This window comes from Dasypus novemcinctus, chromosome 7, assembly GCF_030445035.2.
Source record: "Dasypus novemcinctus isolate mDasNov1 chromosome 7, mDasNov1.1.hap2, whole genome shotgun sequence".
In the NCBI taxonomy this organism is placed as follows: Eukaryota; Metazoa; Chordata; class Mammalia; order Cingulata; family Dasypodidae; genus Dasypus; species Dasypus novemcinctus.
The window spans coordinates 59,384,003-59,510,252 of record NC_080679.1 but is presented as its reverse complement, the minus strand read 5'-3'; the positions used below and the strand labels follow the sequence as shown (position 1 = coordinate 59,510,252).

Here is a 126,250-nt window from a genome sequence, read left to right as displayed (position 1 = left end):
TACTAATTTGTAAATACTATTTTTATTAGTATTTTATAGTGTGTTTCCCTAAGAGAGTCATAGAACATATTGAAAACAACTGGCAAAATTTGCCTATTTCAGTTGACTCTAAGTTATGATGGATTTGGGTCTATCAAGGAACTCAAAATCATATTGCCTTGAAAAAGAGGGGAATCTGTTGCTAGAATAGAGCTGGCACTGGCAAATGAGACATGCCATGAGTTAATTAAAATGGACTTTTAAATATAACAAACTTAGAAGTACATACTTCGATGAAGCTGTGAAATGAGCCTCTTGAGGTGAACTCTCTTAAGTAGGGCGATCACATGGCCCCATTTGCTCGGGCAATCCCAGTTTACACCTTCACTCAAAAATGACCTGGTTTGGATCATAAATTATATATGGTCATCCTCACCATACTTATCCATAGTATGCTGACAAATGGTACATAAATATGAGGGTGCATGATTGAGTAATTCATTTGGGAAACTATAATCTCCTTTCCCAGAAAAGTTTTAAATAGTTTTTCCTAATTCTAGGGTAGTTTTAGTTGGCATGTAAAAACAATGCCCTTTTCACCTCTGTAAGCATTGATCTTGATTGTGAATGTATTTTGAAATGCTTCTTATTTGTGAATATCAGTCTTGATTTTAAAAATAAAAGGTTTATTTTAACATGTGCTTATGCATGTTGATCTAAATTATATTTGATTAAATGTCCAAGTCCAATATTTTGCTTAAACAATTTGATCATTAAGTTCAATGGATGTTGAATAATGTGAATGTTTTCTGGTATTAACAGACTGTTATATCCAATTATCATCATTTATTATAACTCATAAAATTTTAGCAATTTATATTTTTCTTTATTTCATGACTCATTCATGTTTAACACCATTTTATAGTATACAACAAAAACTTTTAAATACAAAGGAATATACAGTGCATGCATTAAAGAATATTACAATATATTTGCATAAAAACTACTAATATCTTTGAAAAAGTGTCAGATCCATTTTATTTAGCATGAGGAGTTAGGTATCTACAGTCTCATCCTGCCATCTAGTGTTAACCATTCTCAAATTACAAAAATTGCTCTTTAGAAAAATCCCAAAAAGTAGAGATTTCCAAGAAAGACATTCTGATGCATAGGATGACTAGAGTTATAATCATATTATAAACTATATGATTATACATTTTATAAACTATATGATTAAAGTATATCAAATTTGGTATTGTAAAAGAATAATTTTAATGAACTATGAAGGCAATGGCAAATAATCACTGAAGAAAAGTTAAAATAACTACAAATTACAAAATACTACGAATAATTCTAAACCAAATAATTACCAATTAAAGTGAAACCATCTTTTGTCTGCCTATGAAAATATATTTTTTAAGATTTTAAAACAATTCAAAGCCGGGCTACTCTGAAATTGATGGTTAAGCTAACATGGATTAACTCCTATATATCTGTCCAGCAATACTTTAAAATTCACAACAGAATGATAAGTTTCCTCACATCTGATAAATGAGCCTCCTACTTTATTCAAGTATGCAAAATACTTCCTCTACCACTTATGTTAGGAAAAGAAATCATTAATTGGCTATGACCAGCACCTGTTGAACTCTGGCTGCTTATAGCTGACATTTCACAGAGACAGTATTTGGGACATACCTCTAAAATCCATCTCTATAAACATTTGTACAATCAAAATGCAAGATTTCTGAACCATAGTCAGTCACTGAACAAGCATTAGTTTATCATTTATCATGTGCTAAGCATTTGGTTACATACTCAGAATACAAAGTTTGGTAGTAGGGACATAGTTCCTGCTCTCAAGTAATTTACTTTTTACCCTTAGGTAGACATTTAGAAAAAATAAATATTAAGAGATAATGTGTTCAATGACTGAAACAGAGCAAGGATGAGTAGAGGAAAGTAGGAAGGAGAGAGGAACTTCTTCTCGTAGAACAGTATTGTCTTTGGAGATAATAATTACACTTGGACCTAAAAGACAAGAAATCTCAGGTTTGCCTTGCGTTAGAAGGATGTCTGTTGTTGGCAGGGCTCTCTCGAAGAAGAACCTGAGAGAGGAATTTTGTGCCAGTGATTGATTGAGGGAGTGCTCCTCCGAATTTATTGTTTAAAAAAAGCAGTAAGGAAAGGAATGAAGCAGGATAAGAAAGGGCAACAAGCTAAGCAAAGATTTGGCCTCAGGTAAAAAAACTGTCAGAGGGACAGTCTGGAGCATAAAATGCATCAGAGTCCTTCTCCCCCCATTCCGCCACACAAGGGTGTCTGTCTTTGGTAGCTCCTTGTCAGTCAGTCGTTTTGGGGCCAACCCTGGCTGTGGGGACTGTGTACTTTCCAGGGAGAATAACTACCATCAACTGAGGCCAAGTCTCTGTAGGAGGTGCAGCTGGGGTCTGTTAACAGCCAATTATCCCAGCAACTGGGAAATAAGTGCACTGGCTGGCTTTATAATGAGGATGTGGGAGGACACCAAAACAGAGTCAAGAACAAAGACTGTTTCAGGTAGAGAAAACCTGTTCAGCTGCTGCATTTGGAGTGTTCTTGGAACCTGGAGATCAGTGACAAGAGAATCCCAAGAGAAATAAATAACATGCAAGGATGAAGAATATTGGAGCATATAGATTTGGTGAGTAATTTGTATTTTACTCTATGTACAATGGACCATGGAATCCAAAGTGTGTTTTGAGAAGGCTCTTAGAGCTGTTGGGGCTGGGGTGGGAAGGTAAGTACAAAAACTTTTCCTGGCAAGTGTGAAGTATCCATTGAAGTTAATATTCATAACATTAACCATGGGCCCTTATTTATGGTATCCTTCAAATTAATTTCTCATGGTTTTCTTGGATATTCAGAAAACAAAAGTAAGGCAACTCAGAGGATTCTCTTTTTGGATTAACTGTAAGGAAACATAAAAAACAAATCCAACTTTAGGTTGTACTAAGTATATTTTAAAATAATCAAACAATATTTATCAGCACTGCTGGATTTCTATTCTATTTTAGGGGAAATTGAGATAGAGGACCAACATTGTTGATGACTGGCTTTTTTCCCCAGAACTCTGCTGGGTACTTTAGATATATTCTTTATTTAGTTTTTGTGATGATTTTCTCTCCATTTTGCAGAGGCAGGAACAAATTCTTACTAAGTTTATGCAACTGGAAATTGGTATGGAACTTGTAACTAAGGTGTTTAGTTATTAAACCTGTGCTTCTTTACACCATGTGTTATTACTCATTTACCATGACATGCGAATTATTTAATCTGGCATGCTATTTCAGATATTTTGGAAGAAAAGTATATGGACTACAAATCATTATGATATAGATTATGGGGACCTCAGATAATTCCACACTGAGAAAAAGGAGATAGTGATTATTAGCAAGATTGGAAAGCACAGCATAATGTTCAGCAAACTTGAATTAAAGCATCACACTAGCTTGCTTATCCTCTTGGTTCCTATCCTGGTAATGCATTTCCAAGACTATTGATATATGAGAAATAATGGAAGTTTCTGAATATTTGGGAGGATGTTAGAAGGAATAAAATTATGGGCATTTTTTAAACTTTCTTAAAATGGAATATATTTAAATATTTTAATGAGCTTTAAATAGGTTTGTTGCAGAAACAAAAAAAGATTAACTAATTTTACTGTTTTTCTCATGTTAAAGAACTTTCCATTCTAAACAATATTACTGTACCTCTAGACAATTTCCACACAACGAATACTGAATATTTTTAAAAATTCTCAAATATATGAGTTGTACATTTTCTTGAGTTATTTTTCTTAGTAATAAAATCACTTATTTATACTCAACATTTCTCATTTTATAAGATTACCATAGCAAACAAATTTTTTTTTTATTTTTCTATTTGGACTTTTAAAACTTTTTATTGTAGTGATTCATATATACAACTGAAAATTTCTTATTTTAGCCATTTTCAAGTGTACAATTCAGTAGTATATTAATTATATTTGTAATATTGTGCTACCATCACCAATATGCATTTCATCAACTTTTTCACCTCAAACAGAAATTATTTGAATACTTATCATTATAGCTCCAAGAGACCACATTCAAAAACCTTGAAACAATAAAAATATTTGCCAAATTATTGGACCAATAGCTACCATTTTATTGAATCCTTCCAATATAGCAAATGCTATGCTAAGCACTATCAATATTCTCCTTTTGTCCTCAGAATCATTTTAAGAGCTGTGGTAGTGTCATTTCACAGATAAAGAAATAGAGAATTAGCAATCCCAAGGCAATCTGAATCCATATACATGTACTCTTTGTGTTATATTTGTTTTGGTGTTTGATGTTTTTCTCCCATTATCTTCAAAATAATTCTTTGAGCCTGACAGTTTATACCAACAAAAAAGATGAGAGGAACTGTGAGATACATTGGATTTTAAAGATTTCCCCCCTAATTAAGTGACCGTGTGTGTGCGCGCACGCGTGCTTGAGCACATAGCTTGTGAAGGAGAAAAATAAGGGGGAAATGTGAAGAGTTAAATAAAAAGTTTCCTAACGTATGCTTATCTTTATACAGTTTTAAAGATTTTCTCATTGAACAGTGGCAGATATTTTGAGTAAAAATGGTCATTATTTCTTCATCTCTGGAATAGCAATTTATTGGCATGATGAATCATTTAGGTAGCTCACAGCTGTTCACATTTTGAAACTCTGGGAATTGCCCCAGAATGATTTATTAATTTTGAGAAACAATCTGTTGAGAGTAGAGAATATGTTTTAAAAAGAGAGAGAGACTATTGGAAAGATAAAATTCTTGAGGATACCAAAAATTGACTAACAGAAGGAAGCAGCAGTTCCCTTTGGCATATAATTTGAGAGCCCCTGCAGTTTAAGTAAGAATTTAGTAAATTAGAATTACACCCTCTGTGAAAATACAGATTGAATATGGAATTAAAACTACCAAAGATCTTCAGGTTCTGATTGACTTAGCTGATGTCTTACAGAAAGCATAGAACAGCAAATCATCAGTAATGTTTACAGGAGGGAATTACTTTTTGGGTATAATTAGGATTTGCTTAAAATTTATAAAATTAACTATAATAAATTGTAGATTGTAATAAAACCTTTGGTGCTGGAAATAATTTATTATTACTTTAAATTTCTAGCTTGTTATGAAAGATAAAATGAGATTAAATACTTTCAAAACTTTCTCAAAACTTTTCATGAGTTTGAAATGATTTGATTACTTAGTTTAAATAAGAATTACACGGATTTTCCCCCTAGAGAGCATATGATCTTGAGTAAAAAAAACAAACTTAAGGGTTTCAGAAAATGTTTTTTGGTTTTAGCAAAAGAATCTCCCAGTGGGGCTCCTTGTAAAGAGTCAACTTGGAAATTTCTCATAAAATGCAATGAAGAAGAGTGTAGTCATTTTGCAGATGGCAACATGCATCAATATAAGATAGTTTTAAAGAAATATAGCAGCCTTCTGAAAATGACCTTATACTATAAGGGATATGGTTATTACCAAAAAGAAGAGTCTGGTCAGTATTGATTTTTGTTAATTACAGAGTGTCTCAAGATTTTTTTTGTGTTTTTGTTTTTTGTTTTTTTTTGTCTTACTGTATATTATTGTTGAATGATTTTAAATGGAGAACATTTTCATACAATCTTAATGCAAAAACTCGGGGATATCTTATAGACCAGCTATTCAAAACACTCATTACAAATATGAGTAAATATGGGGCCAGAAAAAATTTGTTGACAGGCAATCCATCCACTGAGTTAGAAGTTAGTGTCACTATGGTACAAGACACTACATATTTTAGTTCACAATTCAGAACCTTTCCCCAAAATCTCCAGTGTAAATTGAAAGCATTAAACAAAATTTTTATTTTTCAGCAAAGCTCTACGTGCACATAATTGAAAGGATAATTAATACTTAAAACAAATGAACAGCTATTGAACATCATTTAGACTTTTGAAAGTCTAACCCCACTGTCTCTGTCTTCTTTCCATTCCTGCCATCAAGATATAAAATTCTATGCCATTTCAATTGCTGTGACTTAATTCCTCACATTCTTCCCTGACCTAGGAGTTTTTAATATTTCTCTTCATCATTAGTATTTGAAATTTCATGTTTTTGTGTGTGTATACGGGGTGAGTTTGGTGCATTTCCATTTTTTAAATTTTTTTGGTTGCAATGCACTATTTCAATAAAGGAGACTCATATCCTTTAGTTCTATTAAATCAACCTCAATCCTATTTTAACTGTTTTCTTTTTCTGGATCTGCTCTTACGTTACGACTTTTTCTATTATCTTGGAGATTTCCTTGACTTTATCTTCTATTCCTTGATTTAGGAAAAAGATCTTTTTAATTGGTTATTGTGTTTTAATTACCAGAGTTCTTTTCTTCATACAGTAGCATTGTTGTCCTATTTATCTATGAATACTAATTATGAGGTTAATACATTATTTACTATTCCCTGCAATGTTTTAGCTTGATACATGTTCTTAATTATATGTATATGTTTTAAGATAATTTAAGGCAAAAGGATTCCTTTTTCCATGCTGTTGGCATTTCTGAAATGTCAGGTGATCCTTGGCTGTGCATTTTTTAAAGAAGGACACTGAAAAGCTGGCAGGACACTTGTGATCATGGGAAATGTGTGATCATTGGTGGGTTTCCCTGTAAGATGCACTGATATACAGTGAAATATAATCTCCATTGGAATTTCACTAAATGTTAGATCTGGAAATATTCTATTTGAGTACTTTGAGTCTTTAAAGGGAGGAATCCTATACCTGAAGTGGGAGAAGTAGACAGATGAGGTAGGTGAGTTGTTACACATCTGGCTGCTGGTGTTTTGGGAGCTGAGTAGGAGATATGGGTTGAGGGTCCCATAATTTTGAATAGAGATATTTATCACCACTTCCTTTACCATAACCTTAATTATTTTATCCCTAGGCTCTGGCACATATTTTTCTTGTGCCATCCACAAGAAAAAATGACTGAATGAATGGAAGATAAAAGAATATTTCTTTCCTACAGTTCTTTTTTTTAAAGGGCCCTGTTTATATGAAGAAGTCCATCTAGCAGCATTTGTTGAGTTATATACTTAGTGAATACTTAGCCCATCTAGATGAATTAGGTGATATTATTTATACAATTTAATATTTCATTGGTTAGAAAAGCTAGTTCAAGATAAACACAGCAAATTATTACTGTGGTATAGAATCCTCTTCAATATTTAAAAGGTAAGCAAAATTCTTTTTAAAGCATAAGAATAAAACAGCAAATGAAAAATTAATAGTGATTATATATAAGAATAGGGCATAACTGCATGTAACAAATTTCAAAAATTCATGACCAAAGAAAAAAACTAGATTCTGGAGTACAGTTGAGAGAAACTGCATAGTGTGTTTCATAACCTTGCCACTAGGAATCAGAAACCACTTTGAAAATTCTTGTGGAAACCCCCAAATCTGGAAAGACCCAAAATGAATGGATGTGCATTATAGCGTTCTTCTCTTCTAACCAAGGAGTAGTGTAAATGGCTCTAGGAAGAAATAAGTGGAATTTGGAAAAAAGGAGATAAAGGCTATAAGGTGACCCATGGAAATCAAATCTTTAGGGTTCTCTACCATGGGAATCCTGCATTCTTCTCACTTAGAACCCTAGTACAGGACATTTAATACATATAATAATACTGCCCAGGGCCTCTGCTGAGACTCTCCTCCCTGTCTTTTGTTTAAGATGTCCGTGAGTGGATAGAAAACAGGAACCAGCGCTCAATCTGTAACTTAAACGGGAAGGGAAATTGTCATAGATATAGTAGGAAAACAGTCAAGAAGTCATTAAGGTGGTACATTGTGTCATGCTCCCCAGCAAAATATGTGTTCTTAATCTTAATCTGTCTTCTTGTGAGTGTGAAGCCATTTGTAATTAGGATCTTTGAGGATGTTATTATTAGTTAAGATATGGCCAAATCGAATCAGGGTGGGTCTTAATCCACATTCCTGGGGGCCTTAGAAAGAGAGGATATTTGGTCATGTGTCAGAAAACACTGGAAGAAGCCAGGAGATGTAGACACTGTAAATCAGAGAAAGCCATTGGAGAACAAGGGCAGTGCCTTGTGAAAGGAGGCAAGGATGCAAACCAAGGAACAGAAAGATTGTAGAAAGCCAGCACCAGAGAGCTACAGACTTCTGGAAGAGCACAGCCTTGCCAATGCCTTGATTTTGGATATCTACACTACAAAACTAAAAGCCAGTAAGTGCCTGTTGTTAAGCCAACCAATGTGTATTATTTGTCAAAGCGGCTCTGGTAAACTGAGACTCCCACCCTCTATCACAATTGGTAGAATGTTGGTAGATCTGCCCAATTTTGAGAAAATTTAAAATATAAAGCATTGCAACTATGTACTCATATTATAAAATAAAGAGAAGTGAAGAAGGAAGATAACACTTGCAAACCACTGCAGAGAGCCCTACCAAGGAAAAAATGTAACTCAAAAACTAGTAGAAGGTACCACATAATTGCTTAGGAACTTAAGAGAGGCAGGAATTCAATAAAAGAAGCATTCAGAGATGAAAGAAAAAATAAGAGAAAGGGATGAAAAGAAGATTTTAAGACTAAGGAAACAAACAGAGGGAAAAATTTCATTACTAAGCTAGTATGTAAATCATAAATAACATTAGAAACAGAGCAAAAACAGTTAATTTATTTTCTGACATAACACGAACACTTATTTGTTGTGTAGTATGTTCTAAGGGCTTTATTGTGGTAACTCTTTAATCATTAAAACAGCCCTATATGATATATACCATTATCATTTTCTTTTTATTGATGGGAAAATTGAGGCATAGATTAAGCAATTAGCTCAAGGTCACAGAACACGTAAATTACAAAGCTGGAATTGGAAGCAAGATGAAATTACTTCAAATTCAGTCATTTATGCTGTGATGCTCCATTCTGGAAAATAGGCATGAAAAGGGCAGGAATAATAAGGAGTTAATTTTGACATTAGGGAAGTTGATCTCTTGTTTTTTTTAAATAAAGAAGAACATGGTATTTGTATACTTTCTGCATCAAATCCAATTAAAATTGCCCAAAGAAGAAAAAGCTGAAAAAATACTTTTATTTTCAATAGTACTATATAAAGAATATAACATCTAACCACAAAGTATAATTTATCATTGCCATGTTTGGTTAAATATGAATCAAACCAGAGAAGAATACTAACAATGGATACCAATCTCTATTTCTAGTGTGCTTATCACTGAATGTAGATGTCCCTGCACTGATCAGTTAACCGGAACAGCTGGGTTTGATAGGGATTAGGGAGAGGTGAGATGCTGAAGCTTGGAATCAATTCACATTTCTTTCACACAGAGTAGCAGAGAACTTGGAGATAAATAAGGAACACCAAGACCTCATTTTGTGTTCTCTCAAAATAGATCCAGAAGGCCCTGAATGCAGACAGTTTGTTTGTGAAGTGCCCAACTCCCAAGGAAGTTGTAAGAAGGAATGTAGACAACAAGGCAGGGGTTGGGGAAAAAATCGAATAAAGTATATTTTGTTGAACTGGTTGTTGCTGTGGATCATTCCTTCTGGTGACCGTTTGAGTAATCATGTAGAATGAGCTTCACTATTGTCCTTATTGAGAATTAAAGGCTGTGGAAGTATTTGTCTATAACCCCGATTTCCTCTTGATTTAGGGTTACCTGAACAGCATTAGCATCCCTACACTTTGGGTCTGCTCTGTATTTGAGCAAAGTGAGCTCACATTGCTTGGAAAAAAGCTCTGAGGCCACAAAACCAGAGAGAGCCTCTTGGTTTTTGAGTGAGATTCTGTTAGCGCGCATAGGGACTGTCCACAGATGCAAGTGAACCAGAGGGCGGAGGAATGTGCTGATGGTCATCAGAAGCCTCTGCTATAGTGAATGAACACATAGAAGGAAGGTACTCGCCTAAACTCCTTGAATCTGCTCACTCTGAGGAGGATTGTACAGAATAGAGTATTAAGGAGAGACTTGATGACAGCAAGGAGTGAACTATGTAGTAGATGAGACTGTACTGACACAACGTAACTATGTTGAAATTGTTTGTACTCTAGAAGATACACGTGGCCCTTCCCTACAACATTGAGGAGCAAAGAATTGGAATGGAAATAGAAACTTCTCTCAAAGACGAGTAATTTATTAGAAGAAACTAGCATGTGAACAATGTACATATACTCTTAAAGTAAAACCAAGGGGAGAAAATGGGAAAATAAATTCTTCCTCAGAAACCAACCAGCCAACAAAGCAAAACCAAAACTAAAGTCAAAGGAAATAAAATATACTTCAAGTCAAATGAAGAATCCACAACAGTAAAGAAACTACCCCAGGGAGTGGGACAAGTTTGCAAATATACTTCCACGTGATGGCAAAAAGTTTAAAGAAATTAAGGCATCTTGGAAACAGAAGCGTGAGGAGATACAGGATTTTAGGAAAAAGATAAAATAATCGTTACAGATGAAAATAATCTAGGTTGGCAGAGCTCAGCATGATATTGAAGGAAAACAATAATACAATTACGGAAATGAAACCAATATTGAAAACAACAAAAATAATACTACACTGAAAACATAATTAATGACATGGAGACCAAGATTTAGAGAACAGGCTACAAGAAATGGAGACTAATCTACAAGTGGGGAAAGAAAACAGTTTTAGAAACCAAAGGATATTTCAATAATCGATACAATAGACAAAGGGATTTCTGAAAAAAGAGAATATAATAAATCTAAAAGAAAAGTATTAAAAGGTTTGAGAGTAATAATTTTCTGAAATATGGAAAATCTGGAATTCTGGAATTTCAGATACAAGTGGAGTTTTCTCAGGAAAAAGAAATGATGCAAAAAAAAAATCAGCATCCAGAGAAGGTTAGGGAGCTTCTGGGTGTTCAAGCCAAGAAAAGCAAGTTGCCACAGGGAAAAAAGTAATCAGGCTGGACTCAAACATTTCCAAAGCAAGATTCACAATCAAAGCTGGAAAAGAGCAGGGTATTGTCTGAAATTCCTTGGGGAAAGGAAGACTCAAGTAATTTTGCACAACCAAGTTGAATTTGAATGGTAAAGGTAATAGACAACATTTATAAGGAATGAAAAATAGAACTAAATATAATACTTTGGCATTTCTTAAACAATTTCTCGAAAAGAATATCCAGTCCAATAGATGAGTGGGGATGCTAATAAGAGGACTGTTCTGTACTGATTCTAAGTAAAATGGAAGCCTGAGGGTAAAATCATCATTATAGAATATAACTGTTAAATATAATAGTATTACCTGCTTTAACAATGCAGAAATAATAAAACTGACTGAAAATAGAAATTGGGCTTGGGCGATGTGTAAGAAAAGAAGGTGAAAGAAGGTAAAAGGGTGTCAATCTCAACTTTCATGGGGGGATAGTATATGAGATGGTTAGGGTCAGTGATGGATCAGTTGTATCAAGTACTAGAGGTGTGCATATAAGAGCATTAAAGTAACTGACATAAATAAGTTTAATGATCATTTGAGTTCTGTTTTTGAATAAATGTGTTGAATCCTACACTACTATATGTTTCTGACAATGACTCAAAGTTAAAGTTTTGTAATCTATATTTGAAATTGTTAGTATATTTATTGAAGTATAGCATATGCACAAAAGAGCACAAAGCATAGAGTTCAATAACTCATTACACCTTGAACTCCTTTGAAACACAACCCAGAACAAGAAGTCTAACTTTTCCAGCACCCTGGAAGTCTCATGTCATGTCCTCTTCCAATCACTTTCCCCAATTCCTCTAACTTCTATCACTATGATTGTTTTTGCCTGTTTCTGAACACTAAGTAAATGACTTCACACAGTATATTTATCTGGAGTCAGCCTTCTTCACACACTGTATTTGTGAAATTTTCCATGTTGTTTCATGTAGCTGTAGTTAACTCATGTTGTTGATGTATGGTATAATATACCTTTTTATTAAAATATTGTTTAAACATAAAGAATAGTACAAAATATAGAATAACAAACATACTAGTCAGCAAATGTTAGTATTTTGACAATTGATCCTGCTATTTTTAAAAGAACAAAACATTACAGATCTAGTCATTTTGAATAAATTCTTGATATTTTCCTCATTCTCTCCTCTAAAGAAACTGCTAAACTGAACTTGGATTATATCTATACATGTTTCAATAATTTTTAAATATATTTATATCTCCATTTCTTATATACTGTATTATATTGCTTAATGTCTTTAAACTGTCTATAAAAAATTCAATTATATCTTATTATCTGTAATTTTGTTACCTAATTTACTTTTACTAAACATTTTCCTGAGATTTATCCACATATGTGGATATATACACACAAATACAAACCCACTCAGTCATTCCTTCACTCATTTTAATAGCTGTGTATAATTCTAATTTAAATATGCAATAGTTTATCTACTCTCTAAAGGATTTTATTTAATTTCTAATATTTTTCTCATAGAAATAATGCTGCAATAATTCTGTTGTGTGTGACTTGTGTCACATACTAAAGAGTGTCATTGTGGTATATACCTAAAAGTTGTAGGATATCCTTTTTATTTTCAGCTTTACTTGTTATTGCCCAATTGACCTTCAAAGTTCTTGTTCCATATTATACTATCATTCCTGCTATATGCTAATTCTTTTTGTGATACAAATTAGTTTTGTCAACTGTTTAAAGATTTAAATATCTTATTATTTTTTATAAGCTTGATTTTTCCCTGAATACAAGTGAAGTTAAGGACATTATTTTCATATGCATATTGATCATTTAGATTTATTCTTTTCAGATTTGCCTGTTGATGTTTGTCCATTTTTCAGATGAGTTGTTTTTTATCTTCCTATCTCTTCCTGGATGCACATGTGAAAACACACACACACACACACATGCACACATCCCTAATTGTTTGGACAGTCATATATCTTCAAATCTATCTGAGGTTTACTTTTGTAATGTTTTTTCATACAAAAGAATAAAATTTTAATGTGATCATATTTATCATTTTCTTTTATGGTTTGTGCTTTTTGAAATTAAACTTAGAAATTCTACTGAGAGCAAAGAGATATAACATTTTATACCATATTAAAAGATGGATTGTACAATCCAGATATATTTGATAATCAGTTTGTTTCATTCCACAAAACCTAGAGGAATTTTGTTTTTAATTTAGAGATTAATTTGAAGAAAAATAGATATCCATGAATATTTCTATTCATGGATATTTATTCAGACATTTATATGTGTCTCAATATCATTTTTGAATTTTCTCGATGGGGTTTTTCTTTAAAATGTTTCTTATGTCTTTTGGGGGATTAATGGCTAGTTATCTTAGGGTTTTTGTTTTATTGTGGCTGGTACATATGTTCTGTTATTTTTCTATGTAGTGTAAAGGAATGTTATTGATCTTGTATGTTGAACTTTCACATAACAATCATGCTGAATTTCATTGTTATTTCTAATTGTTTATTTTTTTATTCTCAGTGATATCAAACCTATTATGTAAAAATAAATAATTTTATTTAAAATTTATACCTTATTTCTGCTTCTTGTCTTATTGCATTAACTAAAATTTAGATTGCCTGGATAGGTAGAATAATAGAGGTAACGAAGAGCATCTTGGTCCTGTTCTTGACTGTTATGGGAATGTTTCCAAAATTTGCCACTAAGTATCTTGTTATTTATGATTTTGATAAAGGTCTTTCAACCAATAAAAAAAGGTTTCTTCCCTAGCTTGCTAAAAATTTAAGTCATAAAACAAATGTTGAATTTTTTTGAAGTGAGCTCTCTTCATATTTAAGAATGATCATTTTGCTTATAACTTCTATTAAAATTTTTCATTACTTTCATCAATTATCAAGTTTCAAACCATCTTTACATTTTTAATCATCAATATTTCTAGGTTTTCCTTTTGACATACTCTAATATGGCTTGGCATCACACTGTTAATGCTCCTGTCTTGATTTAAATTTTTAATGTTTTCTTCATCATGGAACTTTGCATTACTTTTTAAAGCTACTGTTTTAAGATACTATTTATGTTGATTACGGAGATTTTGGATGTCCCCTTAAATTTTGTGCCCAAGGCTAGTGCCTCACTTGTTTCATGCTAATTCTGGTCGTGCTCAAGAGAGACCACAAATTTCAGGTAGTGTTTACACCAGTCAGTTTTGGAGTAGGCTTGTTAATCAAACCTGGTCAGTCAGAAAGTCATTCGTCTGAACACGTTATTTGGGTCAGGATTGGCCTTGTAACATTTGGGTCTACGAACATGAGGTCAGATCTTTAGTTCCATTCTTTGTGGTAAGAAAAGCCCAAACTTTCTTTAAAAAAACTTTACCCAAAGAGAATATGGGACTGAAGTATCTGGACATCATGTTGAAACTCTGTGAGATTAGAGAAAAAGGCAAAAAAAAATGTTGGGCGGCAGTATTAAGAGGTAATTATAGATTGATTTTTTTTGTTGATTTAATCCACAAACCTATTTATACCTGAAGTCAAATGATTTTTTCAGTTTTGTGATCAAATATATCCCTGCTTTTTTTAGACTGTTTGCGTTGGAATTTCTCTCATTTATGAGCAAACTGATGAGGAAATCATATTCATTGTCCTAATGCTCTATTTTATTTGTTGGATTATATTATTCAATTGAAATGCATTTTCTCTTTCTCTTTCTCTCTTTGGGAAAGTGAGTAACTATGCATCACTGCTATCTATATTCTTGTTTTAAATTCTAGCCAGGACATGGGTTAGCTGGCTATTGTTTTTCAGAGGTTGGGCCTGAGGGTCTGACCAGGGCAGGCTTTCCTGTGCTACATAGTAAGATGCAGAAAAGCAGGTAGGGTGTGCCCAAGATAAAGTCCTTGCAAAACAGTTGAAAGTCAAAAGTTGGAAAAACTACGCACAAACGGTAATTTCATAATAACCATGTAAAAGCAAGAGTAGCTGGTGAAAGAATCCAGAACTACCCCCAAATACTGCACTGGTTTGTCATTTTCTCCTATTCTGGTAGGGAAATGGGTCAGGCAAGCCTCAATGATTAGTACTGATTACATGATAATTATACTATATATGTTCAAATATATGTCTATATATTTATGTATGAAGTGATTGGTGAAAATACAAATCATGGAGCAAAGTAAACGTTGAGAACATGGTTTTTAAGGCATAGTATGCTAAGTTGCTTGACAAATAAGAAATCATACTTGAATTCACTATTGCAAATAGAAGGGCAATATTAATAAATCAACTCAAGGAAGTGAAAGCTGATTGGAGCGCTTGCAATAATTTTTGTTTTCTTAGGACTAACCTTGAGATAACTGGACAGCAGTAAATTATTTTTTAAATATAAGAAATTTCATGGGTACAAGTTAGACTTAATTATTTAGGATAATTTTGTATAATTAAAAAATAAAATTGAGCAGTTTTCAGTACTTTTTAATTTTGAATACAGAGAATAAACAAAGTAAGCAATTACACATATGTGCAATATAATCCTATATAAAATTCACAGTTAAATGCATTTGACTATGTAAAATAAAGCAAGACAATACCACCAGAAAACATCTTATTTTAAAACATTATAAAAATAATATTCACGTACATTAAACAATGCAATCCATCCCAGTGCATATCTGTCTTGACTCAGTTATAGACCAACTAATGGACATTGTTGGAGAAAACGTCATCTCACCCTTGCCATTTGCTCTAAGGATTCTCCCCCCCTTGTTTAAAGCTATTCTACCCATGAATAAATGACAACTGAGTATATTTTATATGGAATTTTGGTTTTCAAGCATCTGAATTCCACAACAAAGATGCAATTTAAGGCATATAATGAATATGTGAAATCAAGGTATAGCATTTTCCTTAATCTGACAAATGAGCACTATTTTTAAAATGATATACCTTTTATGCCATATAATGAAGACTATTTGTAATTTTATGGTAGGACTTTTCATATTCTATCTTCAAACATAGTGATTTCATAGCTGATATCAGGTGGATTCTAAATTCAGATGAGTGTTCTAGAAAGGATCAGATTTTTAAATAGGATAACAATGAAATAAGATGAGAAATTAAGGATGGTCAATGAACAGTGAATAAACTGTTTTAACTAAATTGAAGTATTCATGAAAGGAGTTGTGTGGGTAAGTCCAAAAATATATATCAATAAATTTCCAAACAGGAGAGGGTATAACTACCTACAAAGGAGTTCTTGAAAGATTTTGAGTGGTAGAGAGAGATACTGAATTAATTATGTGGAATTTACATAATACTGACCTGAATTTCCACCTTAGAGGGTAAAAAGCTGGAAGAAAGAAGTAGTAAAGTTTGGAGACTGATTAGATGTGGTATATGAGGGAAAATAAACATTCAAAATTGAGTTCCATCTTTCAAGCCTGCTGACAAGCAGAATTTTACTACTATAGCTAGAAAGAAGTCATGAAGGTAAACCAAATGGATGAGGTGGTTTATTGTTTCAAGAACAAGTTCAGATGTGAATGTGAAATTTGAGGTGACCACTAAAGAAACCAAAATGTCTCTTGAGATGCCAGATTGTACATGGCTGAGCAAAGAAGAAAAGATACAGATTTGGACATACAGAATTAGCTCCAGGGAAATGCTAGTTGCAGCCCTAAGCGATATAGTGCATGTAGTCTCTAGTAGAATTATCTTTGCCAATAATTTTCCCTTCTACAGAAAAAAATAATTTTTTTAAAAAGTATGACTCGCCATTTGCATTGCGTGCAAAGCTGAATGATTAAGGAATACATTTCAAGAGGTTTAAATGGCCTTGCTATTTTGGGTAAGAGAAAATTTTGTCAAACAATCAAAATTGGAAGTACATAAACAGAATTTCCTTTTAATTATTATTAAAAACTTCTCTTTTCCAAAGATTTCCAATTTTCTTATCATGATCTTTATGTAATGTACAGTAATTCAACCATCTTGACTCATATAATGAACCATAGACAAAGTAAAAGTCAAATGAATCAAAATCAGGCAGGCATGTCAAACAGTTGATTGTTCTTTGTTCAGATACAGCTTAGCTCAAAATGGAATGAATTACTGGTTAGTACAAAAGGGAAAAACTATATGGAGAAGAAAGGATAAAATAGAACTGTATTATTACCAGTCTTTCAAATGTACAATTGAATTATTTTTATCAGAAGCACCTATTTTGGTGAAAACATCTCAAATAGATGGCCATCAAATGGACAAAAGGACCAATTTGTTTTGGTCAGTAGTATATGATCTGTAGTTAATAGCAAATAGTTATACAGGAAAGAAAAGAATGGCAAAATTCATTGTAGTTAGTAAATAAACTGCTGCTTTAGAATAAGCTATTTGATCGGACTAGAAAAGGGAACTATGATGCAAAGTATTATTAGTGGTGAAATATGGACAGAAAATTATTTCCTGAAAATATTCATTAAAAGGATTTCAGAAAAGAAAAAAATCACAGTGGAAGCTTCATTCAAATATTTCAGATAATTAATTTTTCTAATGTAATATAAATTTTTTGACAGAAATTTCTTCATGTTCTATCTTCACTGGCTGCTTCATCATTTTTGTTTGTTCTTAATTAATCCTTTTGATATTCTTTTGGTGAAACCTAAAAGAGGAAGAACAACAGACTTATGTATGATGAAGTAAAACAGCACAAGATTTTGTTTAAAAATTTCTCAACTTTTAATATTGAAATCAAAAGATGCAATTGGCTTTAAAGCCTTTAATTTGGCTATGTCTTTGTGTAGAAGATCTATTTCTAAGGAAGTCACTTTGCACATATCAAGTTAGCAAAAATTGATAAGCATGTTGTTGATTTTCATTATTAGTTCCTCTTCCATTAGAAATTCATGTTCATTTTATATTTAAAAAGTGGAAAATATGGCCATATATGGTCGGTGGAATTACAGATGACTTTTTACAATTTTTTATTCTATTATAAAATGTATCTCATTTATATTAGAAGAAAAATAATGTTTAAAATTTTGTGCAGTATAACAAAGGTGACCAATATTTTAGTATATTCCTTTAAAATGAATGCTCACTATTTAAATATTAAAAGAATCAAACGTTTGATTTGTTTAAAATGTATTGTTTTCATATCAATACATATTAAGAGAAATTATAGTTAATATATTTAGAAATATTATCTACATGTAGAAAAGTGGGCATATTTACTTGCTAGATCACAATACTTTGTTTCTTATAATAGAGAACTAGTTTCATATTTTCCATAGACCAAAATCCATTCATAATTTCAATAAAATATTATCCTAAAACCTAATAAGTTAATGTGAAGAACATCTTCTGTACCTTTTTTACATGTTTTGAGACATGCCTTTTTAGAAGTAAAATTGTTTTCGTTCCCCCCACATCCACTGTACTTAAATGGGCGGCATTTCCCAATGATTGAATTGAAGTAGTATCTGTTAATGTTGGCATGACACAGTCCTCTGTCTGCTGGGCCCTGACACCATGAAGGACCATGATATTCTAAGAAAATCAAGAGAACATGGTAAGCCATATAAGACAGTGAATCTGTGATTTTCATATTATATACTGTTTATAGATTGGTCTTATTCACATCTATGTAAAACCGTAATCTGAATGAATGAGTAGTACTTAAAAAAATTTCTATTCCAGGAAAATGCTTAACCAATACCCAAGTATTGACTATAATGAACCCTTTTCTCTAATGAATTAAAAAAATACATTTGTTAAAGAGAAGTGCTATGATTACTCTTTATACGAGCCAACTAGTACACAATATAAGCAACTATCATTCAACAGTTTAGCTTCTAAAATTTGTAACCATTTTTTATTTAATTATCAAGGCTTACATATAATTTGTTCATGAAAGTTCAACTTTGGAAAAAAGTTGAACAAAGTCCTAATGAACCTGAGACCATTTCTTTTCTTGATTAAAAAATAATTCTGAATGATGTCTTAAAATCACAATTTTAGAAGTAGGAATTTAGGTGTAGCAAGTTCTAATTTTAAGCTTCAGGGATGGAGTCCAGAAAAGATAGTTTGACATGGTAGTAACATTTATTTCTTATGAAATGGAGCATCAGTTCTAGATGAATTAGATGTTTTGACAAAGGAAGCAATATCATTAAAGTCAGCAAAATTTTAAAAAATTCTGTTAATGGAAATAATCACTTTTAAAAACCAAAAGGAAAAAAATGCACCAGGGTGTTAAAATAGTCATTCCCTAAAGGCAAAGCAGAGCAATAGTTTCAGTATAATGGTACTTTTTAGCTCCTTTGGGAATTCCTTGAAGTAAGGGAAGCTGGTACTCTTCAGTGGCTTGGTATTAATAAATTAATATTGTAGGTGAGCTTGTAGAATAGTGAGGAACCAATGTAAGGAAACTTTAGTGGCTTTGCAAAATTGTGAGATGTGACACAGCAAATGTAGATGAAGAGAAATTGCTAAATTTTTTCAAAATTTGCAGAAAATAGAACTTTGAGGAATCCAGTCTCCAAAGAGGGCAAGTGAGTTGTGTAGAAAGCAAAAGATGGTCTGGTAGCAAGCAAATGTCAAGTGCAGAGGCTATAAAAGAAAGGGAAAAATTAATTAAAAAAAAAAAAGAGAGAAACAGTTCTTAAATTTACATATTTATTTACTATTTCCTGCTTTTAAAACATGTAAATATGGATTACAGTATTTGATATATCTCATGTAATACATAAAATATTTCTGAAAAATATAAGGGAGGGAATAAATAGTATGGAAAGAATATATGAGAGGAAATTTTAGAAAGGTAATATTTTCTCTGCCAAAATTAAAGAACTGTAATCAAATAAAGAATATATTTTACTTAGGTCTTTGATTAGGTCTATAAACACTGTGATGTTAAAAGAAACTCAGGTTCTGTAAAACTAAAACATTATTCAATTATAAAGCTTCATTTGTGTTTTTATCTCATCCTATGTGGGGATTACAGTGTACAATTACATGCCATCATAAATCATAATTAAAATGTAAGGTGATGAATGTTGTTGACCTTTCTGGATAATTTTTAAACCTCCGTTTACTAGGAATGGTTTATGAGAGAGGAATTTTCTAATGGTCCAGGATATGTGAGTAATAATTGAACCCTACTGTTGTGCAAACTTTTCTATTGTGTGTGCTATGGGTTCTCATCACATAGCCTAGAATATGAGATGGTTATCAACTTCCTCCACTTCTATCTCTTTTAGCTTCCAGGGGCATCACCTTTGTTCAGAACCGTAAGGAATAAACTAGAAACAATCAACCTGATATAAGATGCAAACAAAATAGGGGAAAGTAATATTCTTTTTCAAGGAGAGCAAGCTAGCCTGGTACACCTGGGACTACTGTCCCTAGGCTGGAGGTCCAAAGGGAGGAGCCAATGAGATCAGAGAACAGGATCCTGGAACACCAGGGGTAAGTTAGACCTTGGCCAGCCGCTCCAGTGGGAGCTGAACCTGTTGGCAGGTAAACGGCAGATTTGGTGTGGAAGATGTACCCTGGTTTCTATTTTCCTTTAGCCATCCAATTTTTCATCAGTGTTTGCCACTGACCAAACTTACTCAAAAGCCAGAAGGAAAGTGTTCCCCATATTACTGGTCAGGGCAGGGACAGGGGGTGGGGTTAATCTGTGAGAAAGTCAGAGTCAGTAGGTGTTACATTATTAAAGTCTCCAGATTTCTTCTACCGGAAACTCTGAATTATGAACCAGAGTGGTTCTGGTATGCTATCTCTGGCAGCCTGGGATCTGGTGTTCAGATTTGACTTGGCCCTTGGTACCAGACCTGGCTCCTGCTTAGATAGTGCCTGTCCCATGACTAACCCCATGTTAGTTGTTCACTTATCCTACTTTTCTTGCTCTTATTTCAATTACAAACTATGCAGATAATCAGAAACAACCTAGCTTGGACCCAGATCTCTAGTGAGGTTCCTAACATAGAAACAAGAATATTTTGATAGGGTATTAAAATTAGAAATTATTTTATAAAGTTTTTTAAAAAAAAACAATAAACTACCATCATTTGGAAATCTTTATAAGGCCATTGCTCTTCACAGCATGAATTGTGAATGAATCTACTTTTCCTAAAACTGTCTTAACTTTGAGCAGTAATACTATCATTGGATTACTATAGCATGATCCCCAGTAGAATTAAAGTAACAAAGCAGGTATTTTCTTAAGTCCAATTTTAGCTCCAAGATTTCTAATCCTTGATTACCATCAGGTTAAATCTCCAAAAGTGAGAAAATGGAAATTTTTTGTCCCCTATGAGGAGTTAAGCTTGGCTATTTCAAATGAACATGGGCGCTCACCTATTCAAAATCTGGAATTCGGTATCTAGAATGAAAGAAAATACAAAGGTTTTGATGTAGGCACAATGTGATTTTTCTTGTCTGGATTATAATTCACAGAAAATTTAAGACAGAATAAAAAGTTACTAACCTGATTTTTGCTCATTTCCAACGTGAATTTAATAATCAAATTCATTCTGTCTTGAGGTCATTATTAATAACAAGTTGTATACCGTCCATCTAGAGGGTTTATAATAGGTTTCAGAATTCAGAATCTACTTTTTTCTTTATAGGAACTGCCCACAATCCTGTATGATTGCTAAACTGTAAGGTGGTGCTCCAGAATTATTTCCACGTGTGAGATGGTTTGTTACATTTACTCTGAAATTTATACAGTAAAATTTGAGTCTTATACTCACTTTGATTCTTTACAGTGATGGCTTTCTTATTATTTTGCATGCATATTTAGCCAGTTTCCCTCTTCTCTGAAGCTAACGTTGAAAATGTGTCAGATTCTTCTTACCCACAGTTATATTTTTCGAGTTGGAGTTTATTAGGTTTGAGAGAAAGAAAGGTATCTAATCAAACTGAGTCACCAATTAAAGAGTCTGGAATCAAGTCTTGGGGGTAAGAGTGCTGAGCTAAACAGTAGTCAGAGATAGAACATTTGAAGGCAAGGATTCTTAGGTTGCTTAACCTGGATTGATTCTTGAAATGACAGGCCACAAGTCTCAGGATTTTATGAATCCAAAATCATATTTGCGTGGGCTAGTCATAGCTATTTAATAGTGTTTGGATGTGATACAAAACTAGAAACCTTATTTGTCTGTATCCCTAAAAATAGTAAATCGGGATTTTCCTAAACAACACATTTTATACAATTGCTTTTAATATTCATTTCTGTAAAGGCCATGGAGTATCCAAATAGAAAAAGAACAATCAGAGAATTGTATACAACATAGAGTAGCACAGGCTTTTCTAACCTATTCCTACCTCAGTCCAAACCAGTTCTAAACCAAGTACCAAATTCATATTACAATATGGATTTTTTTTAAAGCAAATTAGCATGTTAACTTATTGATTCGTTGTTTGTTTTGTGTTAACTTGTAAATTTGATTTAATTTCCAGTTGTATAATGGTTATAAGTTTCAACCTGCTAGTTTCCTTGTTCATATGAAAATTTTAAATAATTTTATTTATAACTTGGAAGTCTGATTTTTCCCTTTTATAGGTGTCTGATATTACTCAAGTTTGAAAAACACTGCTCTGAGGAACTCATGACTAGGGCAGAATTTTAGCTTTCTTAAAAGTACAGATGGTCGAGGAAGAAAGGGGTTAGCAAAAGCAGGCCGTGGTCATCTCGGGTGACTGCATTGGATGGCATCAGACTTGGCAGAAATGAAGTGCCACATTTTTCTTTCTTGCATCAGGGCTCCTGCCAGGAAGTAGAAGGCTTGATGTTTCCTTTCCATAAGTTATCTATTTCTGGAAGCCAGCTTGCCATAAAATCAGCATATTAGGTATTCAATTTACCATGCAGGAGTATTAAATTATGAAGGAAATTTCTATACTTCTTGGTCTGAGAACACATTATGAGAGACACCAGACTTGTTTGATTCAACAGAGTGGATATAGGTGAAGTTGGGTTCTTCAGAAATGGCAGGAGTGCTAGTGATTGAACTGTAGTCTGCAGCTAAGAGTGTAACTCTTCAGTAGATAGCAGGATATTTTATTTCCAGAAAATTCCCATGGTTCTGGTATTCCTTTGTATTTAATAACAATTTCGGCAAGAGGTCAAAAAGGTAAGAACATTCTCTTGCAAATCTGTAAGTTGGCTGTATCAGTGATGGTACTGTGCTGCTGAACAGCTATTTGTGATCATAGCACATCTTCCAGAAGACTAATGTTAAAACCCAAGTTTTAAAAAATGTATGCTTTTATTTTACTTCCAGTTTTTTATATATATTGGATCTGGCCACTAGGTCATACATTGAATTGGGTCAAAAGAAAGGTAAAGGTTCAGGTAGCCAAATGGTCTTCAGGATGATGTCCAATTACTTGCCCTTGAATTGAAGCCTGGCAGAAATCAATCTGGAACTAGGTCAGTTATGTAGGTGTTCCTTTTATCCATCAGAGAGCAAATACCAGATTGGGTTGGCAGTACGTTTTTAAAGTCTACTTGAAGATTATTGTTTTCAAAATATCATAAAGCTGATGTAGTCCCAAGGAAGCTGCGTGATGTACAGAAGCAAAGGAGGCTATGAGAACTGGGAAAATACCTGATCTTATGCATGAATAGTTAAAGGTCCACTTAAAAGCCCCAGAACCATTATAGACATTTGAGGATATTAGTTTTACATTGCTACTGAGACATTTGTTTGTGAGATATATTGAAATAAATATATTCACTGTATGTGTGTAAATATTCAAACTTTATTAATCACATTCTATCAAATATATCACATCCACCACATCAATATTAAAGAAATGTCAAACAAGTATTAACATATCAAAACACTACCCAATTCTAAAATGAAAATGGATGCATGAATACAGAAGGCGTTGAGAAATACTCGGTAAGTATGATCAGCATTCTTCCAACCATCATTTGTTCTTTCTTTTGTAACTGCGGATCACAAAATTAATAAATTAAAAATGTGAGTAATTGGCCATGTGCTTAAATCTAAGGCAAAAAGCTGGGAAAGGAAGTAGTCCATAAAATATATAATACTTGGTCTCTTCCATCAAAGACCTTATAATCTCGTCAGTGAGGCAGTGCTAACAGGAAATCAAATTAAAAAGTCTTAAATGAATCCTAGGAAACCAGGGGAGAAAAAGAGAAAGAAGGCTTCCTTATGGAAGACAGCTTAGATAAGAAGAAGAAATCAGTTAAGGTATTACACATAAAAATCATGTGAAATGAGAATGGTTAATTTGTATTAATTGTCAATGAAGAGAGCTGTCAGAATGGATAGAAAAATGTAATGTTTTAGAGATACTGGAATATACTTCAGAATAGGTAAAGGAGGAACTGATAAGGTAGACAAATTCAAGCCAAGTAGAGACTATATTAAGAAAGAGAAAGAATGAACCCATTTAGGGTTTTTAAATTTTTTTCTATATCAAAGGATATATATATATATAAAACCCTGGTTGATTAAAGATAGCCTGACATGACAAAATGGATGATATAAAAAGGTCACATAATTCATGTTGTATATGGCTATTCATAGAGATATATACACGTACATTCACACATATAGGGTTTATATCTTGTATCTCATCTCACATATGTGTGTATATATAAAATACATGAACATTATATATAGATCTATGTATATAGATACATGGGAAATCTACCTCTATATTCTCTGTCTCCCTGTCTTTCTGTCTCTCTCTCACCTATTGTGTCCATACAGCTGGTTTTCCTGAGCCAATATAAGTACATGTTTATTGTTTCAGAATATCATGTAATTTTCAAAAAATGAAAATGCTTTTCATTAAATAATAAATAAAACAAATTTATACATCCACTGTTATAACAAACTTTTCTGTTAGGGATATGCTTACAAACTTAAAAATAAATAGAGAACAGTAAAGCTGAATATTTGATGTCACCCATATAGCTTTGTAATATGGAAATACAAAAAGAAAAAGAAAAATATAACATCAATTGTGCTTAATAAGCATTCAAATATCTTAAGTTAAGAGGTCACATTTGAAGAAAATACATATTCTCAAACCCACTTGTGATATTCTGGTAGTTAAGGAGGAAAAGCAATTTTATTATTCACAGTTGTTAAAAGGAGGAAATAACCTAAGTGTCCCTCAACCAATGAATGGATAAACAAGATGTGGTATATTCATATTATGGGCTATACTCAGATCTAAGAAGAAATCAATTGGGAAAGCACATGACAACATGGAGGAACCTAGAGAATATTATGTTGAGTGAAATAAGCCAGACAGAAAAGGACAAATATTGTATGGTTTCACTGACATGAACATTATGGAGACTTAAAGAGTTGGACTATGAAGTGTAGGTTGGTGGGAGATGGAATGTGGGATGAAAAGGTGGAGAAGATGCTGGATGAATTGGGAAACGGACTTTGGCCCAGTGGTTAGGGCGTCCGTCTACCATATGGGAGGTCCGCGGTTCAAACCCCGGGCCTCCTTGACCCGTGTGGAGCTGGCCATGCGCAGTGCTGATGCGCACAAGGAGTGCCGTGCTATGCAAGGGTGTCCCCTGCGTGGGGAGCCCCACGCGCAAGGAGTGCGCCCGTGAGGAAAGCCGCCCAGCGTGAAAAGAAAGAGCAACCTGCCCAGGAATGGCGCCGCCCACACTTCCCGTGCCACTGACAACAACAGAAGCGGACAAAGAAACAAGACGCAGCAAATAGACACCAAGAACAGACAACCAGGGGAGGGGGGGAAATTAAATAAAGAAATAAATCTTTAAAAAAAAAAAAAAAGATCAAATATAAATATGTGGTAATTGTTGGATTTGATGGTAATATATTATAATGAATGTAACAAACACAGTTGATATATGAATGTGTTTGTGGCTGAAATGAGTAGTCTATCTAGGAAGATTAATGTTAATTGGAGGACAGCTGGAGGATAATACAGGGAATATGTAACAATGATTGTGGTGATAGATGAGGATTATGGTTAATATAAATACAGGAATGTTCTTCTATTATAAAATGTTGAAAATATGGTCATATATGGGAAAATATAACTAATGTAATTTATGGACTATAGTTAACAACATTGTAATGTTTTTGTAGCAAAAGCAAAGTTGATACTATATTCTAAAGGCAAAAAAAAAAGAATATGGGGTTTGGTTTTGTGAGATATGAATAAGATTAAACATTTTTTCTCAATTTTTTTTTCATAAACAAGGAGACCTTTACCACATACAGAACTCAGTCTTCCTTTCATATGATAATGTTTCAAATACTGAGAGGAGATATAATCTTCCCTCTTAGTTCAGGTCTCCTTACATTTTCAAGTCCTTCCATAAACATGTTACCAACTCTCTTTGAGATTTCTAAGGTATGGCATCAGGACTGGAGCAAGTCGCATAAATATGGTCAGGTCAGTGTGGGTCTAAACTGGATATTCACATCCCTCATTCTAGGTAAGTCACAGTCACATTTGCCAGGCTTCAGTTCTTTCTGGGAGAGTGTTTGCTTTCTGCATGCCTGATGTTCTGCTTGCTTGCTTGCTATAAATAGAGTTGCTCAAGGCCATTCTGATTCTGAATCTCATTTGATCTGTAACATAGCCAGGGTAATGAACCCCTGGCCCAGACACTACATTTCCTTTAATTCAAGGCTGAAACTCTAATAGCTACAGCATTCTTTAAACTTATGTCCAGTGGATATTTGAAACTTATCACACGGACTGTAAGTAAAATCTCCAATTTCTGCATGAGAACATATGATTTTTGTTTCCTTAAAATTAAATTTATTGATACATATTCATAAAACATACAGTCCAACCAAAGTGTGCACTCAATAGTATTTGGTATAACAACAGAGTTGTGCATTCATCCCTTCAATAAGTATTAGGGCATTTTCATTATTTCAGTAATAATGATAAAACAAAACTAAAAACAGGCAAACCAAAAAAAAGAAATCTCTACCTCTTAATCACCTTTCAAACTCTGTCCTTCCCCTGCTTTACATAGCTGCTATTTTGTTTCCATCTTTCTAATTTATCTGTACTTATATTTTGTATAGATGGAGTCAAATAATATGTCTTAGTTTCTTTCACTTGGTATATTTCCTTTTTTAAAAACCCTTAATGGAAGATTATTAATATATTACAATACATTACTATCCATAGTTTGCTTTTGTTGTATTTTTGCTTGATATTAACATCTTGTGATATTAACATACATTTGAAAGAACATATGAATTTTGTAATTTCCCAACTCTGCATTTTTGTGGGCATAACTGCTGTAGCTTTATTTAAATCTGATAAATTAGTTGGCAGGATAGAATCCAGAAGAGCCCTGCAGAAATCCAGGAGGGACTGCCTTCAGAGTGACACACCCTTTGTGTATCGTGTTCAATTACTTCCTCACCTGCCCATGACTAACACCAGACATCTTTCCGGTGTCCAATTTAAAAGCACCATAGCCTCCTTGAGACACAGTACTGCTTTTACAGTGATTTACCATCATTCATTGAAGCCGATAGTTCCAAGCATCATTTCTTAAGATAAACCTGGCATAGAATTAAATACCCTGTAAAAGTTTTTCATGTGATAAATAAGGAAAAGCATCTTAGAAAACATATCTTAAACCAGGAGAACTGTCTGTCACTTTTATGGGATTAAATATCTTGAACACTTTGAATGTCAGTATTTTATCACCCCCCATTGCTAAATCACAAAACAACTATCTTTTTAAAAGCATACATCTAATACAGATTTCTGCTCTGTTGTTGTCATTATAATGCTTTATTTCTGGTACGATAGAAAATAAGGTGCTTACCCCAAAGCCTGGAAACATTAGTAGTTTGGGAAGTCAAGGTGTTATTCTTCACAGCATCATGCTGAGTTCTAGAATCATCCACCTGAAAATCATCCACTAAAAATAATAGAGCCAATTAAAGTGGGAGAACATTGACACAACTTCATATTCATACACATGAAGCAAAGCACAGCTGTGTTAAGAAAAGTAAACGCCTAACAATTCTATTCAAACTGAGATGTTAAATTGGTGCATCTTGAATAATGGAACTTTAAATATATATGTGTATATATACATACATAAAAGTATACATTATATATATATATATAGTAACCATGAGGAATACTTCCATGAGTAAATTTGTCATTCTTGATAAAAAATTATAACAATGCTTAACTCCTCCTTTAGGTATTTTTCTGTACACATGAAACTGATGGATTTAATTAAGGGCATGGACTCCAAATAAGTACATGCTCTCAAGTTGTTATAAATAATCAAGTTGTTATAAATAATCTCACCCCTGTGCATTATTTTCAGAAAGGAAAACTAAATAATGGAACCTAATATATACATATAGTCAGATCCATGGAAACATGTTCCACTGTAGTTAAATTTCTTAATATTCTCTATTTTTCTTGTTTTTTCACATACTAACTAATGTCTTTCAGATCAAGGGAATACAGATTCATTTGCATTTGCATGGCTTACACAAAATGTGGTAAATATGAGCCTCCTATAAGAAGACTTATTTATTTATTTATATTACAAATATTGTGGGTTTATAGAAGTAATCATGCATAAAATATAGGATTTCTATATACCACCTATAGCAGTTTGATATGGTTATGAATTCCAAAAATAGATATTGGATTATGTTTGTGATCTGGTCTGTACCTGGGCATGATTGAGTTATGATTGGGGCTTTGATTGGGCCACATCATTAGGGTGTTGAGTCCCTGCCCCTTGGGGAGTGGGGACTCACAGATAAAAGGCATGGCAAAGGACAGAGTTGAAGGGTTTCTGATGTTGGAGTTTTGATGTTGGAGTTTGATGCTGAAGCTTTAAACTGGAGCCCCGGGAAGTAAGCTCACAAAGGAAAGAGAAGCCAGCCCCAGGAAGAGAGGAAACCTAAGCCCTGGAAAGGAAGGAAACTTGAACCCAGAGAGAAGCAAGACCCTGGAAGGGAGGAACCCAGGAAGCCTGAACCCTCGCAGCTGTTGGCAGCCATCTTGTTCCAACACATGAAAATAAACATTGGTGAGGGAAGGAACTTACACCTATGGCCTGGTATCTGCAAGCTCCCAAATAAATACCCTTTATAAAAACCAATCAATTTCTGGTATTTTGCATCATCTGCACCCCTTTGGCTGACTAATACACCACCCTATTATTAATACCTTGCATTAGTGTGGTATATTTGTTATAATTGATGAAAGCACATTTTATAATTGTGCTATTACTATAGCCCATGGATTAACTTAGGGTTCACTGTGTAGTACGGTTCCACAGATCTTTAAATTTTTATTATATTACCATATATACAACCTGACATTTCTCCCTTTAACCACATTCATATATACATTTAGTGCTGTTAATTATATCCACAATGTTGTGCAACCATTACCATCATCAGTTCCCAAAAAATACTTCCATCTTTCCAAATAAAAGCTTTGTACTTTTTAAGGCTTTACTCCCTATTCCCTATTCCCAACCCATCTCCTGATAACCTCTGTTCTAGATTCTGATTTTATGAGCATGCTCATTCTAATTATTTCATATCAATGAGATCATACAATATTTGTCCTTTTATGTCTGGTTTATTTCACTTAGCATAATGTCTTGAAGGTTCATCCACATTGTTTCATGTATCAGAACTTCATTCATTTTTACAACTGAATAATCTTCCATTGTGTGTATATATCACATTTTGTTTATGTATTCATTGTTTGATAGACAGGTGCCTTATTTTTTAAAGATGCTTATAAACGAAATAAAGAGGATATGAAAGAAAAACTTACATGTAGCCTTACATATCTTTTCACACTCTTCCAATGATTCAAAGTTGTTTGGATTGCCTAGGCACCCACCGTACTTGAAACGTTCACATTGTTTTGACTGATTGTTATAGAAATATCTGGTAATGTAACCTCGGCAGATTCCAGCATCTTCTTCCAAAAAACAGAATTCTGGCTTTTCTAGAAATTATAAAAGTATAAGACAGGAATATTATTTTCAAAAATATTTTGTAATTTAAATTGTTTATAAATAACTGTTTAATTTGAAGATATTTAAGGAGTACAAATGAAAAATTAAAGAGAAGAGGTTAAAAATATAACTTTATTAAAGCTAAACAATATTTAAATCTCCTATTTCTACAGTGATATCTGGAATTAGGAAAATATTGCTATTGTTATACATATTTTGTGATTGGAATTTCAAGTTCTAAATTTCTCATAGTAAATTAATAGAGCATTAACTTACCAGTTTTTTTTACAAATTGAGAAAATAAAAGATATTGGTTTTTTCTTTCTGCCATGTACTATCATTTTAGAAGTACAAAAAAAGTATGGAAAAGTTTTGGTTTAATTATTTTTTTCTAGCTTTATAAGCCTATGTGCCTCAGTTGTAGGCAAGGTATATCAATATTTCATGTTTTTGAGTTGTGAGGGTCTCATAGGGAAAGCAGTGTAGTGTGTTGCTTCACTAAGAATGGTTTTAATAAAAATAAAATTTGAAGAATAAGCTTTGAGGGGCATATGGAAGCTTCCATGGCTATTCTTAGAGGTTTCTGAATTCTTATGCTGGAATTAATATCTATATTTGGTATGACATCCTCTACTGCTATGTCCTGTTTTTATTTTTTTCCTTCCAGGCATTGGAATGACTCCAAAAATAAAGAGGCAGAAAGGAAATACATGCTCAGATATTGGAGAGGATTTGAAAAAGTCTAATACCCATTCTTTGGTAGTAAACCAGGCTAAACACAGCTGCCCCCAAAGTTGTGGCACTGTGATCTATTTTACAAGCTCCATCCACATGTATACTCTGTGAAGAAAACTGAGCTAATTTTAAAAATTATTATGATCACAACATATTGAGCTTCAATTTGTAAGGGTAAAAGCTCTAATTTCCCCTTTTTTTTTTTTTTTTCCTGTACCTGGATTACCAAAGTGGCAAACTTTTATGTGATATCTTTTTACATTTCAAAGCAAATTGTTCTATTTCAGGGAAGCAATACTCACGAGTGTATTACTATAAAAAGAGTATATACTGAATAAAGTTAATGGTTTCAGCAATAGCTGAAGATCTGCAGAACTAATCTCCTAGCATTAAAAACTTCCTATTTTAATGTAGTTTTAAAAAATCTATTTTCTGTCACTTCTCAAAATATCAGTAGAGTTATTTTATTGTTAACTGCTTCTCCTGTTTTCAGAGTGGTTGTTGCCATGTCTCATAGTAACAATTTGTAGCTAAGTGTAATATACAGGAAAAGGAAAGAAACAATTCTTTAAATTTTTAAAATGCCTTTTTAAGGTTAAGAAAAAGAACATTAATTATTATCATTTTTAGTTTTAGTATGTAGTTCTTATGAAATTTTAAATCATCTTTAAAGGGGGTAGGAGAATTTTATGTTTAACAGAACAGGGAGGGTATTAAATGGTGAGTATAAAGAAGAAATCTATAACAAATTATTCTGATAGGTATAATTAAGAAATTATACAACTCGAAATTACTATATGAGGTCCCATTCTAGGACATAAATTGATTTCAGGACAAAGTAAAAAAAATGCACACATGTAAAATAAGTCTGCTTAAGCCTACAATTTAAAAGATTCACAGGTTTACAAATTAAGAAATTAATACCCCATATTCCTCAGATAAATAAGCAAACCTTCTTACTGAGCCTGCATACACAATTCTTGCTCTAAATTTGTGCTCAGTTAAAAGTAAATAACATAGAATGCAGACTCTGTGCTATATTTCAACTTTCATGTGTCATAAGATTTTTACTATTAACTCTAGTTTGCTATTAACTTGGGGATTTTCTTAGACCAAACTTTATTTTACAGGGATTGTAATGAATCTCCACTGTCTTTTTAACTTTTCCAATGCTAGAGAACATATCACAAAATTAACTTCAAAATTATGTGCTTAGAGGTCTTCATTATGAATTGGTTTTAGCATCTAAACATTTGTTATCACTCATGAGAATTATCCCAATATCATTATTCTCTTTCATATATAATAATGTAGAATGACTGAACTTTGAATCATTAAATATATATTTTAAAATGATATATTATTTGCCTATAAAATTTTCTTTAATTTTACATTCTTGAGGAAAAGACCCTAGCATATACAGTAAATAACATTTAAACATTGCTTTTTTCTGTCATGAGAATATCATCTTTCATTTTGGTGGACAAAAATCACTATTCATAAATATCCCATTTCCTTTGAAGTTACAGAGTATGAGAATTTCACTTAACTCAAGTTTGGAAAACTTTTCTAAGGATTGATTTAATGTTTACAGGGAGCTATTTTTAAAAATTTGCAAATTAATATATATGTTCACTTATGTTGTTTGTATAAACTTTGCCACTGAATTTATTTTATTAACTTCGAATTAAATTTTGGTTAGTAAATTAAGTTTGAAGTTACCCTTGATTTGCAGAAATTTTTAACTCTTCCCCACAAAATTAAAACAAAGTAGTAAATAAAATATAATTAAAATTTTCTAGCTCTTTCATGAACTGAATTAAATAATTGTACTCTTTGTTCAAGATTTTCTCATTCAAATATAAGTACCAAAATGCTGATCTGTTTCTAGGCCTTTATCAAATGAATGTCACTTCCTTGATCTGTTAAGAACTCTTCTTGTTAGAATATATTTTAAAAAGTAATTATATTTTGCACTAAACTTAGAATAATTTAAATCACAAAGTAGTTATACACACACTAATGTTGAAAAAAGGGATTATTTATCATCAAATATCCCTACTTATCTTTGCATGTAGAACTGTTGAAAATTCAGACACATCCATTTAAGAGACCGTTAGATGAACCTTTCTAAAGCCATGCAATGCTGAGATTATAAAGGGATTAGAGATTGGAGAATTAAAGATTTGCAGCATCTAAATCACTATCTGTCAGATATTAAAATGGCATGAGTGCCTCTGGATTGTGAATGACATAATACTAAGTATTATGCTGCATTAGAATGGGATTAAATATGGTATTTATGACTTCCCCTCAAAATCATATGTTTTATTTCTAATTTTTCATTTTATTCACTGAAGGAAAACACCATTCAATTATTTTATTTCAAGGTTCTCTATTTCAGTGAAAGATCACATGGTTTTATGACCACCCCCATAACAGAGAAGCCTAGGAATAAAATTTCTAGGGGCCTTACATAAATGCTACTAACTAGCACAAAAATGAACATTCACCTTTTTGTAATTTCACTTTTGAAATCTCCTTTGGGTAATCTGCAAGAAAAACAATTTGAATATCAATGACCATACTTCATAATATAATAGATATTTCAACCCAACACACAAATAAATTAGGAGAATTTATACATTATGATTAAAATTACTTCTAAACAGAATGTCTTATTTAAAAAAGGTCAAGTTCCTTTTATTTTCTTTGAAGATTAATCTAAATTGTGTAATCATGAACTCATCTGCATTTTAATATAAAATTAGGTCTTAATAACTATATTAAAGTTTCTAACATATTCACAAATATAAGAATTCCTGGTAACTAACACATTTTCTGTTCAAATAATCTGAAGGTGATTACTTATTAAAACAAAGTAAAATATGAAAGTAATTAAAACAGCCTAATTGACATAGAAAAATAGACAAATTCTACAGAAGTTTGGGAATAGAAGTGGAAGGTACCAGAATTGTCCCCTTTACTATACCTTCCTTTACCTCATTGATTCAACTCAATCACAGATTTCATTATTACCAGATGGAAAGGAGAAATGAAGCAAAAGGCATCTGGAAAATTGTATCTGCTTTAATCTCATAGAATTAATGGATTTACTCTCCTCAAGAACTAAAATGCTACTTATAAATATACTACCATACTTCAAGTATGAATTCTAAGTTCTACATTAAATGAGAGATAATGAAATTCAAACTGAATTAAAAACACATGAAGTTTTAATTTATTCAAGTAAGCATTAGGAAGGTTGAAGGAATTTTTTAAAAAATGATCATTTCTTTTTCAGAGAAAAGCTTTGATTCAGACAGCTTATCATTATTTGTCCAGAGATAGAGGTAGATTTAGATAGATAGATTGAACAATATGAGTTGTGTTATATATTCCTTTCAGTCAATACGTCATCCTTTCTTCTTAATGCAATCAGGTAATCACTGGAGAGTAAAATTTCTCTGAAAGAGAAGGCACTAGGGCCAATCTCCTTCTTGAGTTTTACTACATTTTATTCAATATTTTTCCCTGAAAGTTTAATATATAAAAATTTATTATTGGTTATTCTGATTATATTTTAAATATTTAAGGAAACTTGATTTTTTTTCAATGTGACTAATCAATACCTAATTAACTTTTTTGATTGGATAATTGTCATAATCATTCAACTTTAAAATATTTTTCCTACGCTATTTTGGTTTTAATTTCTAGGAGTACAGGGATAACATATGCATTTAAATAACACATAATCTTAGAGTGTAAAAGTTATTATTATTCTAATCTGCCTACTGACAACAGCCACATCATGGGAACATAGAAATGCTTGATTTTTATGTTCATATAACATTAGAACAGTTGTCTCTTTGTATTTGTCTCTGGTCTTAATCCAAGTCAGATAAAACTCAGCAGGTATATACACAAATTAACAATGTGTTTTAGCACATTGGAATTTTAAGTGTATTTTTATTACTAATGATTGAGGATTCTAGAAGTATCAACAAAGAACACACTATTTTATTTTATTTTGCCAATAAAAGTCTGAAAGATATATAGTTAGATGAAGTTTGCAGCAAATTATTTTTAGTTTTAGAAAGAACATACCTTTCATTAATGATATCTTAGGGATTAATTGAAGAGGATGTTTTCTAACTTCATTTCAGTAATTCCTTGAGCTCTAACTCTAAATAAGTTCACATTTTTTATTAATATATTGCATTATAAATATAACCTAATTAGTATTAAACAAATTGAATTTAACAAACTACTTATGTCTGAATCTGGTGAATTAAGGATTTATCACTTAGTTGAATAAAAATTATTAATATTTATTTCATAATAATGTAATCATTCAAAATATTAGGATAAAATACTCAGAAGACAAATTTTGTATCATAGTTCAAGATAGGTTTCTGATTTTATAAAGCCCTATGATAACCCAAAGCATAGATAATGCCAAATGATGAGCAAAAATAAATACCAAAATGAGATTCGTGTGATTCATAGATATTTGCAACTTGTATTTGTTCCTCAACCACCTTACTGATTTTAGTTTCCAAATCCATCCAAATCTATACATGATGTAAATAAAGATATGCTCATCTGGCAGAGCTAGGAAGAGGGAGGAGTATTTAACATTTTTAGCTTTCAATTCCTTAGGGAAGCTGGGTTGTAAGATTACTTAACCATTTGCCTCAACTGCTATGACCCTCAATTCTTTACCAAGTTGAAATAGAGCATCAGTGATGAAGTAAACTGTTGATGAAAGGCAAAACAAGGAATGTTCTAAGAAGATGTATTTCACATATAAGGGGACAAAAGCATTTTAAGTGTTAGAATGTGATCATTTTTAGAAAAGGATTTCTAGGAAATAAAAAACTGATTTTCATCTTTAAAAGACTAACTTTAGAGTCTGCTGAAAATATCACCCCAGTGAACTCCCCTTAATCCTTCATAATGATCTGATGCATTTTATTAAACGGAATGATGCTTTTTTATTCTCTCATTAAAAAAAAAATCTTTTCTTTGGCAGTAGGGGATAAAATCTGAAAGCTAATTTTTTAATGCTTACTTGCCAAAGTAGGCCTAGAAAATAATCTAAACAGGGAGAAACTTGCTTTATAAGCAGAAGATTCTAGTTACTAAAGAGATCCTCGGGTTTCTTAACAAATAAGCAGCACATGAAATGACAAAGTTAAAAATAAAGAAACTGAAAGAGAATTTGAATGTTCTTTGATTCCCTGTGGAGAAAATTTTCATGTAAAATCCCTATGAAAAGTCACAAGTCATAATTAGCTTAACTTACAGTAATTAATATAAACACATTTTCAAGGGTGTTAAAAAGATTTTGCCATTCTGTAAATTTAAATGTAGTATTTTGAATGTTGTGAAGACTGACTGCCTAAAAAGCTAAATGGGATTTTAGTCTCTTTCATTTAATTCTCAAATTTCCCACCTTGCATTGTACTTATTTTTAAAGCATAATAAAAGATAATTTTGTTGTTTAGGCATACACGACAAAAGCAACTAAGCCAAGAGACACATATTTTGAAGAGTCCATATATGGATTTTAAAAGTCATTTTACAGGAATAAAGCTCTTTTATGAATTTTCATTTGGAAAACAGTCATTTTACAAATTATATTTTATTAACATTGTTACAATGCCACTGATATTTCATAGGCCAATTCTCAAAGTAAAATTATACCTATTAGGACATCACTAAAAAACAAGTGTTATGGTTTGGATCTCCCAAAAAGTCCCAAGCCCCAGTACCTCAGGATGTGACCTTATTTGAAAGTCGGGTCACTGCAGATATAACCCGTTAAGATGAGGTCATATTGGAGTAGAGTGGGCCTTTAAGCCAATATGATTGTGCTCTTATAAGAAGAGGACAAAGAGACACAGAGACAGACACATAGGGGAGAAGGCCATGTGGAGATGGTGGCAGAGACTAGAGTTGGCAGATAAGCCAGGGAACTCCAAGGATTGCCGGCCAGCAGCAACATCTAGGAGGGGGCATTGGAGAAAGCGTGGTCTTACTGACACCTTGATTTCAGACTTCTAGGTCTAGAACAGAGAATTAGTAAATTTCTGTTGTTTTAAAGCACCTATATTGTGGTACTTGGTTACGGCAGCCCTAGGAAAGGTATGAAAAATCTTTACATGTCAAAGGAGAGCTGATCATATATATCAACACTAAACATGTATGCAGTTTCTATTCTCTGGAAAATTTAGCATGCCCTTATTCTCAGGCATAGTGTTTACTACAAGCTGTATTTCTTTGTTTCCAAGTGAAACAAAACCTCAGCCTCCTGCCTTGATATGGAAGCAATAAATCATGGTTTGATTTTATATCCCTTTTTACACATCTTCCCTTTCCCTAGGAAAATGATTTGGAAAATGATTTGAAATTCCATCACAAAATAATTCATATACTTCCGTTAGTACATGATCGCTTTGCCCTGTAAATAGCTTCTCAGAATAGAGTGGACCACTGTCATCACTTTTTTTGGGAGAATTCACTGGACTGGATGAGTCCATAGTATTTATATCTATCATGAAAGTAAGCAGTATTCTTTACCAATGAAAAAAAAAACAAGTAGTATAATAAAAATATGTAATTTAGTAGTTGTGGATATAGGCAGGCATGGCAGAATAAAATGACATTGCTAATATTATTTTCAGATAATTACAAGTCCTTGAAAACATAGTCCAATTAAATCTTGCCAACAAGGACTAATATCAACAGCAATAAACATCAACATTAATAAACATCTATGTTGTCATCATATCCTCAACCTGCAGATGAGGAAATTGAGCTTCAGAGCATACATAACAAGTGGCAGAATCAGATTTGAAATAAAACATTTTGATCTTTTCAAGTTTAAAAAAATTTAAATAGAATAGAAAAATAGTGCATCTTGGTAGAAAATCATTTAACAATGTATGTGTGTGTCTATTTCTTGACCCTTTACTCTGTCCCAGTGATTTCTGTGTAACTTTACACCAGCATCATTTTGCCTTGATTTTAAGAGCTTTAGTATTTAGTTTGAAATTAGGTGATTTTGTGCTCCAACTTTGTTCTTGTGTTCCAAGATTGTTTTTGCCATGTTAGGTCCTTTGAATTTCCATAAAAATTTTAGGAGTAGCTTATCAGTTTTTACAGACACAAAAGTTTGCTGGGGTTTTGATTGGCATAGGGTTGAATCTCTTAGTATATTGGGGGAGAATTAACAAATTAACAACTTTAAACCTTTCAATTTATTAATATGTTTCATATATCTCTTTATGGAAGCCTTATTTACTTTTATTTAAGAAATATTTTGTAGAATTCATGTACAGGTATTGCACTTTAAAAAAATTAATTCCTAAGAACATCATGTCCTACAGTTTCAAATGGAATTGCTTTTTGCCACTTCAATTTCATTTTCTAGTTTTTCATTGCTGGTGTATATAACTATGATTTTTATATTGTCCTGTTATCTAGTGACATTTTAAAATTCATGCATATGTTCTTAAATTTATTTAAATATATGTTTGAGTTCTCCATGAATAGAGACAGTAATGCTTTTTGTTTTCCAACTATGGACATGCATTTTATTTTTTTTCCATCATTACACTGGCTAGGACCTCCAGCATAAGGCCTAAAAATTTGTAGTGAGCATGGACATCCTTGCCTTGCTCCCAATCTTAGGGTGAAGGTGTTCATTCTTTTGATATTATATGTGATATCGACTAAAGGTTTTTTAGAAATACCCTTTATCAGGTTGAGGATATTTTTATTATGACTGGCTATTTAATTTTGCTAATTGCTTTTTTTCTTGGGTTAGCATGAGTTATCAATGTTATTCATGTATTCTAAGGACCGCTTATATTTTATTAATTTTCTCATGTTTCTGTCCATTTTCTATGACATTGATTTCTGTTTACCTTTATTATTATGTTATTAGCACTGGATTTTTTTACTCTTCTTCTTCTATACTGGAGGTTGAATCTTAGATGATAAATTTTAAACTTGTTTTTTCCTGATAAAATATTTATAAATTGCTTTCTTTCAATTTTTTTATTGGAAAAGTTGGATTTTCTGCAGAAAAATCATGCAGAAAATGCAAAGTTCCCATATACCACTCCTCATACACAGTTTTCCCTATTATTAACACTTTGCATCAGTGTGGTAACTTTGTTACAATTTATGAAACAATATTATTATAATTATACTATTAACTATAATCCGTAGATTACATTAGGGTTCACTGCAGTCCTATGGTTATTTTAAAATTTTTATTCTAGTAACATATATACAATCTAAAATTTCCCATTTTAACCACTTTCAAATATACAGTTCAGTGGTATTATTTACATTCAAAATTTTGTGCTGCCATCACCATGATCTATTACCAAAACATTCGCATCACCCCAAATAGAAATTCTATATCAATTAAACCTTAGTTCCCCACCCCCATCCCTACCCCATTCCCTGGTAATTTATATTTTAGCTTCTCACTCTGTGAATCTGCTTATTCTAATGAATTCATATCAGTGAGAACATACAATATTTCCCCTATTGGGTCTGGCTTATTTTCACCCAACATGATATCTTCAAGGTTCATCCATATTTCACATGTATCAGAACTTCATTCCCTTTTACAGCTAATAATATCCTATTGTAGGTATATACTGTATTTTATGCATCTATTCATCTATTGATGTACACTTGGATTGCTTCCATCTTTTAGTGATTATGAATAATGCTGTTTAAACAATGGAGCACAAATATGAGTCCCTGCTTTCAATTTCCTAATTTCCCTAGTGATTTTTTCTTTGACCCATTTTGTTTTTGTTGTTATTTAAGTGTGTGTTGTTTAAATTCCACATATTTGTGAAATTTTCAGTATCTCCTCTTATAGATTTCCAGCATCACTGTATTTTGGTCAGAGAAAATACTTTATAACTTCAATATTCTAAAATTTATTTAGACTTGTTTTGTGATCTAAAATATGGGGTCTCCTGAAGAATGACCATTTGCACTAGAGAATAATGTATTTTCTGATGCTTTTGGGAGATATGTTCTAAATATATGTTAGGTCTAGTTGTTTTACAGTGTTGTTTAGGTTTCTATTTCCTTACTGATCTTGTGTCTAGATGCTCAATCCATTATTGAAAAGGATATATTGAACTCTTTCCAATTAATTTTGTACATACTATTTCTCTCTTCAAATCTGACAATGTTGCTTCATTTATTTTGGGGCTGTGCCATTAAATATATATATATATGACAGATAATTATAATTGTTATTGAATGGAACCCTCTGTTAGTATAGTGCTCTTCTTTGACCTTGTGTTTTCTACTTAGAGTCTATTTGTCTGAAATTAGTATAGCAATCCCAGCCTCTCCTTTGGTAACCCTGTGCATGGTATAATTTTCCCCCATCCTTTCATTTTCAACCTACTTGTGTCTTTTAATTCACTGTGAGTCTCTTATAAACAGGATATAGTTGAGTGCTGTTTTCTCATCCATTCTTCCAATCTCTGACTTTTGACTGAAGAGTTTAATCCTTTTACATTTAAAATAACTACTGATAATGGGAAGGCTTTCTTCAGCCATTTTGGTATTTGGTGTTTATTAGTCTTAAAGCTTTTCTTGATTTGCAATTCTTCCTTTAATAACTACTTTCATATTTATTTGATTTTTTGTAGTGTGTCATTTTGATTACTTCTCATTATCTTTCTGCATATATTTTTAAATTATTTTCTTTGGGGCTTACTATGGAGCTTGAACTTAACATCCTAAATCTATAACAATCATGTTTGATTTGGTACAAACTTAACTTCAAGAGTAAACATAAAGACTGTTCCTAAACACCTCCATTGCCCTATCTTTATGCTGCTCTTGTTACAAATTATATCTTTATACATTGTATGTCCAAAACTGCAAATCTATAATTACTTTTTATGCATTTGCATTTTTGTACCTCTAAGAAGTGAAGTTAAATACCAAAAAAAAAAAAAAAAAAAAAACCACACACAATATAATAATACCAGCATCTATACTAGATATACTAGAGACCTTAAGCTGCTTTGATCCACTGTCTAGTGTCCTTTCCTTTAAGTCTGAAGAACTCCCTTTAGCATTATTTGTAGGGCAAATTTAGTTATAACTAGCTGCCTCAGCTTTTGTTTATATGGGAATGTCTTGTTCTATCCTTAATTTTTGGAAGATGGTTTTGCTAGATACAAGGTTTTTACTGGCAATTTTTTCTTTCATCACTTTAAATATTCTACCCCATTGCCTTCTTGTCTCCATTGTTTCTGATGAAAAAAAGAGGCACTTAATCTTTGTACATAACATGTTGGTTTTCTAATGCAGCTTTCAGAAATTCTCTGTGTCCTTGGCATTCCACAGTTTGACTACTATGTGTCTAGGTATGGTTTTCTTTGAGTTTATCATTTTGAGATTTGTTGGAATTCTTGACTGCGCACATTCATGTCTTTCATTAAATTTGAGGAGGTTTTGGATTGCAGAAGTTTCACAACTGTAGCAGGGAAGGATTATTTGTCTGGGGTATCAGTGATGGGGGGATGTGTGGGGAGAGGTGCACCTGGGGCATGCCTCTATGGCATATGAATATGTTCAAGTGGTCATAGGTCATTGTCGCAGTGGGTGAAGACCCACATAATAACCAAAAGAAAATTGAAGTCCCATCCAGGGAAGTCCTGCTACATTCTCTAATAGAGCAGTAAGAATTCCCTGATTACATAAGCAGTGCCTAGTAAAGAAGGACATACCATTTTGCCAAGCTCTTGATCTTGATGGTTTTACTTATGAACTTTTCCCTGAAACTTAGCCTAGTATTACATACTGCCTAAGAGTTACTTCCTGAAAACCTCCTTGTGGCTTAACTGTGACTTCTCTCTAAGTCAAACTCAACGTATAAATGTATTACCTTCCCCCAGTGTGGGACATGACTCCCGGGGCTGAGCCTCCCTGGCACCAAGGAATTATTACTAAGTACCACCTAGCGATGCATTGGAAAAAGGCCTTGAGCAAAAGGGGAAAATATTAAATACAGAAGAGTTTTTATGGCTTAGAGATTTCAAAGTGAGTTGGGAGGTCATCCCAGAGGTTATGCTTATGCATGTCTCAGGAGGATCTTATTGGCTGCCACAGTAAACAGTGCCTCAAACAACAGGGCTCCTGAGGACTCTAGAGACATCTAGGCATAATAGGCAGGAAGACAGTCTCAGGAATTTTGCATCCTGTCAGCTGTCCTTACTTTGGAATAGAGGCTCCTCAATGTTATAGATTTAGACTCATTTATAAATTCCCTACACATGACTCTTCTGCTCCTTTTATTTGAACCTGTAATTAGTTCTATACTCATTAAATATATTTCCCAGAGACTTAAATCTTTGGTCTGTTCATATGCTGGTTGATTCCTGAATCAACCCAGTACAACTAACAAAAGAAGGATGATGGAAAATGCCCATCCCTAAAAAACAAAGACTATCTACAACTGCAAGCAAGACAGTTTCATCCATCTGTCCCATGGTATTTAAGTCCCCTCTCAATCAGAAACAGAATGGACATTGCCATTCCCAAATCCTCAAGATTGAGGAATGAACAAACATAAGGGGGGAATGCAACTATGGACTAAAATAGACTTGACTTCTTATTATTATTCTAGCAATATAAGAACTCTTATCATTGATGTAAAGGTAGTGGCCACCAGATGTTCTGAGAGGTGAGAGAGGGAAGAACAGGGATAACATTAGGTATTTTTGGGACACTGGAATTATCTTGTATGACATTGCAGTGATTGATGCAGGCCATTATAACTTTGTCAAAACCTATAAAATTGTGTGATGTGAAGTGTAACATATAATATAAACTATAGTCCCTGATTAGGAGCAATGCTTCATTGTGTGTTCATCAATTCTTACAAATGTACCACACTAACGAAAGATGTTGTTAATGTGGGAAAGTGTGGGAGGGGGAAGATAGGAGTATATGGGAATCCCCTATATTTCTGATGTAACATTTATGTAATCTAAAGCTTTTTAAAAAATAAATATATTAAAAATTTATTCAGTAAATTAAAAATGATAGATTCACATTTGAATAGTACCTTGCTGTATATGAAAGTACATAAATATGAAAAGGAATGTGTAGGAATAACAACTGGTGAATAAATCACATCTGATTCATTTTTTTAGACTACCAGATTATTCCTTTATCAGGAAACTGGTTCTCATTATGGTTACACATGCTAGATACAAATTTTCACATGTCACGAAACTTAGATTGAATAAATACTTTTCTTTGGACTTCTTACAGTGTCCTTCACTGACTTCCATTTCACAAATTTTGGAAAGTTTCTCTATCCTCTGGCAAGCTTCATCATAGGGCTCCCAAATTTCAAAATTGTTGCCTGTTACCCTTGCAGCCCCCATATAAGAACAAGTGACAGCTCTGTTGTGTACCTGTCACAGCAGTACTTGGGGATTCTGGCCAACAGGACCCTTCATTGGGAAGCAGGAGGCAGATCTCACGTTTTCCCCTGTTGGTGCTAGAGCAGCATTCACCAACACAGCGCCAGTCAAGAGCAGCAACAGAATCTGCAGTCTCAGAGGGCAAGCAGGGTCCATTGCTCTGGGGTCTCATAGGCCTGTGGGACAAGGCCTCTGAGAATGTATGGGGTGAAAGGATGGCAAACAGCCTGTAGCCTCGAGCTTTTTGGGCTGGCAGAACTTGGGATGCCTACTTTGTGTACAGTGAAGGTTCTCCCCATCCCTGAAGGAGTAGCTCTTCTATTTGCTTGTTTTTAATAAATCATTTTTATCAATACATATTAATAAAGCATGCAATCTCCTGTTTTAAAAGCTGTTTTTTCTTGATTTGGTATTTGCCTATTTATTCCAACCATTTAAGTCTGTTCTAGAGTTTTGAGGATATTGGCTATGCCAGTTTTTCTAGTTGTTCAAAGATTCTGTGGGGGAATGGCAACCTAGAACACTTTAAGTGGCCATCTTAGTCAGCTGGAAGCTATAAATTTCCTTCTATATGCTACCTAAGCTAACTAAGCACAGATTTTAAACTTTATGTTTTTGTCCTCATTCAGTTTACAATATTTTCTATACTCCAAATATTTGGGGTTTGCCAGGTATGTTTTCTCTATTTTTTCTGATTTAATTCTCTTCTGGTCAGAGAACACACTCTGTATTAATTATACTCCCTTAAATTTCTGGAAACTTTTTTTTAATGGACCTACATAATCTGCCATGGGGAATATTCCTTGCACACTTGGAAAAAATGTGTATAGCATGCTGTTACTGGGGTAAATGTTCTATAAATAACAGTAAATGACTTCAGTCATTTCTACAATGATTTCGATGGAGTAAATTTTCTTACTTATAATTCATTATTTCCTTCTATGAAAGTTTAATATTTTAGGGTACAGGATTCTGTGTATTATTTAATATTATGCTGTCAGGTATTGAATTTTATTGTCTTCCTTTACAGAATGCTGACATTTCTTTTAGAGAGTAGTAAAGTTATTTGTGGACCAATTGGCTGTTTTAAGGTCTGTTTTTAAGCTTTTTTTTTTTTTTAAGATTTATTTCTCTTCCCCCCCCCCCCCCACCGCCCCAGTTGTCTGTTCTCTGTGTCCATTTGCTGGGTGTTCTTTTTGTCCGCTTCTGCTGTTGTCAGTGGCACGGGTATCTGTTTCTTTTTGTTGTGTCATCTTGTGTGTCAGCTCTCTGTGTGTATGGCGCCATTCCTGGGCAGGCAGCACTTTCTTTAGTTCTGGGTGGCTCTTCTTACAGGTCACACTCCTTGCGCACATCAGCATTGCACATGGGCCAGCTCCACACAGGTCAAGGAGGCCCGGGGTTTGAACTGCGGACCTCCCATGTGGTAGACGGATGCCCTATCCACTGGGCCAAATCCGCTTCCCTGTTTAAGCTTTTTTAGTGCAGTTCTAGAAAGGCTTTACTCTAGGACTAAGTCCCAGTACTAAGAGAAATTGGAACTCAAGTATTTCTCAGTCATGTGGGAACTCTTGGAATTGTTTAGCTTACAAATCCTGATAAACAGTTTTTCGTATGCATGGAGTTTCACTAAATATATTCAGTGAAAAACTCAAAGCAACCATATTCATATTTGTGAACTTTTCCATTGCGTAAGTCCATCATCTGCAATACGTTGTCCCACAAACCCCAACCACCTGAGCCTCCCTATTCTCCAATCTCCATCTCCTCCACTGAGTGAGACCACCATACTCTGCTTGAGTTTTCTTCCTTCCCTGTAGTATTCCAGAAGTGGCTCTACATAGAAAGCTGGAACAATTGGAAGGCTCAACTCATGTTTTTCCCTTCTTTCAAGGATCACAATCCTGTAGAGCAACTTAGGCAATGTCTGCAAACAGCTCTTCAGATATTGTGTCCAGTTTTCTACTTGTTTATGCTGGACAAGAAAGTCCAGTTCCAGTTACTCTATCATGGCTAAAGATGGGTTTCTCTACTTAGGTAATATTTTAGAAGTCTAGTGGTACTTTTGCTATATGTTATATCTTTAAGTGTAGCCGGTTATATTCATGCAATAATATCAAGTGGTTTTTGAAGGAAAATGAGATATAGGCAAGAGGCATATATATGCTAGTCAGTATTGATATTATAGATGTTATATTTTGAAGAACTTCTAAATGTTAGAGTATCTCTTATGCAAAGGTGAAATATTAGAATTGTGGATTATTTAATTCTACACTAAAGAATACTTGGCCCAGCATGTATGGAATATAATGGGGAATAGAAATCTGTGATGAAGAGAAAATGAACAGATTATCGCCCAAACCAAAGGCACCACTAAGGACTACTAAACTGCCTAATCTGTGTTAGTAACATTTCTAGCACATCTATGGAAAGCAAAGAGGGAAATAAGTGCTCTGACCATAAAAGAAGTACATTCACATCAATTCTCTTCTGTCATCTCTGGAGCATACAACAAAGCCTTTCACAGAGTCACAGAGGAGAGAAGTGTTCTCTTTTCATGATAGGCCAAGAGCTTCAAGACAGCCAAGGAGGTTTCATAAAAGCCATTTTGGAAAGCATTAACAGAGTGAGAATGCAGAACTTTCTGCTTAACAAACAACAACAACAAAAAACCCAAAATGCCTAGTGTTCCTGACAAATGATATCATCTCCATAGCACTTCAGTTCAATTCAAACAACTGTGAGAACATGCTATGGAGAAAATATTGGGCTAGAAACTGGGGAAATAGAGATGACTCAGACTCTTTTATCCTTCAAGTAGCTGAACAATTCAGAACAAAACTGAGATTAAGAATATTTAATGTTTTGACCCAGTAATTATTTGGAAATGATCACAACGATAATTCAAGAAAATAGATTAAGCCGCAACACTGTAATTTTTAATATAATTTAAGCAGAATAAAAGTGTCCAATAAAGTTTAATAATTTCATGTATTATGACATACTTTCAACTCTAATAATTTAAGACAATACAAAAAGAAAAGCTGGATTCAATAAACCTACATGTGTCAGCAAGGGAGATATTTTCTTTTCCACAGCATTTCAAGGTTATAAGGAGACTGACTTAAATTTTATATTTATCTTTCTACTTTTAAATGTAGCTTGGAGTTGTCCAATTAGTAGCTATTGGGAGCTTCAAAGTGAAATGGAAAATGATAGTTGAACTTGAAAGCTGAAAGATCTGAAAAATAGATTCCTTGGAATGGTAGAACAGTATTAAATTACTTTTCCCCCAAATTAACAAATCTATGGTTAGACCATAAAGTTTTGCAGAAACATACCTATTATACACTTTTCTTTGCATTCTTCCAGACTTTCAAATTGATTCTGATTTCCTTCACATCCTCCATATATAAAGTCTTCACATTGTTGAGTGTGAATATTGAAAAAAAATCTTGTTATCATTGCTCTGCATGGGCCATTATCTGCCTTCATTGCACAAAATGTATGTTTAAGTTTCAGTGCTGGCAACTTAGTATCTACAAGAGAAAAAGAAATGATAAAACATGCAATCTTTGATCAACACTTTAGAAATGTTCTTTATTTTCTTTGCATTTCCTTTTTAACATATCCTAATTTTAAGAAGCCATGAAAAGTTATTCAAAGTTATCGAAAAGGTAGATAAGATAAATTAACCAAATGCAAGTCTTTCTACTAATTATTGAAGGGAAAATGTAGAAAATTTTCTAGAGTCTTGCTAATGGCATTGCTTAAATTTGCACCAGTTGGGCAGTATTATCTGTTAGGCAATGTTATTCAAATGCATTTGTTGACATTAAAAATAGTAATGTCATTTACTACTTCTTTAAGCAGGTTTTAGCAGCTGATGTTGATGGATAATTCTTTGAGTCCTTCCCTAATCCACAGTTGTGTCAATTTTTAGAAGTAAAACAGCTCTTAAAAGAAATGGTATATTTGCATTCTATGGCTACATAATTGGCGAAACTACAATCAAAGGATTTCTAATTTGCCACTGTAACAGAAATAAGACCATAAGGGAATTTACTGAGCATCAGAGACTAATTTGCACTCCTACTAATTGCAACTCTGTTTACACTCCTCACATTGTCAAAATGTATGAGTTAAATCTATGTTTAAAGAGTCAAAACTACATTAAAATTCCTTGCACTGAGAAATCTTACTTCCACCCAGGATCTCCAAAGCTGTTCCTCCTTCCTTAATGGTAACCATTTTTATTAGTGCTTGTTCATCCTTGCACTATTTCTTTATGCAAATATGCATACACATATGCAGATATACATACATATATATGTACATACTGCCTTTCTTAAATGACACACCATACATACTTGTACACTTTGCTCTTTTGCTTAAAAAAAAAAAAATCCAGTGTGTGACTCAATAGAGCTCTTCTCCCATCTTTTTGTATAGCTGCGTATAACTGTACTGTGTAGATGAACCACGTTTATTCCCAAATTACCTATTATTTGTAATCTTTTTCTATGACAAATAATGCTACAGTGAATAACATTGTATACATGTTATTTCTTCTGCAAGGGTATCTGTAGGTTAGATTCTTGAAAGATGGTTGGATAGAGAAAGGCATCTGTGGTTTTGGTAGACATTGCTAACCTCTCCTCCATAGGAACTCTTGTCCACATTGTAGGAGAATGCTTATTTCCCCAGCACTTCAAAAGCAATTCAGGCTTTTAAGTTTTTATCAAACTCATCAAAGAGAAAAGATTCTTGGTGCATATTAAATCTGCACTTTTATTATATGAATGAAATTGAGTATCTTTTGATCTGATTAAGGGTATTCAGTATTTATTTTGCTGGGAATTGTCAGTCACTGACATTTACTCGTTTTTCTCATGATTTCTTAGATTTTTTATTTTAATTTCTATTAGCTCTTTCTATAGTTTAGAAATTTACTTATTTTCTGCAGTATGGGTTGCAAGTGGTAGTTCCAGGCATCATTTTTTTTTTTTTAATTTATTTCTCTCCCCTTCTCCCCGCCCTTCCCATGACCATTTGCTGTGTGTTCTTCTGTGTCTGCTTGCATTCTCAGTGGCACCAGGAATTCGTGTCTCTTTTTTTTGTTGTGTCATCTTGCTGCCTCGGCTCTCCAAATGTACAGCACCACTCCTGGGCAGGTTGCGCTCTTTTTGCATGGGGTGGCTCTCCTTGTGGGCTGCACTTCTTGCACATGGGGCTCCTCTATGCAGGAGATACCCACGTGGCATGGCACTCCTTGTGCATGGCAGCACTGTGTGGGCCAGCTCATCACACAGGCCAGGAGGCCCTGGGTTCAAACCCTGGACCTCCTGTATGGTAGGCAGATGCTCTGTCAGTTGAACCACATCTGCTTCCCTCATTTGTTTTTTGGCTTTACCTTTGTCTTCTTTGCTATATAGTTTTATTGTTTATATAGTTAATTTTATCTATTTTTTTTCTTGTATGGCTTCCAGATTTTGAGTTACTGTTTAAAAAATTCTTCCTTATTTCAAGGTTATAGAGGAATTCATCCATGTGCTCTTGTACTACAACTCTCAAAATTCTGGTATAAAATATGAGGCATGGCTTTTTCCCTATTGATCATTAGTTGTCACTATACTCTCGTTTAAAAGTCTGTCTTCATTGCACTGATTTGAGATGTCTCTGCTATGATTCTACTCATTTTCCATAATATTTGGGTCTATTTATGAATGTTTGATTTTGTTTCACTGGTAAATCAGTCTTGTCCTGCACCAATTCCACTGTTCTGTTGGAGGACAGACTAAGTGAGATACTGAACTTCCTTACAACAGTTGTGTCACTCTGAACCTGGTAAGAAGACTACAGGGAGTATGAAACAGTTCCTGGGAGAGAAGTTCAGGAAATCTGAATCTGCTTTGAGAACTGATGTTCAGGGATTGTTGGAGTCCTAAGGGACAAAGACTTCTCCATGACGCCACCTGGATAGCAGAAGTTCATTCTTCCATTACTCCCATTGCCTCCTACCATGGGTTCCAACATAATGCTCTGCCTCATGCTTTCACATGCCTGGCTATGGGAGACCATGGCTGTACTGTTCTACACATTGCTTTCCCCCTAGCTGACTATATTTTTGAGGCCATTCCATATTATAGTATAAATTATACTATTAATATATTAACCATTCCCTAATTATGAAATGAACATTTACATATCTGATCTCAAAATATACTTCACTGAGAATTCTTTTACTTACTAAGATGTTTTTTAAAAATCTAGAACAAACTTTAAAAGTGTTTTCTGGATCTTTTACAATAGAATGAGGAAATTCTTTGGACCTTAAGTTACAATTTTTGTTTGCCCTAAATAGTCAGTCTCTTATTTTAGTAATAGAAGAGTTTTCTATTTTGGGAAGGGACTTTATAACAAAATGATTGGAATGTTATTATTGGCTTCCACTAGAGTTATAAAATGATAGGTATGTAGTCCTTGCCATCTTGGAATGGTTAAAAATACAGCTTTCCATACATAAATTGGCATTATTATGCAATTTACTTCATTTGTTACTAATCATTTATGAAAACCTGAATTTTACCTCAACTACTGACAACCTTTAATCAGAATATTATTCTATAAAATAATATCTCACCATTTTGATTATTTAATAACTGAATTGACTTATTTTGTTCAACTGAAATAAATCTAGACCACAGAGAGAATGAAACAGTAAATTTTTCAGACCAAAACTTTGATAAGGTAGAATAATATATGACAGATTTTATTATGACACGTAGACCTGTATTTACAAAAGACAGTGTACCTTCAATTCCAAACACATTTGTTATGAACGGGCTAATTAGCACATTTTAACAATCAAACATTTAACTGAGGTTGAATTTTGTGTACCTGTATATATATGTGCATATGTGTGTTTTCAGCTTTCTCTAGGACTATGTCCAATAACAAAATATAATTTAGATATTTATGAATTTCATTTTAATAATTCTTATACTAATGTCATAGAGTCCCTAAGGCCAACTAACCTCTATATTATATAGGTAAACAACTTTATCAAAGTGAATTAATAATTATTAATTTACATGTAAATACAAATTTATTTCTTTAAAAAAATTACTTGCCTAACATTTTATGCCAATAAATTTATCTGAAATATGATCTTTGGCTTTAAAAGCTTTCTTAAGGTGTATCAAGAACTTCTGGTATCAGAAAATATGGATATTTCAGAGTTAAACTCAGAATTGTCATTTTCCTTAGGCGTATCCTGAAAGCCTCTATTTTTCTTAAGTTATGTGCACAAGTAGTTTTTTTCCCCCATACAAATTCATAAACTAAATGTAACAGGCTTTTAGAAGGTTTCTGAAAATATTTTTCATAGATAAACTTTATCCATAAACAAAAAATGACTTCTAAAAACCACATTTTCTTCCTTTATCGCTGAAGTAATAATTTTCAATTTGAATTACAAAAAAAAAAAAGCATTTTCTGATTAGTACAGTTGTAAGTAATTAAAATGTTTATAGTCTCTTTTCTTAGGGATTTTAGAATGTCAAAATTGACTTTTTTTTTTAAGATTTATTTTTTAAATTTATTTCTTTCCCCTTTCCCCCCCTCTAGTTGTCTGCTCTTTCATGTCCATCATGTCCATTCACTGTGTGTTCTTCTGTGTCTGCTTGCATTCTCAGCAGCACCGGGAATCTGTGTCTCTTTGTTGTATCATCTTGCTGCATCAGCTCTCCATGTGTGCAGTGCCACTCCTGGGTGGGCTTCCCTTTTTCATGTGGGGCAGCTCTCCTTGCAGGGTGCACTCCTTGCGTGTGGGGCTCCCCTATGCGGGGGGGGGGGCCCTGTATGGCATGGCACTCCTTGCATGTGGTATCACTGCATGTGGGCCAGCTTACCAAATAGGCCAGAAGGCCCTGGGTTCAAACCCTGGACCTCCTACACGATAAGTAGATGCTCTATCAGTTGAGCGACATCGGCTTCCCAAAACTGACATTTTAAGTTTAAAAAGTTGTAAGAAGGGAAGCAGACTTGGCCCAATGGTTAGGGCATCTGCCTACCACATGGGAGGTCTGTGGTTCAAACCCCAGGCCTCCTTGACCCATGTGAAGCTGGCCCACGCGCAGTGCTGATGCGCGCAAGGAGTGCCCTGCCACGCAGGGGTGTCCCCCGCGTAGGGGAGCCCCCACGTGCAAGGAGTGCGCCCCATAAGGAGAGCTGCCCAGCACGAAAGAAAGTGCAGCCTGCCCAAGAATGGTGCCGCATACACAGAGAGCTGACACAACAAGATAATGCAACAGATTCCCATGCCGCTGACAACAACAGAAGCAAACAAAAACATGCAGCAAATAGACACAGAGAACAGATAACTGGTGGGGGGTAGGGGGTATAAATAAATAAATAAATCTTTTTTAAAAAAAGTTGTAAAAAGTTAACAAGCTTTGCAGGAAAGACCCTGTGACTTAGAACATACCCACAATAAGTATTGCATTAGCCTATGAGCTTGCACATTCTAGGTATGTTTTCCTGGGACAGATATAATTTTGACCTATTAGTTCTATATACATCTAAGGGCACATCTCAGAATTCACATAAACAGTTTTTAGAAATGACTTAGGAATAAAATTATTCTAACATTTTGAATTGTATAGCAGTATACCATTATCTCTGAATATTTTATAGCACTTTTCATATAATATGATGGTCCTTATTCCCAAGTTAACATTGCTTAACTTTAGAGATACCAGATGATGACTGATGTTTTAGATAGGTACCCTTAATGCAGATTGGTGTTTGCAGAACACATAGAACTTTATCCAAAATTACCTGGATCTCAGATATTTTGAGTTGGCATACATATTTAGAAAAACTATTTCTTATAAATAAATAACTAGTTTCAGATTCTTCCTTATTAAGTATTAAGGACTATCAAATATGTCTTAATCTTAACATATTTGATAGTCCTTGCCATCACCCCAAATCTTTATATTTTCATTAGGAAGTTCAACTTGCTATTTTACATGTTTACCACTAGGTGGTGGGAGTACACCACCAAAATGAAAGATAGCTAGCAATAGAGTAGAGAGTTTCCTTGTCATCAAAATGGTAATAATAATAAACAGCCATCATTGTTTAGTGATTAATTACTATGCTCCAGAACCTTTGTAATTAATCATTTAATTATCTCAACAACTTTCTAATTAGGTATTATTTTTGTCAACATTTTACAAGTTAGAAAATGGGATTGTGGAAGTTAAATAAATTTCCCAAGGTCACACTGTCAGTGGTGGGTTTAAAATTGACCCCCAAATAGTTATAGACAAGGTCTTTCCCACATTCTTAACAACTAAGCCATACTGTCGCAAATCTGTGTGACTGGGACTCCTAAATTCATATTTGGCTCAGGCACAGATTTAATTATAAAATTTCCACTAAATTTTTTTTCTAAATTCAACTTATAAAAGCTAAACATGGTTTTGATGATGAAAGTAGATGCTAATTTTAGAGCAGTTTTCTAAAGAGACTACTAAGTGTAATTTTGATTATTTTTATTATTTAATAATTAAATTTTCTATTCACATTTTAATATATTTCTTATATGACTACTCTATTAGAATATTCTTTTTATGTAGTGAACTTGCAACCCACACCAGGCACAAGTGATGCCTATTAAAATAGGATGTTGATAGATGTGTTCTCTGAAGCTCAGTTCCATGTCGTTCTACTCAACAGTGACTGGAGCTTGTCCTGGATTCCATTTCTCCTTTAGATAAACCTTTCTGAATATTAGCAATCATTTGTTGACTATGTGTCAGCAACTGTGCTGTTACTGCAGATATGAAAGCAAGTTAGGCAGCAGCAGCCCACTTTCATTCCACCCAAAGAGCAGATTAAAGAGTATTTATGTAAAAAAACAGTCATAAAGTTCAGAATACCGTGCGAATATATAAAAGGGTACCTAGGTAGGTCTGAAGAGAGCAGGGATTAAATTTCCTGAGACTTGAAGAATGTGTTCACAGTGACAAGGATTAACTGCTTAGGTCATGAGACTAGGTAACACATGCAGGGAAATATAACAGGAATTCAAGTCTTAGAACTAGAACTATGGCTCATATTTATATATTTTGCAATCCATTTCATGCATTTTATGTCTCAGTCTGAGAATTACAGCCTTGCCATCTCCTTCCCCTGTCCTGGGATGTTGGAAAGAAAGCTCATTATGCCATTTGGTACCTGGGGCCATGTCATGTTTTCAGGTTCCTCGATCTCCTGGGCCTCATTTGTGGATCTAGTAAATTTCTTTCTAAGAGTCCACATGTTTCTTGTCTCCCTGACCAAAGGATTTGATTTCTCTGGGAGGGAAGAATACAGACATCTGTTCTTAGCCTTCTCTGTGCTAGGGAATGTGCCAGATACTTTTATTAGGTCCATACAACAATCCTGTGAAAGTAGTGGTTTATATCACTTATTTACAGATTAGAACACTGAGAGTTTAATAGCTTATTTAATTTTCTGAAGCTAATATGCAAACTTGTAAACTTAGGTCTATATGATTCCAAATTTAATGAGAGATACCTGTCTTTCTATAAAATTTTCCCTGCTAATCTTCTCTCTCCCAACTCAAAGGACTGAAAACAAAACAAAATAAACTATCGCCACTATTTTCTTAATCTTCTTTTTTCTTGTTAGGAAGTTTCTTCTGTTTCATCCTCCATGCTCATTGGACTGATCAAAAATAGTCTACAATTGGCTGGTGAGAGAAGCGATTATGTCCTTTAAGTTTCTCTATAAAATGACAGTACACTATTCAATGAAATGGTATGATTCTATAAAATGATGGAATGACTTTTGGCATAATGTGTTGTATGATAACTTCAAATTGAACTGCTTCACATGTGGGATCACATTGTTACAAAATTAAACAAATAAAGAACACACAAAAAACTAGGCAAATTTGTGTAGCTAGTCCATTGACAGGTCTTTGCATCCAACGTCAAGAATTTTTTCTCATCTCATAATGTCCAAATTCCAATTTGCATAGAATACTTTACAGTTTTTATTTTACTAAATAACAGTCCATCTCCAGGAAACTTTTTATAACACCACTTAAATATGCCAGGTTCTCAGATCACAAGGCTAGGACGAATCCCCTTCCTCTTTACTCCGACAGCTGCACTCTATGCATGTCTCCGTCACTTCATTTGCCATATTTTACTGAAATAAACTGTCTACACTTCAGTTTCCTCAATAAATCTGTGAGATTCTTGAGAGCCAGATCTGTCAACCCTGCTTCCCTAGCACTTATCACAGTTTCAGGCATATAAGATGCATTTATTCAATCTTTGTCAAAGTAAGTTCACATCAAAATCTCTTTAAAGGACTGTTAGATACATTTTAAAAGATATATTTTAGGAATCTTTTTAAAATTATAATTTTATAATTATAATTTTATAATACGGAAATAGAAACTATCACTTTGTTAGTATTCTCTTACTATTTCTAATGACTTGAGGTTTCTATCAATTACTTGCCAAAAAATGTAACTTTTAAGAAAGGTACCAGTTTATAATAATGGCCTTCTCCTGTTTCTGTCTTTTTATTGTTAATATCTTCATTTCTAGGTACAGAGTTTATGGGATTGAAACTTAACCTGTATTACCAGACCCCATAGTGCCCTGCTTGACTGTATTCTCACTTTGGACCATGGGGAAATTCTTATTTTTGAAATAGGATGAGAAGAATCTGGCTGAAACCTCACATGTTTCTAGTTCTCTTTTCTTTCTCACACATTTTGGAGTCAGTATGGCCTCGAAGCTCAGAGTGTTGTTAGTTTAAAAAAGGACAAAAGGATTGCTGCAGCATTTTCCTCTTTGCTGTATGATATGTGCAGACTTACTCCACTGTTTAATATTATATCCTGGAAAAAAGTCTTCCTATATAATGTGACTTTTTTTGACTAGTTTTTAATGCAGTACATATAAAAAATTTCTTAAGAAAAATGTCACCTATAGGAAAACTACATTTCCTACAATTTGGAGAAAAATATGTTATATATTTGGATTAAAACTGAGAGATCCAAGTAGTTTAAAAATCGAATGCTTCTAACATTTTACCTGTAATGTTTGTATATTCTTCTTCATCAGAATCAGCATTAAGAAGGGCAGGGGCACCAGTAAGCAGCAGACATATAACAACCCAAAAAATGTTTTTTTTCTTCATTGTATGAATCATCTCTGAAATAGAGAATCCATACATATATAATAAATAAAGTGCTATGTAGAATCACCTAGAGACTAATAGGGTTCTTATACATATTTCCAAATGCAAATTTCTTTGTCATTTAATGTGTACTCTCATACAACTGTCCACATATTCATGATTAATATTTAAAATATGTGTGGTATTCAATATTATAGACAAACACAACAATAATGCATGTATTTCATTATATCCAAGTACATAGATCATATTACAACCTTCAAAATAAAAACTGAATAGAGTAACTTAGAGACATGGGAAAATGCTGATCAACATGACTGCATGTGTATTAAGACTCATTTTCATATGCAACTCTATGTTCCAATCCATCATAGCAATTCTTCTTTCTCAATTGGACCTAATTACTGTTTATTTTTCTTGCATTTTCGATTATTTCTTTAATGTAACTTTCCTGATTCCTTTTTCTCTTTGTTCTAATATTTGCACTTTTACTTTTAAAAAGAAAATCACTGAATTTTCAGAATTTTCTTTTTTCTTTCTTTTAAAATATACTGCAGTTCTTATATCCAATTTCCTAACCAGATTTTTTATGAGAAAACAAACACGCAAAACTGCCAACAAACAAAATGTCTAAAATTCTTGTGAGTACCTTTCCCCATTTCTTCCTCCATCAACTTAGAGAGTTATCTGACCAAACACTGTTCAGAGAAAAGTGACTTTTTGTGATAAACCAACCCCTCTGGGTGCAAAGAGAAACAGATTTCCATAGCAGAGTGATACTTTCTGTTCCAAAGTGACTTGAAAATCTGCAGCAAGAAATAATGGAAAGGTACATCTAAATGAAAAAAAATAAAATAAACTTTCTCCTTCAGATCCAATCTAGAAAGGAACATGTACTGTTCATGCAGCACAGGAAGAGAATCAAAGGGAGAACAAGGGAAGCAGATTTGGCTCAACTGATAGAGAATCCACCTACCACATAGGAGGTCCAGAGTTCAAACCCAAGGACTCCTGACTCTTGTGGTGAGCTGGCTCACATACAGTGCTGGTGTGCACAAGGAGTGCCCTGCCACACAGGGGTGTCCCCTGCATAGGGGAGCCCCATGTGTAAAGAGTGTGCCCCGAAAGGAGAGCTGCCCTGCATTTTAAAAGCACAGCCTGTCCAGGAGTGGTGCTGCACACACAGAGAGCTGACAGGCAAGATGACACAACAAAAAGAGACACAGATTCCCAGTGCTGCTGGCAAGAATGTGAGCAGACACAGAAGAACACACAGCAAATGGATATAGAGAGCAGACAAGGGGGGAGGAGGGGAGAGAAATACATAAAAAAACAAAAAAAATGAATCTTAAAAAAGGGGGGGTAGGGGGAGCTCATGTTCAGCCACTAATGCTAATAGAGTCAGGAAGAAAAATTAAATCTTACCAGTAAAAATTCTCAAATACCCAGAATTCCAGGAATATGGCATCAGAGTAGGTAGAAAGGACTTAGCAATCTCAGAAAAACAATTTGAAAGGTCCAAAAGCTGTCTGAGGGACCTGATTTGGGGATCACCAGACCAGGACAGTGCTAGGGAACTATCAGGAGGGTGAGGGACAGAGATGAAGAACCTGAAATGATAACCATGAGTATTAAACCCCCACAGCAGTTGGGAAGGGCAACTTTCCCCAACCATCAAGGAGTGAAGCATGGATAAAACCTGTAGCCCCCTGCAGCTGACTGAGAGGGGAACATACAACTTCTTCCCTGGGAAATGGGAGGGTGCAGCAGAGGTGGAAGAGTGGTTTCTCTTCAGTAATTTTGGCCAGCAGTGACAATTTTGAAGCTTGGTTCTGGCCAGACCAGAAACAGGGGCAAGTGGATCCTGAAAGAAACCTCCATGGAAAGGGCAGCTGACAAGTGCCATCTGTTGGCTGATGGAAAACTGCAAGGAGCTTAGAGACTTAAACTACTTTTAGGTTTCTCTTATCCCAAATTCCTGAGAGAAAATCTGCACCCTGATAGTGAGTTCTTAGCCTAATTTTGAGAACTTAGTGGGGTAATTTCAATGACTTGAATAAGTTAAAAAATCAAAGACAGCTGTGAAAAAAAATACTAGGCAAGAGAGAGAAACTGACCATCAGAAAAAATTCACAACATATTCAGATGCCTAGGCATCAACCAAAAATTACAAACCATACTAAGAAACAGGAAGCGATGGGCCAGCCAAAGGAACAAACCAAATATTGTGAAGAGATACAGGATTTAAGATAACTAATCAATGATAATCACACAAATCTAGGAAATCAATTCAAAGAATTGAAGGAAAATGTGACTAAAGAGACAAGGATATTAAGAGACACTGGGTGAGCATGAAGAACAATTTGAAAGTCTGCAAAGAAAAGTAACAGACCTTATGGGAATGAAAGACACAGTGGATGATTTAAAACTACATTAGAGGCATATAACAGATTTGAATTGCTCGAAGACAGAATGAGTGATATTGAGGACAGAACATCTGATCCTGAAAGGACAGGAAAACAGAAAGAGAAAAGAATGGAAAAAAAATGGAACAGGGGCTCAGGGAACTCAATGACAAGATGAAACACACAAACATGTGTGTTACTAGTGTCCCAGAAAGGGAAGAGAATGGAAAAGAGGCAGAAAGAACATCTGAGGAAAAAATGACTGAAAACTTCTCAACTCTTATGAAGCATAAATATCAACATCTAGAAAGGACAACATATCCCAAACAGAATAAAGCTGAGTAGACCTACTTTGAGACACCTATTATTCAGAATGACAAATATCAGAGATAAGAAGATTCTAAAGCAGCAAGAGAAAAGCAAAGCATCACATACAAGGGAACCTCAATAAGATTAAGTGCCAATTTCTCATCAGAAATAATGGGGCGAGAAGACAATGGCATGATTCATTTAAGGTAATGAAAGAAAAAACTGCCAGCCAAGAATTCTTTATCCAGGAAAACTCTCTTCAAAAACTAGGGTGAGTTTAGGTCTTCACAAAAAAACCTAAGAGTATATGTTACCAAAAGATTAGAATTACAAGAGATAGTAAAGGAAGAGTTGCAGCCTAAAAGGAAAAAAAACAAGGGCAAGAGACTTGGAGAGGAGTCTAGAACTGAGGATTATTAGGAAGGGTAAATTAAAAGGTAAAAAAATATAACAGTAGGATAGGACAATGGAAAGCAAAGGATAAAATGGATAAAGTAAGTAATGCCTTTACATTATGTGTTAATGGCTTGAACTCCCCAATAAAAAGACATAAACTGAGAGAATGGATTATTTAGAAAAATGAGGCATAAGGACACAGGCAGGTTGAAAGTGAATGGTTGGAAAAGGTGTTCCATGCAAATAGTAACCAATGAACTAATGAATATAGATGTGAAAATCCTCAACAAAATACTTGCAAACTGAGTCCAAAAGCACATTAAAAGAATGATTCTCCATCCTAAAGTGAGTTTTATATCAGGTATGCAAGTATGTTCAACACAAGAAAATCAATTAGTGTAATAAACCACATTAATAAATTGAAGAAGCAAAACCACATGTTTCTCTTGATTGATGCAGAAAGGCCATTTGAAAAAACATAGCACCTTTTCTTGATAAAACACTGCAAAAGATAGAAATAGAAGGAAGCTTTCTCAATATAGTAAAATGCATATGTGAAAAACCCACAGCAAACATTGTATTCATTGAAAGCCTGAAAGCTTTCCCAGTGAGATCAGGAACAAGACAGGGATGCCCAATGTCTCTACAATAATAGTTGGATACATCAATACACCATTCTCAGCATTGTATAGAACATCAGGACAGAGGATAAATATAGAAACAGAGCTGCAATAATATGATAAATAAGCTATCCCTAATAGACATTTTTAGAGCATTACACCCCAAAACAGCAGGCTATACAATCTTTTCAAGCACTCATGGATCCTTCTCCAAGATAGAAAATATTACTCTGTAATTTTCTTTTATTGTATTGTAGTAGCTGTATCTGGGTTAGATATTAGGGTAAAAGAAAGAAAAGGCACATAAATGGAAAAGGAAGAAGACTTGCATGGTTTGCTGACCATATGACCCTGTATCTAGAAAACCCTGAAAAATCCACAACAAAGCCAATAAAACTGACAAGTTCAGTAAAATGGTGGAGTACAACATTAATATGCAAAAATCAGTAGCTTTTCTATACACTACTGATGAGCAATCTGAGGAGGAAATCAGAAAAAAAAATTTGCAGTTATAATAGTGACTAAAAGAATCAAATATTTAGGAATAAACTAAACCAAGAATATAAAGGACTTGTATTCAGAAGACTATAAAACATTGCAAAAAGAAATCAAAGAAGACTTAAGTGGAAGGACATTCCATGTTAATGGATTGGAGGACTAAATATCTTTAAGATGTCAATTTATCCAAACTAGTTTACAGATTCAACACAATCCCAATAAAGATCCCAATAGCCTTTTTTTTTTTTTGCAGAAATGGAATAGTTATCAAATTTATTTGGATGGATAATGGTCCCTGAAGAGCCAAAAATGTCTTTAAAAAGAAGAATGAAGTTGGAGGACTTCCACTTCCTGACTTTAAAGCTTAGCTACAGTGGAAAAAAATCATGGTATTGGCATAAAAATAGGGAGATTAGATATAGACACCTACATCTACTGTCAAGTGATTTTTGACAAGGCTGTTAAGCCCACCAGGCTGGGCCAGAACAGTTTATTCAACAAATGGTGCTGGAAGAATTGGATAGCCATATCCAAAAGAAAGAAAGAGGATCTGTATCTCACACCTTATTAAAAAAATTAACTTAAAATGGATCAAGGATCTAAATATAAAAGCTACAAGAAATAAACACAAAAGCTAGAAGAAAATGTAGAGGAGCATCTTCAAGACCTTGTGGTAATCAGTCGTTTCTTAGACTTGTACACCCAAAGCACCAACAATGAAAGAACAAATAGATAAATCCAACCTCAAAAGTGAATACTTTATTCCTTCAAAGGAATTTGTTAAGAAAGTAAAAAGGCAGCCTACACAATGGGAGAGAGTATATTTGGAAGTCACATACCTGATAAGGGTTTAATATATAAAGAAATCCTACAACTCAGCAATAAAATGACAAATGGCCCAATTAAGAAGTGGGCATGAGGACTTCTGGGAAAATGGTGGACTAGAATGACATGGGACTCTCTTCTACTCCAGAAAAATAGCTAGAGGACAGGCTGAAACAGCCTAGAAAAAGATCTTCTAGTGTTTGGTACACCAGGCAAAGGCAGGACACTGCCCAGAGGAGAGAGGGACAAAGGAGGGAAACTGCAATGACAGAACTTGAGTTGAAACAAGCAGCACCATCCCCCACACTAAAGACACTTTAGAATTCTCAGGCCTCTGGGCCTGAAAATACAGACAAAGGGTGCTCCAGGGATCTACTACTCTGGGAAAGGGGAGAGACAGGGACAGAGCCTAAGGCTGACTCAGCTTCTGACCCACAAATTTGGTCTGCTGTGTCCCATTAACCCTTCCAGGTCAAGTGAGACCACACACTGGTTTGCCCTGGGAGCCAGGGAAGGACTGGAGAAATCCAACCCTGTAACCTCCCTCTATTCCAGCTGGGATTAATTGTCCAGGATGCCCCAGGCAAGGGGAGAGTGAGGGACACAGCCTAAGGCTGACTCAGCTTTTGATTCACAAATCTGGTCTGCTGTGTCCTAGGAGCCCTTCCAGGCCAGGTGGGACTGTGCCATTGTTTACCTTGGAGCAAGTGATGGACTAAAGATATACAATCCTCCCAATCTCCTCTACTAATGGGCTGACTGATTGTTGAGGACTCAGAGGGGAGTAGAAATATTTCTGTCCTGGGAAGAGGGAGGGGGCTGCCAGAGAAGGCTGGAGAACTGTCTCAGAGGAAGTTTGAATTACAAGGTTCATAGCCTCCAGACAGGATGCTCTAACAGTGATCCAGTCTGTGCTGCAACAAATATACTCTGACCAGGCATTGACCTGAGAGCTGCCAAAGAGCACAATCTGCTAGCAGACCAAAGAAGTGCACGCAAGAAAATTAAAAATAAGTAGGAGAGGCTTTTTCCAGCCTCTGTTGCCTCCCTTCCCAAGGTGCTAGGAAGTGACTCTGCAGCCAATTACTGGGTCGAGTGCCCAGTTTTGAGCAACTAGCAGGATAATGCTAACACTCCAGGTCAAGCCAAGAATCAAAGAGCAGTGGTAACACATAGCTTCCTGCCACTAAAACCCTGCAAAAAAGAAAGAAACTGAGCATCTGAATAAACTACATCCTAATCAAATGCCTAGATATCAGCAAAAAAAAATTATGAGCCATACTAAGAAAATAGAAGACATGGGCCAAGAAAAGGAATATATCAAGGCCTGAGAAGAGACAGAATTTGAGAGAACTAATCAGTGAGATGCACACAAATTTCCAAAATCAAATTAATGAGTTGAAAGACAATATGTTCAAAGAGATAAATGACATCAAGAAGACACTGAGCGAATGCAAAGAAGAATTTGAAATCATGAAAAGAAAAGTAGCAGAGCTCATGGGAATGAAAGACACAATAGGTGAGATCAAAAGCACATTTGAGGCATACAAGAGTGGACTCAAAATGATAGAAGAAAGAATAAGTGACACTGAAAACAACTGCTAAAATTGAAGAGAGAAAAAAAAAAAGAGGGAAAAGAATGGAAAAAATTGAGCAGGGGCATTGAATGACAATACAAAACCCAACAATATACATGTCATGAGAGTTCCAGAAAGAGAAGAGAGGGGAAAAGGGGCAGAAAGAGTATTTAAGGAAATCATAGCTGAAAATTTACCAACTCTCACAAAAGAAGTGAACTTACATGTCCAAGAAGCACACTGTATCCCAATCAGAATAAAACCAAATAGACCTACTCCAAGAAACATACTACTCAGAATGTCAAATGTCAAAGATAAAGAGAAAATTCTCAGAGCAGCAAGGGAGAAGCAAACCATCACATAAAAGGGATGCCCAGTAAAACTTAGTGCAGATTTCTCTTCAGAAACCATGGAAGCAAGAAGAAAGTGGTATGATACAATTAGGATACTGAAAGAGAAAAGCTGCCAGCTGAGAATTCTTTATCCAGCAAAACTGTCCTTCAAATATGAAGGTGAGTATAAAATATTTACCAACAGAAAACTAAGAGAGTGTGCATAAAAGAATACACCTTTGCAGGAAATATTAAAGGAAGCACTAGAACCTGAAAGAAAAAGACAGGAGAGACAGGCTTGGAGGAGTATAGGAGAAAGAACAGCAGAAAGGAGAACCAAAAAAGTAAAAAGACAGACAAAAATATGACATATGAAAACCAAAGAATAAAATGGAGAAAGTAAATAGTGCATTTACAGTAATATCATTGAATGTGAATGGATTAAACTACCAATCAAAAGATATAGGCTGACAGAATTGGATAAAAAAAATATGAGCCATCCATATGCTGCTTATAAGACGCTCACCTTAGACCCAGGGATACAAACCGGTGAAAGTAAAAGGTTGGAAAAAGATACTCTACATGAATAGTAACCAGAAAAGAGCAGGGGTAGCTATACTAATGTCAGACAAAACAGGCTTTAAATGCTGAAAAGTTATAAGAGATACAGAAGGCCATGGTATATTAATAAAAGGGACAATCCACCAGGAAGATACAACTATCTATCTATAAAGCCAGCCAAGTTGCCCCAAAATACATGAGACAAACTATGGGAAAACTGAAGGGAGAAATAGACATCTTTACAATAGTCATTGGAGATTTCAACACCCCACTCATATCATTAGATAGAACAACTAGACAGAAAATTAACAAGGAAATAGAGAACTTGAAAAAAATGATAAACTAGTTAGACCTAACAAACATATACAGAACACTGCATCCAAACTCAGCAGGTTATACTTTCTTCTCAAGTGTCCATGGATCTTTCTCCAGGATAGACCACATGTTAGGACACAATGCAGCTCTCAATAAATATAAAAAGACTGAAATTTTACAAAGTACCTTCTCAGATCATAATGGAATGAAACTGGAAATCAAGAATAGACAGGAAAAAAGTAAATTTGCAAATGTGTGGAGGCTGAACAATACACTCCTACATAATCAGTGGGTCAAAGAAGAAATTGCAAATGGAATCAGTAAATATATTGAGACAAATGAAAATGAGAACACAACATATCAAAACTTATGGGATAGGGAAGCGGAGTTGGCCTAATGGATAGCAAGTCCGCCTACCACATGGGAGGTCTGCGGTTCAAACCCTGAGCCTCCTTGACCCGTGTGGAGCTGGCCCATGTGCAGTGCTGATGCACTCAAGGAGTGCCGTACTACACAGGGGTGTCCCCTGCATAGGGGAGCACCATGTGCAAGGAGTGCACCCCATAAGGAGAGCCACCCAGCGCGAAAGAAAGTGTAGCCTGTCCAGGAATGGTGCCGCACACACAGAAAGCTGACAGCACGATGACACAACAGAAAGAAACACAGATTCCTGGTGCCGCTGATAAGTATAGAAGTGGTCAGAGAAGAACATACAGTGAATGGACACAGAGCAGACAATGGGAGGGGGGGTTAGAGAGGGAAGGGGAGAGAAATAAAAAGTAAATCTTTAAGAAAAAAACAGCTTATGGTATACAGCGAAGGCAGTCTTGAGAGGGAAATGAATAACCCTAAATGCCTATATTAAAAAAGGAAAAGTTAAATGTGAAGATTTAACTGAACAACTGGAGAAACTAGAAAAAGAACAAGAAACCAATCCCAAAACAAGCAGAAGTAAAGAAATAATAAAGACTAGAGCATAAATAAATTATATTGAAAACAAAAAAAAAGAGTAAAGCAACAAAACCAAAAGTTGTTTCTTTGAGAAGATCAATAAAATTGAAAAACCCCTAACTAGACCAACAAAGAAAAAAAGAGAGAAGATGCAAATAAATACAATTAGAAATGAAAGGGGCAAGTCATAACTGACCCCGTAGAAATAAAATGAATCATAAGAGGATATTATGAGAAACTGTATGCCAATAAACTAGACAACCTAGATGAAATGGATACATTCCTAGAAATGCACAACTATCTGACACTACTTAACTTATCTGACACTACTTAACTTAAACCAATCACATTTACAGAGATTGAATCCATCATCACAAATTTCCCAGCAAAGAAAAGTCCAGGACCAGATGGCTTCACAGGTGAACTCTATCAAACATTTCAAAAGAATTAATGCCAATCCTGTTTAAACTCTTCCAAAAAATTAAAGAGGAGGGAAAATTACCCAACACATTTTAAGAAGCCAATATCACCCAAATACTACAGCCAGATAAAGATACTACAAGAAAAGAAAATTACAGACCAATCTCTCTAATGAACATAGATGCAAAAATTCTCAACAAAATACTTGCAAATAGAATCCAACAGCATATCAAAAGACATACATCATGACAAAGTGGGATTTATTCCTGGTATGCAAGCCTGGTTCAACATAAGAAAATCAATCAATGTAATATACCACATTAATAAATTGAAGGGAAAAAACACATGATAATCTCAATCAATGCAGAAAAGGCATTTGACAAAATCCAGCATCCTTTTTGAGAAAACCACTTCAAAAGATAGGAATAGAAGGAAAATTCCTCAATATGATAAAAGGCATATATGAAAAAAACCACAGCCAACATCATACTCACTGGGGAAAGGTTGAATACTTTCCTCTAAGATTGGGAACAAGACAAGGATGTTCACTGTCACCACTGTTATTCAATATTGTACTAGAAGTTCTAGCTAGGGCAATAAGACAAGAAAAAAAAGTTAAAGGCATCCAAATAGGAAAAGAGGAGTAAAATTCTCACTGTTCGTAGATGATATGATCCTGTACTTAGAAAATCCTGAAGTATCCATGAAAAAGTTACCTGAGCTAATAAATGAGTTCAGCAAAGTGGCAGGATACAAGATCAATATGTCAAAATCAGTAATGTTTTTGTGCACTAGTACTGAACAATCTGAGGCAGAAATCAGGGAAAATTCCATTTTCAATAGCAACAAAAAAGACTCAAATACCTAGGAATTAATTTAACCAAAAGAGCACAGGACATATAGGCAGAAAACTACAAAACAATGCTAAAAGAGTTTTAAAAAGATATAAACAAATGGTAAGACAGCCCATGTTCATGGATTGGAAGAATAAATATAGTGAAGATGTCAACTCATCCAAACTGATTTATAGATTCAATGCAATACCATCAATACCCCAACAGATTACTTTACGGATTAGAAAAGGCAATTACCAAATTGATTTGGAAGGGAGAGTGCACTCAAATAGCCAAAAGCATTCTGAAAAAGGAGAATAACATGTGAGGAATTTCACTGCCTGTCCCTGAAATATATTACACAGGTACAGTGGTCAAAACAGCATGGTACTGGCATAAAGATAGACACATCAATCAGTGGAATAGAATTGAGAACCTAGAAATAAACTCTCACCTATACAGTCAACTGGTTTTTGACAAACCTACTAAATAATGTTAACAGGACAAAAGAGTCTCTTCAACAAATGGTTCTGGGAAAACTGGATATCTGTAACTAAAAGAATGAAAAGGGATCCCTATGTCACTCCCTATATAAAAATCAACTCAGAATGGATCAAAGACTTAAATATAAAAGCCAGGAGCATAAAACTACTAGAAGAAAATGTAGGGAAACATCTTCAAGATCTTGTAGTAGGTGCTGGTTCTTGGACCTTACATGCAAAGCACGTGCAACAAAAGAAAAAATACATAAATGACCTCCTCAAAATTCAACACTCCTGCACCTCATAGGACTTTGTCAAAAGGGTGAAAAGGCAGCCAGCTCAATTGGAGAAAATATTTGGAAATCACATAATATAAAGAGATGTTACAACTCAACAATAAAAAGACAAACTACCCAATTAAAAAATGGGCAAAAGACTTGAATAGACATTTGTCCAAAGAAGAAAAACAAATGACAAAAATACACATGAAGGAATGCTCAACATTACTAATGATTAGGGCAATGAAAATCAAAACTACCATGAGATATCATTTCATACCTATCAGAAGGGCCACTATTAAAAAGACAGAGAACTACAAGTGTTGGAGAGGATGTGGTTAGATAGGAACACTTACCTACTGTTGATTGGAATAAAGAATGGTACAGCCACTGTGGAGGACAGTTTGGCAGTTCCTAAAGAAGTTGCATATAGATTTGCCATGTGACCCTGCAATGCCACTACTGGGTATATACCCAGAAGAACTGAGAGCAGTGACACAAACAGACATCTGCTCACCTATGTTCATAGCAGCATTATTCGTGATTGCCAAAAGTTGGAAAAAACCCCAGTGTCCATCAACAGATGAAAGGATAAACAAATTGTGGTCTAGTCACATGATGGAATATTATGCAGCTGTAAGTAGAAATGAAGTCATAAAGCATATTACAACATGGATGAGCCTGGAGGACATTATGTTGAGCAAAGCAAGCCAGACACAAAAGGAGAAATACTGTATGATTACATTACTATGAACCAAATATATTGTATAACATATTGTTTGACTCAAAATTTTTTTATAGATATCCAACTTTTAATTGAAAAATGTATGCTTTTATTCAACTGTGTTTTCTTTTTAGTTTTTAATTGTTTATATTTTCAATTATTAAATGTACAAAATAAAGTTAAAAAAAAGAAATGGGCTTTAGACTTGAATAGATGTTTCTCCAAATAAGAAATACAGATTGCTAAAGAGCACATGAAAAAATGCTCAAGATCACTAGCTATTAGGGAAATACAGATAAACACTATAGTGAAACATTGTTTCACACCTTATAGAATGACCCTATTTAAAAAAACAGAAAACTACAAGTGCTGGGAGAAGCAGGAACACTCACTCCTTCACTGCTGGTTGGAATGTAGAATGATACAGCCATTAAAAGATCTCAGTGTGAAAGATACAGTGCTAAATCTTATAAAAAATAACAAAACAGAAGAGAATTTGTTCATGATGAATTTAACAAAGATTATTTAATCAAGATACAAAAAGCACCAGCTATACAAGAAAACACGGAGAAAGTGGATTTCATTAAAATCAGTAACTTATGTTCATAAGTTAAGTACCATTAAGACACTGACAAAACAATCTACAGTTGAAAGAAAATATTTGGAATTCACAAATATGACAACTATATATTGAAAATATATAAAGAACTACAATTCAGTACTTAATTGGAAATAGGTAAAAGATTCGAACAGGCACTTACTAAAAGAGAACATATATATTGTCAATAAGCAAATGAAAAGATGCACATTATTAGTCATCAGGGGAATACTAATTAATACTATTGTGGTGTATTACTTCCCACGCACAGGGAAAGCTAAAATTAATAAAATCTTATAAAACCAAATATTGGCAAGTCCTGGCAATACCACTGTTGGTGGGTTACAAGTTGAGACAATCACTTTGTTACTGTTGCCATTATCTACTAAAGCAAAACTTATTTCTATTCTATATCCATGATTCTACTCCTGGTTCTATCAAAAAAATTAGTGACATTTCCATGAAAAGATATGTACAAGGAAGTTAACAGAAACTGTATTCATAATAACCAGAAACTGGAAACAACTCAAATGCCCATTGATACTGAAATTGATAAATTAGGAAATGTGCATGCATTAAGGAAATATCTTACTATATTTTGTTAAAGATAGACTCAGAAGGATACATATTATATAATTCCATTATAAATGTTAGATTAGTGGTTATCTCTAGGGTGATCTATTGACTGGGAAGGAATATAGGGAAATTTTCTGGGGTGCTGAAATGCTCTCTATCTTTAATTGGGTAAGCTACACATGTACATACATATTTCATTATACCCTTAGATTTGTGCACTGTTACTCTGTATTTATTATACATTTATTTAACAAATGTATGAGTGCCATAGTAACAAAATAGAAATGTATAAATCAGGAAAACCAAACATATGATTTTTAAAATTAGAAAAATAAAAGACAAAAGTCAACTATTACAAGAGGAATCAAATATTTAAGAAGCACAAGAAACTCATACAAATGTAGTTAGAAAAAATTACAAACCACCTGATTCACTTTTTCAAAGAGTGTTCAAGAAAGAGGTACAAAGGTGTATGTTACATGCTAGAAGACAAGAAATTAGGTAAAATATAAACAGAAAATGTTCATCTAATAAGTATAAAAGAAAAAGACACTAGAGAAATAAAAGCCAATTCAATACAGCTTTAGCTAGTAGAAAGAAGACAACTGTAAACACAGTCATGGACATGGGGAACATTTGTGATGCCATCATGGAGAACAAATTAGGAAATAAAAAGTATACAAATGGATTATAGGAAACATGATCTCCATAGAAGGCAGAAAGAAAAATAAAATGCAATTGTTGGGAAGCGGACTTGGCCCAGTAGTTAGGGCGTCAGTCTACCACATGGGAGGTCCGTGGTTCAAACTGTGGGCCTCCTTGGCCCATGTGGAGCTGGCCCATGTGCAGTGCTGATGTGCGCAAGGAGTGCCCTGCCACGCAGGGGTGTCCCCCACATAGGGAAGCCCCACACGCAAGGAGTACTCCCCATAAGAAGAGCCGCCCAGCGCGAAAGAAAGTGCAGCCTGCCCAGGAATGGCGCCGCACACATGGAGAGCTTACACAACAGGATGACGCAACAAAAAGAAACACAGATTCCCGAGCCGCTGACAACAGAAGCGGACAAAGAAGAACACGCAGCAAACAGATAGAGAATAGACAACTGGTGGTGGTGGTGGGGTAAATTAATTAAAGAAATAAATCTTTTTTTTAAAAAAAGCAATTGTTAATGTAATTGTTATATTTGAGGAAGAAAAAATAGAAAATATATTTTCTACTATATAAAATAAATATTGTGTGAATAAAAGAAATACTTAGATATGCAGGCCAAAAAGGTTTACTATGTCTCAAGGACAATTCATAGATGGTGGCAAAATGAAGATGTGTATTTGTGAAATTATTGGAGAAAAAACTATATGACAAGCCAAAAAACTTATATACAATGAGTAGAATTTTAAAAAGGAGTTGTCCATAAATTATTTCCCAATAACACTCAATGATAACAAGCTCTTGGAAAATTAATACCTTTATCACTGGCAAATATGTGACTCTAATTTTTAATGTTACTAAATGATCTTTAAATAAAAAGCCATTGTAGAGGACGCAAGAAGTTGGAGAGAATATGGTCCTCCATGCCTTTCTTGAAAAGCAAATAAAATTTTATAAAGATATTGAAATTAAAAAGTCATGTTAAAAATTTTTTGATGAGCATTGCATCTACTGACATATAGAGATACAAAAACAACTGTTTGGGGGAATAATGGTTGCAAAAAATAAATGTTTTTATTTTTTGCAAGAGAATTATTTTGAAGAAATAACATCTTTGATGTAAAGAAGCAAGTTATCTGAAGTTCCATTGTGGAATAGTTTTCTTATTTAATAAACTGTATTTTTTAAATAGATTTGGATTTACAGAAAAATTGAGTGGGTAATAGAGTTTCCATATATTCTACTCCCAGTTTCCCCTGTCTTAAATTAGTATAATTCATTTGTTATAATGAATGAACGAACTGTTAATGACACATTATTAACCAAAGTCCGTAGTTTTTCAAATTTCCTTAGTTTTCTTCTAATATCCTTTTTCTGTTCTGGATCCCATCTAGAAAAGAACCTTCCATTTAGTTATCATGTCTCCTTAAGCTCCTTAAATGTTTCTCAGACTGTCCTTTTTAATGATCTTGACAGTTTTGAGGACTACTGTTCTTGTATTTTGTAGGGATTCCCACTATTGGAATTTGTCTGATATTTTTCTCATTATTAGACTGGGGTTATGGGTTTTGGGAAAGAAGATTATATAGGTAAAGTGCCTATTTTCATCACATCAGATGTAGGATATATACTTTCAACCTGATTTATGATTAAATGAAGGCCATGCTCACGTAATGTAGGTTTTGTCACATTTCTCTAATACAAGGTTATTCTCCCCTCACCCCCACTTACTGTAACCTTAGAAAAGAAGTCATGTACAGCCTATATTGAAGGAGTGGGAAATTATGCTCCTCCACCTTGAGGGTATTGACATAAATGTTTGGAAATTCCTCTGTACAGATTTGCCTACTCAATCTCATTTATTAACTTATTGAATCATTTCTTTATATCAGTATGGATTCATGGATATTTATTTCACCCTTTGATTATAATCCAATACTACTATATTTATCTGGTGCTCAAATTGTTCAAGGTTTGGACTTTAGGAACTCCTTCAGTTGACCTCAACGTTCCTCTGACATACCCTGATCGATGTGGGGCTTTTTGAAAAAAATTTTTTTTGAGCACTGCCTTTCTGGCACAAGAATTTGCTCCAGGCTCACATTTATATTTTCTGCTCCTGTCCTAGAATCACCCATTTCTCCAAGAATCCCTAGTTTTTTAAATTGGAGAACAGTATTAGAAGGCAAGATCTGGGTGCTTATTGCTACTGTGGTATCATATCTTTCAGGCCTTCTCAGCTGACAGGGCAAAGAAATATACATTTGTATAATAACCTGAGTATATACACATCTATAATTTTTTATAGTGAATTATCTGTATCTGTATTGCACCAAAAATGAGTTATCACAGATGTATTCAACTCTAACCCATTACCACACGTATCATTCTTCCCTTGTTGATCTGTAAGTTCCCACTTCAACAAAAAGAAAACTGGCTCCCATCATCCACCACGTATTGAATTAATTATTCTTTTCCAGTTTACGTGTATAAGAGTATCAGAATTGTTAATTTGTACTCTCATGGGAAACAACTTTATCAACTAGAATGTTGTGTATACGTACAGTTCCTTTTGCTTTTAGTCATGCAGACTCCCCTAATTTCCTAAATTCATATGTTCACACCTTTTCTCTCTATTCCTTCCAGGGAAATTGTTTTATATATTTACAATTCTGTCTGATTCCCTTGCCACAGTCTGGCCTTTCCTCCTGGATTTCCCCAAATTCCTAAATGATTTTTTTAAATTGGGATATATTAAGGTTGATGTTTGTGCTGTAAAGTTCTATGGATTTTGACAAATGCATAATGTCATGTATGCATAATTATAGTATCATACTGGATACCCTAAAAATTCCCTGTGCTTCACCTATTGATCCATCCCCTCCCCCCAGAACCTTGGCAATCATTGATATTTTTACTGTCTATAGTTTTGCCTTTTCTAGATTGCCATATATATGAAATCATACAGTATGTACCCCTTTCAGATTAGCTTCTTATACTTAGCAATACACATTTAATATGACAAATAAACATATCAAAAGTTCTCAACTTATTTGTCATTGTTTGATTTGGGGATTTTTATCCTTCTAATAATGTAGCAGTATCTCATTGTTTTACTTCACAATTTCCTGATGACAAATGTGTTGATAACTTTTCATATGTTTATTTGCCATCCATATGTCTTCTTTATTGAGGTGTCTATTTAGATCTTTTGCCTATTTAAAAAATTGGGTTGTGTGTTTACTTGTTTTTGAGATCTTAGAGTTATTTTGGATGTAAATCCTTTATCAATTTTTGGTTAGCAGGTATTTTCTCCCAGTCTTGTGGAATTGTTTTCAATTTTGTTTTCAGTGACTTACATAATGACACCCAGGATTTGGTGGTCTTGGGTTTTTTGTTTTGTTTTGTTTTGTTTTGTCTTGCATCACATCATGCTGATGTGCTTGGGAATATTCTAGCTCTGATGACCCCTATCTAGGTGTGATAAACAGAGCAATAACCCAGAATCCAAGAGTGTAAATTGGAATATTTCCTTAATTTGTGGACTTATGTCTTCCTACCCTAAGGCTTATTTACTGGATTATTTTTCTACAGAGAATCTTAATATTTTTATTGCTTCACTTTCTTTCCATTTGGTTGTACATTATCCCAGACAAATGTAGTATCATATGCAAAGGTGCAGTATTCATTGTACCTTTTATATATTTTACAGAAGTTTTATTGAATTGGAATTTCACTGATATTCTATTTCAATTTATCAAAATTTAATTTCAATAATCCTACTCTATTTAAGTTTTCTTGGTATGGATGCCAGTTTTATGGAGTTCATCAATAGGACAAAACTGATGATGAGTCAGTGGCTGGGTACATTTAGAATATCAGCTTTTCAGCTTGTTAAGCTTACCATAATCTTGTACCTGGTTTCTAACATCTTCCTTGATTATCATTTTCATGTGTCATTTATTAAAATATATTGTGGCAATTCATCTAAGAATGCTCTGGGCATTTATTTATATTTAGCTACTCTGGAGAACCAGTCTGTTTCAATGAAAATTTAACAGAAGGGAACTGACTTAATAACTTCCTTGAAAATTGAAGCTAAAATACATTTCATCTTTCCATAACCTACTTTTCAAAACCAAGCGTAGTTTTTTCACCATGATAAACGATTGGTCATACTGATACTTTAGTTGGAAACCTCTTTTTGATGTGTTGGTTTCAGTCTCTTGCTAAATGTCTTCTAATTTGGATTCTGAAATAATTGTTCAAGTAAAGCTATATCATGATAACATTTAGACACTAAGGGAAATTAAAATTTTTAAAAAAGGCAAAGTCTTGACCTTAAATGAATTTATACTCTACCATTGAGTTTGAAAAAATGCAATTGTAAGTGCTAACATAAATTGCTATGATATTTGAGCATGTACCATGCATACAGTTGTAGACAATAAATATATGTTAAATTATTATACTTAAATAAAATTAATGTTTGTATGTTAGTAAAATAAAGTGCAAATTCTAAGCTTAGCTTTGCCATCAGCCTGTTAAGTGACTTTTGGATAAAAATTTGTTTCATGACAATGGCAGATTGTCTATAAATTCCATTCCACTTCTAAAAATCTATGCATTTTTTTTATTGTTTTGTTGTTTAAACCCATATGTTTCGTTCACATTAATGCTAGTGTGCAACATTGTTTACCCTTTTAGGTCAATGAGTTTTTGGAATATAAGTTCAGCTTGATGTTATTTAGTTGTTAGATAAAAAAGGTCCATAGATTAATACATATTTATATCTGAGTTAAAAAATTTATATAGGTTTCTCAACCTTAGGAGTTTTTAAGAATCTTCAATATATTAATATGCAATTATATCTCCTAAGGGAAAATTTAGTAAATACTCATTTACAAATTTAAATAAAAAACTATTTTCCCTTATAATATTTCTTTGGCATATACCTTGAGAAATAATACTATAAATAAGAAGTCATTGGATTTTCTGAACCAGAAAAAAATAAAAAGCATGTGATTTATGCTTTAGAAAAAGTCAGGATGCATGGAGAGATGTTACTGAGTTAAGATGATAAGATTATAAATGGAAATATCAGCTGGAATATTGTAGGTGATCAGATTGAAATTAAGAAAAGAAGATTGTTTTTTATTTGTTGTAGAGCAAAGGACACATGTGAGAAATTTAATTGAGCTAAGTAAGAACTGATAAAATTGAATAACAGAGTATATCTAAGATATGGAGAGAAGATTTACAGATACCCTGAGTGAATTGTTGTGATCTTTATATAAGCAGGTAAAAAAGATAAGTGTTGATTGGTGTGCACACTAGGGATGAGTTCAGTCCTAGGCGGAGAGCATTTGAATTTATAAGTATTCTGAGTGGAGCTGTGTAAGGCAGAGACCTAAGGCAGGAGCTGGAAGATGCTTTACTGTATCAATATCATCATTATGAGGCATGATCATCTCACAATGGAAAGAGTTCAAGTTATTTCCAGCTACATCTTCAACTTTATTTTTATCACTCTCTCTCACACTTGCTCAGTCTCATAGGTACTGAGTGTTTAATCACTTAGCTCCATTAAAAGCTTTGTTCTTGAACATATGAGCTCAAACTAGGTTTAAGTACTTTGAAATTGTTATTTGTTCTGCTGGAACACTCTTCTATGAGATACTGAAATAGCAGCCTCTTTTATTTTATTCAGGATTCTGGTCAGAGATCCTCTCCTCAGAAAAACAAAATAAAAACTCCATCTTGAGTACCATATTTAAAAAGATACTACCAGCCCCCTGTTACTCTTTGTCCTTATAATGTTTGTTTTTTTCAGTTTCTTTTTCTTTTGTTGATTTGAAGTTATTGACATATTATGTATTAAGTTCTTTATCAAATACATGTGTTATATTAATACTTTATGTCAGTGTATGTGGCTTATCTTTTCATTTTCTTAAGTGTCATGAGGACAAACTTTTTATTTTGATAAACTCAACATTTACAATTCAGTGGTTTTTAGAATTTCACTGAATTGTGTATCCGTTATCACAATTTTAGATTATATTCAATACTCCAAAAACAAGCCCCACACCTGTTAGCCATTATTCCCCAATCACCTCTTCCCTCTACCCCTAAGCAACCAGGAATCTGCTTTGTCTCTCTATATTTGCATATATGAGGCAGGTTATATTCTATTGCTGAAATTTGAGAGAAATGGTAAGTGTGTGGAAGGGATGACTAAAAAAAATGGTATGTTTCAAAAAGTCAGTCATTATTTCATTATTCATTTATGATATTAACATTCCTGAAGAGAAAATATATGAAAGGAAGGGTACTAGTCTGTATTGAACTTAGTGAGGAGCCAAAGATGGAAAGGGGAAAAGAACTTTGAGATGTGCACTTGTAGAGGGTATGAACTTCATATCATCTATATAACTTCCTTAACTAGATTGAGACAGTTTGCACCCATATGTTGTGACACCAGAGTTCACGGACACTTCACTATAACAGGCTGCTTTCCCAAGACTTGGCCAGTTTGTCTCTAGCACTGTCTAGGAAGCACTCTACTTCCACCTGCTTCTAGGCTTATTTGATTTGTTTGGCAGGTATATCACTGTAGTGGAGCTGGTTATATCCCATATGGAAACCAAGAGCCATTAAATAAAGAATACCCCAGGCCATGATTCCCTGATCATATAATCTTTTCCTTTCTTTTAAAATTTATTTGCTTAGTACTTAAAAGGAAAAGATTGAAGTTAGACAATGAGGCCTCAAATACCAGCTCTGTAACTTACCAGTTTTGTAAAATTGACAATATATTTATCCTCTCTCTGCCTATGTTTACTTATCTATTAAATGAGGACTTTACTAGAACCTATTTTATAGAGTTGTGTAAGGGTTAAATGTAAAGGAATTAGACTGGTAATTAGCTCAAAAAATGTTAACTATTATTTTTTATGTGTAATCTTGCCAACATTTGCATATACAGTAAAATAGAAACTCAATATTCAGTGATCCTATTTTGTATTGAGAATGCCTTCTCAGGCATTTTGAAGGACTAAAAATTAATTTAAAATACAGCCCAGATTCTGAAGGAGTTTAGGGCCAAACTGAAAGAAAGTTTTTGGTCTAGTTTTCTTAGGTTTGGGAGAAGAAAATGGCTAGGCTACAAGTTGTGAGGTGAGATGGAACATATGTCAATGTAAAAGAACGTATGTCTAAGGATCCAAGCTCATTGGAGCTAGAAATACTTCTGGCAATTTGATTTTGGCTCCTGGAAGAGAACAACTTGAAGGTAGTGGCAATGGATATTGTGGATAAGAAGTTGTTCAAGGATTCAAATAGTAAAAAGTTTAAAGAGAATTGAAGAAACTGATAGTATGCTGGAAATTTAGCATTATATTTTGAATACATCATTTTGGGGAAGAGAACTAGAAAGCAGTTATTTTTTCTACCATAAGTGTGTAATACATTTACATTATGTTACTTCTTTAAATTCACTGGAATAAATCACATATTGTCTTAGTGTATACATTATAAGAATGGTGCATATATAATTTAGGCTTCCCAGTTCAGATATTCTTTATTCATCATCTATTGTTGGACATTTCTTTTTAAAGTTTTATTATTAATTCTTATGCTCTTATAAGTACTTTGCCATATCTAAAAGAAAGTAATTTCACTATGGCAACTTCTTTATTTACAGGTAACAATGAAAGACAGGATAGACAAAATCTGACAACCAGAAAAAGAGAAAAAATAATAATTTGAAGATTAATTCCAATTTTCTGCTCTGCAGTGACTGTTATCTTCTTGGTGTTTAATGCTTCCGTCCATTCTATATTTGACTGACCCTGTGTGTGTGTGGGGAGGTACCGTCTGCCCACTAAGCCCTGCCTGCCTATTTTTATCTTTAATCCATGTGCTTTCTTGACTATTTCTCATTTAGGGTGAGTTTGCAGCACACTAATACAAAGGACAGTGCATAAAGAAAGGAAATATTACAATAAAAGTCGGGAGAGAAGAAGACAAAAAACCCTACTGGAATTCTAAATGAAAAAACAAAGAATGATGTTCTTTTTCTTTTTTAGTTTTGAAGTTCACTTTTTATAGGTAGTAGTCTCAACTGAAAATCCCCAATATTCAAAATGACCAGCATCTAGAAAGGGCTTTTTGTTAAATACATTTCCTACTAGACTTTTTTTTTTTTTTACATTTTTTTTAATTGATTTTGTAATAATATTACATTAAAAATATATATGTGAGGTCCCATTCAACCCCACCCCCCCCACCCCACCTCTCCCCCCCCCCCCCCCCAGCAACACTCGTTCCCATCATCATGACACATCCATTGGATTTGGTAAGTACATCTTTGGTCACCTCTGCACCTCATAGTCAATGGTCCACATCATGGCCCATACTCTCCTCCATTCCATCCAGTGGGCCCTGTGAGGATTTACAATGTCCGGTGATTGCCTCTGAAGCACCATCCAGGGCAGCTCCATGTCCCAAAGACGCCTCCACCTACTAGACTTTTAACTCTTGTTTCAGAACGGAGAATTAATGAACTTGCATAATTTTAGTGAGAGCCTTAGGAGCTGAAATTTTCTCAGGAAGAGTATTTTCTGAATAAATACATTATGGGAATGCAAATGTTTGGGCAGTTTCCCTAGGGAGGTATAAGGCTAGGCAACTGCATATTTGCCACATTCCAAATTCTAATAAGTCAGAACATAGCCTCCTTTATCTCTTTGTCAACGTCCCTCCAGGGTCCCACATTTCTAGGTCAATGAGACATCGCTATAAGCATTATTTTGGCATCAGTATTATTCATTTATGACCTAAGATTAAAATGAAGAAAAATTATAATGAGGTTCTGGCTATGTAGTATATGTACCACATTCATTTTATTTTTCCCATTAAAAATATAATTAACTTTATTTTTAAAGAGTTTTTAGATTATAGAAAAGTTACATTGAAAGTATGATGGATTCCCATGTACCCCCTCCCTCTCCCACATCATACCCATTTATTAAAATGTAGCAGTACAATTAATTATGATGTATCTATAAAATCCACTCATTAAAAAATGCACATTTAAAAAAATGACTCACTTGTAAGGACTGACCTACCTATGGTAATAATCTAAAAAATAAAACCATCATTGTGACATTTATCAGTACTTCACACATCTAACAAATACCAAAGGAGGCTACTACTATTGTTATTGTTCCTTTAAATCCAAAAACTTAAGCACCAATCAGAATTAAGAGAAACTTCAGAATGTTCACATTTGCATGCATTTTTGGCTAAACTTTCAAAGATTCCACATATGACAAAACAATAACTTTGAATCAAAATGAATATTAAAAACATTTAAGCCTTGTGAAAAGCTTACTCTACAGAAAGCAAGGAAAACAGAATGAATAGTAACAGCAATATATTTATAGGAGAGAAAGTAATCACTTATTTCCTTTATCATAAAACAAAAGTCAATGAGTCAATATTTTAATAACACTAAGTTATTTACTATTCAGGAGTTTGCTTTAAGTTGTGTCTTTAAAATGTATCCATCCATATATTTGGATTAAATTAAATTTATACATCAAAAACATTTTGCTCATAATTCTAAAGTATAAACCGTAACTTATCAAAGAATAGTCCAAAAACTACACTATAATGGTACCATTTAGATTTATATGTTTCATCTGAAAAATCTATCTTACACACAGTTTTGCCCAGTTTCTCTAGAATAAATGTCTCTAAGTCTAAAACTTTAAATGATATTCAAAAAAGACAGATTTAAATAATTCATGCTATGCATTTTCCTTCATCAGGCTTTGATTAAAACAGAGCGATCTGATGTTGGAGCAATATCTTCTTTCTCAGTTATACTCTCTACAGTCCCAGAAGCAGACACAATAACCCTTGTTTTATTTGTTGAACCTGCTTTCTGTTTCTCAGCAATAGCTGCACACAAACAGCAATATCTCATCTCTTCAAAGTCATGTCAGGTGAGAAATCTGTTACTTCTGCTGATGATTCACTCTTCTTAATTCTCTGTGCCACATTTTGCTGCTCCTGGAGTGTTCTTGCCCAAGAAAGTTCTACTTTCCATATTTCAGGGTTCATTGGATAGATTACGAAAGGCTACTTGAAAACTTCAAATTGCTTCATCCATTTTGTCCTTCAGTTCTCCGTTGTCATATTGTTCCATTGTCTGTCTTCTTATCCTTTAGTTTACCATTCCCAATAATCTTCATTTCTAAACTCTTCTCCAAATCCCTTGCCCTTGTTTTTTCCTTTCAGGCTACAGCACCCCCTTTAGTATCCCTTGCAAATTTGGTCTTTAGGTAACATATTCTATCGGTTTTTCTTTGTCTAGGAAGACTTTGAACTCACCCTCATTGAAGGACAGCTTTGCCGGATACAGAATTCTTGGCTGGCAGTTTCTCTCTTTCACTACTTTAAATATATCATACCATTTTCTTCTCTCCTTCATGGTTTCTGATGATGTCGGCACTTAATCTTATCAAGTTTCTCTTGAACGTGACGTTTTGCTTTTCTCTTGCTACTTTCAAGATCCTCTCTTTATCTCTGATGTTTGTCATTTTCAACAGTAGGTGTCTTGGGGTAGGTCTATGCGAGTTTATTCTGTTTGGGGTGCATTGCCCTTCTTGGATACTGATATTTATGCCTTTCATAAAGATTGGAACGTTTTCAGTCATTATTTTCTCAAACATTCTTTTGCCCCTTTTCCATTCTTTTCTCCTTTTGGGACACTGATAATGTTTGTGTGTTTTTCATTGTCATTCAATTGCCTGAGACTCTGTTCCGTTTTTTCCTTTCTTTTCTCTTTCTGTTCTGTCTTTTCCAGTTCAGATGTTCTGTCATCAAAGACACTAATTTTGTCTTCAAGCAATTCAAATCTGCTCTTATGTGCCTCTAAGGTATTTTTAATCTCATCCACCATGTCTTTCATTCCCATAAGCTCTGTTTACTTTTCTTAGCAGGCTTTCAAATTGTTCTTTATTTCTTTAGACATATTTTCTTTAAATTCTTTGAAGTGATTTAGGACAGTTGCATGATTACCACTGATTAATTGTATTAAATCCTGGTTTGTTCTTTTAGCTAGGTCATCTCTTCCTGTTCACTAGTATGATTTGTAAATTTTTTGCTGATGTCTAGATATCTGAATATGTTGGTGAATTTACTCTGATGGCTAATTTTTCTCTATTACCTATTTTTCCCCACAGCTCTTCTTTGATATTTGGTTCAACTTATTTCAGTCTTTAAAATTGTTAGTTTAAGTTTTCAAAATCAGGTCAGGGACTCACTGTTAGGGCACAGATTTTCTCCCAGTGGTTGGATACAAAGGCAACAGTTTTTGTCCTTGCAGTTTCCAGGCTGGCCAGCAGATGGCGCAAGTCAACGTACTATTCCATGGAGGTGTTTCAGTCTTGGCCTTCCTTTATTAAATCTCCAGACTGGAGATTCAAAGCATGCTCTGCTGGCTGAATTCACTGAAGAAAAGCACCCTGACCTCCCCATCCCCTTTTCCTTCAAACAGTTGACAGGGGGGAAGATGTCTGTTCTCTCTCAGTCAGCTACATGAGACAGGGGTTTTACCTCAGCTTCATATCTTGGGGATGGGGGACGAGAGCCCTTCCTGGCTACTGCAGGGGCTTGGGAACTCACCTTTGTTGATTTGGCTTCTTCTCTCTGTCCCTTGCCCTCTTGGGAGTTTGCAGCACTGTCTTGGTCTGCTCACCCCCAAAGCAGTTTCCTTGGACAGCTTTTGGCTCTTTATCCATTGTTTTTGCGAGAGAATTCAGTTCTTCCTGTTAGCCATCTTCTCACAATCCTCCATGCCACATTTATTTTATGAAATGGTATTTGAAGTGCAAAGATACATCATTATAAAACATCAATTTTGTGACGATTTACAATGTTTTAAAGTGATTTCTTATCTCTTAGGTCACTGTATCTTGACAATAATATTGTGAAGCTGACAGAGTAGGTATAACAAATTCATGTTAGTGATGACAAGTGATTTATTTTCCAATATCGTATGTCTAGATGACTAGTAAGCAACAGAGATAGGATTAGATCATGGACTATATTATCCCAAAGTCACTTTAAACTGAATAAGATTTTGGGAAGATAGAAAAACGTCTAATTCAAGAAAATATAATTAGCAAATATATTAATTACTTATGTCTCTATTTCTCTTTGAAACATTACCTTTTCTTGTGGCTCAAACTAGATGGTTAGGTGATATCATGAAGGGAACTACAGGATAAAAATTGGTTTCTCTGATTTGTTATTCCTACAATTAAAATTCGTTAACTAATGTAAGTTTTTACTGTAATCATTATCATTTTTGATTCAGTGAGTTGTCTTTTTTTATTCCTGGCTCAAATTCTTTATTTCAGTATTAAGTGATTATATTTATTACTGTAAGACATTTTCCTCAGTCCTATGTCTATATATAGGAAGCTTGCTTTTTGTCCAAACCTTAGTTAACCACGTTAGAGAAGAGCATAATATGTAAATCCAGGAAACTTGGGGCTTGTCCCTGACACTAGGACTAGGAACAGAAGTTCACCAGCAGTCAAAGCCTGACTAAATGAGTATTACAAGTCTAAACAAAGGCACGTCCAAAACAGGGACTGAAAAATATCTGTCAAGAATCACATTTTCTCTTTTTCTCAATGACTTTAAGAGAAATATAGACCACATATATACACACAAAAATCTTTAATATAGTTGAAAAGATCAAATTTCTATTTTATTTTAGTCTCATTTCAAACATGTAATTATAGTCAGCTCTTGAAATTTTCATATTGTAGCATAAGTATTTGTGTAGAGTTTTTCATTAGATGCCAAGGTGGTGGTCAAAATAACAATTATAATGCAAATAGTTTCCATCATTGAACCTGTCCTATTATTTATTTTCATAGATTAAATCTCATATCCTAAGAGAATGTTTCTGATCCCCATTTGATGGATGAAAGAAACTGGCTTAAATAACAAAATAAGTCATCTAAGAAAACAGTTTCTAAGTAGAATGGGTATAGTTTATAAAGAAAATACCTTTATTATAATTTTAAAATTCTGTTAGAATTTTAAAAATACTGTTGATAAAAAAATTTAAATGGTTGTAAAAAATAAATGTGCACATTGATTGGTGGATTTATTAGTGTGACTTGTTATTAAAAATTAAGGATTTGAAAAAGGTAGTAGTGCTCTGATAAAGGAAGTTATGAACTTACAATGGAATAGTATTCCAAACCATGCTCATAAATCAGTTTTTTAGAACTCTGAGCATACAATGTTATAAATGAAATTTATGCTGATAGTATGACTGGTAAATTATTATTAACTTTTTTTTTTAATCTTTTATTTATTTATTTATTTTTTATATTATTAACTTTTTAATTAAATACTCTTTAACTGCCTAAGGTAGTCTACCTTTGAAAAACAGGTCCAGTTTTCAGGACTGGCAAGCTTGCTGAATTAGATTCAGTTCAGTGTAGTTTTCCTTTGTAATCACTAACAAACCAGCAGACAAGGTCTGAAATGAATCTTCCCCATGTAAAAACACAAGTGTTTTTGTGAATCAAGCTCACTTATGCCTCCCTATCTTCTCAAGGAAGTGCATCTAAACTTCATTAGTAGACTGTCTCAGAAACCAGTCACTGCCCTTGTATCATTAGACTGGATGGGGTGGAGGGTGACAAGGATTCATCCTCCCTAGAGTCTACTTACTAACATGTAAGCCAATTCCTCCAGTTTAAAAATTGGAGATATTTTTTCATAATTTTGCATAAGAAAGGAAGTACTGCTGATGGAGCCTAGGACCTCATACATGGGAAGCAGGTGCTCAACCACTGAGCTACGTCTGCTCCCAACAAAGTTTTTATAATAAATATTCTAAGGGTCTGAAAGCTAAGTAGGTAACATTTGCACAATATTTTAATGAGTAGTCATTACCACTAATATGGAAAACAGTGCCAGAGACATTCCTAAATGCTTTGGAGAGAAATTTCTGTGAGAAATCTCCACTTGCAAGGCCATCCTTTCCTTCCTGCTCCTGGAATCGATGCCTTGGCTCATTCTTAGGAATGCTATGGAAATGTTGCTTCTATATCAAATTGCTACTCAAATGTCATCTTCTCTGGAAGCCCTTCCTTGACCACCCAAGTCAAAATACCTCCATGATTAAGTTTTATTCCCTCCATGCTTTTTAAAAAAATTATTACACCAATCCCTACTTGATACATTACATATTTATTTATTGTCAGTCTACTCACTAGAACGTTAAACTCCTTAAATGCAGCCATTGCATCTGTTATCTCTGGTGCCTCGCAGGAGTTCTGTATTAGAACAAATGAGTGAATTAATGAATGAGTGGAAAGATCATTTTTTAAGGAAAGTAAAAAGTCACTGATGAAATTAAAAACAATATATAGACTAAAATTATTTGGAACTATATGTCTTAGTTTGCCATAGCACTGCCAATGCAATATACCAGAAATGTGTTGGCTTTTATAAAGGGAATTTATTTGAGGTAAAAGTCTACAGTTCCAAGGACATGAAATGCTCAAATCAAGGCACCATCAGAGATGCTTTCTTACCAAAACTCATCTGCTGGCAGATCCTGGAGTCCTGCCACATGCCAAGGCAATATGATGGCCAATCTGCTGTTCTTGAAGTCCTCCCACACACGGAAGGATCAAAAAATGCTGGTGGCTCTCTTTCTCTGTGTTTCTGCTTTGAATTCTCAGTCTATATAAGACTTTAGTAAGTAGGCGGAGACCTAACCTCGGTTACACCTCACTGAAATCAAAGTCCAAGGAAAGGGTCTAAAGTGATCTAATCAAAATGGATCTAATCACGTCCCTTAACTGAATCTAATGCAATCAGAAGGTCCTACACCCACAGTGATGGATTAGTTCAAAGAACATGATCTTTTCTGGGATTCACAAAACTTTGAACTGTCACATTCCATCCTCTGGATACAAAAAAGACTAGTGCTTTCCATATGCAAAATACCTTCATTCCATCACAATATTTCAAAAAGACTTAAACCATTTCAGTAGCAATGCTAAGTAAAAAATCACATTACAATCAGTTATAGGTATCTAGTCTGTCTTGGGACAAAGTTCCCCTTCAGCTCTAGACCTGTGAAAATTACAAAACAAGTTATCTGCTTCCAATATACAAAGTTGGAACAGCATAGGATAAACATTTGCATTGCCACAGGGGGAAACTGGAAGGAAAACAGGCGACACAGGTCCCAAATCGTTCTGAAAACCTGCGGGGCATACTCCTAAAGAGTCATCTATAGAACCATGGTTTCTTCTCAGGGCTTCATCCAAACCCTCCCCCCCCCCCCCCCCAGTCATAAAGCATCTGGGTGGTGGCCAAGCCCTAGGACTCACCCTCCAAAAACACTGCAGTGACAGCCAAAAATTTCTCCAATCTCTGGGGTACAGTCTCAGCCTCCTAGCTAGGATTGTGGTTACATTCTAATCTCTGGCACACAGGTCCAATAGTCTTAGGACAGTGGGGTAGCCACCTAACTCTTCCTATTCTCCAAGGAATATGCCCCACCCTCTCTATAGCTTGGGGTAGTTGAACTCTTCTTGAATAGGAGAAGGTCCACCCTCTCTAAGGTCTGGGGTACACTCATCCCTTCTGTACTCATGGGTTAGGGTCTCTCTCTTGGTCCAAGAAGATGCCTGAAGTCCAGACCTCAGCTTCCAGAGTTTTGCCCTTGAAATGGTTTGTCCTTCAATTTCTCCCTTTTCTATACATTTTAGTACAGGCTAACAGTGGTTTTGCATATACAGACCTCATAGAAAGCTTGTTTGTTTTCCAAGTAATTCAGAGGGGTCCCAACCATCAGACAATAGGACTTTCCACAAAACCTTTCTGAATAACCACATTTCCAATACTGACTTACAAGGAAATGGCTGCCTGCTTCCATGTTCAGTTTAATCATCATATGGGGCTCTATCCTCTTGGGACTTGTTTTCCAGAAGCCCAGACTTTTCCAAAGCATCAATTTCTGATTTCTTTGTGCCCTGAAATTCAGTTCTCAGCTTCTCTCTTTTCTCTTGCATTTTACTATAGGCTGCCAGGAGAAGCCAGGCTGCGTTTTCCACATTGAGTTTGGAAATTTCTGCAGCTAAATGTCCAAGCTTATCATTTTCAAATTCTGCCTTCCGTCTAAAATCAGGAATCAAATTTTGCCAAATTCTCTGCCACTTTAAAGTAAAGATCAACTTTCCTTCAGTTTCCAATAACACATTCATCATTTCCATCTAAGTCCTCATCAGAAGCATCTTTAGAGTCCATATTTTCACCAGCAGTCTCTTCAAAGCAAACTAAGCCTTTTCTATTAAGCTCATAATTCCTCCAAAAAATATCCCTTCCCCATTTATGTAACTGTTCCAGTATTTTTGGTACTTGCAGGCAGCATGTACCAAATTCCTGTCTTAGGTTGCCACAGGGCTGCTGATGTAATATACCAGAAATAGAAGAAATTTGAACCTAAGTGATATAACTATATGAATCTAAACTAAATAACCAACTTGGTATTGTTGAATTAATATGCATCATAGGCAAAATTTAACTGTGCTCATGTATCACTCTTGTAAGACTCTTAAATACTAGATTTTCTGACCAATTGCTTTTTTAAAAATTAAATTTCATGGATGCTTTCTTTTACAGATTAAATTTTATTTATTTCTTAACTATGGGTTTAATTTCTCTATTTTACTATTTTAAAAATTAAAGCAGTCTTTTAAAGATGGTTAAGTAATATGTGCTTATTTATAAGAAATCATAGGGAAACGGACTTTGGCCCAGTGGTTAGGGCGTCCGTCTACCATATGGGAGGTCCGCGGTTCAAACCCCGGGCCTCCTTGACCCGTGTGGAGCTGGCCATGCGCAGTGCTGATGCGCGCAAGGAGTGCCCTGCCACGCAGGGTGTCCCCCGCGTGGGGGAGCCCCCCGCGCAAGGAGTGCGCCCGTGAGGAGAGCCGCCCAGCGTGAAAAGAAAGTGCAGCCTGCCCAGGAATGGCGCCGCCCACACTTCCCGTGCCGCTGACGACAACAGAAGCGGACAAAGAAACAAGACAAAGAAACAAGACGCAGCAAATAGACACCAAGAACAGACAACCAGCGGAGGGGGGGGGAAATTAAATAAATAAATCTTTAAAAAAAAAAAAAAAAAAAGAAATCATAAAACTTAAAGAAAAAAAAGAATAGCCATCAATCTACCCATCCAGAAATAGCCACATTTTATATGATTTTATAGGTATGCATAAATATGGGCATGTATGTGGGTGATGTGATATGGGAATATGTGAATAATCACAGCATATAGATTATTTTGTAACCTGCTAAGTCATTGAATGTGATGACATAGCTATCTCTCAAATTGACCTGCATAAGCACATTTAATGGCTATACAGTGTTTTATTTTGTGAATGTCTAAGAATTTACTTGGTCATTCTTATATTATTAAACTAATTTCTATTTTTGTATTAATAATTACAAACTTCAATACAAGAAATATATTTGTAATATAACCTTTCAAAATTTGTATGAGAAATTGTTTGATTAAAAGCTTATATATTTTTAAGAATATTGATATATATTGAAGTAGCCATTCAGAGATATGCCTACTTACATTCCTTTCATATATTCTTTAGAACTTTACCAATTATCAGTTTATATTTCACTAAATATCTAAGTGGCTGACACTATGAACAGTATAATATCTGTGACCAAATTGAAGACATTTTTTAATAGACTGTGAGATGGAGAAAAGAAATTTACTTAGGTTTTATTTCATGTATATGGCAAGACACCAGGGTGAAATGAAGAGAATGAACATTTTTGGAATTAAAAAGACCCAAGTTTGAAAATCAATTCTGCTGTTTTCTAGCTGGTAACCTAAAAAGTTTTAAACATTTATGAAATTTCAATTTTTCATCTGTGAAATGAGGCTTTTATAACCTACTAGAATTTATCGTGAGTAACAATGGAATGTATAAAGTACACAGCAGATAGTAAGTACCTTTGGTAGATTTTGCTCAGCAAAATTTAATTCACCCTTACAAAGTCCATCTGTGATTTTTCACAGAAATAGCAAAGGACTCTAGAGTAAAGCCTGAAGTTTTGTTTTTTTCTTTTATAGATTTATTTTTTTATTTTTTTATTTCTCTCCCCTTTCCCGCCCTCCCCCCCCCCCCCACTTGTCTGTTCTGTGTCTATTCACTGTGTGTTCTTCTGAGTCCGCTTATATTCTTGTCAGCGGCACTGGGAATCTGTGTCTCTTTTTGTTGTGTCATCTTGCTGCGTCAACTCTCCGTGTGTGCAGCACCACTCCTGGGCAAGCCACACTTTTTTCACACTGGGCTGCTCTCCTTACAGGGCACACTCCTTGTGTGTGGGGCTCCCCTATACAGGGGACACCCTTTTGTGGCACGGCACTCCTTATGTGCATCAGCACTGCACATGGGCCTGCTCACCACACAGGTCAGGAAGCCCTGGGTTTGAACCCTGGACCTCCCACGTGGTGGGTGGATACCCTATCTGTTGAGCCAAATCCGCTTCCCAAGCCTGAAGTTTTGATGAGAGTTGTTGAAAACTAAAGGAAATGGCTCCAATAAAAATCAGAATAATACATGTCAGTGACTCAGATTTAGGCAACAGGAAATGAATATGGGGGTGGGGATAAGTATTAAAAATAAAAACAGGCAAGTTTATCCTCTAAATAAATAGGCATGATTTGAACCATAGGCTATATTCATAGAATTCCTGAACATATTATATTTAATATGACCAACACCAACCCATCCTCAGCACCCTCATCAATAACCTTTAACTGTTTGAGTTTAATTTGATACTAAATAGAAGGATTAGATGCAAAAAGACCCTTCTTCATAGAAAATTGCAAAATAAGATAGAAAAATCCAATGTTTTAATAAATAATATCACATTATAACCAAAATCAAAATAGTTGAGCTATATATTCAGTATAAAGAGATTTGTGCCCTTAATAATATGAGAGTTGTAAACTGGAAAGGATTAGTATCTGAAGATATATCTTGGGTTAAGGCAAAATCTAAAAAACCTTTGAATCATGAGAAGAAAATGACAAGAATGAGAAAAATGTGTATGAAGTTTTATATTTGTAAGCTGAATGGAGGGAGAACTTCTCTTGGGTAATAATTTTTCCTAAAGAAAGAATACATTTTGGAAAATTTAAGAGACAGGATTGAATGACGACAGATGACTCAAAATGCTTCAGATTTTGTGACCAAGAGATATACTATCATATCTAAAAATATTCAGACCTGTTATCATACATATCTTGCATATTTCAATTCATAACAACTACATATTTACCTCAAAATCAAAGCAAATGTAAAATCTAAAACTGAATGGTTCTTATGATTATGTACCTAAACATTTTAATGGAGCAAACTGAGATATATTCTTGAATATCAGAAAAACAGAAGATTCTGGGTAATTTTTGAGACAAGGAGTACCTGTGATATGCAATATAATATTGGAAGTGTGGTTGGAGAGAGGTGGCTTGATATGAGAGGAATTTGTGAAGTAAATTCAAGAGAATTTGGTGATTAAAAAGATAAAGATGGTGAGAAAGAAAGAAATCAGGGCGTGGTACAGTTTCTGGCTTAAGCAAAGGGATAGTGATGATTCCAGGCCCTGAGGTGGTTATCCAAGAGAATGAACATGTTGTAATAGGCAGGTGATGAATTCAGGGTTAGGCAGTTTGAGTTTGAGGTATTTGTGAAGCATCCCCTGGAGCAATCAAAAACTGAATCAAAAACCAGGAGCTCAGGGTCTCTGCTGGAGATAGAAATATGAGAATCAATATATAAATAACTGCTTCTGTGGAATGGATGAAATTTATTTAACAAATTTTTACATAGCATTTGATATATGGTAGGCACACTTCTGCTTTAATAATATTAATTCACATTGGTATTCTATGGTATGAGTGTAAAAATTAGTAGTCTGAAGAACAAGGATGAGGAAAAGGATTTGAGAAGAGAAATGACCAGGGAAGGTGGAGAAAATCTGGGAGGCTATAGTGACACAGATGCTAAGGGAAGTGAGCATTTCAAGAAATTGTCACAAATCAATAATGCTTAAAGCAGAGAGCATCAAGTAATACAAGGGTTAAGAAAACACATGGCATTTAGTGGCAGGGGCATCATGAGTAACCTTCTATTGAGCTGGAGAATGGGGAAAGAGGTTATTAAAACAGCAGTATAGGGCACTGCTTCATAAATTTGTGCTGAAAAGTAAGAAATAACATTGAGGGAAAACTTTTGCAGGAGTGATTTCACATTGTTCTGACATTAGAGGGAGAGACAAATACTAAAAGAAAAATAAAACAAATAGAGGATGATATCATGGGCACAAGTGAAGAGTGTTTAAATTTGGTCTGAAGAAAAGATATATCTCTCATCAAAATATAAATAATTTTTTTTCTTTTTATGGAGGGGTATCATACAAACAAATTTGCAGATGTGTCTGGTATAGTATGGATATGCGTTGTTTTAGTTTGCTAAGAGCTGCCAAAAGCAGTATACTAGACATGGGTGCGCTTTTACAATGGGGACTTACTGGCTTGCAAGCTTACAGATCTGAGGCTGAGAAGAGTGTCCAAATAAAGGAGTGTCCATAGGCTGACTGCAGGTGATCCTGGACTCTTCTTCTGGCTGCCTCTCTCCTGGGTTCTGCTGATTTCAGGTCCTTGCTATAATGCCTTTCTCTCTGAACTCCTCTGGCTTTTCTCTCTGTGCTTCTGTGTGTAGGTGTTTTCTCTCGAGTTCTATATTCTGTTGATTTCAGCTTCTGGCTTCCAGGGCTTCTCTCTCAGCTTCTGGGGGTTTTCCTTTGTGTCTTTTTCCATATTCAACCCATTTAGAAAGGATCAAGTCAGAGGATTAACATCCTTCCTGGATCATACCTACTAAAGTAATCTAATCAGCATTTCCCACCTATATTAGGTTTACAGTCACAGGAATGGATTAGAACTAAGGACAAAATTTTCTGGGGTCCATCCACCATCAAAGTACCATATGTACATATGTTGTGGAGTTGTCTCAGGTGGGAATGGAAGTTGAAGATTTTCCTGTTTCAATTCTATTTTCTGTGTAAAGCAGAAGTTGAGACTGTTCAAAATGATGAGAATTAGTGGACTTAAAGAATGTAAAGGTTTGCAGTATTCTCTAGTAAAATAAAATGGGGAATTAATAATTTCTCATTAAAGGATTTCTGGGCTGCTGGGATTCAAGACCAAACATTCATGGTAATAATGGGTCCTCAAATCTAGCACCACTTCCCTTCAGATACAGGAATTAAACTTCTGAAGGAAGCTTTTATGAGGTGGACAGAGATGAAACACAAAAGAGGCAGGGCTATGAGGGGTGTTGTCAAGAGGAAATATATATTAGTGTCATATATTAATAATTTGGATTTTTTGTACATGTGCACAGCATTTTTTCAGAAAGGTAAATGAGACTTTAGTAATATCACATTCGATAACTGAAAAATATGGAAATGTATAAATGCACATTCATGCTCATTTTAGCATAGAAAAATAATAAAATTGTAAGCAATATAGGTATCCAACATTATAAAAATTATTAAATAGGGCAGCATATTCATCTACCAGATTAAATTCATCTACAAGATTAAATTGTTAATAATAAGGACTAGGATATAAAGTGGGAAATAATCACCATGAGATGAATTTTAAAAGCTATACACAAAAATGTTTGTGTATTTTAAGATCAAGTGAGCAAAAATTGGTGTTTGTGGAGTTGTGGGAAGATGATGGTATAGGGAGTAGGACAGGTAATCTCATCTCTTTTCCAGAAAAAGTAAGAAGACAGGCAGAAACTGAAAGACCTGTTCTGGGGAACTGAAGACCAGGGCAGTGCTATGTACCATTGAGGAGGAAATGGGACAGGGAGATGGAGAAGCTGAAGCAAAAACCGTTAGTGAATTACCCTGGAGCAGTGAAAAGCACTCATCTTACACCCTTGAAGCCAGCAACCTCAATACAGTCTGTTACTGGCTGACACTGATGGAGAGGGGAGTGGAGGTCTTCCTCCCTAGAAAAAGGGAAGGCAAAGCCAAGGGGCACCATGGTTTCTGACTGGTGAGTTTGGACTTCTGCACCTGGCTCTGAATCATGTCTCTAGCCAGCTAGAGGGGGTTTTCCACGGACATTGTTTCAACTCAGCCTGGTGGAGGCTGGAAAAAATACACTTCCTCCTGAGGAATTGAGAAAGGTTTGCCAAAATATACCATCCACTGGGCAGGCCAGGAAAGTGCACTTCCAGGAATTTGAAGGGAGAAGGAAAAAAAAAGCTTTTTGGTATTTTTTTCTGTCCCTCTCCCTAAGGCCCTTTAGAGCTGGTCTGTACCCCATTAGTGGGTCCCTGGACCTGTTTTCATCAGTTAGACATGGGAAACTTTAAAGATCTATAACAAGTTGAAAGAAGAATCAAAGAAGAGCCACAATGCAAAGCAAATCAACAATAAAATTCTAGGTAAGAGAGAGAAACTGATCATCAGAGTAAACTCACCAACATAATCAGATGTCTATACATCAGCAAAAAAATTACAAGCCATACTAAGAAACAGGAGGCTATGACCCAGACAAGTGAACAAATCAAAATGTCAGAAAACACACAGGATTTGAAATAACTAACTGGTGATGTTCAAACAAACCTCCTAAATCAATTCAAGGAGATGAAGAAAATATAGCTAAAGAGATAAAGTATATTAAGAAGGCATTAGTGAGTAAAAAGAATATGAAAGCTTGCAAAGAAAAATAACAGAACTTATGACAATGAAAAACACAATGGATGAGATTAGAATAAAAGCATACAACATCAGATTTGAATGACAGAAGAAAGAAACAGTGACTTAGAAGACAGGGCATCTAAAATTGAAAAGACAGAAGAATAGATAAAAGAACTGAGCAGAGTCTGAGGAAACTGAATGACAGCATGAAGCATGCAAACATATGTGTCATTGGTGTCCCAGAAGGAGAGAGAAGAGAAAAGGGGCAGAAAGAATATTTGAGAAATAAATGGCTGAAAGTTTCCTAACTTGTAATGCAAGACATAAATATCCATGTCCAAGAATCACAACATATTCTGAACAGAATAAAACCAAATATATCTACTCCAAGGCACATATTAATCAGAATGTCAAATTCCAAAGGTAAAGAGAGAATTCTTAAAGCAGCAAGAGAAAAGGGATCTGTCACATACAAGGAACATTCAATTAGACTTAGTGCAGAATTCTCATTAGAAACCATGGAGGTGAGAAGGCAGTGAAATATTTTTAAGATACTTAAAGTGAAAAGCTGCCATCCAAGACAAAATTGTCCTTCAAAAACGAGGTTGAGTTTAAAATATTCACAGAGAAAGAGAGTTCATTAACAAGATCCTGGCCTTACAAGAAATACTAATGGAAGTTCTGCAAGAAAAAAAGACAGGAGAGCTTTCGAGGAGAGTATAGAAATGAAGATTATCAATAAGAGTAACTAAAAAGGTAAAAACACAGACAGAAATAAGATATGATACATGAAAGCCAAAGGGTAAAATGATCAAAGTAAGTACTGCCTTTACAGTAATAACACTGAATGTTATGGGATGCAGTGAGGTTGTGCTGAGAGGGAAATTTATAGCCCTAACACCTACATTAACAAAGAATGAAGAGCTAAAATCAAAGACCTAACTACACACCTGGAGGAAATAGGAAAGTACATAAAACTAATGCCAAAGCAAACAGAAGGAAATAAATAACAAAGATTAGGGCAGAAATAAATAAAATTGAGGAAAAAAACAATAGAATCAACAAAACCAAAAGTTGGTCCTTTGAAAAGATCAGTAAAATTGACAAATGCTTAGCTAGACTGACAAAGAAAAAAGGAGAGAGGATGCAATTAAATTCAGAAATGAGATGGGAAACATTACTACTGATACCACAGAAATAAAGATCATAAGAGGTTACTATGAACAACTGGATGTCAATGAATTGGACAACCTAAGCTGAAATGGATAATTTCCTAGAAACACAAGATTAACCTACACTGACTCTAGAGGAAATAGAAGACCTAAACAAACCAATCACAAATAAAGAGATTGAATCAGTCATCAAAAACCTCCCAAAACAGAAAAGCTCAGGATCAGATGACTTAACAGGTGAATTCTACCAATCACTCAAAAAAGAACTAATACCAGTTCTGCTCATACTCTTCCAAAAATTTAAGAGGAAGGAACACTACTTAACTCATTCTATGAAGTCAACATCACCCTAATACTAAAGCCAGCTAAGTACTACAAGAAAAGAAAATTAAAGACCAATATCTCTAATGAATATAGATGTAAGAACTCTCAGCAAAATATTTACAAATCAAATAGAACAGCATATTAAAAGAATTTTACACCATGACCAAGTGGGTTTGATTCCAGGTATACAAGGGTTGTTCAACACAAGAAAATCAATTAGTGTAATACAACACATAACAAATTGAAAGGGGAAAGCCACATGATCATCTCAATCATAGAACTCCTAGAAGAAAATGTAGGGAAGCATCTTCAGGATCTTGTGGTAAGCAGTAACTTCTTGGACTTGTACAATCAAACCATGAGCAACAAAAAAACAAATAGATAAATCAGACCTCCTTAAAATTGAGTACTTTTGTTCTATATAGGGATTTGTCAAAAAGGTAAAAAGGCAGCCTACACAATGAGAGAAAATATTTGGAAACCACATATCTAGTAAGGGTTTAATATATAAAGAAATCCTACAACTCAACAATAAAATGAAAAATGACCCAATTAAGAAATGGACATGAGATGTGAATAGACATTTTTCCCAAAGAGAAAATACAAATGACTAAGTAGCACATGAAAAAATGTTCAACGTCACTAGCTATTAGGGAAATGCAAATCAAAGCCACAATGAGATATCATTTCACACCTACTAGACTGGCCACTATTTTAAAAAAAAAGAAAAGAAAGCTATAAGTGTTGGAGAGAATGTGGAGAAATAAGAACACTTATTCATTGCTGGTGGGAATATAGAATGGTATAGCCTCTGTGGATAGCAGTTTGTTCCTCAAGAAGCTAAGTATTAGAAAGGCCATATGATCCATCAAACCCACTTCTAGGTATATACTAGAAGAACTGAAAGCAGGGACATGAACAGATATATGAACAACACAACATTAATCACAATTGCCAAAAGATGGAAACAACCCAAGGGTTCATCAACTAATGAATGGATAAACAAAATGTGGTATATCCATATGATGGAAGAAGTGAAGTCCTGACTCATGTGATAACATGGATGAAGCCTGAGGACATTATGTTGGGTGAAATGTCAGACACAAAAGGATGAATATTGTATGATCTCACTGATATGAACTAAATATAGTAATCAAACTTATGGAGTTAATATTTAGAATATAGATTACCAGAAGACAGAATGAGGGTAGAGAATGGGGAGCTGAAAATAAAAAAAATCCTTGCTATAAATGGAGCAATATTGTAAAAGCCACATGAAATCTCTTTCTACATGTTTTATCTGATGCTTGTGACTGAAGCAGGCATCTTGTAACACTGAAGAAAACTTACCTGAGCTAAAGTCAACCTGCTGTGAATGATAAAAATAAGAAGATGGAAAAAATCTATATCTTGGTTGAATTAAGCAGTCTTAAAACATTCTACTCTGGAATTTGTGTAATGAGTGGCCTCATTATTTGAGCTACTTGTGCTGCAGGTTTTCCTAACAGCATCTTAATAGATACTGAGAGAAATACATTGTTTTTGTTTTTTTTTTCTTTCACAAACAGGCTATTAACCAATTTTTAAAAATTTTTTGATTGGGGGGTACTTGGGGGATTGAAAACTAATATTAGAACTACAGAGCCCGGATGAGAATTCCCCATTCTTACCATGAAAACTTAGAGGAAATTTTGACATTAAAGCAGTGCCTGGTGTTTTTCTATAAAACAGTCAACTTTTAAGATTATATTTTTGTAACGTGCACCCAAACTAAAAATAAAATATAGAAAATAATGAAGCAAAACTGTGTACTTGATAACTAGATTAATATTAGACATGCAGAGATAATTTAAAAAACAAAACAAAACAAAAACCCCCAAACAGCTGCTGACTATTGATTCTAACCATGTTTTTGAGATGATTGGCCAATCCACTAAGGAATCTTCTGTTAGATTTAGGTCTTGATACAGGAAGTCATATATTTCTGGAGAATTACTCAATGTGAAATCCCCTAATAACAGCTTATGGGTCAAATCACTATGCGTATCTGTATTTTAGATGGTGATAGTTTCACTGATTTGAAGAACAAAAAAAAATTATTTCTTCTCTCTCTTTTAGATACATAAGTGTCATGTATAGTTTTATAAATCAGGAGAGTTTCCTCTAGATCTAAAGTTACTAAAAGCTGATCACTAAGTATCTAATTTCAAATTATAATATGATAATTAAAAGTAAAAAATCCCATAGAAAGGAAATGGCAAAAAGGTTGGTTATCTTCATAATACACCAAATAGTATGCAGCATAAACAAAATTTGTTAAAAAAATTTTTTTAAATACTGAAATGGAGGATAAGATCATGTAGTAGTTACTATTAGAGTTGAAAGAAACCAGAGAGATAAGTCTAAGAACTATCCTGTTTTTTTCAAATGAGGAAACTGATTTTTTTTCAGTCACACATTTGCTTGTTGGCAAAGCTTCAAATCAAGCAGGAATCATGACCATTCAAGGAAAGAGCAACTGTGAGTCTCAGAAAAATCCACTATTTTCACAAATACCTTTTATTTTTCCTATAGTGAGCTTCAGATTATCTATAATCCTTAGAAATTAATATTTCATCAAATCGTAGCTAGGAATGTTTTGTTTTATGTTTTGGACCAAAGTCCTATAAGTAAAGTCTATGTTAAGCTCATATTAAAATAATTATAGCTATTAATTTGGCATATAAAATTTTATAGAGGAATAATCTCCCCCTAATTAATAATAGGGAATATTAATTCCTATCCCAGTTAAGAGAAAAGAGTGAGATACATGGGAGGAGAAGGAAAATAAAGCAGTATGAGAGAGAGGCGGAGAGGGAGAGAAGAGATGGAGAGAGAGAATTTAGAAGTTAAGAATAGAAGAAAATGCAAAAAATGTAAGATGAAGTACAAAAGAAGGGAAAAAGAAGTTTGCACATAAGGGAGCGAGACATACACCCAAGGAAGAAGAAAGCTCTATTTCATACATAAAAGAGAAATTAACAAAGTACAGAAAAGTTAGGACTTCATGGACTAACAGGAGGTAAACGAGCCTATATTGCTTTTAGTACATAATTCCCTCTGAACAGTGGCGTGAGCACAGTAGGCTCCCAAAATATATTTGTTCACTTGAATGGGATGGATATGATGAACTTTACGTACATGCTATTAACTCTTTGTTTTGCACTTAAAATTTATAAGTCTAAATAGGGTATAATTTAGATCTTTTAGTACCCAAAATACCACCAGTAACAGGAAAAATAAAGTAGAAATATATAAGGGGAATAATACCAAAGTTTATTTCTCATAGTGATGAATATTCTTTTATTATGAATTTTCCACATATAGTTGCCATACTACTAAAACTTTTTAAATAAAATGTGTGGAATTATTTTTTTCTAGGTTTTGTAATTCTTAAGAATTTCTTTTATCAGAAGAAAATAGCATTCGTTTCTTTGTACTCATTATTCCTCATCAAAATGGTTCTGATACTCATTAAAACTCAATTTGTTTAAAAGAAAGGCTCTTTGTAGGATGCTATTCCTAGTCTTTTCTTTAAGGGAAAAAAACAAAAGTTTTTTATATCTAAACCAAATTGTGTAGTTTCCTAATGTACACTTCTGTTCAACTTTAATGCAAGTAGCTACAAATGGAAGGAATGGGGGAAAAATGCGAACATACACACTGAAATTTGGAGTGAGAGGAGAAAGAAAAGGAATTAATATTTAAATATGTCTTTCTCTATTATCCTTAGTATCCATATGAAGAATGAGCATAGTATAGAGATCTATCCATCTTGTGGTTATTTTATTTGCTTCTTTATGCATCTGCTCTTCTAACTACCCCTTTATTATATAAAAGAGGCAATGGTATTTCAAGGACCAAACCATCTATTTCTATTTCTTGGAAGATGGTATCTCCAATTATCAACTTGTCTCTTAATCAATCTATAATTTCTAATTTTTAATGCTGAATATAACATCTATGTTCAGGAGTTATATACACATTGGAAAGGCAATGAAGGGCAGCCAAGATCTTTCTAACAGGGTTTAAATTAGTATCTTGATTTATAACTTATATAATTGTGGTTGATATTACCTTTTTTTCCCCCAAGGATCACTAAGTAAAGTCAGTTCCATTTCCTCATTCACTCAGCAAGTCTGTCTCCATTCTTGATTTTGACTTTGTCTAGTACAATATATTGGAGATTTTCAACTTCTGCTTCTGATTATCTGATCTTGTAGTATGAGGAAAGGGGTGCAAAGCCTTAGTCCATGTACGGGAATTTCTATCACTATTTCTATTCCTACTATTCTATTCCATTTCTATTGCTATTGCTATTTTATCTCCACTAGGAAAAGAGCAGCAAAATTCATAATCAACATGTCTGAGATTGGACATTTGAAACATTTTGGTTGTACATATATAGTGACAAATGTAATAATCGTCCTGACTAGAAAAATGTGTGGTTCCTAAGATTAGCTAAAACCTTTATCCTAAAGCAATATAAACATGATGAATCAATAACGATAAATTCATTTCTTTCTATAAGATTAACTCTGCTGCTAATAATAAGTCTTATTGATAACAACAACAACAAAAACAAAAACACACACCTAAATTCTGGATTTTTTTTTTAAGGCAGTACCAGAGATTGAACCCAGGACCTCATACATGGGAAACAGGCGCTCAACCACTGAGTTACATCCACTCCCTTAAACCCTAGATTGTTACTGTGCACTAATGGAAAGTATCTGGAGAGGAGGAGACCAAAAAGGTGAGAGTTCTTTTCAAGACAGGGTCTGTAGCTGTTGATGACTTTGCCCATCTCTTTAGATGAAGTTCTGAGTTCAACTTCTCTGAGCCACCCTTATAAAAGAGGTGGGAGTTCCAGACAGCTGAGTCATAGTCCTCCAGGGGCCATTAACATGCTCTTGAAATCCTTCCATTCAAACAGTAAAATTCCAGACCCATGAAGGTATCAGAACCATGGGCTGAGAGGATGGCAGGCATTTTATTCACAGCAGCCAGTAAATCGTTCTCCTTTTCTCTTGTTCCTCGTACTGAGAGCTCACCTTGGCTAAACCATGTGGCAAGATTAGAAATAATTGAAATAAATTATTTCTAATGACTCTAACTAATGCAGAAGGTTTTTTGTAAGGTCAGTTAGTTTATCTAAATTGCCACTCCTTTTTCTCCTATCCAAAGTATATCTAACACTTAAGTCTATAATCAGGAATGAGGTAATGTGTTCTTAGTAAATGTCCTGTTTAGGTCCCTTGATTATATTTTTCTTGAGAAAGCCCAGTGATTTGATTTCTTTGTAAGCTACTTCAAGTCTTAATAATTGTGCTAATTTATAGATGAATAAAATGCAGCACATGACACAATTTTTTGGATCCTGTAAAGGATCTGATATATAACAAACATACAGTTAGTACTCAGTTCAAATGTAATGATAAAACTGAAGATCTTAGGATGATTTAATCTTCTCCTTGGCTTCTCAAAAAGATAAAGCTGCTTCTTTTCTTGAATACTTCTTATCCTTAAGGAACCTTATTCATTTTTTCCCCTCAGTGTCAAGTTTACTTGACTTTGAAACATTTATTTCACCTTCTTCATAACATATTATTAAATGACTCTTTTTGATACTAACTCTGTATACTCTTTTCCTTAGATATTTAATCATATTCTGATATACATCTTTCACCATGGTGTGTAAGCTCCTAGGGGCTCTGAAAAAATTATGGACTCCCTTATAAAGTGCAAATACACATATACACATTATTTTTCACACACATTCTTATAAATCTCCCACTTGCTCATGTCTTTTATGGGCAAGGCTTCCAGTATCTATTAGGGAGGAGTGATGGTTACTTGTATCTCTCAGGTCTCTGAATAAGGAAGCAGTAATATGGAATGAAGGTAAATGGAGGCCGGAGATTAACATCTACAAACAGTGCTATGGCAATCAGAAGCACTTCAGGAATTTTTCACTTTTTTGTGAGTTATAATTAATGATTGCAAACTTGAAAATATTTTAAGAGTTTCAGCCAGAGCTGACCACAGACATAGAAAGAGCTCTTTTGTCATGTGAACTGAAGTTAATATAAACCCCCTCCCCCCCAATTAAAAATATTTCCTCAGTTGATTTATTCCTTAGCAATTAGCTCAGAGAAAAACATACAAAAGGACTCTGGAACCAAAATAAATTATTGGCACTGAAAGGAGGACTTGGACGTTTCTAAATTAAATGCTCAACTCTCTAAGTTTGCCAAAGGGCTGCTGATGCAAAGTACAAGAAATGGGTTGTTTTTTATAATGGGGATTTTATTTAGGGTAAAAACTTACAGTTCTGAGGCTGAGAAATTTCCAAATCAAAGCACCATTATCAAAGTAGCCACTGGTGATCCTGGTGTCCTGCTATGTGGTGAAGATGGCAGCTGATCAATCTCTGCTGAGCTCTCTGCCCTCCCCTCCAGAATCTACCATCTCCTGGAGCTCAGCTGTGGGCAGTCAGGCATTGGGTTTATCTCTTTCCAGATTGCCTCTCTCAGTCTTGGTTGCTTTGCTTTCTTCCTGAATTCAGCTGTGGGATATCAGGCACATGGTATGTCTCTTCAGCCCTGAGCTGTTCCTTGGGGGCCTCTTGCCAGACCTCTCTGATCTGCCGATTCCAGACTCCAGGGCCTCCCTCAGCCTTCCGGGGCTTCTCTGCCTTTCCATAGATGTAGGAGAACCTGAAGTCCTCTCTCTCACATGGCCTGGTCAAATGGCAGAGCTCCCTTTTCCTGTGTCTCTTCTGTGTCTCTATTTACATAAGGCCCAGAAAGAGGGCAGATACCCAACTTGTGTTACCCCTCCCTGATGTAGTCCAATCAAAATGGCCCCACACCCATAGGAATGGATTAGTTCAAGAACATAATCTTTTCCTTTTTTCGATTCATAAAAAAACTTCAAAGTGTCACACCATCTCACAGGTTTTTGATAAATGCTTATTAGTACCAGATTTTGGATGTCACAGTGATTTCTTTATTACATAATGGTTTTCTTTCCTCATTCAATAAATAATTTTGCTATTTGCAAATCAGATGTATAAGAACTTGAATGATATCCACACTTGACATGATTTTAAAACCAAATTCTAATGCTAAATTTAAATTATGTCTATGATATTTGTCATTTGGGATTATCTGTTTGCCTCAGTTGGTATAAATAATTGAGTAGAATCCATCTGAAACTGTACTTCCTTTTACTAAAAGAGAACACTTTAATTTGTGCTATTAACTTTCTCCAGTTGGCTAAAGTGGAAGTAAGGGGAGGAAATTATGAGAAATTGTGATCAGAAACTATCAGGAAAAGAAATTTTTATATCCTTATAAAATTCTGAAGACTATGGATAAATAACACTGAGTGCTCACAGTTTCGGAAGTGTCTGCTGAACAACAAATAACTTGATTGTTTTAAGCACGTAAAACTTATTTTTCATCCAAAATAGAAGAAACTGAGATAGCTGCCCAAACAGCTTTTGCTATCAGAAAAACATAATGAAACACATAAACTGCTTGTCTCAGATGAACTAGCTATTTTGTAGAAACAGCTAAGTTCTTTATTGTATGAACATGTAAATTCATGCAAATGTATTTACTTATTTTACACAGTTCTTAGGCTAGAGCAGGCAATAAATGTCTGTTTATCTTATTCAGGTAAGCTAATGAAGTACAGGCTACATGCCCTTAAAAATTCTCTATATCTTTATGTTCATTAATTGCTTTTTAGGATGTCATTAAAATACAATTTAAAGTAAAGTATCCTTTCTATTTCCAACTACAATTAAAAGGGACTGGATTTACACTCCTACCTGAAGCAACTGACAGAAAAAAAAAGATAAAATATATGACATGATGGATTTCAAATAATTAAATACTGGGCAGCAAAGGACAGTGATCCTGTAGAGATGGGAAACAAAATAGATGACTCCTACATTTGCATTAGCATAGAGGAGAGAGTGAGAAAGTTTTGACACTGAGGAGGGGGCACCCTGGAGGAGCCTCAAGGCCTCTCTGAGTTTAGCAGATGAAGCAGGGAGTTTGGGGAGGTCAGGGTGGCCAGAGTGTGCAGAGCAGAGTACCAGAAAGTAGAGAGCTACATAGAGAGCCTTCCAGAGATCTTCAGATGGCCCTCAAATCTTCAGCTAAGTATTGATCAGGGCATGAATGTGAGGAAACAATGAACCACCTGAGAGGATTAGATAGGACAATACTTGGAACACACAGGGCTGGGCCTATTTCCTGCTCCTGAGTGGCAAAAATCTCAATTCATGGAGCATCAAGTAGAATATTCAGAAGTTTGCTTTCAGCAGTGGGGAAAATGAACTGTAGGATGAACAATGCTCTGATCTTGCCTAACAAAACGTAATAGCAAGACACTAAAATACAAAACTATTTCCAAGTAATTTAATTGCATCCCAGAACAGAGCTAAAAATGTAAGAATACAACAGATCCAGGACCCATAAAAGTGAAATTCTCAATATCAGGTATCCAAATCAAAATGATTGGGCTTGCAAACAAGCAAGAAAGTACAACCCATAATTAGAAAATCAAACAATTGAAACTGACACAGAAATGGCACAGAAAATAGAATTAGTTGATAAATATACTGAAACTGGAATTTTAACTGTATTTCATATGTTCAAGAAACTAGAGGAAATACTGAGTATGTTTAGTAGAGGCATGGAAGAAAGAAACCCAAACCTAACTTTTAGAGATCAAAACTACAATATATGAGATGAAAACTATGCTGGAGGGGATTGTAAACAGAATAGACATTGCATAAGAAAAGATTAACAAACTCAAAGATATAATAATAGAAACTATGCAATTTGAAACACAGAGATTTTTTTAAAAAGACTAAAAACCATGAACAGAGAATTATTGAGCTGTGAGAAAACTTTCAGCACCCTAAAATTTAAGTGGAGAGGAGGGAAGGCCTGAAGAAAAAAATGGCAACACGTGGAAATATGGAGCTATACAAAGGAATAAGATGCTAGAAATGGTAATCACATGGGTAAATATAAAAGACTTAAAAAAAATTAAAGCTCTTTAAAAGATAATTGGCTAATGTATTGTGACAAATGTACCAAACTAATGTAAAATGTTATTAACAGAGGAAACTGGATTTGGGGTATAGGGGAACTCTTTACTCTTCACAATTTTTCTTAAAATTTAAATGTATTCTAAAATAAAAAGTTATTTAAAAAGATAATTGACTGTTTAAAATAAAAATAAAAACATTTTGTTAGTATGTGGCATGGTTTATAACAAACAGAAAAAAATGTAGAACCACAAGAATAAAAAACCAGGAAGGGAAAAATGGAAGTATATAGTTTTAAGTTCCTTAGTGTATATTCTAAAAGAGAAGTGGTTTAATATCACTTGAAGGTAAACTGGGATAAATTAAAGAAAGATATTGTAAAACCCAAAGCAATGACTAAAATAATAAAACAAAGAATTTTAGTTAATAAGCCGACATAAAATAATATAAATAATATCAATGAAAAACCATAAAAAAGGAAACAAAAGTAAACAAAAGCAGGACAATTTGTTTACCAATAGCAAGTTAGTAGATTCAACCCAAAATATATCAAATATATATCAGATGTATGTCCTAAATGACAATTTATTTATTTAAATTTATTTATTATTTCTCTCCCCCTCCATCCCCTCCCCCCATTGTCTGCTCTCTGTGTCCATTCACTGTGTGTTCTTCTGTGTCCACTTGTACTCTCATCAGGTGGCACTGGGGATCTGTGTCTCTTTTTGTTGTGTCATCTTGCTGCATCAGCTCTCCATGTGTGTGGCACCACTCTTGGGTGGGCTATGGTTTTGCGTGGGGTGGCTCTCATTCTGCAGGGGTCACTCCTTGCATGGGGGGCACCCTTATGCGGGCATATCCCTGCATGGGCCAGCACTCTTTGTGCACAGCAGCACTGCGTGTTGGCCAGCTCACCACAGGAGCCAGGGGGCCCTGGATATCGAAACCTCGGACCTCCTACATGGTAGGTGGATGCTCTATCTGTTGAGCCACATCCACTTTCTGAAAGGCAAATATAATCTGATTGGGTGAAAAGCATGGCCCAACTATATGTTGCCTAAAGAAACCCACCTTGCGTATCAATACACAAATATGTTAAAAGTACAAAGATGGAAAATACTCTACCAGGCTTATATGAATCAAAAGAGACCTGGGTTGGCTATATTAATATCAAATTACATATTAAAGCAAAGTGATAAAGATGTTATTTCACAGTCATTTCATTTGGGGGGAAAATTCATCAAGAGGACAAGACAATCCTAAACACATATGTACCTAATAGCGGAGCTTTAAAATACATGAAAGGAAATGGGTGGGCTCCTGTCTACCATATAGGAAGTCCAGGATTTCAATGCCCAGGGCCTCCTGGGTGCCCAGTCCCACATGGTGAGCTGGCCCACACAGTGAGCCGGTCCATGCAGGAATGCCGCCCCATTCAGGAATGCTGCTCTGCATGGGAATGCTGCCCAGAATGGGAAAGTCACCCCGTGCAGGAGCGCCAGCTGACGCCGAGAGCTGACACAGCAAGATGACGCAACAAGAGACACAGAGGAGAGAAAATAAGATGTAGCAGAATAGGGAGTTGACGTGGCGCAAGAGAGTAATTGCCTCTCTCCCCCTCCAGAAGGTCCCAGGATGGATTCCTGGAGCTGCCTAATGAGAATACAAGCAGACACAGAAGAACACACAGTGAATGGACACAGAAAGCAGACAACTGGGCGGGGGGTGGTAGGGGATGGGGGGGGGAAAATAAAATAAACCTTTAAAAAATAAAATAAAATACACAAAAACTGGAAAAACTGGAGTGAAAATGAACAAATCCAGTATTACGGTCAGAGTTTAAACAACCATTTCCCTACATCCAATATAAAAGGTAGGCAAAAAAATATTTCATCAGGGTATAGATTTTATCAACACTGTGAACCAACTGGACCTAACTGACATTTATAAAACATTCTATTTCACAATAGCATATCAGACATGTATTCTAAGTGAATACAGAACATTTTTACCATGTTTGACCATATTCAAGGAATTCTACAACCTTGGGAAATGAGGAATGAGGAAATCCTTAGAGATGGGTTATTATAAGAGTCAAGGATGGGATAGAAATAAATGAGAAGAATAGGAGGAGACCTAGAATGATATTGGTGGCAGGAGGGATGGCAGAGTTCAAGGTTATCAATGCTGCATTATACTTAGTAATAAAAACATTACTTACATTTTATCAGTGCCATATTGATAGATACTTGCACATCCCTGATTTTAAAACAGCCTTATTATGCCCAATCTGACAACATATAATATTCATTCAGCATAGAAGAGAGTGCTAACATTACATTTTGGTTGTGTAATTCTTTGCAATAATTCCAAGTTTCCCCAGTGATTTGTGGTCCTCTAGATGGAACAATCAGGGTAGAAGTAGCACACTACTGGGGCTTCTACTATGGACCATGGTGTCCCTTAATTCTTTTGTTTTTAAAAATAATTTTAAAGTTGTTTGTTCCAACTAAGAGAGAACATAGGATCCCAAAGGGAGGCCTGACCAGAGCTGAAAACAGCAGATTTGACACAGACCCAGTACATTTTCACTATTGTTGATTTGGAAAAAAGAAAAGTAGAGATGGCTAGGTTGCCCTCAGCTTTTGGAAAGTTGAATCTTAGGCTCTGGTTGTATATGGCACCTGCCTCTTGAAGAAATGTAGCCAGGCAGAGAAGGGTAGAGATGATACATCACACCAGGAAAGCAATTTTTGAGGATCTCAGACAACTAAGAAAGATGAAATGAATGAACTCTCTGCATTAAACTTACACAACCCCTCTTCAGACTGGTGAGATCTGACGTCCAGAAACAAGGACTTCAGTAGGCACTCTGTTTACTGAACTCACATACTCCTAATGCTGATGGTAACAATCAGAAAAATTATAGGGTGGCTACATTTCTATGAAAGATCCAAGAGCTACCTTTTTTGCTGGTACATTGAACACCATATTTGGTTTTAAAAAGCCAACTCTCAATGTTAAATTTCCCAAATGAGATAATGTTCTAAGTGGTAAACAGCAAAAAGTGAAGAGAGACTGCCTTTATCGAGAACAGATGAGTTAGGTTGTAACAAAATTCTTAGGTCATGTCTATATAGCAAAAGTAAATTGCTGATATGATGAATATATTTTAATTATTCATCTTATTTAATATATATTAATAAATACTGAAATAGGATTTTTTTAAGTCTCAATATTTTCCTTCACTTTTCAAAATAGTCTTTTCCTTTATTTCCAAAGATATTTTACTTTGCATTTTTCTTCTTTTGTGTAGATATCTCAATTGAAGGTTGCCTCAAAAATTTGTGACACTGAATTCAATGAACTAATCCTACATATTCCGTAGCACATTTCTTATTTGGTTAGGATTGTGCTGGACACTCTAGGAATAACTGAAATCTTTTAAGCCTGACCTCTCCCTGCAGTAGTTTGCCATCCTGTCTGATTGTCTTTTGAATTTGAATAATGTAGATAGGATGAGGAAATTCATTTGTGAAGGAGTAAATAAAACTGTAGTTAACACAAAACAGCTATTTTATGTATTATTATTATTAAATTTTACAATTATGTTTTACTCTATAACAGAAGATTCTACCTGAAATAGTTTAATATAGCACAGCATAGAGTTCTTGGCAATCAGATCAGCCACCTATAGATGACATAATCTATTTGATCAGGAGCCACATTTCTAAAAGGTTTTTTTAAAAAATAATTCATTTTAAAAGAAGCTTTAGATTACATAAATGTAACATGAAAAATAAAGGGAATTTCCATATACCTCAATATCCCCCCCACCATACTTTCCCAAATTAATAGCATCTTTCATGTGTGTGGTGCATTTGTCACAATTGATGAACACATATTGAAGCATTGCTACAAACTGTGCATTATAGTTTACATTATAGTTTACATTCTGTCCCGCACAATATTTTAGGTATGACAAAACGTATAATGGTCTACATCTGTCATTGCAATGTTGTACAGGACAATTCCAATGTCTTGAAAATGCCCCTTGTTACACCTATTCTTCCTTCTCCTTCCCCTCAAAACCTCTAGTGGCAATGCCTTTATAGCAATGATTAAAGTTCTTCCATTGCTAGAATAATAATGTCTACAACAGAATAATAGTAAATTTATTTTGGTCCACTGTTCATTCTCTAATCTTGAGGATTTGGGGATGGTGATGCCCACCCTTTTTCTAATTGAGAGAGGGCTTAGATTCCAAGTGGCAGATGGATGGAACTATCTTTCTTTGATGTAGGCATAAAAGGTAAAAGTGATGCTTTACTGATAATCAGGTTGACACTTTTTTTAAAAAGTAAAGTTGTCCAATTCAGCATACCTAATTAAGAGAGGAACCAAACAGTAGTATGTCATTAAAGTTCCCCATCTAGATTCTGTGGTCATCAAGAAGACAAATTTGGTTTCCTAATATACCTATTCAAATTGCTAAAAGTCAATATTTTAAAGTTTTACCCCTAAGTCTATAATATTAATTGCATTTACATTCATAATTTTCAATCTCTGTTGATCTCTATGGATAATTCATATCATTTCATTAATACGTAGGACCCAAATTAAAATTTCTTAGTCTAAATTTTCAAAAAAAAAACTACCCACTCTTTCATTTAAGGGCTTGATGAGATATGGATGATATACCTAGAAATAATCACGTACTAAATGATAAATTTAAAGGAATCCTTAGAATGTTCTGTAAAAGGATTTTGTTAGATTCAAAAATGCTCCGAATTTTCATAATCTTTTTCCTCTGACACAAGTCCTGTGTTTTCACACATAAAATATGACTCTCTGGGCAGTATATTTCCTGCTTGGGTTGTGCTCTTTGTGTTTATGTTACCACATATTGTACAAAGTCATCTTGTGACTAATTTCCAGAGCTCTGAGTCACAGTGTGGCTGTTGCTTATCTTTTCTTTTTTCCCCATGGCACTGGTTCTTAGCCCTTTTTATAGTTCTTTCATAAAAATGAAAATTTTCCATAATTAATTATTTGTCTCATTATAGTTCTATTGTTGTACACTGTTATATTATATGCTTTCCCTTAGCCCAAGAAGCAAAGTTTAATATACTGCCATTACAAACCAGAACATGACAGGACATCATATAGGTATATAGTCTATTGCTTTAATTTACATAATTGCACTACAAATTGATCATTTGTACTCTTATTTAGTATCCTGGGCTATGAGCTTTGTTCTTTGGTGGTTTGAAAAATATTCCTCTAGAGAGATTAGTTAATACTGGCATAAAATATTTAATGTAGATTACAAGACTTCTAATGTCATACTTCATTTTAAATATCACTGACTAATGGCAATAAAATACTTTTCTTTAAACTTAAAGTCGTCAGATGGTCTCTCTATTGTATTTCTTTATATATAACTAAAAATTTTAAAGGTAAACCAAACCTTAAAAAACATCCACTCAACCAGGCACAGTTAGTAATAATTGTAGCTACCAGCTTAAATTATTTTAAAAAGCTACATTTCACCAACTTCTTACCAGAATGGTCTTATAAGCATAAACACATATTTCATAAACATTTGTTTAAGAACTAATGGCAAAATGTTGAGAACTTAATTTTGCGTTGCACTGTGAGTTTACTTTGTTTACGGAAGGACTGATTTTCATTTTACGGGATTAGGCGGTCGTCCTCCCCACCCTATCTTCACCTCGCAGCACCCTGCTTTCCCCCTACCCTTTTCCCCCAGAAAATGAAATAAAGGTTATTTCTCATGAGCTGGAGAGTATATTGTCAAGTACTCACGAGTAAAATCTCTGACGAAAGTTCTTGGAAAGATTTTTTCAAAACGAAGTGGAGGTTATTTTGTTTTCCCTTCCAGGCATTGAAGAGAGGATTTATTTTTTTTCTACTTCTTCTCTTAAAGAGTCTTAGAAACTGAGGAGTGAATAATAAAAGAAATGCAATCTGATCCTGCTAGCAGTGAAAGGAAGGGGTAAGAATTTGAGGATTATTCAGCCTGAAGTCGCCCGTCCGATTGGAGTAAAGAGGGAGCCTCTGTGTCTTTTTAAGAGTCACCAGCAGCTAGGAAGAGCCCAGCTTCCTGTTTAGGTCACTCCAGCTCTGACTCTGTTTAGACTAATTTTCCCAGACTCTTCAAAAGCCTTTTCAGTTATGGGGGGAAAGGACGAAGGAGACAGCTTACGCTAAGATCCCAGGCGTCACCATTTCTGAATAAATATTTCCTTTTCTTTCCAAAATTATTTTGGTAATCAGTTAAAATAGAACTTTTTTTCTTTCAAAGTGCTATGTTTTTGGTAACATTCCATATTTATCATTATATTATTACTTAATAAAATGAACATTTTATTTTCCAGTTTATTTTCTCCAAATTGCTTCATCTAATTCTGTCAGTGTATTTATGAAAAAATCTCTGATGCTTACTGGAGGTTCCTCTCACTAGAGAGGAAATACAAGGTATTCTCTATTCTAGAATACTGGGATTTGAATTCTGCCACAGCTATTTGCTTGCTTTGCAATTTTGATCAAGTTATTTCTCTCTGTCTCATGTTCTTTTTCCCTAAAATGGTGATAATAACAGTTCCTAGGTTAGATATGAATACTAAATGGATTAATACATATACAACACTTAGGAAAGGCTCCAGCACACAGTAAACCCTCAGTAAATGTTACCTATCGTTACCATTATTTTTTTAATTCTATCGTTATTATTATTTTATATATATTTTTAAAGCTACCACTCAGTCTTGCTGTGTTCTAGGTCCCTACCATTAAGGTTAAGCTTCAGTATTTTCATAATAGAATTATGGTCATGTAGGAATAAGATCGCTAGAGTTTTTTTTTTAAGATTTATTTATTTCTCTCCCCTCCCCGCCCCCCAGCCCCAGTTGTGTGTTCTCTGTGTCTATTTGCTGCGTGTTCTTTGTCCACTTCTGTTGTTATCAGCGGCACGGGAATCTGTGTTTCTTTTTGTTGCATCATCTTGCTTTGTCAGCTCTCCGTGTGTGCGGCACCATTTCTGGGCTGGCTGCCCTTTCGCACTGGGCGGCTCTCCTTATGGGTGCACTCCTTGAGTGTGGGGCTCCCCTATGCGGGGGACACCCCTGCGTGGCACAGCACTCCTTGTGCATTAGCACTGCGCATGGGCCAGCTCCACACGGGTCAAGGAGGCCCGGGGTTTGAACCACGGCCTTCCCATGTTGTAGATGGGCGCCCTATCCACTGGGCCAAGTCTGCTTCCCTCTAGCGATTTTAATGACTTAAGATCACTAGAGATTTTTCAGCCATGAAGATAGGAGACATTTCAACAAATCCTTCAGTTTCTTGTTTCTCCATCTCAGAAACGTTGTGCTGTTAACGTATTTTTTTCTTCTTTCATTTGACCTCTCTGTATGGGGGTAACCTTTATTCTTGTGTGTTTTTAATATTTATTGAATAATTTTTCAGTGCTTGGCACATAAATTCTCCCATTTAATTCTTACAACAATCTTAAATGATTCTCTCTGTACACCCATTTCACAGATGAAGAATCTGAGTTTGAGTACAGATTGTGAAACTGTGATTCAAATGTTGTTGCATCCCTGTACCTAGATGCTTCAACTCTCCTCTGTGCTTCCTTCTCACTTGTGCCCCAGGCTAACTCCTAAACTTATTCCCTTATTACTCACTTCCTGTGCCTAAAAGACATTCAAGGCCCCCTTCTTGCTCAGATTGTTAAAGAAAGTTGCCTGTTGTTTGTACTGGAACAAACATTGGTTAAAGCATTTAACCAATCTACAAGCTCCCCAGTGAGAGGTAAAACTCAGCCAATCATTTTCCCTTCCTTGTTTGGGAATTTGAACTAAGCCATTAAAAAAAAAAAAAAAAAAGACAGGAAGTACCAGGCTCTTACCTAAAAAGCTGAGATAGTAAAAGTCTAGCAGCCATGCTGGATTGTGTGCAAGATGATAGTATGGAGATAACCAGTTGATAGAGAATGAGGAATGAAGCAGACTAAAGGAATAAATGAAAGAGAATTTATAGCCTAAAAGAAATAGGAAAAGAATGGAAGCAAAAGCAAAAGCGAGCAAATGTGATGAGGGAGTGATGCCTGGGTTCTGCAGTATCAATTCTTCCTCTAGCCTGTTGTTTCAGTTTTCCTAAGTACTCAAGAACATGCATGCTTGTAATAAATCTCCATTTTCCTTAAGGTGATTTGAGAAATCTCTTTTCCACATTACATAAAGGGCCCTGTCTGAAAGAGTCATAGCTGAACTGAAATCGTTTCCCCAGAGATCAAAAGTTTCATATTTAAACTGCACTTGGCATCAATGAAAACATTTCACCATTTTGTTTCCAAGTAACTTACACAAATTTGGGTATGCTTTCGCTGAAGAAAACTATACATGGGTTGCAGCCTAAAGCTGTCACTTGTTGATTCTGTGAACTCAGCTATTTTCTCCTTGAGGCTTGCTTGAGATTCTTTTTGTCTTTATATTTCTAGCTTGCTATTCCATTGTGTATAACTCTATGTCTAAATTATCTGGATAAAATAAGTTTTCTCACCAGAAATTTGATTATATGCCATTGTACCTTAAATCCTTTCATATCCAATCAATATCTGCATGTTCCAAATACTCACCTAATGCTACATACTCTGCTTTCCATTCCTCCATCCTCACCATGCACTGTGTTTTCTTTCCAACTCTTACACAATTCAAACATTCCAGGGCCTTAACATGAGCTTTAAAAAATTTTCATAACCAAGTTTTAAAAAATTAGACTTTCCCCCTCACTTGCTCTATATATCAGGAAATATTTCAAAATCACCTAATTTTATCCACTAAGAATTCTATTAAAATATACCTTATGTTTCAACATATTCAGGTCAGGCTCTAAGATTGAGATATACTATTGAATGAAGTCAAGTCCTTATAAGCATTGTGGGATAGAGCACATTGTTGCAAGACAGGGAGCACCAAATTAGAATGGATGTTAAAACTTCAAATTAGAAGTTTTGATAAGTATCCCAAACAAAATGATCACATTAAACACTCATTTCATGCATTTATGACTAGTCAAAACTGTGTGAAAGATTAGATATTCCATTATTTCATATTTCAACCACTGTTTTCGAATGAAGTATGACTGTAAAGGTCCTCACAAGACAGATTAGTCTCCAATCTTCATTGTCTAATAAGTCTGCATGCTTATATCTAGAATTTACAAACTAATGTTTGTGGTCATTTTTCCTGAAAACCGGAAACAGATGGAAATAGTGAACATGTTCAGATTTCAGATGTAAAAAACAAATGTCATCTAGACTTTATCAAACTGTTTTGACTGAAACTTTGTGTAATAGGTGTGACATACAAACATAGGTGCAAAATTGCCTCTGCATTAATTTCATTCTTAATGCAATTACCTTAGATCTTGAGTCCCTATTTTTGCTGATGTTTACTTGCCTATACCAGGTAATTTACTACCAGTTAAAATTTAGCCATTTTTGGATAAACCCAGGCAATTCAGTTGTCTCCTGCTTTCACTCCTGACTTTCTCCCTAGGGCACCCGAATCCTTGGACATGTTTGGGGAAGGGTAGCTGGCCCACTTCCTGCCCTCCAATCTGACTCTTCACTACTGAGCAGGAGCTTGTTTAGCCTGGTCTTGTCTATTCAAGTTTGGCCAAGAATTTGGAATTAAAACTATGTTCTCACTTTAGATTCTAGTTCTTGCAATTTAATGCCATGGATTTCAAAACTGTCTTATCTCCTAAGGATAGAAACATCTATTTGGCAACTCACATGATACCTCAGTCCTTTTCTGTTAGTTTTACCTGCCCAGGGTGAAGACTAAGGGTAAATAAAAATGGAAAAGCATATTGCATTGCCTTAAATCAAAATATTAGCATCAACAGTCCAGCTGCCTCATGGTTAGCCAAAATTCAAGATCATGCTCATTTTTAAAATTTTCTTTTTTTTTCAATTGGAGAGGTTGAGTTAACAAAACAATCATGCATACCATATAGGATTCCCATACATTTCCCTACCACCACCACCACCACCTTAAACTGTTGTGACACATTTGTTACAAATAATGAAAAAACTTCACCATCATATTACTGCTATCTTTAGTTCACAAATTATATTTGGTGTATTTTTCTCACAAACCATCTGATTACTAATGCCATGTATTAGTATTGTATATTTGTTATAGTTCATTAGAGAACATTCTCATATTTGTACTGTAAATCACATTCCATCATTAACCACAACATTGTGTGTTATTTGGTCCCCGGCCTTGTATATTCAGTGTCTGTAGTATCATCAAAGAATTGTGCTGTCGTCAACTTAGTCCATTTCAGAATGTTTTCCAAAAGGAAAAACCCCATTCTCCTTTATACCCCATTATTGACCCTTAGAACTGATTAAATACCTTCTTTGCCAGTGTTGTAAAAATATTAGAATATTACTGTTAACTCTAGGTCTATATGTTATACTAGTTATATTTTCCCCATATTTGTCCATATTCTTAACACCTTATGATAGAGAAACATTCTTATATTTGTACTATTAACTACAAGGTACTAAGCATGATTTTGAAGTTAGATAGAATATATGCATGATTAATTTGTCTTTAGACACTTTTTTTTTTAACCATCCAATGCCTCCGTTTCCTTGATTTGGAAATGGAGATTAGAAAAAATAATCTGTTTTATAGGGACAATTAGAGATATGTAAGAGAGCAATGGCTTACTTAGCTTTTTTTCTGATAGATTACATTATTCCTTCAAACATCTTTGTTTCCCCTCCCTTTGAGTCCCTTTTTGGTAATGCTGAAAAGAGTATATTTCCCTCCCCACTGATGTCAGGTTTTCCCACATTACATATTTGGCTAATAGAATGAGCAGGAAAAAAGATACAATTTTTATGAAATAAAAACACTCCTCTTTTATATGCACTGCTTGTTTGTGTGCGTGTTTACCGTTCTTGGCAAGGTTTGTAATTATACCTTACGGCTCTCTCTAGCCACCTGTGTCAGACACACATAGCAAAACATGCCTGTAGAATTTCACTCTCAGAGGGGGCTTTTTGGTTTGTTTCCAATTTCTTTTCTTCTTGAGGAAAACAAACACATACTCTTTATAGACAGAAACGTCAACTCTGTTAAAATTTGTAATAGTACTATCAGTATGCAGCCTTTATACTGCTTTAGGTCTCGGGTCTCGCAAAACTAAATATGAAACGTGGAACAAATATTTTGCGCAAAAGCGAAAGCAAACGAGAAATTTAGTTCCTCTATTTTGCATGTGATGGAAAGTGCTTTTTCCTCTTCTGTGAAGAATGACAGGAATTCAGAGTTTCTAGCAGACAAGACCACTGGTCTCTTCTCATAGTTCCTCAACTCTGTTTGGAGATAAAAATCAGGACATCACCGTCTTTCTGCCCAGCGTGCTTTTTCATCCTTCCTGGGAACTTTCCCCAAAGAGAAAAAAGCCCAGATGGAAAGGTGAGATATGATAAGTACTGAGAAAAGTGCTCTAACATTTGTCCACTCTCTTACCCCAGTTCTGATAAATAAATAAAGTACATGTAATAAAGATGAGGGCATCGGTTCTACTCACCAGATAGTCTTTTAAAGCTCAGGTTTTGTTAGGATAAGGAAGGTGCTATTTAACAAAGAATTTTAACGTCATTATGTGCCAGAAACTATTCTAAATTATAACTAAATGAAGTTATTTGATTTTAGTAACAATGCTATGAGATAGCACACAGGGATTTTAAATAACTTAAAAGTATGAAGTCTGCTCCATAATGGTGCTTAGGCATTATGCCTAATTATACTTTTTAGGACTAAGGTGTTTGTAATTTAAAAATCCCTTTGTTCTCAGAAGTGGCATCAGTATTAACACACAGAAACTCTTAGGCAGATAAATACAAAGGGAGAAATGGTCAAGGAAAAGAGAAGCAAATAAGCTGAAAATAAATTCAAAATCCAGCCCTGATAGAAATTAACCCCTACCGTGCTCTCTTGAGTTTCAGTATCTCCACTTCAGTATGTATACTTTTTCTTTGGGATAGAATATACTGAGACTCTCTTTAAAGAAAGTTAAGCCTTAGAGAACAAAGGAAAGAAGTAATCTTGATTTAGCTCTTCACAGTTCTCAGGGCTCTGTTTGCCTCTATAGCCTAGTGTTAAGCCTTGGGTTTTATACTTTTAACATTTTGGGATTTTATTCTTTAATCTCCTATATTTTAATTTTTTTGCTTCAATTTATTTTCTGTCTTTTTAAATGGTTTCAAGCTTTTCAATTTCTGGCCCTTTTAAACTTATTTTTCTGTCACAATTATTCTTAATCACTTTTCTAATTTATATTCTTCACATCCCATTTAGTTTTTAGAATTTTGTTTATCCCATCAAAATACTTATTACTTTTAATGTTATTTTAGTTCTAATTTTAATATTATTTTAATCATTGTTAATTGTTACTGTGTTAATGCACAGCGATGGGATGCATCTTTGAATACAAGATATTGCTGTTACAGCAAACCCACTAGCCCTCTACAATAGACTATCATCCCCTTAAACAAAATTAGACTCAATGAATCTAAGAACACCACACTGACTAATTTAATAGACACACAAACAAAAAAAAAATATATATATATTTCTAAGGATAGGCTTACCTGTCCTACTAGGACAGACACTGGCAAATTGCATGAAAAATCTGTCTTCATATCACAAACTGCTTAATTCTGAATTTCTCAGGAAGATTTTATGTGAGACATGGGTTAGTTTTAGTCCAGCCTCCCATTACCAGTATAAATTTATGTTATTATCCATCTCTTTATGGATTAGGTTTGAGAGATAATTATATCATAGATCATTTCATCTCTCTTATTGATTAGGAATGTTAAGAGAGGTTTGGCTTCAGAGCATATTATACTTACTTCTATATTTCTATTATTTTCGACAGGAGGCAGTGAAAGAATCCTCTGATTGATCCAGGTTCTGAGAATCTGGTTGATTAGATACGGAGATCCTGCTCCAGTATTTCAGAGCCCGCAAGACCAGTCAACCATCCTTATTCTTTCTGTGATTGAAATTGCAGCCCTCCATTAAGGAATCAATTGAATTGAATAGGAATCAGTTCCTAGACTCTCTGTTCATCCCTGTAACTGAGAACAGAATTTCATTCTGGGAATGTGTGGGTTTCTGCAAGGTAAGTAAGGGCATAAATGATTTAGACTCCTTATAACTTTCTTCATCTTTTTGGCCTTTCAGCATTAAATTTTATATTTACCCCAAGGTTTCTCAATCTTTGCTCTATTGGCATTTTGAGCCACATGGTTCTCTGCTGCAGAGGGCTGTCCTGTGCATTGTAAGGTATTTAGCAGCATCTTTTGCCTCTATACACCAGATATCTATAGAACACCCACTTCAATCTCATTTATTAACACTGAAATGTCTCCAGACATTGCTAAAGTCCATTGGATAACAAAATCTTCCCAAGTGGAAAACGATTGTTCTACTCTAAGTCCAACTCTGGCAAACCTAATTGCATTTGGGGATTCTAGCTAGCTGTTTGTTTCCTGCACTATTTATCATACATTCTTGCTCAAGGCCTGTTCTGCAACTCTTTTCTGTGAACTTGTGACTCTCAGGTGGTTTCCCACCAAAGTTTGTTTAATCAAATATGGGTATGGAATGGGTCACTCTCAACTGATTTTCATTTTAAATAAAATGTTGGTAAAATAAAATACCTATCCAGATTAAAAAAATGTGTTAGTTGTATAAAATATGGAAAGTATAGAAAAGACCAATCTCAAACAATACCTATTTACTCATAACCCATTTCCCAAAGATAAGAATAATAAAAAATTAGTTTCATATATGCACAGTTGTGAACAGATATATAAACAGATAGGTATGTTATAAGTTTCCTTCTTCAAAAGTGAGACTATTTTGTATCTATCAGAGTGTGGTAGGTTTTTATTCACTTAATATCTTCTGGAAGTCTTCTAATATATGATTTATAATAATTGCATATTATTTAATTATAAATATGTTTTATTATTTACTAAACCAACATCTTGTTAGAAAAGGTGCATTTTTAAAATGAGCCTAAATAGCCTGAATTCAACAAGCAATATATTTTAGAAAGCCTGCAAGATGCAGCCTGCCACCATTTTAGTATCAATTATATATTTAACCTCAAAGGAATTAAGCCTACCCTACTTCACAAAGCCACAGGTTATTGACTGAGAGTCATGAACTGTATTTTATTAGATAAATGACTACATCTTCCCATAGTATGATACTAGTAGAAGACTTATCTTTTACTATTATAGTAATAGCAGGAGACTTATCTCCCAGAGACTGAGAGTCTTGTCTTGGAATGTGGCAGGACGGGTTTTAAACATTTAGAGATGCTTATCTGATAATATATGTTATAGTTTATTACATATCAGAAGAGATTGTAAATGTACAGTAGGGTTGGTTAAGGATGAGATAGGAAAATGTGCAAGACGTTGGGAAGTCTATTTAAAAATAGGATATAGACCATGGTACTAGATCATCTGAGTAAGGGTTAATATAAGTGCTATATATCATGTGCACATAGGTACATTAAAATTATGTTTATGACTACATACATTTCAAAAACAGTTTTAAGTGATACCAGATTATAGATTCAAAAGAAATTGAATACACTTTGACTTTCTTATTTTATCCTGATTTCTTAAATTTCTGTGTCAGTTATGAAGTAGCATTGTATCATAAGTTTTCATTTCAAAATCATTATTTTAATCTCTATGTTAAGTATATGTTTTTATATCCACCAATTTTCTCTAAGAGGAACCAGAAAATATAAAATTATTCTGTGTCATTTGGAACTCTGAGAAATAATGGCCCACTAATATGGTGGTCTTATAATTATCCACCTTCATATAGCTAATGATACAAGAAACAGCCTACAAAAGCAAGAATGGTAGGCAACTAGAAGGTTTGGCTGGATTGTTGTAGGAGTCAGAAAAATAATCTATCAGATAATCTTTACTTTATAGAAATTTTTTAAAAATTCCTATAAGTAAATTCTTTTCTTTTTGTAAAATTTTTATTTTTTTTAAAGATACTTAGATTATGTAAAAGTTACATGAAAAATACAGGGGATTTCCACATGCCTGCTTCTCACATTTCCCACACTTTCCCACATTACAACATCCCTCATTAGTGTGGTACATTCAATGCAATTGTTGAACACATTTTGAAGCATTGCCACTAAGCATGGATTACAGTTTACATTGTAGTTTACTCTCTCTCCCACCCAATTCTGTAGGTTTGGCAAGATGTATAATGGCCTGTATCTGTTATTGCAATGTCATTCAGGATAATTCCAAAGTCCCCAAAATGCCCCTATATTATACCTCCTTTTCCTGCGCCCTGCCCTCAGAACCTCCAGTGGCTACTGTCTTCACATCAATGATAGAATTTCTTCCATTGCTAGAATCACAATGTGCTTATAGTAGAATTCCAGTAAGTCTACTTTTGTTCATATTTTATTCCCCAATCCTGAGGATTCTGGGACGGTGATGTTGCCTCCACCTCTAATTGAAAGGGGGCCTATAAGTAAATTCTTACTAAAATTTTTACTTATAAATTTTCTTATAAAAATTTCAAAGTAAAAGTATAAAATATATTAGCATATAATTACACCAGAGGGAGATATTTATTGAGCACAGGGCTATATGACACACACTCTTTGGTATCTATTGAAACAGCAAAGAACAAGACAGATAAAACCCTGTCTTCTTGGAACTTTCATTTTAGTGGAAGAAGTTGAATCCTGTTGTGTGCAATTCTTACTCAGTGGACAAGGGTTATAGCAAAGTAAAGAAAGAATGCCTCCCTTTTTAAAATGTCTCCTTTTAAAGCTGTTGGAAAGAAGTTATTCTAGAAGGATCTTATAAAATTATGTTTATCTCTTCTATTTAATTTATATAAAATGGTACTGGTGTATTTTGTGGATGTTTTCACTAATTATTTGATGTTTGAAATTTGAAAACAAATCTTTGTTTCATATCCTGATTAATTTCTTAAAAATTTTAAGGTAGAATTTCATGGTTGAGATTATTTGAGACTATAAAGACCCCAGAAAATCATGTTCTTAAAGCTAATCTATTATTGGATATGTAAACCTATTTTAAGTAGGGTTTTATGATTAGATTATTTCAGTTAAGGGCCTTTTATTTAGGTTACTCCAGTTAAGGTATGGCCCAGAGTAGGTTTTAATCCTCTAATTGGAGTGCTTTATAAGAGACTGTAATTTAGAATGAGGGGAGAGAGGCTATGGAAGCCAGAAGCTGAAAGCAATGAAAGCTTGAAGAGAACAAAGAGACCAGCAGATGTCACCATGTGCCATGCCATGTGACAGAGGAGACCAGGAACACTGGTAGCCAGCCTTTAGGAAGAAAGCGTCACTTAATGATGCCTTGATTTGGACATTTTCACAACCTCAAAACTATAAACTTGTCAGCTAAAAAACCCCCATGTCAAAGCCAACTGTGACATTTTGAAGCTGGGTGGACACCAGAAGATCAAGTCCTTATTGCTAATCCATTCCCGTGTGCGTGTAAACCTGTTGTAGGTGGGACCTTTTGATTAAATCACTTCAGTTAAGAATTTTTTATTAGATTACATAACTCAGGGTGGTTCTTAATCCTCTTATTATTTTCCATTATAAACTGGAATCAGCAAGTCCACAGAACCAGAGAGAAATGCCTAGAAGCAGAGAGAAAGCCACAGACAGAGCAACCAGATGCTGAAAGCCATGAGGCTTGGAGGAGAGGGAAGAGATAATCAACACTGTCATTGCCTGATTGCCACAGTGGCAATTGGGTAGAAAGCATCTCCCAATAATGCCTTGATTTAGGCATTTTCACTGCTTCTTAACACTAAGCTTATAAGTTACCATTGTAAAAGCCAGTGCTTTTCTGGTATATTGCCTTGGCAGCTATTAGCATACTAAAACAGCAACCTAGCAAACTAAAACACCAACTCCTTTCTGGTATATTGCATTTCAACTGCCTCGCAGACTAAAACCATGGTTAACAAATTTCATTTTTACAAGAATTTCTAACCACTTCCACTCCATAGCATATTACAGTACCAATTCCCTCAATGACACAGAATTTTTTCCTCTGTTTTATAGACGAAACATTGCAAATTAATTGTCTGAAGTTGAATGTTTATTTGCTTAGTGGACATTTTTTTACTTTTCTTTTATGAATCCTATTTATGTTCTTTGCCCATTTCTCTATTTTGATTGGGTTCATTTTATTGATTTATGGGAGTTCTTACTCAGTCCCAGATTTTTCCTTTATTTTTCTTTGGAAAAAGCTTAAAATTGAGATGTAAGTTGAAGTGGTCTTTGATTGTAATCAATTAAAATATGTACCAAGGGTCCAAAACATGGCTCAAGAAAACAAAATGGGGAAACGGACTTTGGCCCAGTGGTTAGGGCGTCCATCTACCATATGGGAGGTCCGCGGTTCAAACCCCGGGCCTCCTTGACCCGTGTGGAGCTGGCCATGCGCAGTGCTGATGCGCGCAAGGAGTGCCGTGCCACACAAGGGTGTCCCCCGCGTGGGGGAGCCCCACGCACAAGGAGTGTGCCCGTGAGGAAAGCCGCCCAGCGTGAAAAGAAAGTGCAGCCTGCCCAGGAATGGCGCCACCCACACTTCCCGTGCCGCTGACGACAACAGAAGCGGACAAAGAAACAAGACGCAGCAAATAGACACCAAGAACAGACAACCGGGGGGGGGGGGGGGGGGGATTAAATAAATAAATAAATCTTTAAAAAAAAAAAAAGAAAACAAAATGTGGGAAATGGATGTGGCGCAACCAACGGGCTGCTGTCTATCATATAGGAAGTCCAGGGTTCGATGCCCAGGGCCTCCTGGTGAGGGCAAGCTGGCCCATGTAGTGAACTGGCCCATGAGGAGTGCTGGCCCATGCGGGAATGTGGCCCAGCGCAGGGGAGCTGCCCTGCATGGGAATGCCGCCTTGCATGGGAAAAGCCGCCCCACACAGGAGTGCCGGCTGATGTGGAGACCTGGCACAGCAAGATGATGCAACAGGAGACACAGGAGAGAAAATAAGAAGACACAGCAGAACAAGGGAGCTGAGGTGGCACAAGAGAATAATCTTCTCTCTCGCATTCCAAAGGGTCCCAGGATTGGTTCCCAGAATCGCCTAATGAGAATACAAGCAGACACAGAAGAACACACGGCGAATGGACATAGAGAGCAGACAACAAGAGAAATGGGGGGAATGGAGTGGGGAGAAATAAATAAAATCTTAAAAAAAAAAAAGAAAACAAATGTGGGTCGTTTTTATTAAAAGAACATGTATATGATGTATACATTTCCTTATGAATAAAATGTAATATTCCTTCTATTATTACACTTGACTTCCCTAAAACACAGAAATCTGTATAATAGATAATAGTAACAGTAATTATTGTTACTATTATTAGTGAGCCATTGTATACCTTGCACTATGCTATATTTTTTTCATAAATTATTTCTTTTAATCCTTAAAACAATATTAAGTAGCTATTGTTCTGTTTTATTTTAGTTATGTATTTTAAATCTCTCTCCCCTTCCCCCTTGTTGTCTGCTCTCTGTGTCCATTTGCTGTGTTCTTCTGCATCCACTTGCATTATCCAGTGGCACTGAGAAACTGCATCTTTTTTGTTGTTGTTGTTGCATCATCTCGCTGCATCAGTTCTCCATGTGTGCCGTGCCACTCCTGGTGGCTGCGCTTTTTTCACGTGGGACGGTTTTCCTTGCAGGGCGCACTCCTTGTGCGTGAGGCACCCCTACGCGGGGGCGCCCTGAGTGGCATGGCACTATTTGTGCATTACAGCACTGCACATAGGTCAGCTTACCACACAGGTCAGGATCCTGTGGGGATCGAACCCTGGACCCTCCATATGGTAGATGGATGCTCTATCAGTTGAGCCACATCTGCTTCCTGCTATTCTATTTTAAATGGGAAGGACTGAGAATTGGAAAGCTTAGTTAAATTGACCAGAGTTTTAGCACTTAAGAACAGTAAGTAGCTGAGCATGGTTTAAAACCCAAATTTGTGGAATTCCCTTGTCTGATATCTTTCTAGTGGGCACTACTGCATTACCATCCACTATGCTAGTGGGTAGATGTGAGTTGATGGTATCCTGGCTCCCTTTGACAAGGCCTCTCTATCATAACAAAACTCACTTTATAATCTCCTCCTTTGTCTTATATTTCTTCCCTAATCTAAAAAACTGAAATTGCTTGAGACAAAGTTGCATTTGGTTCTTTGCAGGGAAGTGTGGGAGCAACTGGAATGTGATCAGAATTGTGGGGAACAGAGGAAATGGTGGTGTTTTAGATACTATCTTCTTTCAAATTCTATGAAAAGCACTCATTTTTGCTCAGAGAACATAGGACTATTTGTGGTTAATTACTGCCCTCTGTTGACAATATGTTATTTAAATCTTGAATTATGCTTTGAGTATTGAATGTTAGAGCCAGAAGAAACCTCATCTATAAAGATGAATAATTAAATCCCAAAGAATTGAAGGGCCTTGTCCAAATATCCAAAGCTAGTTAATGACAGGGACAGGATGAGACTCCAGGTGTCATAATCAGTCTTATGCTGACTAAATTTAAAGCATTACTGTGTTTTGTCTGACAGTATTTTCCCATTTTCTGAGACTCAAAAACAAAATTTCCAATGGTCAAAAGAGTTAAAGATTTTTTTAAAAATATAAAATAAAATGTAAGCTCAGGCAAGAAAATAAAAAGTACAGAAAATTGGGAAGTGGAAAATAAACATCTTCCTCTCACTCTGTACCTGATCTATTAACTGTTTATTAGTCATTCTGAACATTATTTACATATACATATAATATTTTGAAATTGGGATACTAGTCTTCTATTCTTTTAAACTTAAAACATCTATATTAGAGTTTAGTCAATATCAGCACATAAATTATTTTTAATATGGCTGCCTTGTATTGACACTTTTTGAGGATTACATGCAAATCTAGAATACCCTTAATTTAGACTTGTCTTATTTCTTCATAAGGTAGTTTAGGTGGTGCATTACTGTTCTCTTCTCATTTCATTCCTTCAGGGGGCGCTTGATTTGGTTTATGTCATTGTTTATCATGGATGTTCACTTTAATCATTTAATTAAATGGTTTCTCCATTGTTAGCTATTCCATTTTTCTGCTTCTGTGCATGTGGAGGATATGAGTGGCAGAAGTGCTCGGCTAAGTTAAAAATAAAAACATTAATTAACTTGTCAAATCATTTCTGTCAAGTAGCAGGATGCAATAGATTATAGAATACCAAGTATTATTTTCCTCATACTACTGAGTGTCCATTTTCTCACTACTCATTTGATTCTAATTTTTCTTTCTGGAGAAATATGCAAACAATGGTGCATGGGGGCTGAGGAGCCCTTTACCATAGTAAATTTATATAAGTCTGAAGCTTGTTAATATGTAGGTCCAGATATGACAAAATGTAATAACAATTCTTTCCACTGACAACTAGATAAACTCTGAACACCAGAACGGCTGACTTTTATTTTTCTTAAAAAATTAATAATATTTAATTATACCTTTGAAACATATTTTACATTTTCACCTCATATGATTTTTAATTTTAAGCTCTGCATTCATATTTCAATAAAAATTTTGAATGCTTTGGAAGAAAAAAATTTGAAACCAAAATTTAACAACTACATTTTTGATAAAATATTTTCAAATTGCACACACTTAGATACAATTACATTTTAATTTTTAATCTTTTAATCACCATTAGTAGATCACAGTACGTAACAATATTTTAACTCAATTATTTTTGGAATGAAGGCAAGACCAATGATATGGAATAAATATATAAATACTTATGAATTATGTATGTGTTTATTATTCATCCAAGTGTCACCAGCCAATTAACAGAATACCCAAACCTGTATAATGAAAATTCAATTAAGATGTCTTGATATTTTGTCAACTTTTTGTCATATAAAAATCATAGCTTTATACATATCTTGCAATTTCATCTTTAAGAAGTAAATTTGTCTAAGATAGAAATTTGCTAGCCTGATTCATTACTTTTAATATTTAACATATGATAACCAGAAAGGCATGCTACTTCCTAACTCACTATGATATGAGCAAGCATTTACTGAATCATTTATTCACCAATTATTTACTGACTACCTACTACATGCCAGTAAGGATGATAGCAGTAAACAAAGCAGATAAATATTCCTGTTTTCTTGGAGCTTACTTTTAGTGCATCTTTCATAAAAGGGATCAGGGGACATGCTCAGATATATAATGCGGCTTTTGTCCACATAATGTCACACATAAACTGTTGTGAGGAACTGACTTACATGTTTCTTATTGTAAATGTTACACCTGTTCTATTGTAGATGTTGCAGTTGTTCCCTGTTATTGTAAATGATGTTGCAGTTCAGATAGCAAACAGCTGCTTGGTAGTTTCCCAATAAATGCGATGGGAAAACTAGGGTTGAGGCTCTCATTTCCAGAAGCTGTGAGTCCCCTGGTCCCAGGTTTGTCTCCCCTCTTGTGTCTCTACCTTTATTTCTGTGTTGCCTTCCCTTCGAACCATCCTGTGGTGAGCTGAATGCAGCAATAAACTTTCCCAATTTTCTTCATTGATAAGGCATATTTTGGGTGAATTAACATGTGCTTTTGGTAGTATATAATCCTAGCTACAGACGAATTTACCAGAAGACTGGGAGAATAGTCTGGCTTTGGGGAAGATGCTAAGAGTGTGGAAAAAAGCGGAAGAATAATTAGAAAAGAATCTATATTTAATGAGTAGAATTACAAGTAGGAAGAAACAAGGAAAATGTAAATTTAAATTGAGTTTCTTTTCAGGTTAAAAAGGAACTATGGAAAGCAAGCAGAATAGCTCGATTAATAGGTACCATAACATGTCATGAGCAATCACAAAATCACATCCTCTGTGTTCCCACAGAAACATAGTGATAAAGAGCTGCTGTCCATTTTGCACACACAGAAAAGCAAGGTTAATTAGAAGTACTGCACTTGCAAATTCGGTCCCTTTAACATCAAAACCAATTCAGGAATGAGTATTTGCATGACATGTTTTTTCTTGAGTTCTATTAGTTTTGTGTCAGATTCATATATTAGTGATTCATTAGTCAGTTTAGAAAGTGGAGTTCCTGCCAAGAACCTACCTGGACTGGGAAGAATATCTATTTTCACTACTTTGACAATGGTTATTTTTCTTTCTTTCAATGTAGAAGTATTCAAAATCCTGGAGATGACATTCATTATGTCCAAAAGTCAGAGAAAGCGTAAAGACAATATTCAGTTTTTGCTCCCTCACAAAATTTTAAGTAATAGAATGAATAAATGACAGGATCAATCCATTTTTTTCTTGTTTATATAAAAGTTAGAATGTCTGTATGTTTCCTTTCACACATTTAAATGACAATTGATTAATGCATTTACTTTAGCCTATTGTTTGAGGCTCAATTAACTATATGCTCCTAAGCATGGAAATATTCTTTATGGCACATGGGTTAAGGATATTTTCCATCTTAGGATATTTCTTTTGATAAACGTTTGCTCGTGCTTGTCACTAAATTTTCCCCAACTTATTTTTTTGTGGGTAGTATTTGCCACTCACAGTCAATAAGGGCTCAAATTGATTACATTCTGTCTGAAAGAAACGACTCCAGTCCAGTTCTCAGTTCTTCTCTCGCTTTCTCTCTAGAAGTAACCAGTATCCAGGAGTACACTGGATTCTGCTAAGATATGATTTTATTGTCTGAGAAAGTCCTTAACCTTCCCTTGTGGAGGATAGTGACACTGGATAGAGAATTCTAGTTTCACGATTTTTTTCTTTCAGCACTTTAAATATTTCACTATGTGCTCCTTACTTGCACGATTTTCTTAAGAGAAGTCCAACATAATTCTTATCCTTGATCCTCCTTAGGTAATGTGATTTTCCACTTGGCTCCTTTTGAGACATTGTATTCATAATGCCAATATCTCTCCCATCTCTGAATCTGGTTCTGAGGCTTGCCCTTATCTTTTCAGAAATGACTGTTTCATTGTTGTTGAAAGCTGGACATGATATATTGGGTAAAAAGAAACGGATGGGCCTTTTTTCTGTGAGTTTCTGAGTTTAAATGGCTAGGAGTTAGGCTGTTTGTTGCAGCAGTAGGTGTCCACTGATGTCCTTTTTTTTTTTTTGCCGTCTTTGTTGTCTTTGGTTTTCTTTCAAGACTCCATCCTAAATACAGTTCTTTTCAGCTGTAATCCCCGGTTATCATATAAGACCCCTATTGATATCCTAGTAGGATATGGGGGAGGTGGGGATGTTCTATAATCTTAAAATTGTTAGTCATTTAATGAGCTTTTGCCCTTGAGTTGTGACCTTCACATTTATTTGTGACTCTTTTTTTTTCTCATTCCTTTGGTGAGGCAGGAAAGCTGAAGCACCTGGAAATGGGTATTTCCCTTCCCCCACGTTTGTTAGACTGGCAAATTAGTTTCATTTGAGGGAGACATTTGTTAGGGAGAACAGAATCTCTGGGCTTATTTCTAAATGGCGACTTTTCCCTGCCAGAAGTTTAGGCTGATTTTTCTCTGATCTTTACGGTGTGAATCTGGCGGGGCTCCTGGAGGTAAAACTCATGAAAGTTGGGGTTAGGGGACTCCTAATGCTGAGCCTCCTGGAGTTTTCCTTTCTCAAACTAGCTCCCAGGCAGTCTCCAGAAATTAGTCAAGTACCTTGTAAATATTCCTACCTGATCCTGG

At 34.7% G+C, this 126,250-nt stretch overlaps 1 protein-coding gene across 6 annotated transcripts; it reads right to left on the bottom strand.

Moving 5' to 3' along the window:
* Nucleotides 1-15,491: 15,491 nt before the first annotated feature.
* Nucleotides 15,492-108,467, bottom strand: TFPI (tissue factor pathway inhibitor). Of its 6 annotated transcripts, none has more exons than XR_011649243.1 (9): nt 108,176-108,467; nt 55,416-55,535; nt 46,629-46,826; nt 33,307-33,345; nt 29,872-30,048; nt 27,875-27,970; nt 21,391-21,415; nt 18,397-19,638; nt 15,492-17,689 (listed from the first exon to the last, which is right to left on the bottom strand). XR_011649243.1 is itself a non-coding variant. In XM_058300514.2 (9 exons), the coding sequence occupies exons 3-9, from the start codon at nt 55,531-55,533 to the stop codon at nt 17,640-17,642; spliced, it is 858 nt and encodes a 285-aa protein (XP_058156497.1). In that variant the 5' UTR covers nt 55,534-55,535; nt 83,182-83,244; nt 108,176-108,412; the 3' UTR covers nt 15,492-17,639. The 6 variants fall into 6 exon arrangements, 4 of the variants coding, with proteins under 4 accessions (XP_058156497.1, XP_058156498.1, XP_058156501.1 ...); XR_011649242.1 differs by having other exon boundaries at nt 18,397-18,576; XM_058300514.2 differs by lacking the exon at nt 21,391-21,415 and adding an exon at nt 83,182-83,244 and having other exon boundaries at nt 18,397-18,576; nt 108,176-108,412.
* Between the last annotated feature and the right edge of the window lie 17,783 nt (nt 108,468-126,250).

Coding starts and splice junctions, on each gene's coding strand:
- TFPI (XM_058300515.2), bottom strand. CDS start 55,533: ATGATTCATACAATGAAGAAAAAAAACATTTTTTGGGTTGTTATATGT. Junction 33,346..46,628: donor CAAAGAAAAGTGTATAATAG/GTATGTTTCTGC, acceptor TTTTTCTTGCAG/ATTACCCAAAGGAGATTTCA. Junction 27,971..29,871: donor AAAGATATGTAAGGCTACAT/GTAAGTTTTTCT, acceptor TATTATTTTTAG/TGGATGATTTTCAGGTGGAT.